A 105124-nucleotide genomic window follows, 5' to 3' on the forward strand; every position below is an offset into this window, starting at 1 on the left:
TCAGTTACCTCATCTGGAAACTGGAGATTAAGTCTGCGAGCCCCATGCGGGGCAGGGACTTGGTCCACCCCGATTAGCTTGTATCTGCCCCAGCGCTTAGTACAGTGCCGTGTCCGTAGTAAGCGCCTAACAAACATCATTTAGAAGGAGAAAAGGGACTTTGGAAGCAGGGTGCGAGGCGAGATCGGACGAGGAAGGGGTCTGCTTCTGTGCTCCAGAACCAGTGTATTCTAGAGCAATAATATTTGGCACAAGCCACAGGGAGGAACACTTATGGGGAAGACGCGTTGTTTTTTTATATCATTCCGAAGGACAGGCTGTGATTGCGGATATGGATTGGATTGTCCGGAGAGCAGGCCGTGGTTGCGGATATGGATTGGATTGTCCAGAGGACGGGCCGTGGTTGCGGATATGGATTGGATTGTCCGAAGGGCAGGCCGTGGTTGCGGATATGGATTGCATTGTCCGAAGGGCAGGCCGTGGTTGCGGATATGGATTGGATTGTCCGAAGGGCAGGCTGTCGTTGCGGATATGGATTGGATTGTCCGAAGGGCAGGCCGTGGTTGCGGATGTGGATTGGATTGTCCAGAGGACGGGCCATTTTTGCGGATATGGATTGGATTGTCCGAAGGGCAGGCTGTGGTTGCGGATATGGGTTGGATTGTCCAAAGGGCAGGCCGTCGTTGCGGATATGGATTGGATTGTCCGAAGGGCAGGCCGTGGTTGCGGATATGGATTGGATGGTTCAAAGGGCAGGCCGTGGTTGCTGATATGGATTGGATTGTCCAAAGGGCAGGCCGTGGTTGCGGATATGGATTGGATTGTCCGGAGGGCAGGCCGTGGTTGAGGATATGGATTGGATTGTCCGGAGGGCAGGCCGTGGTTGAGGATATGGATTGGATTGTCCGGAGGGCAGGCCGTGGTTGAGGATATGGATTGGATTGTCCGGAGGGCAGGCCGTGGTTGCAGATATGGATTGGATTGTCCGGAGGGCAGGCCGTGGTTGCAGATATGGATTGGATTGTCCGGAGGGCAGGCCGTGGTTGCAGATATGGATTTGATTGTCCAGAGGATGGGCCGTGGTTGCGGATATGGATTGGATTGTCCAAAGGGCAGGCCGTGGTTACGGATATGGATTGGATTGTCCATTCTGTTAGCGGATGGAATTTTCCAGGCAAATGTCGATTGCATCCAACTCTCGTCCAGCTACTGTCCGCTCACCCCGATGAACGTATTCCCCTTTCTTGCCTCCGTAATTTGTTTGGTCATTCATTCAGTCGTATTTATTGAGCGCTTTCTGTGTGCAGAGCGCTGCGCTAAGTGCTGGGGAGACGGTCGCTGCCCGACAGTAGGCTCACAGTCTAGAAATGGGTGGGTGGGTTTGCTCACCCACCCGGGGATGCCCAACATCTTGTCATTCATTCATTCATTCAATCGTATTTATTGAGCGCTTACTGTGTGCAGAGCACTGTAGTAAGCGCTTGGGAAGTATAAATTGGCAACATATAGAGACGGTCCCTACCCAACAGTAGGCTCACAGTCTAGAAGGGGGAGACAGAGAACAAAACAAAACATATTAACAGAATAAAATAAATAGAATCAATCAATCATATTTATTGAGCGCTTACTGTGTGCAGAGCACTGTACTAAGCACTTGGGAAGTACAAGTTGGCAACATCTAGAGACAGTCCCTACCCAACAGTGGGCTCACAGTCTAAAACGGGGAGACAGAGAACAAAACCAAACATACTAACAAAATAAAAAATAAATAAATAAAATAAAATAAATAGAATAGATATGTACAAGTATGATAAGTAAGTATCTGTGTATGTATGTATAAGTATGTAAGTATGATAAGTAAGATAATAGATAAGTACAAATAGAATGAATATGTACAAGTAAAATAGAGTAATATTGTCATAATAATGTCACGTCCAGTGCTCTGCCCACAGTCAGCACTCAATAATTGCGATTGAATGAATGAATGAATGAACGTCTTGGCGCTTAGTACAGTGCTTGGCGCAAAGAACGGGGCTTTGCGCATAGTAAGCACTTAATCAATGCCATTATTATTATTTTTATTATCACACACGTGCCCGGGCTCAGTCAATGCCGTCATATTCATTCTATTTATTTTATTTTGTTAATATGTTTTGCTTTGTTGTCTGTCTCCCCCCTTCTAGACTGTGAGCCCGCTGTTGGGTAGGGACCGTCTCTAGATGTTGCCAGCTTGTACTTCTCAAGCGCTTAGTACAGTGCTCTGCACACAGTAAGCGCTCAGTAAATACAATTGAATGAATGAATGAATTATTATTTTCTAGACTGTGAGCCCGCTGTCAGGTAGGGACCGTCTCTAGATGTTGCCAGCTTGTACTTCCCAAGCGCTTAGTGCAGTGCTCTGCACACAGTAAGCGCTCAATAAATACGATTGAATGAATGAATGAATGAGCATGCCCGGGCTCAATCAATGCGGTCATATTTATTCTATTTATTTTATTTCGTTAATATGTTTTGTTTTGCTGTCTGTCTCCCCCTTCTAGACTGTGAGCCCTCTGTTGGGTAGGGACCATCTCTAGATGTTGCCAGCTTGTACTTCCCAAGCGCTTAGTACAGTGCTGTGCACACAGTAAGTGCTCAATAAATGCAATTGAATGAATGAATGAATTAAGTATTGTTTTCTAGACTGCGAGCCCGCTGTCGGGTAGGGGCCATCTCTATATGTTGCCAGCTTGTACTTCTCAAGCGCTTAGTACAGTGCTGTACACACAGTAAGCGCTCAATAAATGCAATTGAATGAATGAATGAATGAAGTATTATTTTCTAGACTGCAAGCCTGCTGTCGGGTAGGGACCGTCTCTAGATGTTGCCAGCTTGTACTTCCCAAGCGCTTAGTACAGTGCTCTGCACACAGTAAGCGCTCAATAAATGCAATTGAATGAATGAATGAATTATTCTTTTCTAGACTGCGAGCCCGCTGTCGGGTAGGGACCGTCTCTATATGCTGCCAGCTTGGACTTCCCAAGCGCTTAGTACAGTGCTCTGCACACAGTAAGCGTTCAATAAATACGATGGAATGAACAAATGGGGAGACGACAATAGAACAATAAACAGGCATGTTTCCTGCCCACAGTTTGGTCTACAGTCTGGTCTCCAATTTATCATCCCTCTCCCCTGCTAGACTGTCATTTGATTCTCCTGTACTCTCCCAAGCGCTCCCCACAAGTGCTTGGCACTTAGTAAGCGCTTAACAAATACCAGGATAATAATAATAATAAAGGTAGGTGCTCAATAAATACTATTGATTGATTGTCCACTGACTAACTAACTAACTAGCCACGCGAAGGGGGAACAGTACGGCCTGGGCTGGAAACCCAGACCTGATAGATAATACAGTGCTCTGCCCACAGTAAGCGCTCAATAAATACGATTGAATGAATAAATCAGCACAATACCTGAGTTCTGATCCCACCACTTGTCTGCTGTGTGTGACCTTGGATAAGTCATTTCACTCTTCAGTGCCTCAGCTATCTCCTCTGGAAGACGGCGATGAAGACCGTGAGCCCCGTGTTGGGTAGGGACCGTCTCTATATGTTGCCCACTTGGACTTCCCAAGTGCTTAGTATTCATTCATTCAGTAGTATTTATTGAGCGCTTACTGTGTGCAGAGCACTGTACTAAGCGCTTGGGAAGTACAAGTTGGCAACCTCTAGAGACGGTCCCTACCCGACAACGGGCTCACAGTCTAGAAGGGGGAGACAGACAACAGAACAAGCAGCGTGGCTCAGTGGACAGAGCCCGGGCTTTGGAGTCAGAGGTCATGGGTTCGAATCCCGGCTCCGCCACATGTCTGCTGTGTGACCTTGGGCAAGTCACTTCACTTCTCTGAGCCTCAGTTACCTCGTCTGTAAAACGGGGATTAAGACTGTGAGCCCCATGTGGGACAACCTGATCACGTTGTATCCCCCTCCCAGCGCTTAGAACAGTGCTTTGCATATAGGAAGCGCCTAACAAATGCCATCATTATTATTATTATTATTATTAACAAAACATGGAGAGAGGTGAAGTGCTAGAGTAGTTGCAAGGTAATCAAGTTGGACACAGTCTATGTCCCACATGGAGCTTACAGTCTTAATGCCCATTTTACAGATGACTAATTGAGGCCCAGAGAAGTGAAGGGACTTGCCCAAGGTCACACAACAGATAAGTGGCATATATGCATATATATATATACACACACAAGTCCTTGGCACTTGGATTAGAGTGTAAGTATACTTACACTCTAACCCAAGTGCCAAGCACAGATATTAAAATAGATTAGGGATTGGGTTAGGGTCTAAGTATATATATATACATATGAATATATATATATGTATGTATATATATATATATATATATATATATATACCTACACTCTCCCAATCCCTAATCTATTTTAATATCTATATATAAGTATATATATATATATATATATATATACGTATATATATATATATACGTATATATATATATATATATATATATACTTACACTCTAACCCAAGTGCCAAGCACAGATATTAAAATAGATTAGGGATTGAGTTAGAGTGTAAGTATATATATATATATATATATGATAAGTAAGATAATAGATAAGTACAAATAGAATGCATATGTACAAGTAAAATAGAGTAATATTGTCATAATATTGTCACGTCCAGTGCTCTGCCCACAGTCAGCACTCAATAAGTGCGATTGAATGAATGAATGAATGAACGTCTCGGCACTTAGTACAGTGCTTGGCGCGAAGAACGCGAAGAAGAATGTATATGTATATACATATAGAGTGTATATACTTACACTCTAACCCAATCCCTAATCTATTTTAATATCTGTCTCCCCCTGCAAGCTCCTTGTATTGATCTCTCCCAAGCGCTTAGTACAGTGCTCTGTACACAGTAAGCACTCAACACAATTGAGCGATTGCTCTAGACTGTAAGCTTCTTGTGGGCATGGAATGTGTCTGTTTATTGTTATAGTGTACTCTTCCAAGCGCTTAGTACATTGCTCTGCGCACAATAAGCACTCAATAAATAAAGATGATCGATTGGTAGTCCAGTGCTCTGCACCCAGTAAGCGCTCAATAAATACGATCAATTGAATGAATGAATGAGGGACGGGGACTGTGTCTGCCCTGACGAGGTTGTATCTTCCCCGGCGTTTAGTACAGCGCCTGGCACCTGGTAAGCGCTTAACAAATGCAGTAAAAAAAATTACAGACTGAGATGTCTGTTTCTAAGTGATGCTGTCTCCCTCCCTTCCACTACAGACTGTAAGCTCGTTGTGGGCAGGGAACGTGTCTGCCAACTCTGTTGTGTTCTCCCAAGTGCTTCACTTGGGAGAAGCCAAGTGGCTCAGTGGAAAAGAGCCCAGGCTTTGGAGTCAGAGGTCATGGGTTCGAATCCCTCCTCCGCCAATTGTCAGCTGGGTGACTTTGGGCGAGTCACTTCACTTCTCTGGGCCTCAGTTCCCTCATCTGGAAAAGGGGGATGAAGACCGTGAGCCCCCCGTGGGACAACCTGATCACCTTATAATCTCCCCAGCACTTAGAACAGTGCTTTGCACATAGTAAGCGCTTAATAAGTGGTATAATTATAATTATTATTATTATTATTCACACAGTCAGTCATTCATTCATTCATTCACTGGTATTCATTCAATCGTATTTATTGAGCACTTACTGTGTGCAGAGCACTGTACTAGCGCTTAATAAATGCTATCATTATTAATATTATTATTCACACAGTCATTCATTCATTCATTCACTGGTATTCATTCAATCGTATTTATTGAGCGCTTACTGTGTGCAGAGCACTGTACTAGCGCTTAATAAATGCTATCATTATTAATATTATTATTCACACAGTCATTCATTCACTGATATTCATTCAATCGTATTTATTGAGCGCTTACTGTGTGCAGAGCACTGTACTAAGCGCTTGGGAAGTCCATGTCGGCAACATCTAGAGACGGTCCCTACCCAACAGCGGGCTCACATTCATTCATTCAGTCCATCGTATTTATTGAGCGCTTAGTGTGTGCAGGGCACTGTACTAAGCACTTGGGGAGTACAAATTGGCAACATCTAGAGACGGTCCCTACCTGACAGGGGGCTCACTGTCTAGAAGGGGGAGACGGACGACAAAACAAAACATATTCACAAAACAAAATAAATAGAATAAATATGGACAAGTAAAATAGAGTAATAAATACGTACAAACGTATATACATATATACTCTGCATACGGTAAGCGCTCAATAAATACAACTGAATGAATGAATGAGTGAATGAATGAAGATTGTGAGCCCCATGTGGGACAATCTGATTACCTTGTATCCACCCCAGCGATTAGAACAGTAAGCATCTACAGTCTAGAAGACTGGCAGCGTTGCTCAGTGGAAAGAGCCTGGGCTTTGGAGTCAGAGGTCATGGGTTCAAATCCTGCCTCCGCCGACTGTCAGCTTTGTGACTTTGGGCAAGTTCATTCATTCATTCATTTGATCGTATTTATTGAGCGCTTACTGTGTGCAGAGCACTGGACTAAGCGCTTGGGAAGTCCAAGTTGGCAACACATAGGGACGGTCCCTACCCAACAGTGGGCTCACAGGCTAGAAATTGTACTTTCCAAGTGTTTAGCACAGTGCTCGATTCATTTAGTCGTACTTATTGGGCGCTGACTGTGTGCAGAGCACTGTACTAAGCGCTTGGAAGGTACAATTTGGCAACAGAGAGAGACAATCCCTACCCAACAATGGGCTCACAGTCTAGAAGAAGTACTAAGCGCTTGCTTACTGTATGCAGAGCACTGTACTAAGTGCTTACTGTAGGCAGAGCACTGTACTAAGCGCTTGGGAAAGTAGATTATGACAATAAAGAGCGACAATCCCGGCCCACAACGAGCCTTTCCGCAGATAATAAGCCCTGGATAGGGATACAGGCAGAATTTTCCCTTCTCGCCTGCCCACAGCTCTGTGATACAGCTTTGTCGGTGTGAAATCACTCCCCCAAACTCCTCTCCTTATATTTATCCTTGTCTTTTCTGTGGTTTTTCGGCTTTTGTTCTCTCATCTCTCCTCCCGTGGCTGCTGGCAACCCATCCCACCCCTGCCTTTATTCTGAGACTGGAAGTGCAGCGCTCTGCGCGCCGTGAGCGCTCAGTAAGTACCAATGATGGATGGATTGTAGACTTCTGGGAGTCAGGGCCCCCCGGGGCTGGTTCTCATCAGCGTGTTTGGTCCCAGTGATGGGGACCTTGCGTTGCTTAATCAATCCATCAATCAATCAATCGTATTTATTGAGCGCTTACTGTGTGCAGAGCGCTGTACTAAGCGCTTGGAAAGTTCAAGCCACTAATCAATCATCATCAGTCGTATTTATTGAGCGCTTACTATGTGCAGAGCACTGTTCTAAGAGCTTGGGAAGTACAAATTGGCAACATATAGAGACAGTCCCTACCCAACAGTGGGCTCACAGTCTAAAAGGGGGAGACACAGTCTAAAAGGGGGAGGCAATCAGTCGTATTTACTGAGCACTTACTAGATGCAGAGCACTGTACTAGGCGCCTGGAAGAATACAATATGACAGAGTCAGTAGACAGGTTCCCTGCCAACCACAAGCGTTCAGGCTCGAGGGGGAGACAGACATTAATGTAAATAAAATGAATTCCGGATATTCATTCAATCGTATTTATTGAGCGCCGACTGGATGGGAACGTGATAATAATAATAATGGTATTTGTTAAGCGCTGACTATGTGCCGAACTCTGTTCTAAACGCCGAGGTAGATACAAGGTTATCAGGTTGTCCCACGTGGGGCTCACAGTCTCAATCCCCATGTTCCAGATGAGGTAACTGAGGCCCAGAGAAGTGGAGTGGCTTGCCCAAAGTCACACAGCTGACAAGTGGCGGAGCCGGGACTAAAAATAATAGTAATGATGGCATTTGTTAAGCGCTTACTATGTGCAAAGCACTGTTCTAAGCGCTGGGGAGGATACGAGGTAATCAGGTTGTCCCATGTGGGGCTCCCAGTCTTAATTCCCATTTTACAGATGAGGGAACTGAGGCATAGAGAAGTTAAGTGACTTGCCCAAAGTCACACAGCTGACAAGTGGCGGAGCCGGGATTAATAATAATAATGGCATTTGTTAAGCACGTACTATGTGCAAAGCTCTGTTCTAAGCGCTGGGGAGGATACGAGGTAATCAGGTTGTCCCAAGTGGGGCTCCCAGTCTTCATCCCCATTTTACAGATGAGGGAACTGAGGCATAGAGAAGTGAAGTGACTTGCCCGAAGTCACCCAGCTGACAAGTGGCAGAGCCGGGATTAATAATAATAATGGCATTTGTTAAGCACTTACTATGTGCAAAGCACTGTTCTAAGCGCTGGGGAGGATACGAGGTAATCAGGTTGTCCCAAGTGGGGCTCCCAGTCTTCATCCCCATTTTACAGATGAGGGAACTGAGGCATAGAGAAGTGAAGTGACTTGCCCGAAGTCACCCGGCTGACAAGCGGCAGAGCCGGGATTTGAACCCAGCACCTCCGACTCCCAAGCCCCAGCTGTTTCCACTGAGCCCCGCTGCTTCTCTCCCAGCACAGAAGTGCAGTGGGGCTGAGGGAGGGGTGAAAGAAAGCTCTTTTCGGGATCCGCCATCAGTGGGTGTGTGAGGAAACGGGCCGCTCCGGACTCCTGCTCCCTTTACTTTATCCTTCCTTCCTCTCTCCTTTCCCATCTCCTTCCCTCCTCCTTCCCCATCTCCTTCCCTCCTTCCCCATCTCCTTCCCTCCTCTTTTCCTTTCTCCTTCCTTCCTCCTTTCCCTTCTCCTTCCCTTCTCCTTCCCTTCTCCTTTCCTCCTCCTTCCCCATCTCCTTTCCCATCTCCTTCCCTCCTCCTTTCCCATCTCCTTCCCTCCTCCTTCCCCATCTCCTTCCCTCCTTCCCCATCTCCTTCCCTTCTCCTTTCCTTTCTCCTTCCTTCCTCCTTTCCCTTCTCCTTCCCTTCTCCTTTCCTCCTCCTTCCCCATCTCCTTTCCCATCTCCTTCCCTCCTCCTTTCCCATCTCCTTTCCCATCTCCTTCCCTCCTCCTTTCCCATCTCCTTCCCTCCTCCTTTCCTTTCTCCTTCCTTCCTCCTTTCCCTTCTCCTTCCCTTCTCCTTTCCTCCTCCTTCCCCATCTCCTTTCCCATCTCCTTCCCTCCTCCTTTCCCATCTCCTTCCCTCCTCCTTTCCTATCTCCTTCCCTCCTCCTTTCCCATATCCTTCCCTCCTCCTTTCCCATCTCCTTTCCTCCTCCTTTCCCATCTCTTTTAGACTGTGAGCCCACTGTTGGGTAGGCACTATCTCTATATGTTGCCAACTTGTACTTCCCAAGCGCGTAGTACAGTGCTCTGCACACAGTAAGCGCTCAGTAAATACGATTGATGATGATGATGAAAGGGAGCAAATCCGGCAGCAACTACTTTACAAATATTATTACCCCTCCTAAATTCTAGCTATCAACTCCCAGCTGTGTGACCTTGTGCAGGTCACTTCATGTCTCTGGGCCAAAGATTCCCTTATCATGGAAGGAGCCCGGGCCTGGGAATCAGAGAACCTGGGTTCTAATCCCGGCGCTGCTGCTTGTCTGCTCTGGGACCTCGGGCAAGTGACTTCTTCCCTGTGCCTCAGTCGCCTCTCCCGCACAGTGGGGATTCATTCAATCGTATTTATTGGTGCAGAGCACCGTACTAAGCGCTTGTTGAGCCCCATGTGGGCCCCGTTTATCTCGTATCTACCCCAGCGCTCAGTTCAGTGTTCGGCACATAGTAAGCGCTTAACAGTACCGCAATTATTGACATATCTTCTCTCCTTCCCCCTGGGACTGGAAGCTGCATGGAGGGCAGGGGCTGTCTGATTATTTTGTATCTACCCCAGGGCCAAGCACAGAGTAAGCGCTTAAAAAAAATACCACAATGATCAGTGTTATTATTGTTGTTGTAACTGAGCTCCCTATGGGGCTGTGTCCAACCTGATTGGCTTGTACCCAGCACGTAGAACAGTGCTTTGCACATAGTAAGCGCTTAATAAAGCGCTTAATAAGGCCTTCCCAGACTGAGCCCCCTCCTTCCTCTCCCCCTCCTCCCCCTCTCCATCCCCCCCGCCTTACCTCCTTCCCTTCCCCACAGCACCTATATATACATGGATATATGTGTGTATACTGTATTTATTTTATTTGTACATATTTATTCTATTTATTTTGTTAATGTGTTTTGTTTTGTTGTCTGTCTCCCCCTTCTAGACTGTGAGCCGGCTGTTGGGAAGGGACCGTCTCTATATGTTGCCAACTTGGACTTCCCAAGTGCTTAGTCCAGCGCTCTGCACACAGTAAGCGCTCAATAAATACGATTGATTGATTGATATATGTACCATATATACCTGTATATATGTATATATGTTTGTACGTATTTATTACTCTATTTTTCTTGTACCTATCTATTCAATTTATTTTATTTTGTTAATATGTTTGGTTTTGTTCTCTGTCTCCCCCTTCTAGACTGTGAGCCCACTGTTGGGTAGGGACCGTCTCTATGTGTTGCCAACTTGGACTTCCCAAGCGCTTAGTCCAGTGCTCTGCGCACAGTAAGTGCTCAATAAATACGATTGATTGATATATATATGTATATATATGTGCCCTATATACCTGTATATATGTATATATGTTTGTACATATTTATTACTCTATTTTACTTGTACATATCTATTCGATTTATTTCATTAATATGTTTGGTTTTGTTCTCTGTCTCCCCCTTCTAGACTGTGAGCCCACTGTTGGGTAGGGACCGTCTCTATGTGTTGCCAACTTGGACTTCCCAAGCGCTTAGTCCAGTGCTCTGCGCACAGTAAGTGCTCAATAAATACGATTGATTGATATATATATATATATGTATATATATGTGCCCTATATACCTGTATATATGTATATATGTTTGTACGTATTTATTACTCTATTTTACTTGTACATATCTATTCGATTTATTTCATCAATATGTTTGGTTTTGTTCTCTGTCTCCCCCTTCTAGACTGCGAGCCCACTGTTGGGTAGGGACCGTCTCTATGTGTTGCCAACTTGGACTTCCCAAGCGCTTAGTCCAGTGCTCTGCACACAGTAAGCGCTCAATAAATACGATTGATTGATATATATATATATGTATATATATGTGCCCTATATACCTGTATATATGTATATATGTTTGTACGTATTTATTACTCTATTTTACTTGTACATATCTATTCGATTTATTTCATCAATATGTTTGGTTTTGTTCTCTGTCTCCCCCTTCTAGACTGCGAGCCCACTGTTGGGTAGGGACCGTCTCTATGTGTTGCCAACTTGGACTTCCCAAGCGCTTAGTCCAGTGCTCTGCACACAGTAAGCGCTCAATAAATACGATTGATTGATATATATATAATATATATGTATATATGTTTGTACGTGTTTATTACTCTATTTTACTTGTACCTATCTATTCGATTTATTTTATGTCGTTAATATGTTTGTTTCTGTTCTCTGTCTCCCCCTTCTAGACTGTGAACCCACCGTCGGGTAGGGACCGTCCCTATGCGTTGCCAACTTGGACTGCCCAAGCGCTTCGCCCAGTGCTCCGCGCCCAGTAAGCGCTCAATAACGACGACGGATCGGTTGATTGATTGAGCCCGGGGGTCCCGGCACCGGGCCGCTCCTCCCCCAGGACACCAAATGGCTTCTGTTGTTGTCCCCCGACAGCCGCGAGGATGGGGGAGCCCGCCTGAGGAGGACCGCGCCCGCCGCCCGTCCGCAATGGCCGAGAAGGCCCCGCCGGGCCTCGACAGGAGGACGTCCCGCTCCACCCTGTCGCTGCCGCCGGAGCCGGCGGCCGGGGGCCGCGGCCGCTCGCGGAGGGTCAAGATCAACGTGGGCGGCCTGACCCACGAGGTGCTGTGGAGGACGCTGGACCGGCTGCCCAGGACGCGGCTGGGGAAGCTGAAGGACTGCGGCTCCCACGACGCGCTGCTGGAGGTGTGCGACGACTACAGCCTGGCGGAGAACGAGTACTTCTTCGACCGCCACCCCGGGGCCTTCACCTCCATCCTGAATTTCTACCGGACGGGGAAGCTGCACATGATGGAGGAGATGTGCGCCCTGTCTTTCGGCCAGGAGCTGGACTACTGGGGGGTGGACGAGATCTACCTGGAGTCCTGCTGCCAGGCCAGGTACCACCAGAAGAAGGAGCAGATGAACGAAGAGCTGCGCAGGGAGGCCGAGACCATGAGGGAGCGGGAAGGGGAGGAGTTCGACAACACCTGCTGCCCCGAGAAGAGGAAGAAACTCTGGGATCTACTGGAAAAACCCAACTCGTCCGTCGCCGCTAAGGTAGGAGGAGCGCGGCGCGGCCCGGCGCAGCCGCAACGGCCTCCCTCTGGCAGTCGATGTCTTTTCGGGGGGCACCCGAGCCTCTCCTCCGACCCCCGGGCTTCAGGTCGTTTCCGCTGGCGTGCTCCCGAAGAGATTCGAGGGGTGGGAAAATCACCGGGGAATGAGCCGCGGGCCGACGGGACCCTGTGGGTCGGACGGGGGTCGATGTTGCCGAGACGCGGCGGTGATGGACGTTTTTCTAGCACGTTCTTCGGCTGTCGTGGCGTCCGCTAGTCTGGACGCTCCTCGCTCCCCGGCCCTGTTGAATACTGTCCAGGCCTCCCTTTCGGGGCAGAGCGGCGAGGCCGAGGCTGGAAAGCCCAAGGGAATCATTCCCGACCCTCTCTCCCTCCGCCGAATCCTCTCGTGCCAACCGGTGGTTCGTGTTCGTTTCTAGGCCGTGAGCCCACTGTTGGGTAGGGACTGTCTCTAGATGTTGCCAACTTGTACTTCCCAAGCGCTCTGCACACAGTAAGCGCTCAATAAATACGATTGATTGATTGATTGATTATACCCAGAATTGCTCCGTGGTGGATGGCGGGGAAAGTAGGGGGCGAGGAGGGGAAGACGGCTCCCTGATTCTTTCAGTGTGTGGCATCCGAGTTTGGGGATGAAAGCGGTGTGGCTTAATGGATAGAGCACAGGCCCGGGAGCCAGAAGGTCCTCAGTTCCGATCCCGGCTCCGCCGCGTGTCTGCTGTGTGACCTTGGCCAAGTCACTTCACTTCTCTGGGCCTCAGTTCCCTCATCTGTAAAAATGAGGATTAAGAGCGTGAGTCCCACCTGGGACAGTGTCCAACCCGATTAGCTTCATTCATTCAATCGTATCTGCCGAGCGCTTACAGTGCGCAGAGCACTGTACTAAGCGCTTGGAAGAGTACAATATAATGAGAAACAGACACATTCCCTGCTCACAGTGAGCTTATCTAACTCAGCGCTGATTCTATTAATTTTATTTTGTTAATATGTTTTGTTTTGTTCTCTGTCTCCCCCTTCTAGACTGTGAGCCCACTGTTCGGTAGGGACTGTCTCTAGATGTTGCCTACTTGGACTTCCCAAGCGCTTAGTACAGTGCTCTACACTCAGTAAGCGCTCAATAAATGCGATTGAATGAATGAATGAATGAACCATGTTTTGCACATAGCCAGTGTTTAACAAGTCATAATAATAATAATAATGGCATTTATTAAGTGCTTACTGTGTGCAAAGCCCTGTTCTAAGTGCTGGGGAGGTTACAAGGCGATCAAGTTGTCCCACGGGCGGCTCACAGTCTTGAACCCCATTTTCCAGATGAGGGAACTGAGGCCCAGAGAAGTGAAGTGACTTGCCCAAAGTCACACAACTGACAAGTGGCGGAACCAGGATTTGAACCCATGACCTCGGACTCCCAAGCCAGTGCTCTTTCCACTGGGCCATGCTACTCTATTTATTTTACTTGTAAATATTTACTATTCTATTTATTTCATTAAGGTTGTGCGTCCTCCCCCTCCCCATCCCCCCCGCCTTACCTCCTTCCCCTCCCCACAGCACCTGTATATATGTATATATGTTTGTATGGATTTATTACTCTATTTATTGATTTATTTTATTTGTACATATTTATTCTATTTATTTTATTTTGTTAATATGTTTTGTTTTGTTCTCTGTCTCCCCCTTCTAGACTGTGAGCCCACTGTTGGGTAGGGACCGTCTCTCGATGTTGCCAACTTGTACTTCCCAAGAGCTTAGTACAGTGCTCTGCACACAGTAAGCGCTCAGTAAATACGATTGAATGAATGAATGAATGAGTATAGCTATAATTCTGTTTGTTCTGACGATTTTGACACCTGTCTACATGTTTTGTTCTGTTGTCCGTCTCCCCCTTCTAGACTGTGAGCCCGTTGTTGGGTAGGGACCGTCTCTTTATGTTGCTGACTTGGACTTCCCAAGCACTTAGCCCAGTGCTCTGCACACAGTAAGCGCTCAATAAATACGATTGATTGAATGAATGAATGAATGAAAGTACAATTCGGCAACAGATAGAGACAATCTCTACCCAACAACTGGCTCACAGTCTAGAAGGGGGAGACAGACAACAAAACACAACAAGTAGACAGGCATCAGTAGCCCAGCCTGGTCCAAAATGGGATAGTCTGGCTTGACATCCCTCTTGCCTCTTAGCCCGGCTCCCATGAGGAAGGGGAAAAGCTTCCTGAATCTTTGGCCTTAGGGAAGCTTGGAACCTGGCAAAGTGCCCTTGTTCGAAACAAAAATCCATCCATTCATGGGGATGTGGGAAAGGCCGACCTGAAGAAAAAATGGCTTAGAAAGGAAATGGTGTTTCCCTTTTCAAGTACGATTTAGAAAATCAAACATCTCAGAGCCGGCGAGTATTCATTCATCTGTTCTCGGTGTTTTCCAGCTGCAGTTTGACTTAATAATTTAAGGGGGAATAACTGTGTGTGTTCAACTCTGTAGAAATGTAGGAATCAAACGTCTGCCAAAACGTACCATAAATTAGGGAAGATAGTGAGTGGCAAATGTTTAACACACCCCCTGAGGCTCGGAGAAGCACCACTTTCCATTTACTGGGGGGTGGTATAAGGGGTTTGGTTTCCCCTTTTCTTGTAATCAATCAATCAATCAATCAATCGTATTTATAGAGTGCTTACTGTGTGCAGAGCACTGTACTAAGCGCTTGGGAAGTCCAAGTTGGCAACATCTAGAGACGGTCCCTACCCAACCGTGGGCTTACAGTCTAGAAGGGGGAGACAGACGACAAAACAAAACATAGTAACAAAATAAAATAAATAGAATAGATATGTACAAGTAAAATAAATAAATAAGTAGAGTAAGAAATACGTACAAACATATATACATATATACGGGGCTGTGGGGAAGGGAAGGAGGTAAGGCGGTGGGGAAGAGACAGTAAGCAAAGCGATACTTCTTTTCCCCACAGACCCCATAGGGTAAGACACCTGCCATCTCTGAGGACTCAATCAGTCCATCAGTGGTACTTATAGAGCGCTTTCTGTGTGCAGAGCACTGTACTAAGCGCTTGGGAGAGGACAGTATAACAATATAACAGACACATTCCCTGCCACAACAAGCTAAAGGTACTTTATTTTTAAAGCACCGAACAGAAACATCTCATTAGAGTTTTGTGGGGGGCTTTTTCTTTCCAATGATAGGTGCCCATAAAAGTCTATGGGGCTTTCACTTTATAATAATAATGATGGTAATAATAATAATAATAAGGGCATTTATTAAGCGCTTACTATGTGCAAAGCATTGTTCTAAGCGCTTGGGGATACAGGGTGATCAGGTTATTCCACGTGGGGCTCACAGTCTTAATCCCCATTTTCCAGATGAGGGAACTGAGGATCAGAGAAGTGAAGCAACTTGCCCAAAGTCACACAGCTGACAAGTGGCGGAGCCGGAATTTGAACCCATGACCTCCGACTCCAAAGCCCGGGCTCTGAATTTGAACCCATGACCTCCGACTCCAAAGCCCGGGCTCTTTGCACTGAGCCACGCTCGTTAAGCGCTTACTATGTGCCATTTGGTGGGGGACTCTCCCCTGCTTCAAAGCCTTATTGAAGGCCCAGCTTCCTCCCAGAGGCCTTCCCTGACTAAACCCTCTTTTCCTTTTCTTCAGCTCCCTTCGGCGTCGCCCTGACTCACTCCCTTTATTCATCCCCCCTCCTAGCCCCACACCACCTTATATCTCCACCCTAGGGAAGCAGCATTGCTCAGTGGAAAGAGCCCGGGCTTGAGAGTCGGAGGTCATGGGTTCTAATCCCGGCTGTGTGACTTTGGACAAGTCGCTTCACTTCTCTGTGCCTCAGCTACCGCATCTGGAAAATGGGGATTAAGATTGTGAGCCCCACGAGAGACAACCTGATCACCTTGTATCCCCCCCAGCGCTTAGAACGGTGCTTTGCGCATAGTAAGCGCTTAACAGATACCATCATTATTATTATTACTGGTGCTTGGTATTCATTCAGCTTAACAGATACCGTCATTATTATTATTACTGGTGCTTGGTATTCATTCAATCGTATTTATTCAGCGCTTACTGTGTGCAGAGCACCGTGCTAAGCGCTTGGTATGGTGCCTGCCCCATAGGAAGCACTTAAGAAATGCCATTCATCATCATCATCATCATCAATTGTATTTATTGAGCGCTTACTATGTGCAGAGCACATTCCAAAATAAATAAATAAATAAGCTCTTGGGAGAGTAGAAAAAAACCGGCAGACATGATCCCCGCCCTTAAGGAGCTTAAAATCTAGCGGATTCAAGCTATAATTTACCTAAATCCTCTTCGGCTAGAAACCGAAGATACCCGTGGTCAGGAGATGACCAGCCTGGCCTGCTAATCTGGGAGAAGTGAAGGAAGAAAGAATTCACCAAGCTTCTCGCATTTCAGAGGGAACCCAATATTCGTTCAATTCATTCATTCCGTCGTATTTATTGAGCGCTTACTGCGTGCAGAGCGCTTGGGAAGTACAGATCGGCAACACGTAGAGATGGTCCCTAATCACATTTGTTGAGCGCTTACTCTGTGCAAAGCACCGTACAAAGCGCGTGAGAGAGTAAAATAGAATAAGCAGACACATGAGAAGTGCTCTGCACACAGTAAGCGCTCAATAAATACGAATGAATGAATGAGTGAATGAGAAGCCGAGTGGCCCAGTGGCGAGAACCCGGGCTCAGGAGTCAACGGATGTGAGTTCTAATCCCGGCTCCCCCACACGTCTGCTGTGTGACCTTGGGCGAGTCACTTCTCTGTGCTTCAGTGACCTCATCTGTAAAAGGGGGATAAAGACAGAGAGTCCCACGTGGGACAACCTGATTACCTTGTATCTACCAGCGTTTAGAACAGTGCTGGGCACATAGTAGATGCTTAACAAATACCATCATTATTACCGTTACATTCCCTGCCCACAACGAGCCTAACAGTGACCAGCCTCCGTCCACCTTTGGCCCAGTGTCATTAAAGCACCTCCACACCCTGGGCAAGAGCCCTTTCAGCCACGGTCTGAATGATGACAGAGTTGCGGTGAAAATAGTATTTTCAACCAATGCGTGTCTCTATCATTTCTGGAGCTCTGCTCCGAGACGTCCCAAATCTTTCAAGCTGGGGCTGGCTGCCGATACGGTTGTATTTTCAGGAGCGCCTGAATTATTTTTAAAGTGCCGAACAGAAACATCTCACTAGAATTTTATAGGGTTTTTTTTTCCCCCTTTCCAATGACAGGTGCCCATAAAAGGCTACGAGGCGTTTGCTTTATCTGCTGGGGGCATGCCCAGGACTTAGCGGAGTCAGGGGTCTGGAAAAGTTTGGGCACCCCATGACCCCCCAACTCACCCACTCTGCTTCCCTGCCCGCCACTCCCATCTGCCCCACCAGCCTTGGACATTAGGAAAATGGGAGCTTTGCTTTGTCCCACGTGGGACAACATCACCTTGTACCCTCCTCAGTGCTTAGAACAGTGCTTTGCACATAGTCGGTGCTTAATGAATGCTATCATTATTATTATATGGGACCAGGGTGGAACCGAGGTGGAAAGTTACGGAAGGAGGCCCTGGAAAAATAAGTGCCTGTGTGCCTGTGGTGGTCTCAGAGTTATACAGATGTGGACATTTGTATATATATATACATATATATATACAAATATATATGCAAATGTCCACATTTATATAAATATATATATATGTTTGTACATATTTATTACTCTATTTTACTTGTACGCATCTATTCTATTTATTTAATTTTGTTAATATGTTTGGTTTTGTTGTCTGTCTCCCCCTTCTAGACTGTGAGCCCACTGTTGGGTAGGGACCGTCTCTATATGTTGCCAACTTGTACTTCCCAAGCGCTTAGTACAGTGCTCTGCACACAGTAAGTGCTCAATAAATACGATTGATGATGATGATGATGATTTCTGCTGCGCTTTCGATTCTCCTATCCCAGAAGGGCAGGCAGGCCATAATAATAATAAAAATAATAATAATAACAATAATGGTATTTGTTTAGCACTTACTATGTGCCAGGCACTATTCTAAGCACTGGGGTCGTTACAAGCAAATCAAGTTGTGGGGGGCTGGAATGGCATTTATTAAGTGCATACTATGTGCAAAGCACTGTTCTAAGCTCTGGGGATTTTACAGGGTGTTCAGATTGTCCCACGGGGGGCTCACAGTCTTAATCCCCATTTTACAGATGAGGTAACTGAGGCCCGGAGAAGTGAAGTGACTTGCCCAAAGTCCCACAGCTGACAATTGGTGGAGTCGGGATTTGAACCCATGACCTCTGACTCCAAAGCCCGGGCTCTTTCCACTGAGCCACGCTGACACAGTCCCTGTCAATCAATCAATCAATAAATCATATTTATTGAGCGCTTACTGTGTGCAGAGCACTGTACTAAGCGCTTGGGAAGTACAAGTTGGCAACATATAGAGACGGTCCTTACCCAACAGTGGGCTCACAGTCCCATGGGGGGCTCACAGTATCAGTCCCCATTTTACCAACGAGGTAACTGAGGCCCAGTGAAGCGAAGTGACTTGTCCAAAGCCACACGGCAGACAAGTGGCGGCGCCGGGATTAGAACCCACGATCTTCTGACTCCTAGGCCAGAATTCCCCCAAATGGTGCTAAAGTATGGCAGAATGTCTTCTAAAGCTCTTTGGGGGTGCAAAACCGATGTTAGCACTGTGCCGTAAGATGTTAACTGCTATCAGGCATTATCCTGAAAAGCCAAAGGCACATGGAATCCACTCCCCAAGGAAGCTGCGCATCCCCGAATCCCAGAGGAGTTTTAGATCAGCAGTCCATGTTGGGTCACTGGAGGGAGAGTCAGGGACGGAGAGGAGAGAATTAGAGGTGTGGGGTGGTCCATGATGGGTTATTTATTGGACGGAGAGTCAGGGGAGTGGGATGGTCCGTGATGGGTCATTGGATGGAGAATCAGGGATGGAGAGGGAAGAGAGTCAGGGCGGTGGGATGGTCCGTGAGGGGTCATTGGATGGAGAGTCAGGGATGGAGAGGGAAGAGTCAGTGGTGATGGATGGTCCGAATTGGGTCACTGAGGAAGAGCCAGGGTTGTAGAGGGGAGAATCAGGGGTGTTGGATGGTCCGTGATGGGTCATTGGATGGAGAGTCAGGGACGGAGAGAGGAGAGAGTCAGGGCAGTGGGATGGTCCGTGAGGGGTCATTGGATGGAGAGTCAGGGATGGAGAGGGAAGAGTCAGTGGTGATGGATGGTCTGGACTGGGTCACTGAGGAAGAGCCAGGGTTGGAGAGGGGAGAATCAGAGGTGTTGGATGGTCCGTGCTGGGTCACTGGGGGAGAATCAGAGTTGGAGAGGAGAGGATCTGTGGGATTGTGTGGTTTGTGCTGGATCACTCAAGGAGAGTCAGGGATGAAATGAGGAGAAAGGTGGAAAGGGATTGTGCTTTCGAAAGCCAAACCCTTCAGGACTGGATGCCCACCGAATGCGAAGCCCACCAAAAGCTGCTTTCTCAGGCAGAGGGAATCCGCCTTTTCTTTCTTCAGTGATCGGCGGGAGGAAACTGGAGTCCCGGTACCTTCCCCCCAACTCTGTTGCAATTCCAGAATGGAAGATGGATGGGCTCCAATCAGGCAGGCATCAGCTGATAACGATCCGAGTGCTACACGGCCTCTCAAGGAAAACATCCCGCAGATGGGAGAAGCTAACTATAGCTTCTTGGGGATCCCCGGAACCGCCGGGAGATTTCGCAGGCAGCAATCTGCATATCAATGAACCTTTCCATTTTAGCGGTTTCTATCGATTAAAAAGGAGCCGTCGGAGAGGGGGACCCCTCCGCCGCCGGGGAAACCCAGAATGAGAAAAAGTGGGTGTGATGTGCATGTTTATTCATTCATTCCTTCAATCGTATTTACTGAGCGCTTACTATGAGCAAAGCACTGAACTAAGCTCCTGGGAGAGCACGGTCGGACAACAGATAGACCCACTCTTGCCCACAGTGAGCTCACAGTCTTGAGGGGAAGACAGACACTGATGTAAATAAATAAATACATTACAGATACAAACGTGTGGGTGGGGTGGGAAGAGGGAAGAAATCAGCAATAAAGAGTCTAAATTCAACCTGCCATAGGTGTGAAATGTCAAGCTGAGGGTCTTCCCCCAGGCCCCGCCATCCCCTCTGGTTTTTTGGTGGTTTTATGGATTAAACAGGAAGCACTGGGAAAGGGACCCCTCTGTCGCCAGGGAACCCCGGGATCAGAAAAAATGTGTGCATGTGTGCGTTTGTGTGTGTCTGTGTGTGTGTGTGTTTGTGTGTGTTCGTTCGCTCATGCATGAGTAATGCTCATAATAATAATAATGGCATTTATTAAGCGCTTACTATGTGCAAGGCACTGTTCTAAGCGCTCAAGGTGATGAGGTTGTCCCACAGGGGGCTCACAGTCTTCATCCCCATTTTACAGATGGGGGAACTGAGGCCCAGAGAAGCGAAGCGGCTTGCCCAAAGTCACCCAGCTGACAAGTGGCGGAGGCAGGATTCGAACCCATGACCCCTGACTCCAAAGTCCGTGCTCTTTTATTTTGTTAGTATGTTTGGTTTTGTTCTCTGGCTCCCCCTTCTAGACTGTGAGCCCGCTGTTGGGTAGGGACTGTCTCTATGTGTTGCTGACTTGTACTTCCCAAGTGCTTAGTACAGTGCTCCGCACACAGTAAGCGCTCAATAAATACGATTGATTGATTGAGCCACGCTGCTTCTCTGTGCAGGTGGTCTCTTGTGACTGCATGTGCGTTTTTGTGCAACTGCGAGTGGGTGGAGAGGGAAGAAATCAGCATTAAAGGGTCTGAGTTAAACCTGTCAAAGGCGGGAAATGTCAAGCGGAGGGGCTCCCCTCCTCCCAGCTCCGGTGCCCAGCGAGGGGTTCGTTTGCAGGAATTGCGATCTGGGTGTGATATTCCTGGCCGACTGCCCCGTAGGGAATGGGGCCCTTGGAGTTATTTTGGTTGGGGGGGAGAGGGGACCATCAACTCCCCTCATTTTCCATCCTCGTTGACTAACAGCCAAGGACGGTTGGATGGAAGTGAATGCCAGGACACTAGATTGAGAGATTGCACCGACAGAGAGACGTCTATAACAGTCCCCGCCTCACCCCATCCCCTCCCTGCCCCAGGAACACAGTGAGAACTCCTAGCAGGCCCCGAGTGAGGGGAGTTAAACAGTCATGCGGGCGACCTTGACCGAACGCCCGAGGGATCACGATAGGGTTTCTCCCAGTTGGAAACTCCGGATTCGGATGTCAACTGTCACAGTTGTTCGGGTAACCTTGATCGAACTATCGGAGGAAGCGATACGGTTTCTCAAAGTCACTTCTACGACGTCGATAATCACAGTTGTTTGGGTAACCTCGGTACAGCGGTCGAGGGAAACGGTTCATTTTCACCCGGCTGGAAACCTCAGATTCGGTTGTACGTTGCCGTCGACTGTCAGTTAAGTGGCCGAGGGAAATAATCCGGTTCCTCCCTGCCGAAAATCCCAGTCTCAGTTCTACGCCGTTGTCGGTTGTCACAGTCGTATGGATGGCCGCGGCCGAGCGGTCAAGAGAAGCGGCACGTTTCCTCTCGGTTGGAAACCACTGTGTCGTTCCTCCGACGACGTCAGTCGTCTCAGTTGTTCGGGTAACCTTGATCGAGCGGTCGAGGGAAGCGATACTGTTTCTCCTGGTGGGAAATTCCAGAGTCGGCCCCTACGATGACGTCAGTTGTCCCATGCAGTTCGGCGCGGTATCACGGATGGTAAATCCCCGGGGTTGGGAGATAACTGCTGAAGATGCACGTGTGTAGCAAAAAATGCAACAGAGCTAGTGGGGGAAGGGACAGATGTTCCGCAGAATCCACTGTTGGGAGATCATCTGGGCCGGGGAGACGAGCTGTTGGCATTTTCTAAGGGAAGAGTGAAAGCCCCCTGAGTAGTAACCGGCACGGCGGTGGATACCCAACGGGGAATCCCACTGGTGACACGTCTCCTTTTTTTTGTCGAAAGGGGAAAGCAATCCGACAGTTTTGCGGAAGTCGCTTGGAAACGCTATCTCCCCTCGGACCCCGTCCAAAAAGGGATGATTTCTCTTTGGGTCTGTTTCTTCTCCGATTGAGAAGACTGGTGGGCGGGAGGCACACCTCGTAATCCCCCCGCATTCCCGGAGACTGACCCACTGACTCTCCTCAATCAATCAATCAATCAACTGTATTTATTGAGCGCTTAGTATGTGCAGAGCACTGTACTAAGCGCTTGGGAAGTACAAATTGGCAACACATAGAGACAGTCCCTACCCAACAGTGGGCTCACAGTCTAAAAGGGGGAGACAGAGAACAGAACCAAACATACCAACAAAATAAAATAAATAGGATAGAAATGTACAAGTAAAATAAATAAATAAATAAATAGAGTAATAAATATGTACAACCATATATACATATATACAGGTGCTGTGGGGAAGGGAAGGAGGTAAGATGGGGGGATGGAGAGGGGGACGAGGGGGAAGTTTCACCCTCCCAGGTGCCGGGTAGGAAACTTCCCCCGACGAGGCAGTTCCTCGCCTCAGTTAGCCGCCCGTCGACAACTGGCGGGTATTGATGTGTATTTATTTTTAAATGGTATTTGTTAAGCACTTCCTGTGAGCCAGGCACAGGTCTAAACGCTGAGGTCGATACGAGGTAACCAGGTTGGACACGGTCCACGTCCCACGCGGGGCTCACGGTTTCCATCCCCGTTTTCCGGACGAGGTAACGGAGGCACAGAGATGGGAAGTGACTTGGCCAAGGTCACGCGGCAGGCAGATGGCGGAGCTGGGATTGGAACGGAGGTCATTATGGCTCCCGGGGCTGTGGTCTATCCGCTGGGCCGCACGGCTTCTCTGCCAAAATCTTTCAGTCCAGCTCTCCCAAAAGGGCCCTTTCAGACTGTGAGCCCACTGTTGGGTAGGGGCCGTCTCTATATGTTGCCAACTTGTACTTCCCAAGCGCTTAGTACAGTGCTCTGCACACAGTAAGCGCTCAATAAATATGATTGATTGATTGATTGCCAAAATCTTTCAGTCCAGCTCTCCCAAAAGGGCCCTTTTAGACTGTGAGCCCACTGTTGGGTAGGGACTGTCTCTATATGTTGCCAACTTGGACTTCCAAAGCGCTTAGTACAGTGCTCTGCACACAGTACGCGCTCAATAAATATGATTGATTGATTGCCAAAATCTTTCAGTCCAGCTCTCCCAAAAGGGCCCTTTTAGACTGTGAGCCCACTGTTGGGTAGGGACCGTCTCTATATGTTGCCAACTTGGACTTCCCAAGCACTTAGTACAGTGCTCTGCACACAGTAAGCGCTCAATAAATACGATTGATTGATTGGTAAATGCAATTGATTGGTTGATTTCCGGAAATGCCTGGAAAATAGACGTGGCGGCCCGTTTCCCTCCTCTTACTCTCATCTGCTTTGGTTGGCTTTATTGCTCTGACATTCCGGCTTCTCCCTTGCGAAAGAGTAAACTAGATTTATGTGCATATCTATGAATTTTACAGTATTTACATTAATGTCTGTCTCCCCATCTAGACCATAAGCTCACTGTAGGCAGGGGACGTGTCTAGCAGCCCTGTCGTATCGGTGTTCGCCCAAACGCTTAGTACAGGGAGAAGCAGCGTGGTGTGGCCGATAAGTGCTTAGTGCAGTGCTCTGCACACAGTAAGTGCCCAATAAATACGATTGAATGAATGAAAAGGACCCGAGTTCTAATCCCACCTCCGCCCTCGTCCGCCGCGTGACCTCGGGCAAGTCGCTTCACCTCTCTGGGCCTCAGTGACCCCATCTGTGAAAGGGGGACCTCATCCACGCGAGCCCCATTTGGGACAGGGACCGCGTCCAACCCGATTTGCTTGTATCCCCCCCACCCCCGCAGCGCTTAGAACAGTGCCTGGCATGTAGTAAGCACATAACCTTTTTTTATTACTCTATTTATTTATTTATTTTAATTGTACATATCTATTCTATTTATTTTATTTTGTTAGTATGTTTGGTTTTGTTCTCTGTCTCCCCCTTTTAGACTGTGAGCCCACTGTTGGGTAGGGACTGTCTCTATATGTTGCCAATTTGTACTTCCCAAGCGCTTAGTACAGTGCTCTGCACATAGTAAGCGCTCAATAAATGCGATTGATGATGATGATGATGATGTACATATTTATTACTCTATTTTAATTGTGCATATCTATTCTATTTATTTTGTTAGTATGTTTGGTTTTGTTCTCTGTCTCCCCCTTTTAGCCCACTGTTGGGTAGGGACTGTCTCTAGATGTTGCCAACTTGGACTTCCCAAGCGTTTAGTACAGTGCTCTGCACACAGTAAGCGCTCAATAAATACGATTGATTGATTAACAAGCACCATTATTATTATTATTATTATTATTAGGGAGGGAAGGAGTTCCGGGGGACAGGCGAGAGCGAGGGACATTTAGAAGGAGGAACCAATCCCCCGCCCCCCGCAAGTCATAATTTGTCAAATCATCCGGCTCAGCCCCTGGCAGTGACTTCGACTCCGTATTTTTAGATTTCACAAACATCAGATGGTTGGCAGCATTATCCCTCCCAAGTTAAGTGCTCCGATCAGTAGGCGGCTTTCCTTGCGAGGGTTTTCCACGGCTTTGTCACTTTCTCCGGCACCTATGTTGCGGGGAAACTGACACGGATAGATGGAACCGGGATGTTCCCGTCTTCCCACCGCCCGGAGCTGCCGTGTTTTTTGTGCTTTTTAGCAGAATACGGCAAGGCGAGGATGCAGAAGTCGCAGGGCACTGTAATGGCCCGTTATGGCTCTCGCAGAGGGGTTCGCGGGAAGGAGGAAGAGTCGGATGAAGTTCACAGGATCTCTCTTTGGTGTGGTGCTTATTAAGCAATGAAGAATAAATGATTATGGTACCTGGTAAGCGCTTACTACATCCAAGCACCGCTCTAAGCGCTGGGGTAGATATAAGTTAGATTGGAAATGGTTCCGGCCCCAGGCCTCACAGTCTTAATCCCCATTTGACGGATGTGGTAACCGAGGCCCAGAGAAGCGAGGTGACTGGCCCTGGTCCAGTGCTCTGCACACAGTAAGCGCTCAATAAATACAATTGAAAGAATGAATGAATGAATGAGCGCTTACTGTGTGCAGAGCACTGTACTAAGCGCTTGGGAAGTCCAAGTTGGCACCATCTAGAGCCGGTCCCTACCCAACAGCGGGCTCACAGTCTAGAAGGGGGAGACAGACAACAAAACATATTAACAAAATAAAATAAATAGAATAAATACGTACAAATAAAATAAGAGAACCCACGTCGTCCTGACCCCCAGGCCCGGCTCTTTCCACTAGGCCAAGCTGGTAATAATAATACTGATTATTATACAGTGCTCTGCACACAGTAAGCGCTCAATAAATATGATTGAATGAATGAATGAATCAGTCGTATTTATTGAGCGCTTACTGTGTGCAGAACACACTGATGGCATTTGTTAAGCGCTGACTATGTGCAAAGCACTGTTCTGAGCGCCGGGGAGGTTACAAGGAGGTTGTCCCACGGTGGGCTCACAGTCTTAATCCCCATTTTCCAGATGAGGGAACTGAGGCCCAGAGAGGTTAAGTGACTTATAATAATAATAATAATAATAATAATAGTGCCATTTATTAAGCACTTACGATGTGCAAAGCACTGTTCTAAGCACTGGGGAGGTAACAAGGTGATCAGGTTGTCCCACGGGGGGCTCACAGTCTTAATCCCCATTTTTACAGATGAGGTAACGGGGGCTCAGAGAAGTGAAGTGACTTGCCCAAAGTCACCCAGCTGACAGTTGGTGGAGCCGGAATTCGAACCCGCGACCTCTGACTCCAAAGCCCCCGCTCTTTCCATTGAGCCACTCTGCTTCTCTGCTTCACTCTGCTTGGTACCCACAGGTGACTTACACTCTTTATTGAGCTCTTAGTACAGTGCTCTGCACACAGTAAGCGCTCAATAAATATGATTGATTGATTGATTTATGAATTCTGGGACTCCGGCCCCTCAACACTCCAGATCGCAGTGTTCATCATCATCATCAATCGTATTTATTGAGCGCTTACTGTGTGCAGAGCACTGTACTAAGCGCTTGATCAGCATCACCCGAGCAGAGCAGGAAAATCCGGCCTGTCCTGTCCTTAAGGCAGCGTGGCTCGGTAGAAAGAGCCCGGGCTTGGCCGTCAGAGGTCATGGGTTCTAATCCCGCTGCCGCCGCTTGGCTGCTGTGCGACTTTGGGCAGGTTACTTCACTTCTCTGTGCCTCAGTTCTCTCATCTGGAAAACGGGGATGAAGACTGTGAGCCCCACGGGGGACAACCTGATCACCTTCAGCGCTTAGAACAGTGCTTTGCACATAGTAAGCGCTTAAGCAACACTGTCATTATTATTATTATTGTATCCCCCAGCGCTTTGCACATAGTCTTCTAGGCTGTGAGCCCACTGTTGGGTAGGGACCGTCTCTATATGTTGCCAACTTGTACTTCCCAAGCGCTTAGTACAGTGCTCTGCACACAACAAGCGCTCAATAAATACAATTGAATGAATGAATGAATTTATTTTACTTGTACAGATTTAGTATTCTCTTTATTTCATTTTGTTAATATGTTTTGTTTTGTTGTCCGTCTCCCCCTTCTAGACTGTGAGCCCACTGTTGGGTAGGGACCGTCTCTATATGTTGCCAGCTTGTACTTCCCAAGCGCTTAGTACGGTGCTCCGCACACAGTAAGCACTGAATAAATACGATTGATTGAATGAATGAATGAATTTATTTTACTTGTACATATTTGCTATTCTATTGTATTTTGTTAATATGTTTTGTTTTGTTGTCTGTCTCCCCCTTCTAGACTGTGAGCCCGCTGTTGGGTAGGGACCGTCTCTATATGTTGCCAGCTTGTACTTCCCAAGCGCTTAGTACAGTGCTTCGCACACAGTAAGCGCTCAATAAATTCGATTGAATGAATGAATGAATGAATCCCTTGGGCAAAGTTTCCCGGGACCACCTCTATAGGGGACACAGAGAATGGGTTCGCTGGGAAGCAGTGTAGCCCAGCGGGTGGAGCCCGGGCCTGAGAGGCTAAAGGACCTGGGTTCTAATCCCGTCTCCTGGGTGACCATGGGCAAGTCACTTCACTTCTCTGGGCCTCAGTTCCCTCATCTGTAGCATGGGGATTAGGACCGTGAGCCCCACTTGGGACAGGGATTGGGTCCAAACTGATCAATCAATCAATCAATCAATCAATCAATCGTATTTATTGAGCGCTTACTGTGTGCAGAGCACTGTACTAAGCGCTTGGGAAGTCCAAGTTGGCAACATATAGAGACGGTGCCTACCCAACAGTGGGCTCACAGTCTAGAAGGGGGAGACAGAGAACGAAACCGAACATACTAACAAAATAAAATAAATAGAATAGATAGGTACAAGTAAAATAAATAGAGTAATAAATATGTACAAGCATATATACATCTATACAGGTGCTGTGGGGAAGGGAAAGGGGTAAGATGGGGGATGGAGAGGGGGACGAGGTGGAGAGGAAGGAAGGGGCTCGGTCTGGGAAGGCCTCCTGGAGGAGGTGAGCTCTCGTCACCTCATCATCATCATCATCATCATCAATCGTATTTATTGAGCGCTTACTGTGTGCAGAGCACTGTACTAAGTGCTTGGGAAGTACAAGTTGGCAACATATAGAGACAGTCCCTACCCAACAGTGGGCTCACAGTCTAAAAGCACTGTTCTAAGCGCTGGGGGGGATACAAGGTGATCAGGTTGTCCCCCGTGGGGCTCACAGTCTTCATCCCCACTTTACAGATGAGGGAACTGAGGCCCAGAGAAGTTAAGTGCCTTGCCCGAAGTCACACATCCTTCTCTCTGTCTTTGTTCTCGTTCGTTCGATTCCCTCGATCGTATTTATTGAGCGCTTGGGAGAGTACAGCCTAGCAGTATAATAATAATAATGATGGCATTTGCTAAGCGCTTACTTTTTCATTCATTCAGTTGTATTTATTGAGCGCTTACTGTGTGCAGAGCACTGTGCTAAGTGCTTGGGAAGTACAAGTTGGCAACCTATAGAGACGGTCCCTACCCAACAGTGGGCTCACAGTCTAAAAGCACTGTTCTAAGCACTGGGGGGGGACACAAGGTGAGCTCATCTGTACCCCAGCGCTTAGTACAGCATGTAGTAAGCGCTTGGCAGATACCCTAAAAAAAGAGAGACGCTCTCAGAGCCAAAATCACTATGGCTGTTTTAGAAAAGAAGAGCGTGGCACGCAAGGAAAACGGGGTCGAATCGACCATGGGGATCCAATTCGACTCGGGGAGCAGGTGGTGGATTTAACAATCAATCAATCAATCAATCAATCGTATTTATTGAGCACTTACTGTATGCAGAGCACTGTACTAAGCGCTTGGGAAATCCAAGTTGGCAACATATAGAGACAGTCCCTACCCAACAGTGGGCTCACGGTCCAGATGAGATCAGTTATGACCAACAAAGCCCATAGTAACCCGGCGGGACCGTCTCTATGTGTTGCCAACTTGTACTTCCCAAGCGCTTAGTACAGTGCCCTGCACACAGTAAGCGCTCAATAAATACAATTGAACGAATGAGGGAATCAGCCAGCGGGGAGAGAGAGAGGGGATGGGATTGTGAGAAGCTGGGAATCACTTGAAGAGGAAGTCTCCCCTTTCCCTAGCAGTTGCTCCCATTCATTCAGTCAGTCATATTTATTGAGCGCTTACTGCGTGCAGAGCACTGTACTAAGCGGTTGGAGAGACGGGACCAACTGAAGGGGGGAAAATCCCCTCGGGAATTTTTCTTTCCAAGCTCATTCATCCATTCAAGTCATATTTATCGAGCGCTCGCTCTCGTTCCCTGCCCACAGTGAGCGTACAGCCTGGAGCAGGAGAGACGGCGTCGATACCAATAAATAAATGACAGGAAAGTACGTAAGGGCTGTGGGGCTGGGAGCGGGGAAGAGCGCTTAGAACAGTGCTTGGCACATAGTAAGCGCTGAACGAATGCCATCAGTGTGATTAAGGAAGAGAAGGAGTCAAGGCAACGCAGAAGGGAGTGGGAGAAGAGGAAAGGAGGCGCTTAGTCTGGGAAGGCCCCTTGGAGGAGGTGGGCCTCCAGTAAGGCTTTGAAGGCCATGAGCTTGGAACAGTGCGTGGCACATAGTGGGCACTTAATAAATGCCATCATTATTATTATTATTATTATTATTATTCTCTGGGCGTCGGTTCCCTCATCTGTAAATGGGGATTGACTGTGAACCCCCCGTGGGACAATCTGATCACCTTGTAACCTCCCCAGCGCTTAGAACAGTGCCTGGCACATAGTAAGCGCTTAATAAATGCCATCATTATTATTATTATTATTCTCTGGGCATCATTTCCCTCATCTGTAAATGGGGATTGACTATGAGCCCCCCGTGGGACAACCTGATCACCTTGTAACCTCCCCAGCGCTTAGAACAGTGCTTTCCACATAGTAAGCGCTTAATAAATGCCATCGTCATCATTATTATTATTATTCTCTGGGCGTCAGTTCCCTCATCTGTAAATGGGGATTGACTGTGAGCCCCCCGTGGGACAATCTGATCACCTTGTAACCTCCCCAGCGCTTAGAACAGTGCCTGGCACATAGTAAACGCTTAATAAATGCCATCATCATTATTATTATTATTCTCTGGGCGTCAGTTCCCTCCTCTGTAAATGGGGATTGACTGTGAGCCCCCCGTGGGACAACCTGCTCACCTTGTAACCTCCCCAGCGCTTAGAACAGTGCCTGGCACATAGTAAGCGCTTAATAAATGCCATCATCATCATCATGAGCTCATTGTGGGCCTTATGGTCTCTGAGGACAGAAACCTAAAGAGGCGGTCGTTTTCTTTCATAAATCCGCTTCTCAGAGGACGGAAATATTTGCGTTAGGATGTCGGACGGCGTGGGAACAGCTGTTGGGAAAAATCTCAAGCGTCGACGTATGGAAGCGCGTCCCGCTTGAAGAAATTCCGAGGCCTCCCCCTGAGCCTGTCGTTGAGAAGCAGCGTGGCTCAGTGGAAAGAGCCTGGGCTTGGGACTCAGAGGTCATGGGTTCAAATTCCGGCTCCGCCAACTTTCAGTTGTGTGACTTTGGACAAGTCACTTCTCTGGGCCTCAGTTACCTCATCTGGAAAATGGGGATTAAGACTGTGAGCCCCACATGGGACAACCTGATCACCTTGTCACCTCCCCCGCGCTTAGAACAGTGCTTTGCACATAGTAAGAGCTTAACAAATACTATTATTATAGAGAAGCAGCATGGCTCAGTGGAAAGAGCCCGGGCTTTGGAGTCAGAGGTCATGGGTTCGAATGCCGGCTCCACCACATGTCTGCTGTATGACCTTGGGCAAGTCACTTAACTTCTCTGAGCCTCAGTGATCTCATCTGTAAAATAGGGATTAAGACTGTGAGCCCCACGTGGGACAACCTGATCACTTTGTATCCCCCCAAGCGCTTAGAACAGTGCTTTGCACATAGTAAGCGCTTAACAAATGCCAACATTATTATTATTATTATCCCGGCTCCGCCACATCTGCCGTGTGACCTTGGGTAAGTCACTTCGCCACTCTGGGCCTCAGTTCCCTCAGCTGGAAAATGGGGATTAAGAGCGTGAGCCCCATGTGGGATCGGGACTGTTCCCCACCTGCTTAGCTTGTTTCTAATAATAATAATAATAATAATGGCATTTATTAAGCACTTACTATGTGCAAAGCACTGTTCTAAGCGCTGGGGAGGTAACAAGGTGATCAGGTTGTCCCACGGGGGGCTCACAGTCTTAATCCCCATTTTACAGATGAGGTCACTGAGGCCCAGAGAAGTGAAGTGACTCGCCCAAAGTCACCCAGCTGACAATTGGCGGAGCCGGGATTTGAACCCATGACCTCTGACTCCGAAGCCTGGACTCTTTCCACTGAGCCACGCTGTTTCTAGACTGTGAGCCCGCTGTTGGGTAGGGACCGTCTCTATATGTTGCCAACTTGTACTTCCCAAGCGCTTAGTACAGTGCTCTGCACACAGTAAGCGCTCAATAAATACGATTGAATGAATAAATCTACCCCAGCCCTTAGAACAGTGCTTGGTACATGGTAAGCGCTTAACAAGTACTAATTATTGTTATTATTATTATTATTATTATTATTATTATTATTAATCCCCCCCCCAGGAGGAGCTATGAAGCGAGGGAGGAGTCAGAGCTGTCACTGCCATGCAGGCTTTAATAACTGTGGTATTTGTTAAGTGCTTACTATGAGCCAGGCACTGTACTAAGCGCTGGAGCGGATACCAGCTAATCGGTTCGGACGCAGTCCCTGTCCCACGTGGGGCTCACAGTCTCAGTCCCCATTTTACAGATGAAGGAACTGAGGCCCAGAGAAGCGAAGTGACTGGCCCAAGGCCACACAGCAGATGAGTGGCGGAGCCAGGGTGAGAACCCAGGTCCTCTGATTCCCACGAACATGCTCTAACCACAAGCCCACTTTCATTCATTCATTCAATCGTATTTATTGAGCGCTTACTGTGTGCAGAGCACTGTACTAAGCGCTTGGGAAGTCCAAGTTGGCAACATCTAGAGATGGTCCCTACCCAACAGTGAGCTCACAGTCTAGAAGGGGGGACCACACTGCTTCTCAAGCATTTACTATGTGCAGAGCACTGAGCTTAGCCCCTGTAAGCTCACCGTGGGCAGGGAATGAGTCTCCCAACTCTGTTATATTAATCAATCAATCAATCAATCGTATTTATTGAGCGCTTACTGTGTGCAGAGCACTGTACTAAGCGCTTGGGAAGTCCAAGTTGGCAACATCTAGAGACAGTCCCTACCCAACAGTGGGCTGACAGTCTAAAAGGGGGAGACAGAGAACAAAACCAAACATACTAACAAAATAAAATAAATAGAATAGATGAATCAATCAATCAATCGTATTTATTGAGCGCTTACTGTGTTCAGAGCACTGTACTAAGCGCTTGGGGAGTACAAGTTGGCAACATATAGAGACGGTCCCTACCCAACAGTGGGCTCACAGTCTAAAAGGGGGAGACAGACAACAAAACCAAACATACTAACAAAATAAAATAAATAGATCAATCAATCAATCAATCGTATTTATTGAGCGCTTACTGTGTGCAGAGCACTGTACTAAGCGCTTGGAAAGTACAAGTTGGCAACATATAGAGACAATCCCTACCCAACAGTGGGCTCACAGTCTAAAAGGGGGAGACAGAACAAAACCAAACATACTAACAAAATAACATAAATAGAATAGATATGTACAAGATGAATAAATAAATAAATAGAGTAGTAAATATGTACAAACATCTATACATATATAGATGAGAAGCAGCGTGGCTCAGTGGAAAAGAGCCCGGGCTTTGGAGTCAGAGGTCGTGGGTTCAAATCCCGCCTCCGCCAGTTGTCACCTGTGTGACTTTGGGCAAGTCACTTCACTTCTCTGGGCCTCAGTTCCCTCATCTGGAAAATGGGGATGAAGACTGTGAGCTCCCCGTGGGACAACCTGATCACCTTGTAACCTCCCCAGCGCTTAGAACAGTTCTTTGCACATAGTAAGCGCTTAATAAGTGCCGTCATTGTTATATACAGGTGCTGTGGGGAAGGGAAGTAGATAATATGAGGGGGATGGAGGGGGGATGAGGGGAATATTGTTCTATTGTCCTCTCCCAAGCCTTTATCCCAACGCTGTGCACACCGTAAGTGTTCAGTACGTACGATGGACCGATTGATGGCTGGCTAAATCCAATTCCGACGGGAAGAAACGTCCTCCGACGTGACATTTCACGCCGGCGGACACGGCTTCACGGTCCGACCGTCCCTAAGCCCACCCCTCAGGCCTCCAGCTTCATCCCCTCGCCCTCCCCTTGCCCCTTCTCCAACCCATACAGTGCCTGGCACGTAGTAAGCGCCAGTTGTCGGCTGTGTGGCATTGGGCAAGTCACTTCTCTGTGCCTCAGTTACCTCCCTGTAAAATGGGGATGAAGACTGCGAGCCCCACGTGAGACAACCGGATCGCCTTGTATCCTCCCCAGCGCTTAGAACGGTGCTTTGCACATAGTAAGCGCTTAACAAATGCCATCGTTATTATTATTATTATTCCCACGCCGAGGGTGGTGACCCCCGGAGCGGGGCCCGAGGAAAGTCGGGGTTTTGGGAATGGGCCGGAGAGTTTCAGACCAGGAGGGGCCTTCTGCAGGGGAGAAGGCTTTGAGAGGCAGCGCCAACTGGGCCCAACGACAATCCCGAACCCTAGGCCAAGCTCCCGCCATCCTTCCCCAGCTGGCCGGACCGACGAAGCAGCTGCCCTTCATCCTCCTCAATTTTCCCACCACCTCAGGCCTCGGGGGAATCATTCATTCATTCATTGTCGTATTTATTGAGCGCCTGCCGTGTGCAGAGCACTGTACTAATAATGGCATTTATTAATAATGGCATTTATTAAGTGCTTACTATGTGCAGAGCACTGTTCTATGCGCTGGGGGGAATACAAGGTGATCAGGTTGTCCCATTCGGGGGTGCTCCCAGTCTTCATCCCCATTTTCCAGATGAGGGAACTGAGGCCCAGAGAAGCGTTGCCCAAAGTCACCTGGCTGACAAGTGGCGGAGCTGGGACGAAGCAGCTGCCCTTCATCCTCCTCAATTTTCCCACCACCTCAGGCCTCGGGGGAATCATTCATTCATTCATTCAGTCGTATTTATTGAGCGCCTGCCGTGTGCAGAGCACTGTACTAATAATGGCATTTATTAATAATGGCATTTATTAAGTGCTTACTATGTGCAGAGCACTGTTCTAAGCGCTGGGGGGAATACAAGGTGATCAGGTTGTCCCACGGGGGGCTCCCAGTCTTCATCCCCATTTTCCAGATGAGGGAACTGAGGCCCAGAGAAGTGTTGCCCAAAGTCACCCGGCTGACAAGTGGCGGAGCTGGGACGAAGCAGCTGCCCTTCATCCTCCTCAATTTTCCCACCACCTCAGGCCTCGGGGGAATCATTCATTCATTCATTCAGTCGTATTTATTGAGCGCCTGCCGTGTGCAGAGCACTGTACTAATAATGGCATTTATTAATAATGGCATTTATTAAATGCTTACTATGTGCAGAGCACTGTTCTAAGCGCTGGGGGGAATACAAGGTTATCAGGTTGTCCCATTGGGGGGGGCTCCCAGTCTTCATCCCCATTTTCCAGATGAGGGAACTGAGGCCCAGAGAAGTGTTGCCCAAAGTCACCCGGCTGACAAGTGGCGGAGCTGGGACGAAGCAGCTGCCCTTCATCCTCCTCAATTTTCCCACCACCTCAGGCCTCGGGGGAATCATTCATTCATTCATTCATTCATTGTCATATTTATTGAGCGCCTGCCGTGTGCAGAGCACTGTACTAATAATGGCATTTATTAATAATGGCATTTATTAAGTGCTTACTATGTGCCGAGCACTGTTCTAAGCGCTGGGGGGAATACAGGGTGATCAGGTTGTCCCACGGGGGGGGGCTCCCAGTCTTCATCCCCATTTTCCAGATGAGGGAACTGAGGCCCAGAGAAGTGTTGCCCAAAGTCACCCGGCTGACAAGCGGCGGAGCTGGGATTTGAACCCATGACCTCTGACTCCAAAGCTCATGCCAGTGATCCACGCTGCTTCTCTGCTGCTCCTAAGCGCTTGGGAAGGACAAGTCGGCAACATCTCGAGACGGGCCCTACCCGACAGCGGGCTCACAGTCTAGAAGGGGGAGACGGACAACAAAACCAAACATGTGGACAGGTGTCAAGTCGTCAGAATAAATAGAATCAATCAATCAATCAATCGTATTTATTGAGCGCTTACTGTATGCAGAGCACTGGACTAAGCGCTTGGGAAGGACAGGTTGGCAACATCTCGAGACGGGCCCTACCCACCAGCGGGCTCACAGTCTAGAAGGGGGAGACGGACAACAAAACCAAACATGTGGACAGGTGTCAAGTTGTCAGAATAAATAGAATCAATCAATCAATCAATCATATTTATTGAGCGCTTACTGTATGCAGAGCACTGTACTAAGCGCCTGGGAAGGACAAGTCGGCAACATCTCGAGACGGTCCCTACCCGACAGTGGGCTCACAGTCTAGAAGGGGGAGATGGACAACAAAACCAAACATGTGGACAGGTGTCAAGTCGTCAGAATAAATAGAATCAATCAATCAATCAATCGTATTTATTGAGCACTTACTGTGTGCAGAGCACTGTATAAGCGCTTGGGAAGTCCAAGTTGGCAACATATAGAGACGGTCCCTACCCAACAGTGGTTCACAGTCTAAAAGGGGGAGACAGAGAACAAAACCAAACATACTAACAAAATAAAATAGAATAGATATGTACAAGTAAAATAAATAAATCGAGTAATAAATATGTACAAACATATATACAGGTATATACAGAAGTAAAGCTAGATGCACATCATTAACAAAATAAATAGAACAGTAAATATGTACAAGTAAAATAGAGTAATAAATCTGTACAAATATATACAGGTGCTGTGGGGAGGGGAGGGAAGTAGGGCGGGGGGGATGGGGAGGAGGAATTCAGTCGCATTTATTGAGCGCTTACTGTGTGCAGAGCACTGTACTAAGCGCTTGGAAAGTACAATTCGGCAACAGATGGAGGCAATCCCTACCCAACAGCGGGCTCACGGTCTAGAAGGGGGAGACAGGCAACAAAACAAAACAAGTAGACGGGCAGCAGCAGCAGCAAAATAGATAAATAGAATTATAAGTATATACACAGTCAGTCACCACAGGGCCAGGCGGTGAGGGAGGGGTGGAAACTTGTTTTTTTTCTTTTATGGGATTTCATTCATTCAGTCGTATTTGAGAGCTTACTGTGTGCAGAGCACTGTACTAAATGCTTGGGGAGTACGATTCCGCAACACATAGAGACAATCCCTGCCCAGAATGAGCTCGCAGTCTAGAAGGGGGGAGACAGACGTCAAAACAAGTAAACAGGCATCAGTAGCGCTATTATACATAAAAAGAATTATAGATATGTACACATCATTAATAAAAAAATAAATAGAATTATGATTCTACATATTCATTCATTCATTCAGTCATAGTTATTGAGCGCTTACTCTGTGCAGAGTGTACTAAGAGCTAGGGAAGTACAAGTTCATTCATTCAGTCAGTCAGTCATATTTATTGAGCGCTTACTGTGTGCAGAGCACTGAACTAAGCGCTTGGGAAGTACAAGTTGGGAACATATAGGGACGGTCCCTATCCAACAGCGGGCTCACAGTCTAGAAGGGGGACACAGACGACAAAACAAAACATGTGGACGGGTGTCAAGTCGTCGGAACAAATAGAAATAAAGCTAGGTGCACATCCTGTGCTTAGAACAGTGCTTTGCACATAGTAAGCGCTTAATAAATGCCATCATTATTATTATTTTCATTAACAAAATAAATAGACTAGTAAATATATACAAGTAAATTATACATATCTACAAAAGTGCCGTGGCGCTGGGAGTGGGGTAGAGCAGAGAGAGGGATTGAGGGTGATGGGGTAGGGACCGTCTCTATATGTTGCCAACTTGTCCTTCCGAAGCGCTTAGTACAGTGCTCTGCACACAGTAAGCGCTCAATAAATATGATTGAATGAATGAATGAATGAATGAATACAATTGAATGAATGATTTGAATGAATGGGGAGAGGAGGAGCAGAGAAAAAGGGGGGCTTAGTCTGGGAATTCATTCATTCATTCATTCAATCGCATTCATTCATTCAATCGCATTCATTCATTCATTCAATCAATCGCATTTATTGAGCGCTTACTGTGTGCAGAGCACTGTACTAAGCGCTTGGGAAGGACAAGTTGGCAACATATAGAGACGGTCCCTACCCAACAGCGGGCTCACAGTCTAGAAGGGGGAGACAGAGAACAAAACAACACATATTAACAAAATAAAATAAATAGAATATGTACAAGTAAAATAAATAGAGTAATAAATATGTACAAACATATATACATATATGCAGGTGCTGTGGAGAAGGGAAGGAGGTAAGGCGGGGGGGATGGAGAGGGGGAGGAGGGGGAGAGGAAGGATTTGATAAGCGCTTACTCTATGCCTTAGAACAGTGCTTTGCACATAGTAAGCGCTTAATAAATGCCATCATTATTATTATTATTATTATTATTATTATTATTATGCCTGGCACTGTAATAATAATAATAATAATTCTGGTATTTGTGAAGCACTTACTCTGTGCACCAAGCACTGTACTAAGCGCTGGGGAGGTTACAGGAGTCAGAAAGTCATAATAATAATAATGGTGGTATTTGCTAAGCGCTTACTATGTGTCTAGCACTGTTCCAAGCGCTGAATCATGAAGGTATTTGTTAAGCGCTTACTATGTGTCAAGCACTGTTCTAAGCGCTGAATCATGATGGTATTTGTCAAGCGCTTACTATGTGCCAGCACTGTTCTAAGCGCTGGGGTAGATAGAAGGTGATCAGGTTGTTCCACGTGGGGCTCACAGTCTTAATCCCCATTTTCCAGATGAGGGAACTGAGGCACAGAGAAGTGAAGCGACTTGCCCAAGGTCACACAGCCCACAAGTGGCGGAGTCGGGAGTGGGCCTAGTGACCTCATCTGGAAAAATGGGGATGGAGACGGTGAGCCCCACGTGGGACAGGGACTGTGTCCAACCCGATTTGCTTGGATCCACCCCGGCGCTTAGTACAATGCCTGGCACATAATAAGCGCTAAGCAAATACCACAATTATTATTCGAATTATTATTATTACAGTGCTGTGCACACTGTAAGCGTTCAACAAACACCCCGCTTAGTAGAGCGTGGCTCAGTGGAAAGAGCCCGGGCTTTGGAGCCAGAGGTCATGGGTTCAAATCCCAGCTCCGCCAATTGTCAGCTGGGTGACTTTGGGCGAGTCACTTCACTTCTCTGGGCCTCGGTTGCCTCATCTGTAAAATGGGGATGAAGACTGTGAGCCCCCCGTGGGACAACCTGATCACCTTGTAACCTGCCCAGCGCTTAGGACAGTGCTGTGCACATAGTAAGCGCTTAATAAATGCCTTAATTATTATTATTATTAGAGTGCCTGACACATGGAAAGCGCTAAACAAATACCGCAATTATTATTGTAATTATTGTTATTACAGTGCTGTGCACGCGGTAAGTGTTCAATCAATACCATTGATTGATTGATTGAGGGGTCGCTGGTCGTACATCAAACGGGGAGAATTGACAGGGCCATGAAAACTGACCATGGTGGTATATGTCTACATCGCCATCATCATCATTGGTATCTATTGAGCGCTTACTGGGTGCATCGTCTTCATCAGTGGAACGTATTGAGTGCTCACCGAGTGCGGAGCACTGTACTAAGCGCTGGGGAGAGGGCACTAAACCAGAGATGGCAGGCACATCCCCCGCCCACGACGAGAGACGCAGCGTGGCCTCGTGGGGAGAGCCCGGGCCTGAGAGTCTGAGGTCATGGGTTCAAATCCCGGCTCCACCACTTGTCAGCTGTGTGACTTCGGGCAAGTCACTTCACTTCTCTGGGCCTCAGTGACCTCATCTGGAAAATGGGGATGAAGACTGTGAGCCCCCCGTGGGACAACCTGTTCACCTTGTAACCTCCCCAGCGCTTAGAACAGTGCTTTGCACATAGTAAGCGCTTAATAAATGCTATTAAAAATTAAAAAAAGGATCTGGGTTCTCATCCCTGCTCCACCACTTGCGTGCCGTGTGACCTTGAGGGAGTCACTTCCCTTCTCTGGGCCTCAGTTCCCTCATCTGTAAACTAGGGGTGAAGACTGTGAGCCCCACGTGGGACAGGAACTGCGTCCAACCTGTTCAACCCGTATCGACCCCGCACTTAGTACAGTTCCTAGCATCATCATCATCATCAATCGTATTTATTGAGCGCTTACTATGTGCAGAGCACTGTACTAAGCGCTTGGGAAGTACAAATTGGCAACATATAGAGACAGTGGGCTCATAGTAAGTGCTCGACAAAGACCATTTTTTAAAAAAGAGCCCCAAAGCGGGGCGGTTAAAGGAAGCGTCTACAGCTTCCTCTGTTCTTCCCGCTCTTTCGGAAAAGGAGGCTTCCCGTAGTTCCCAAGCCGGATTCGCCGTCGGCACGTCCCCTCCATCCTAGCCTGCTTCGGCCTTGTCTTCCCCTTTCAGCCATTCGGCAATCCCGAGGAAATCGAGTAGCGTCTCCTTAAACAGACATAATCCCCTCCTGGAACCACGGGCCCGTAATTCAATTCGGAACAATATTTTCCATTAAGGAAAAAAAATAATCCAATAAGGGTGTGTTTCTTAGACGAGGGCTGCAGGAATAATTGGGAGGCCTATCTGGTTATCCCGAACCCGGGGAAAGGATCGGTTATTTTTTGTTTGTTTTTCCTCTCCAGTTCTCCTTTTTGTAGAGCGCGATCCCTTCCGAAGAGTGATCCCCTCGAAAGGGGTGGATTTGGAGGGACTGGAAATTGGGAAGAAGGGGGCGGATTCCCCCGCCGGAGAAACGAAAGGGCAGCTCGGATGAATTCGGCGTGCCTTCGCCCTTTATTACTCATTTGCAGTGACTCGCTTCCCTTAGTAATTTACACCCGTATGATGGGTTCGCATCTTTAATTTTGCTGTCTTCTTGTGCATAAAAATAACATGCAGGAGGGGGGTTTTTGTTGTTGTTGTTGTTTGTGTTTGTTTTTCTGGAAAAAAATAACCCATCCCTGTGTCGGGCTTCTCCTGCGGATATATCGAAACGCCGTGCTCGGAGGATGATTTCAGGGAAGGAGAGACTGTAATACCCCACAGCACCTGTATATATGTATATATGTTTGTACGTATTTTTTACTCTATTTATTTATTTTATTTGTACATATCTATTCTATTTATTTTCTTTTGTTAGTATGTTTGGTTTTGTTCTCTGTCTCCCCCTTTTAGACTGTGAGCCCACTGTTGGGTAGGGACCGTCTCTATATGTTGCCAATTTGTACTTCCCAAGCGCTTAGTACAGTGCTCTGCACATAGTAAGCGCTCAATAAATACGATTGATGATGATGATGATAATACTAATAATAATAAGGATGATGGCATTTATTAAGCGTGGGACAACCTGATCACCTCATGTCCTTCCCAGCGCTTAGAACAGTGATTGGCACATAGTAAGCGCTTAACAAATGCCATTATTATTATTAGTATCTGCAGTGTGACTTCGGGCAAGTCACTTCACTTCTCTGGGCCTCGGTTCCCTCATCTCATCATCGTCAGTCGTATTTATTGAGCGCTTACTATGTGCAGAACACTGTACTAAGCGCTTGGGAAGTACAAGTTGGCAACATATAGAGACAGTCCCTACCCAACAGTGGGCTCACAGTCTAAAAGGGGGAGACGGAGAACAAAACCGAACATACTAACTAGAATAGCTATGTACAATTAAAATAAATAAATAGAGTAATAAATATGTACACCATCATCATCATCAATCGTATTTATTGAGCGCTTACAATGTGCAGAGCACTGTACTAAGCGCTTGGGAAGTACAAATTGGCAACATATAGAGACAGTCCCTACCCAACAGCGGGCTCACAGTCTAAAAGGGGGAGACAGAGAACAAAACCAAACATACTAAGAAAATAAAATAAATCTGTAGACTGATGTAGTCTGTACATCTACAGCTACAGTCTACATCTGTAGTCTTCTAGACTGTGAGCCCACTGTTGGGTAGGGACCGTCTCTATATGCTGCCAATTTATACTTCCCAAGCGCTTAGTACAGTGCTCTGCACACAGTAAGTGCTCAATAAATACGATTGAATGAATGAATGAATAAATAAATACGATTGAATGAATGAATGAATGCAAAGCACTGTTCTAAGCGCTGGGGAGGTTACAAGGTGATCAGGTTGTCCCACGGGGGAGCTCACAGTCTTCATCCCCATTTTACAGATGAAGTAACTGAATCCCAGAGAAGTTAAGTCCCCAAAGTCATACAGCTGACAGTTGGCGGAGCCTGGATTTGAACCCTCGACCTCTGACTCCAAAGCCCGAACTCCTTCCACTGAGCCACACTGCTTCTCAAAACACTGTTCTAAGCGCTGGGGCGGTTACAAGGTGATCAGGTTGTCCCACGGAGGGCTCACAGTCTTCATCCCCATTTTTCAGATCAGGGAACTGAGGCCCAGAGAAGTGAAGTGACTTGCCCAAAGTCCCACAGCTGACAGTTGGCGGAGTGGGGATTTGAACCCGTGACCTCTGACTCCAAAGCCCAGGCTCTTTCCACTGAGCCTGGTGCCATGGTTCTAATCAGTCGGTCGTATTTATTGAGCGCTTTCTGTGTGCAAAGCACTGGGCTAAGCGCCGGGGAGGTTACAAGGTGATCAGGTTGCCCCACGGGGGGCTCACATCCCCATTTTCCAGATGAGGGAGCTGAGGCCCAGAGGAGTGAAGTGACTTGCCCCAAGTCGCACAGCTGACAGTTGGCGGAGCCGGGATTTGAACCCATGACCTCTGACTCCCAAGCCCGGGCTCTTTCCACTGAGCCACGCTGCTTCTCTAGTGTAGCGTAGCGGACAGAGCACAGGCCCGGGAATCAGACGGTCCTGGGTTCTAATCCCTGCCCCGCCACTTGTCCGCTGTGTGACCTCAGCCGCGTCACCTCACTTCTCTGGGCCTCAGCGACCTCATCTGGAAAATGGGGATTGAGACCGTGAGCCCCACGTGGGACAGGGGCCGTGTCCAACTCGATCCGCTTGTATCCACCCCCAGCGCTTAGTACAGTGTCTGGCATATAATTAGCGCTTAATAAATACCGTTATTATTAATGGGAATGGAGAAGCAGTGTGGCTTAGTGGAAAGAGCCCGGGCTTGAGAGTCAGAGGTTGAATGGCTGAATGAATGAACCTTTCCGACGGTCCGTCCATTATCGTCTTTCCATCTTTCCTCCGGTCTTCTCGTCCGCGTTTTCCCTGGACTTTTCCCGGCATTAGCGTGTTCTCCAAAGAATCAGTCTTCCTGATTAGGTGTCCAAAATATGCTCATCTAAATCGAGTCATTTGGCCTTCCGAAGACCGCTTTTTGGTGTAATCTGCTCTGAAATCCATTTGTTTGTCTTTCGGGTATTCGCCAAAGCCTTCTCCGACACCACATCTCAAGAGAATCGGAGTCAATCAATCAATCAATCAATCGTATTGATTTGTTTGTACGTATTTATTACTCTATTTATTTATTTTACTTGTACATATCTATTCTATTTATTTTATTTTGGTAGTATGTTTGGTTTTGTTCTCTGTCTCCCCCTTTTCGACTGTGAGCCCGCTGTTGGGTAGGGACCGTCTTTATATGTTGCCAACTTGTACTTCCCAAGCGCTTAGTACAGTGCTCTGCACACAGTAAGCGCTCAATAAATACGATTGATTGATTGATTGAGCGCTTACTGTTTGCAGAGCACTACAAGTTGGCAACATATAGAGACGGTCCCTACCTGACAGTGGGAGTCCTTTCCGTCCTGTTTTTTCACTGTCCATCTTTCGGATCTTGTATCCGAAAATCTTTGTATTTTTGTGGCGAGTCAGGCGGAAGAGGCTGAAAACTCCACCGGAATCGATCGGTGGCATTTATTTCTTTCTTTTTAATGGTATTTGTGAAGCGCTTACTATGTGCCAGGCCCTGTACTAAGTGCAGGGATAGTTGAGAAGCAGCATGGCGTAGTGGATGGAGCCTGGGAATCAATCAATCAATCAATCAATCAATCGTATTTATTGAGCGCTTACTATGTGCAGAGCACTGTACTAAGCGCTTGGGAAGTACAAATTGGCAACATATAGAGACAGTCCCTACCCAACAGTGGGCTCACAGTCTAAAATGGGAATGGGAATCAGAAGGTCGTGGGTTGTAATCCCAGCTCCGCCACCTTACTTCTTTACTTTTTTTTTATTTTTTTTTATAATAGCATTTATTTAGTGCTTACTATGTGCCAAGCACTGTTCTAAGCGCTGGGGGGGGGGGGGATACAAGGTGATTAAATTGTCCCACGTGGGGCTCAGAGTCTTAATCCCCATTTTACAGATGAGGTAACTGAGGCTCAGAGAAGTTAAGTGGCTTGCGCAAGGTCACACAGCAGACATGCGGCGGAGTCGGCATTCGAACCCATGACCTCTGACTCCAAAGCCCGGGCTCTTCCCACTGAGCCATGCTGCTTCTCACTTCTCTGGGCCTCAACTCACTCATCTGAAAAATGGGGATGGAGACTGTGAGCCCCCCCCCACCGTGGGACCCTAAAGTTGATGGTGAGGAGCATTTACAAAACCCTGCACGCAGTAAGTGCTCAATAAATACGATTGAATGAATTGAGCACCTTAAAGTTGATGGTGAGGAGCATTTTGTTTGTACATATTTATTACTCTATTTATTTATTTTACTTGTACATATCTATTCTATTTATTTTATTTTGTTAGTATGTTTGGTTTTGTTCTCTGTCTCCCCCTTTTAGACTGTGAGCCCACTGTTGGGTAGGGACTGTCTCTATATGCTGCCAACTTGTACTTCCCAAGCGCTTAGTACAGTGCTCTGCACACAGTAAGCGCTCAATAAATATGGCTGATTGATTGATTTACTATGTGCAAAGCACTGTTCTAAGCACTGGGGAGGTTACAAGTTGGTCAGGTTGCCCCACGAGGGGCTACCAGTCTTGATCCCCATTTTACAGATGAGGGAACTGAGGCCAAGAGAAGTGAAGTGACTTGCCCAGTCACCCAGCTGACAATTGGCGGAGGCGGGATTTGAACCCGTGACCTCTGACTCCAAAGCCCGGGCTCTTTCCACTGAGCCACGCTGCTTCTCTATGCCTCAGTTCCCTCATCTGTAAAATGGGGATGAAGACTGTGAGCCCCCCTGGGACAACCTGATCACCTTGTAACCTCCCCAGCGCTTAGAACAGTGCTTTGCACATAGTAAGCGCTTAATAAATGCCATCATTAAGTGAATCAGGTGGCTTAATAAATGCCATCATTAAGTGAATCAGTTAGGACACTGTCCCTGTCCCACGTGGGGCTCACAATCTAAATAGGAGGGATGACAGGGAAGGAAACCGAGGCACAGAGAAGCAGCATGGCCCAGCGACAAGAGCCCAGGCTTGGGAGTCAGAGGTTGTGGGTTCTAATCCTGGCTCCACCGATTGCCCGCTGTGTAACCTTGGGCAAGTCACTTCACTTCTCTGGGCCTCGGTTACTTTATCTGGAAAATGGGGATTGAGACTGTGAGCCCCACGAGGGACAGCCTGATTACCTTGCATCAGTGTGGCTCAGTGGAAAGAGCCCGGGCTTTGGAGTCAGAGGTCATGGGTTCAAATCCCGGCTCCGCCAACTGTCGGCTGTGTGACTTTGGGCAAGTCACTTCACTTCTCTGTGCCTCAGTTACCTCATCTGTAAAATGGGAATTAAGACTGTGAGCCTCCTGTGGGACAACCTCGTCCCTCGTCCCTCTCTCCATCCCCCCCATCTTACCTCCTTCCCTTCCCCACAGCACCTGTATATATGTTTGTACATATTTATTACTCTATTTGTTTATTTATTTTATTTGTACATATCTATTCTATTTATTTTATCTTGTTAGTATGTTTGGTTTTGTTCTCTGTCTCCCCCTTTTAGACTGTGAGCCCACTGTTGGGTAGGGACTGTCTCTATATGTTGCCAATTTGTACTTCCCAAGCGCTTAGTACAGTGCTCTGCACATAGTAAGCGCTCAATAAGTACGATTGATGATGATGATGATGATGATGACAACCTGATCACTTTGTTACCTCCCCAGTGCTTAGAACAGTGCTTTGCACATAGTAAGCACTTAACAAATGCCATTATTATTATTATTATTATTATTATTATTATTATTATTATTATTATCATCTTCCCCAGAGCTTAGAACAGTGCTTGGCACATAATAAACACTTAACAAATGCCACCATTATTATAATTATTAAGCAATAATAATAATATCACCCCCCTCTAGACTGTGAACTCTTTGTGGGCAGGGATCGCCACTCTTTATTGTTGCATTGTGCTTTCCCAAGCTCTCAGAACAGTGCTCTGCACACAGTAAGTGCTTAATAAATATGATTGAATGAATGAATGAAGTGAAATGACTTGTCCAAGGTCACCCAGCAGAACAAGTAGGGCAGCATATTGCGGTCTGTTATTTTCCTCCCCGCTCCCAAGCAGTCCATTTCTCTTCGGGGGCATCCTAAACGATCTGGGGTTCTCTCCCCAAATTTTCCAAGGCCGAGAAAACACCTAACCAACCTGCCCCAATTTCTTTTTGGACGCTTCCCAAAAAGACCACAGGCCCCTCCAGGAACTCTGAACTCCCGTGGATTTTCCAAGGATTTCTTGGGGCTCGGCAGTGACCTGACTTTGGGTTTACGTCCGTGTCCTTGCCCGCAACGACTTGCTCAATTCTAAATCCGGCTGAGATCCTAAAAGTCACGTCCTGGGTTTTTATTTGCTGGCGGAGCAGAATTCCGGCCGTCAGCGCGTTTCCGAAAAGGGGTAGGTTTCCTGAGAGAGGAAGGAAGACCGTTAAACATTTTCGGTGCCGGGCAGATACCGGATCGTGATAATATTAAATTGTTGTATATCATACATATAATATAATACAATATTATACTGTACTAAGCGCTTGGGAGAGTCTCAGTGGAAAGAGCCCGGGAGTCAGAGGTCAGGGGTTCAAATCCCTGCTCCACCAATTGTCAGCTGTCGGGCAAGTCGCTTCCCTTCTCTGGGCCTCAGTTCCCTCATCTGGAAAATGGGGATGAAGACTGTGATCCCCCCGTGGGACAACCTGAGCACCTTGTAATCTCCCCAGCGCTTAGAACAGTGCTGTGCACATAGTAAGAGCTTAATAAATGCCATTTTTAATTAATTACAATACAACAGAGTTGATAGACACGTTCCCTGCCCACAACGAGCTTTCCCCCTAAAGAGAAGCACTTCTGTTTATTGATAATAATATTAATCATGATAATGATGCTTGCCATGTAGTGCTTGGCTCATAGTAAGCTCTTAATATTTATTACTCTATTTATTTATTTTATTTGTACATATTTATTCTATTTATTTTATTTGTTAATATGTTTTGTTTTGTTTTGTTCTCTGTCTCCCCCTTCTAGACTGTGAGCCTGCTGTTGGGTAGGGACTGTCTCTGTTGCCAACTTGTACTTCCCAAGTGCTTAGTACGGTGCTCTGCACACAGTAAGTGCTCAATAAATACGATTGAATGAATGCATGAATGTAAGCACTTACTATTACCCCCTAAAGAGAAGCACCTCTATTTTTTTAATGGCATTTATAAAGCACTTACTGTTCTAAGCGCTAGGGAGGTTACAAGGTGATCAGGTTGTCCCACGGGGGGCTCACAGTCTTCATCCCCATTTTCCAGATGAGGGAACTGAGGCCCAGAGAAGTGAAGTGACTTGCCCAGAGTCACACAGCTGACAATTGGCAGAGCCGGGATTTGAACCCATGACCTCTGACTCCAAAGCCCGCGCTCTTTCCACTGAGCCACGCTGCTTCTATTTATTATTAATAATATAATAATAACAATTGTTGACCTCCCTGCGTCCTGTATCTCCCCATTCCAGTCCAGACTTCACTCTCCTGCTCAGCTCGTTTTTCTACTAAAACGTTCAGCCTAAGACGACAACGATAATAATAGTGGTACTTGTTAAGCGCTTACTATGCGCCAAGCGCTGTTCTAAGCACTGGGGTAGATACAAAGTAATCAGGTTGGACACACTCCCTGTCCCACTCGATAACACCGTTATCATCATCATCATCATTATTATTAATAAATAGAAGTGCTTCTCTTTTTGGGGTAAGCTCATTGGGGGCTGGGAATGTGTCTAATGACTTTGTTGCGTTGTACTCTCCCATGCGGTTAGTACAGTGCTCAGGGACGCCTAATAAATACCATTGATTGATGGATTGATTGAGGGTCACTAGGGGAGTGGAGGGGGGAACGGGAATACCGGATGAAAGGACAAATTCATTCAATCGTATTGATTGAGCGCTTACTGTGTGCAGAGCACTGTACTAAGCGCTTGACGGAAGAGAGGCCGTGGGTTCTAGTCCCTGCTCTGCCGCACATCTGCTGCGTGACCTTGGGCGGGTCACTTGGCTTCTCCGGGCCTCGGTTCTCTCATCTGGAAAATGGGATCGAGATTGTCCCACAGCACTTGTGTATATATGTACATATTTATAATTCTTTTTGTGTTTATTAATGGTGTCGATATCTATAATTCTATTTATATTGATGCTACTGATGCCTGTCTACTTGTTTCGTTTTGTTGTCTCCCCCTTCAAGACTGTGAGCCCGTTCTTGGGTAGGGACCGTCTCCATCTGTTGCCAAATTGTACTTTCCAAGCGCTTAGTACAGTGCTCTGCCCACGGTAAGCGCTCAGTAAATACGATTGAGTGAATGAAGCCGTTTTGGGAGTTGAGGGCTTCTCAAACGGAGCCTTTTATTGTCAAATGCTTCTTTCTGCCAAGTTCTTATTGAAAACCTCAAGGCCGAGAGGACGCTCTTTGCTTCCTGGCTTAGGCAGTGCCCAAAAAACTGTCGGCATTCAAGTAATCAGTTATAATAAGAGCCCACAAAAGCCAGGAAATGCAAAAGTTTAGGCTCTCGTACTTTTTATTCATCCAAATTGCACTTACTCAGGGGCATTTTATCACTGGGCGAAGAGACAGTACAGGCACTTCAGCATTTCGATGGGAAATTTAGCTCAGACGACGCGGGAGTTCGGGATGCAACCGAAACGGCGTGGCTTACTGGAAAGAGCCCGGGCTTGGGCGTTGGAGGTCATGGGTTCTAATCCTGGCTCCGCCACTGGTCAGCTGTTTGACTCTGGGCAAGTCGCTTCACTTCTGTGGGCCTCGGTACCTCATCTGTAAAATGGGGATTAAGACCGTGAGCCCCACGTGGGACAACCTGATTACCTTGTATCCACCCCATCATCATCATCATCAATCGTATTTATTGAGCGCTTACTATGTGCAGAGCACTGTACTAAGCGCTTGGGAAGTCCAAATTGGCAACATATAGAGACAGTCCCTACCCAACAGTGGGCTCACAGTCTAAAAGAGTGGGCTCACAGTCTAAAAGACACATAGTACGCACTTAACAAATACCATGATTAGTATTATTATCCAGTGCTTAGAACAGTGCTTGGCACATAGTAAGCACTTAATTCACAAAGACCATCATTATTGTTATTATTATTATGGGCTCCACATTGATATCACTGGACATTTTCATTCATTCATTCGGTCGTGTTTATCGAGCGCTTACTGTGTGCAAAGCATTGTTCTAAGGGCCCGGGAGAGGAATGTACAACAACAAACAGACATTTTCCCTGCCCACAATGAGCTTACAGGCTAGAGGGATTGAATCCCGATTTGCAGATGAGGGAACTGAGGCCCAGAGAAGTGAAGCGGCTGTTGGACTTTGGGCAAGTCGCTTCACTTCTGTGGGCCTCGGCACCTCATCTGTAAAATGGGGATTAAGACCGTGAGCCCCACATGGGACAACCTGATTACCTTGTATCCACCCCAGAGCTTGGCGCATAGTACACGCTTAACAAATGCCATCATTAGTATTATTATCCAGTGCTTAGAACAGTGCTTGGCACATAGTAAGCACTTAATTCACAAAGACCATCAGTATTATTATTATTATGGGCTCCACATTGCTATCACTGGACATTGTCATTCATTCATTCAGTCGTGTTTATCGGGCGCTTACTGTGTGCAAAGCATTGTTCTAAGGGCCCGGGTGAGGACTGTACAACAATAAACAGGCACTTTCCCTGCCCACGCTGAGCTTACAGGCTAGAGGGATTGAATCCCGATTTGCAGATGAGGGAACTGAGGCCCAGAGAAATGAAGCGGCTATTTGACTTTGGGCAAGTCGCTTCACTTCTGTGGGCCTCGGTACCTCATCTGTAAAATGGGGATTAGGACCGTGAGCCCCACATGGGACAACCTGATTACCTTGTATCCACCCCAGAGCTTGGCACATAGTAGGCGCTTAACAAATACCATCATTAGTATTATTATCCAGTGCTTAGAACAGTGCTTGGCACATAGTAAGCACTTAATTCACAAAGACCATCATTATTATTATTATTATGGGCTCCACATGGCTTTCACTGGACATTTTCATTCATTCATTCAGTCGTGTTTATCGAGCGCTTACTGTGTGCAAAACATTGTTCTAAGGGCCCGGGAGAGGACTGTACAACAATAAACAGACACTTTCCCTGCCCACGATGAGCTTACAGGCTAGAGGGATTGAATCCCGATTTGCGGATGAGGGAACTGAGGCCCGGAGAAGTGAAGCGACTCACCCACGGTCCCACGGCGGGTAAGTGGCGGAGCCAGGACCAGAACCCGAACCCAGACCCTCTGTCTCCCCAACCCGGGCTGTTTCCACCGGTCTAGGCTGCTTCCTTGCTGAGAAAGCCCAGGATGTCTCTCGGGATCCGATTAAAGACACGAAACCTTTAAGCTGAGACGAGGGAGTCCAGAAGTTCCTGCCAAGGATACCTTTAATGGAAGATTTCAGCTCAGAGAAGGGCTTTTGAAGGAAGCGGCGATTGCCTCATCCATTGAGAGGTTGGGAAACCGAGGCGGCCTCTCTCCCGCTCCCCACAAAAAACCACCACCTCCCACCTCTCTCCCCCTGGAAACTCCAGCCCAGTCGTCAGGAAGCGGGCCAGCAGAAACAAAAACCCCGTCTCTTCCCTCTTTCCCGGATGATTTCTAGGATTCCAGCATTGCCCGTGGGCCTTTCTTCCCGGAATCCTCCGATACTGGGATGGCGGGTAGTGCTTTGAGGCCTCTTTTTGCTCATAGTATTAATTTATCATCCTGCTCGGGACAAGAAGCCCATCGTCTCCTGGTGACAGGCTTGGAAGTGACCTCCTCTTATTGGCTTTGTTCTCTGTCTCCCCCTTCTAATAATAATAATAATAATGGCATTTATTCATTCAATAGTATTTATTGAGTGTTTACTGTGTGCAGAGCACTGTACTAAACGCTTGGGAAGTACAAGGTGGCAACGTATAGAAACGGTCCTTACCCAACAGTGGGCTCACAGGCTAGAAGGGGGAGACAGAGAACAAAACGAAACATATTAACAAAATAAAATAAATAGAATAAATATGTACAAATAAGAGTAATAAATCCGTACAAACATATATACATATATACAGGTGCTGTGGGGAGGGGATTTATTGAGCGCTTACTGTGTGCAGAGCACTGTACTAAGCTCTTGGGAAGTCCAAGTTGGTAACATCTAGAGACGGTCCCTACCCCACAGTGGGCTCACAGTCTAGAAGGGGGAGACAGAGAACAAAACAAAACATAGTAACATAATAAAATAAATAGAATAAATATGTACAAATAAAATAGAGTAATAAATACATACAATAAATAAATGCATTATTAAGCACTTACTATGTGCCAAGCACTGTTCTAAGCACTGGGGAGGTTACAAGGTGATCAGGTTGTCCCACGGGGGGCTCACGGTCTTAATCCCCATTTTACAGACGAGGTCACTGTGGCCCAGAGAAGTGAAGTGACTTGCCCGGAGTCACCCAGCCGACAATTGGCAGAGCCGGGATTCGAACCCAGGACCTCTGACTCCAAAGCCCGGGCTCTTTCCACTGAGCCACGCTGCTTCAGACTGTGAGCCCACCGTCGGGTAGGGACCGTCTCTATATGTTGCCAACTTGGACTTCACAAGTGCTTAGTAGAGTGCTGTGCACACAGTAAGCGCTCTATAAATATGATTGAATGAATGAATAAATACGATTGAAAAAATTGCCATTATTAATCACCGATCTGATTGTTAAAAACCACCACCAGCAACAAAGAGGTTGATTGGGACTCCAGGCCCAATCACTGTCTCCCCTCTCGAACTCCCCTGTCTCGAACTCCCGAGCCCGGGCTCTTTCCACTGAGCCACGCTGCTTCTCCAAGGGCGGGCCATCATCATCAATCGTATTTATTGAGCGCTTACTATGTGCAGAGCACCGTACTAAGCGCTTACTAAGCTGAGGGCTTAAGGCTAAGGGCCACGTTCGATCGGAAGCTTCCCGAGGGCAGGCGCGTGTCTTTCGTGAACCTGTGTGACCTTGGGTAAGTCACTTCACTTCTCTGTGCCTCCGATACCTCAGCTCTAAAATGGGGGTAGAGACTGTGAGGCCAACGTGATGATGGCATTTGTTAAGCGCTTACTATGTGCCAAGCACTGTTCTAAGCGCTGGGGAAGGTTACAAGGTGATCAAGTTGTCCCGCAGGGGGCTCACAGTTTTAATCCCCATTGCACAGATGAGGTAACTGAGGCCCAGAGAAGTGAAGTGACTTGCCCAGAGTCACACAGCTGACAGTTGGCAGAGCCGGGATTTTAGACTTTTAGACTTTTTTCTTTCAGACTGTGAGCCCACTGTTGGGTAGGGACTGTCTCTATATGTTGCCAATTTGTACTTCCCAAGCGCTTAGTACAGTGCTCTGCACATAGTAAGCGCTCAATAAATACGATTGATGATGATTTGAACCCATGATCTCTGACTCCAAAGCCCGGGCTCTTTCCACTGAGCCACGCTGCTTCTCCAATGTGAGACAGGGACTGTGGCCAACCCAATTACCTTATATCTACCCCGGTGCTTAGTACAGCGCCTGACACGTAGTAAGCGCTTAACAAATGCCACAATTACTATTATTATTATTTTGCTCCTCTCTATCCTCCCACGGGCTGCGCACGGTAGGAGCCCCGATTGATACCATGATCGACTATCGATCAGTCGATGGATGGTATTGATTGAGTGCTTACTGTGTGCAGAGCGCTGTACTAAGCGCCTGGGAGAGGGCAGTCCAACAGAGACGGTAGATAGGCTGATCGTGAGCCCACTGTCGGGTAGGGACTGTCTCTATATGTTGCCAACTTGTACTTCCCAAGCGCTTAGTACAGTGCTCTGCACACAGTAAGCGCTCAATAAATACGACTGATTGACTGATTGATCGGAACAAGGACATGAGAAGCAGCGTGGCTCAGTGGAAAGAGCCCGGGCTTTGGAGTCCGAGGTCATGGGTTCAAATGCCGGCTCCGCCAATTGTCAGCTGTGTGACTTTGGGTAAGTCACTTCACTTCTCTGGGCCTCGGTTCCCTCATCTGTAAAATGGGGAGCAGTGCTTCGCACATAGTAAGCGCTTAATAAATGCCATTAAAAAAAAAAAAAGGTCAGGGGTCGCGGACCGGAAATCCGCGTTTTGACCCTCAGGTGATGGTCAAAACAACCCAGTCTCCGTGATGCTTCAAAAGGAAGATTTTTGCCCATTCCATCTCAAACTCTAGCTCCCATCTGCCTCTAATCCCTGAATAAACACCACTATCCTTATTCATCGGGACTATTAAGCCTTCATCTTTAAATAAATCTTGTCAAAACAAACTCCGGAACCTTCCAGGCAGGGAAAACAGCTCTTGATGTCTCCAAAGAATCGAGGAAGGCGAGAAATGATCGTTACGACAGTCCTCGTTGCGTGCGGATTGTGCCAGGGCCCGGATTTCATTCATTTATTGTCGGATTTATTGAGCGCTTACTATGTGCGGAGCACTGGACTGAGTGCTTGGAAAGTACAGTTCGGCAACAGATATGGTTGTAGATTTTCCAAGGGCCTTGTAGGAAAAGAAGAGTGGGACAGATCGTAATCAATCAATCAGTCAATTAATCGTATTTATTGATTGCAATCGTAAGCACCAGAACAGCCCCACTGCCTAGCATAAAGAGCCCATGCCTAGGAGTCCCAGGACCTGGGTTCTAATCCTGCCTCTTCCCCTTACCTGCTGTGTCAGGCAAGTCACTTCACTTCTCCGGGCCTCAGTTTCCCCAACTGCCTGTTAAGGCCTTCCCAGACTGAGCCCCCATTTTCCTCCCCTCCTCCCCATCCCCCTCGCCCTACCTCCTTCGCCTCCCCGCAGCGTTGTACAGATTTATTACTCTATTTATTTTACTCGTACATATTTACTATGTACAAAAGTCTATCCCTTTTAGACTGTGAGCCCACTGTTGGGTAGGGACCGTCTCTATATGTTGCCAACTTGTACTTCCCAAGCGCTTAGTACAGTGCTCTGCACACAGTAAGCGCTCAATAAGTACGATTGATTGATTGATTACTACTCTATTTATTTTGCTAACGCTATGCCCGGAGCTATAATTCTATTTATCCCGACGGTTTTGACACCTGTCTACGTGTTTCGTTTCATCGTCCGTCTCCCCCTTCTAGACTGTGAGCCCGCCGTTTGGTAGGGACCGTCTCTATCTGTTGCCAATTTGTACTTCCCAAGCGCTTAGTACAGTGCTCTGCACATAGTAAGCGCTCAGTAAATACGATTGATGATGATGATGATGATGATGATTGAAAAGTGGGGATAAATATGACTGATGGATTGAAAAATGGGGATTAAATCCCCGATCGCCTTCTTGCTTAGATGATGAGCCCCGTGTGGGACAAGGGACTGTATCCAACCGAATTGCTTTGTACCTACCCCAGCGCTTAGAACAGTGTTTGACACATAGTAAGCGCTTAACAAATACCAGAAAAGGAACACTCTGCTCTGTCGTAGTCGCCCGAGTGCTCAGTAGAGTGCCAGGCACACGGTAAGCACTCGATAAATTCCATTTTTGTTGGCGATGATGATGGTACGTGCAAGATCGCGGAAAGCGCCCGGCCTTGGGAGGCAGGTGACTAGGCATAAAAGGTCAAAGTTGTGACCCAAGTAAAAGGACTTCAGATGGGGTTATGGCAAGGTTGGGCCACAATGTCTACTAGAGAAGCGGCGTGGCTCAGTGGAAAGAGCCCGGGCTTTGGAGTCAGAGGTCATGGGTTCAAATCCCGGCTCCGCCACTTGTCAGCTGGGTGACTTTGGGCAAGTCACTTCACTTCTCCGGGCCTCAGTTCCCTCGTCTGTCAAATGGGGACGAAGACTGTGAGTCCCCCGTAGGACAACCTGCTCACCTTGTAACCTCCCCAGCGCTTAGAATGGTGCTTTGCACATAGTAAGCGCTTAATAAATGCCATTATTATTATTACTAACTCTATCATAGCTCCCAAGCTCTCAGTAATAATAATAATAATAATAATAATGGCATTTATTAAGCACTTACTATGTGCAAAGCACTGTTCTACAGAGCCCTGAATCCAAAAGGTGCTTAGTAAATACCGATAATGGGTCGGGTCTGCTCTGAGGAACGGCGAAGCATTCCTTCTTTCACAAGTTTTCCCTCCCTTGGGACATGCAAAACCCTTTCCATAGGGAACTTTCCCTACGTAACTTTCCATATGTAAACCAGAGATTTGGGATTCGGTCCGGTTGAGGACGCCCGGCCAACCGACCCGCCAATCAAATCCACCAGCCCGGCTGAAGTTTGCATCCCTGCGGACTCTCCCGGGCTCCGTCCTCCAAGGTTTGCATGGCGGACGTTCCCGATTATTCAAAAGTGCCACCGAACGATTCCGATAATCCATGAATGCGGCTGGGGGAGGGAAGAGAGGGCTCAAAAGAGTCTACAGATCCGTCCGGCGGCAGAAACAACCTTTCCAAATCAAAGCTTAGAACAGTGCTTCGGCGCTTAGAACAGTGCTTTGCACGTAGTAAGCGCTTAATAAATGCCAATTAAAAAAAAAAAGCAGATTGTGTCAAGGCAGTGGTGGAGATGTGACAGAGACTGCTTTCCCATCGTGGAAATAATCCTGCTTTCCCATCGCTGAAATTCTCCATCTGTCTCAGCGCAGGGTGGTTGGAAGGGGATGAATCCGTGGAAGCTGGTCTTGGGAAGGGAACGTGTCTGCCAACTCCATTATATTGTTCTCCCCAAGGCACTTAGGACTGCGCTGTGCACATAGTAGGTAATAATAATAATAATAACAATAATAATAATGATGATGGTATTTGTTAAGCGCTTACTGTTCTAAGCACTGGGGGGGATACAAGGTAATCAGGTTGTCCCACATGGGGCTTATAATCATAATCCCCACTTTACAGAGGAGGTAACTGAGGCCCGGAGAAGTGAAGGGACTTGCGCTTAGTACAGTGCTCTGCACACAGTAAGCGCTCAATAAATGCAATTGATTGAATGAATGAATGAATTATTCTTTTCTAGACTGCGAGCCCGCTGTTGGGCAGGGACCGTCTCTATATGTTGCCAACTTGGACTTCCCAAGCGCTTAGTACAGTGCTGTGCACACAGTAAGTGCTCAATAAATACGATTGAATGAATGAATGAAAAGTGACTTACCCAAAGTCCCACAGCTGACAATTGGCGGAGCCGGGATTTGAACCCACGACCTCTGACTCCAAAGCCCGGGCTCTTTCCACTGAGCCCCGCTGCTTCTCTAGACTATAAGCTTGTGGTGGGCAGGACATATAATAATAATGGTGGTATTTGTTAGGCGCTTACTATGTGCCAAGCACTGTTCTAAGGGCTGGGGTAGATACAAGGTAATCAGGGTATCCCACGTGAGGCTCACAGGCATAATCCCCATTTTACAGATGAGATAACTGAGGCCCGGAGAAGTGAAGTTACTTACCCAAAGTCCCACAGCTGACAATTGGCCGAGCTGGGATTTGAACCCATGACCTCTGACTCCAAAGCCCGGGCTCTTTCCACTGAGCCCCGCTGCTTCTCTAGACTATAAGCTTGTGGTGGGCAGGACATATAATAATGGTGGTATTTGTTAGGCGCTTACTATGTGCCGAGCACTGTTCTAAGCGCTGGGGGAGATACAAGGTAATCAGGGTATCCCACGTGAGGCTCACAGGCATAATCCCCATTTTACAGATGAGATAACTGAGGCCCAGAGAAGTGAAGTGCCTTGCCCAAGGTCCCACAGCAGACATGTGGCGGAGCCGGGATTCGAACCCATGACCTCTGGCTCCAAAGCCCGGGCTCTTTCCGCTGAGCCACGCTGCTTCTCTATGATATAATGGCTAGAGCCCGGGCTTGGGAGTCAGAAGGTCATGAGTTCAAATTCCGCTCCCCGACTTGTCTGCCCCGTGGCCTTCGGCAAGTCGCTTCTCCGGGCCTCAGTTCCCTCATCCGTGAAATGGGGATGGAGACTGTGAGCCCCTCCTGGGATGGGGACTGTGTCCAACCCCGCTTTGTAGCCACTCCAGCTCTTAGTACAGTGCTTGGCACGTAGTAATCAATCAGTCAATCAATCAATCAATCGTATTTATTGAGCGCTCACTGTGTGCAGAGCACTGTACTAAGCGCTTGGGAAGTACAAGCTGGCAATATAGTAAGCGCTTAACAAATAGCACGGTGATTATTATTATTAGCGGATCGAGCCCGGGCCTGGGAGTTCTAATCCCGGCTCTGCCGGGTGACATCGGGCAAGTCGCTTCACTTCCCTGGGCCTCAGTTTCCTCAACTGGAAATGGAGATTGAGACCGTGAGCCCCACGTGGGACAGGGACCGCGTCCGACCCGATTGGCTTGTATCCACTCCGGCGCTTAGTACAGCGCCCGGAACACAGTAAGGGCATAACAACACCACGATTATTATCATTATTATTCTCAGACTCCAGCTGGGAGACCGTCTCTCGGCGCAGACCCCCATCCCCCAAATGCTTCTCCCTCCTCCCACCCCCGGCACGGGAGCCGGAGAGATTCCGGGGGAGAAACAGGGAAAAAGGAATTAAAGGGAGTGGAATTTAAGAGCAGCCGGGAGCCGGGCCGCTCCAGGAAAACATTGCGCTGGGGTTGTTCATTTCTAAATCTATTTATGGTTCCGTTGGGCCCGGCCGATGCAGCCTCATTAGGAGGGAAGAGGCCGGGCTAGTTCTCCTGGAGTTATTCCCGCCAGGCCCCGGAGATGAGGGGCTGCGGGACTTGTTTGGGAATTGGGAGGATTTTATTCCTGCGTCTTTTAGGCCTCGGCTTTCCCGGCTGCTTTCGACCCGGCCACGTTCACAGCGGCGACACTCGCCAACACTCGCCTCCTTTTAGACTGTGAGCCCACTGTTGGGTAGGGACTGTCTCTATATGTTGCCAACTTGGACTTCCCAAGCGCTTAGTACAGTGCTGTGCACACAGTAAGTGCTCAATAAATACAATTGATTGATTGATTGATTGACAACCAACGCAGGCGGCGTCCAAAGAGGAGCGGTGCGGCCTAGTGCAAAGATACCAGAACTGGGACTCAGAGGACCTGGGTTCTCATCGCGGCTCCACCGCTTACCAGCTGGGTGGCCTTGGACTGGACATTTAATAAATAATAATAATAATGGCATTTATTAAGTGCTTACTATGTGCAAAGCGCTCTTCTAAGCGCTGGGGAGGTTACAAGGTGATCAGGTTGTCCCACGGCGGGCTCACAGTCTTCATCCCCATTTTCCAGATGAGGTAACAGAGGCCCAGAGAAGTGAAGTGACTTGCCCAAAGTCACCCAGCTGACAAGTGGCGGAGCCGGGATTTGAACCCAGGACCTCCGACTCCAAAGCCCGGGCTCTTTCCACTGAGCCACGCTGCTTCTCTGGGCCTCAGTTCCCTCCCCGGCAGAATGGAGGTTTAAGCTCCGTTCTCCTTCCTACGAAGACCGTGAGCCCCGGGGTGGGATCCAATTCATTCGATCGTATTCATTCATTCGTATTTATTGAGCGCTGACTGTGTGCAGAGCACTGTACTGAGCGCTTGGGAAGTCCAAGTTGGCAACAGATAGAGTATGTTTGGTTTTGTTCTCTGTCTCCCCCTTTTAGACTGTGAGCCCACCATTGGGTAGGGACCGTCTCTAGATGTTGCCAACTTGGACTTCCCAAGCGCTTAGTACAGTGCTCTGCACACAGTAAGCGCTCAATAAATACGATTGAGGATGATGATGATTCACTTAGTTGAACGGGGGGGACCGTATTCCTAGATTGTGGGACCCACCGCGGTTAAGGAGTGCCGTCGGTTATGACACCTCGCTCCGGGAAGCGCTGGAATAATTCGGCTCGCGGCGTCGATTAAAATTCAGTCATCTTTCCCACCTCCTTTCCACATCCACGGAGTTGTGAAAAGAGGTGCTACTTTGGAAGACTCTGTGAGGAAAACAGTAAATAAGGAGTCGTCGCGTTGCCTTCACTGCCACAAACTCCCGGGAAGAGTCATCGCCGGGAAAGGTCAAACCTTGGTCTTCCTCTAGGATTATAATAATAATAATAATAAAATAATAATAATAGTATTTGTTATGCACTCATTATGTGCGAGGCACTGTCCTAAGCACTGGGGTAGATACAACGTCATCAGGTTGTCCCACGTGGGGCTCACAGCCTTAGTGGCTCAGTGGAAAGAGCCCGGGCTCTGGAGTCAGAGGTCAGGGGTTCAAATCCCGGCTCCGCCACTTGTCAGCTGTGTGACTTTGGGCAAGTCACTTCACTTCTCTGTGTGCCTCAGTTCCCTCATCTGTAAAATGGGGATGAAGACTGTGAGCCCCCTGTGGGACAACATGATCACCTTGTAACCTCCCCAGCGCTTAGAACAGTGCTTTGCACATAGTAAGTGCTTAATAAATGCCATTATTATTATTATTATTATTATTATATCATCATCATCATCAATCGTATTTATTGAGCACTTATTGTGTGCAGGGCACTGTACTAAGCGCTTGGGAAGTACAAGTTGGCAACATATAGAGACAGTCCCTACCCAACAGCGGGCTCACAGTCTAAAAGGGGGAGACAGAGAACAAAACCAAACATACTAACAAAATAAGATAAATAGAATAGATATGTACAAGTAAAATAAATAAATAAATAGAGTAAAAAATATGTACAAACATATATACAGGTAGTATATATATAGTATTTATATATAGTATATATATGTATAGTATACATATTATGGTATTTGTTATGCGCTCTATTTATTTATTTATTCTATTTATTTATTTATTTTACTTGTCCATACCTATTCTATTCTATTTTATTTTGTTAGTATGTTTGGTTTTGTTGTCTCTCTCCCCCTTTTAGACTGTGAGCCCACTGTTGGGTAGGGACTGTCTCTGTATGTTGCCAACTTGTACTTCCCAAGCGCTTAGTACAGTGCTCTGCACACAGTAAGCACTCAATAAATCCGATTGATTGATTGATTGATTATGTGCCGGGCACTGTTCTAAGCACTGGGGTAGATACAGCGTCATCAGGTTGTCCCACGTGGGGCTCACAGCCTTAATGGCTCAGTGGAAAGAGCCCGGGCTTTGGAGTCAGAGGTCATGGGTTCAGATCCCGGCTCCACCAACTGTCAGCTATGTGACTTTGGGCAAGTCACTTCACTTCTCTGGGCCTCAGTTCCCTCATCTGAAAAATGGGGATTAAAAACTGTGAACCCCCGTGGGACAACCTGATCACCTTGTATCGTCCCCAGTGCTTAGAACAGTGCTTCGCACATAGTAAGCGCTTAGCAAATACCATCATCATTATTATTATTATTATTATTGTTCACAAACCATCACCTTCTTCCTGCTAGTTCAGTTCGGATTCAAGGACTTCTCATTGGAGCCAAAGAATGCATCACCCCGGGATACTTTAGAGTTAGATAATACGGCGAAAGGATCACGTCCGCATGAAATATTTATGGAGAAGGCTTCCCCCGGGCGCTTGTGATCTCACCGCCTCATAAATATTGAAAATGCTGGTTCGGCTTACTGTTCGGAAGAGTGATTTTCCCGTTAGGAGAGCTCGGCTCGGGGACGGAGCCAAAAGTCTGGAAGAATACGGGGATCGGGGTAGGCCACACCCAGGAATTTTCCTGTGGTTTGGTCTTCTGGGATGTTTAGCTTGGATAGGTTGTCAGTCCGGATCGATCACAGCCCTAGGAGAAAGAGCCTGGGCCTGGCTTCTAATAATAATAATAAAATAATAATAATGGCATTTGTTAAGCGCTTACTATGTGCAAAGCACTGTTCTAAGCACTGGGGGGGATACTAGGTGATCAGGTTGTCCCACGTGGGGTTCACAGTCATAATCCCCATTTTACAGATGAGGTAACTGAGGCCCAGAGAAGTTAAGTGACTTGCCCAAAGTCACCCAGCTGGCAATTGGCGAAACCGGGATTTGAACCCATGACCACTGACTCCAAAGCCCGGGCTCTTTCCACTGAGCCACGCTGCTTCTCACGCTACTGCTTCTTCTTCTGGTAAGACTGTAAATCCCGTGTGGTAACAATAATAATAATAAATGTGGTATTTGTGGCTCAGTGGATAGAGCCTGGCTCTGCTACTTATCAGCTGTGAACAGTGCTTGGCACATAGTAAGCTCTTAACTAATACCAAAATTATAATTATTGTTATTATTCTCAGTGCCTCTTGACTTCATCCGAAAAATGGGAAAGAAGACCGTGAGCCCCACGTGGGACAACCTGATTACCTTGTGTCTACCCCAGCGCCTAATCCCGGCTCCACCGCTTGTCTGCTGTGTGACCTTGGGGCAGTCACTTAACTTCTCTGTACCTCAGTTCCCTCATCTGTAAAATGGGGATTGAGACTGTGAGCCCCACGTGGGTCAACCTCATTACCTTGTATCTGGGGAGGTTACAGAGTGATCCGGTTGTCCCACAGGGGCTCGTAGTCTTAAACCCCATTTTACAGATGAGGGAACTGAGGCCCAGAGAAGTTAAGTGACTTGCCCAAACTCACAAAAGCCCTGGCTTTGGAGTCAGAGGTCATGGGTTCAAACCCCGGCTCCGCCAATTGTCAGCTGGGTGACTTTGGGCGAGTCCACTTCTCTGTTCCTCAGTTGCCTTATCTGTAAAATGGGGATGAAGCCCCCCAGGGGACAACCTGATCACTTTGTAACCTCCCCAGCGCTTAGAACAGTGCTTTGCACATGGTAAGTGCTTAATAAATGCCATCATTTTTATTATTATTATTATTATTATCTTTCCTCTTATTGAATGGAACCTTTTACTTAGTTCCTAATTGCTGCCTGATTATTGAAAATGAGCAGGATCCGGGTGTTTATAAAGTTTCTCCCTTCTCACAAAACAGCCTCCTCTTCCCGTTTTGCACGCTGGACTACACCCTTACAATCTCTTCCTTCCTCTTCATTTTATACACATTTATTTTATTCTCTCTTCTCCCGACTCAGTTGTAAGTTCCCGGAGGGCAAGGTTCACATCTTGAAGGGAACCAGCTGGGCCTGAAGGTCTATTGGACAGAGCCCCAGCCTAGGAGTCAGAAGGTCCCGGGTTCTAATCCCGGCTCCGTTGCCCGGCCCGTGTGTGACCTTGGCTACGTCACTTCCCTTCTCTGAGCCTCAGTTCCCTCATTCGTAAAGTGGGAATTAAGAGTGTGAGCCCCACGTGGGGTGGGAGCTGTGTCCAACTTGATTAGCTTGTATCTTAAAACGGTGCTTAACACATAGTAAGCACTTAACAAATACTATTATTACTATTTTTATTGTCAAAGACCCCAAGCGGCATGAGAAGCAGCGTGGCTCAGTGGAAAGAGGCTCTTTCCACTGAGCCACACTGCTTACGGGCTCGCAGTCTAGAAGGGGGAGACAGACAATAAAACAAAATGTGGACAGGTACCAAAACCGTCAGGACAAATAGAATTAAAGCTTTATGCACGTCGTTAACAAAATAAATAGAATAGTAAATATGTACAAGTAAAATAGAATAATAAATCTGTACAAATATATATACAGGTGCTGTGGGGAGAGGAAGGAGGTAGAGCAGGGGGAATGGGGAGGAGGAGAGGAAAAAATGGGGATAAGGGGGGAAAAAGATCGTAATCATTATTACGACCTCTAACACTCCACGTCTTCCTAGAAGAATTGTACTTTCCCTTTTATGCCTGGTTTTCATTCCTTCATTTTTAAGTGTTGATTGAGCTCCTGCTGTGAGTGGAGCAGTGTCTTGGACATCTGCTGAGAGCCATGGTCAGGGCTTAGTGTCTGCTTCCTCAGGGCCATGGTTGGGACTCCATGTCTGCCTCCCTCGGTCAGGATTCTGTCTCTGCCTCCTCAGGGCCACGGTCGGGGCAGTGTCCGCCTCCCTCAGGGTCACTGCCAGGATTTTGTGTCTGCCTCCCTCAGGGCCAAGGTCACAGTTCTGTGTTTGCCTCCTCAGGGCCATGATTAGGATTCTGTGTCTGCCTCCTCAAGCCCACGGTCAGGGCTCGGTGTCTGCCTCCCTCAGGGCCATGGTCAGGATTCTGTCTTTGCCTCTCTCGGGCCTGTGGTTGATGCTCGGTGTCTGCCTCCCTCAGGGCCATGGTCAGGATTCTGTCTCTGCCTCCCTCAGGGCTGTAGTTGATGCTCGCTGTCTGCCTCCCTCAGGGTCACCGTCGGGATTCTGTGTCTGCCTCCTCAGAGTCACGATTAGGATTCTGTGTCTGCCTCCTCAGGCCCACGGTCAGGGCTCGATGTCTGCCTCCTCAGGGCCACAATTGGGACTCGGTGTCTGCCTCCCTCAGGGCCCTGGTCAGGCCTCTGTGTCTGCTTCCCTCAGGGCCATGGTTGGGGCTCTGCGTCTGCCTCCCACAGGGCCTTGGCTAGGGCTCGGTGTCTGCCTCCCTCAGAGCCATAGTGGGGCTCAGTTCCTGCCTCCCTCAGGACCACCGTCAGGGCTCGGTATCTGCCTCCCTCAGAGCCATAGTGGGGCTCAGTTCCTTCCTCCGTCAGGGCCACCGTCAGGTCTCGGTATCTGCCTCCCTCAGGGATGTAGTTGATGCTCAGTGTCTGCCTCCCTCAGGGCTGTAGTTGATGCTCGGTGTCTGCCTCCCTCAGGGTCACCATCGGGATTCTATGTCTGCCTCTTCAGGGCCATGATTAGGATTCTGTGTCTGTCTCCTCAAGCCCACGGTCAGGGCTCAGTGTCTGCCTCCTCAGAGCCATAGCGGGGCTCAGTTCCTGCCTCCCTCAGGACCACCATCAGGGCTTGGTTTCTGCCTCCCTCAGGGCCATAGTGGGGCTCAGTTCCTTCCTCCCTCAGGGCCACCATCAGGGCTCGGTGTCTGCCTCCCTCAGGGCCACGGTCAGGATTCTGTCTCTGCCTCCCTCGGGGCTGTAGTTGATGCTCGGTGTCTGCCTCCCTCAGGGTCACCGTCGGGATTCTGTGTCTGCCTTCTCAGGGCCACGATTAGGATTCTGTGTCTGCGTCCTCAGGCCCACCATCAGGCCCCGGTGTCTCCCTCCCTCAGGGCCACAATTGGGGCTCTGCATCTGCCTCCCACAGGGCCTTGGCTAGGGCTCGGTGTCTGCCTCCCTCAGAGCCATAATGGGGCTCAGTTCCTGCCTCCCTCAGGACCACCGTCAGGGCTCGGTTTCTGCCTCCCTCAGAGCCATAGTGGGGCTCAGTTCCTTCCTCCCTCAGGACCACCGTCAGGGTTCGGTGTCTGCCTCCCTCAGAGCCATAGTGGGGCTCAGTTCCTTCCTCCATCAGGGCCACCGTCAGGTCTCGGTATCTGCCTCCCTCAGGGATGTAGTTGATGCTCGGTGTCTGCCTCCCTCAGGGCTGTAGTTGATGCTCGGTGTCTGCCTCCCTCAGGGTCACCGTCGGGATTCTGTGTCTGCCTCCTCAGAGCCACGATTAGGATTCTGTGTCTGCCTCCTCAAGCCCACGGTCAGGGCTCAGTGTCTGCCTCCTCAGAGCCATAGTGGGTCTCAGTTCCTGCCTCCCTCAGGACCACCGTCAGGGCTCGGTATCTGCCTCCCTCAGAGCCATAGTGGGGCTCAGTTCCTTCCTCCCTCAGGGCCACCATCAGGGCTCGGTGTCTGCCTCCCTCAGGGCCACGGTCAGGATTCTGTCTCTGCCTCCCTCGGGGCTGTAGTTGATGCTCGGTGTCTGCCTCCCTCAGGGTCACCGTCGGGATTCTGTGTCTGCCTCCTCAGGGCCACGATTAGGATTCTGTGTCTGCGTCCTCAGGCCCACCATCAGGCCCCGGTGTCTCCCTCCCTCAGGGCCACAATTGGGGCTCTGCGTCTGCCTCCCACAGGGCCTTGGCTAGGGCTCGGTGTCTGCCTCCCTCAGAGCCATAGTGGGGCTCATTTCTTGCATCCCTCAGGACCACCATCAGGGCTTGGTTTCTGCCTCCCTCAGAGCCATAGTGGGGCTCAGTTCCTTCCTCCCTCAGGGCCACCATTAGGTCTCAGTATCTGCCTCCCTCAGGGCCACGGTCAGGATTCTGTCTCTGCCTCCCTCAGGGCTGTAGTTGATGCTTGGTGTCAGCCTCCCTCAGGGTCACCATCGGGATTCTGTGTCTGCCTCCTCAGGGCCACGATTAGGATTCTGTGTCTGCCTCCTCAGGGCCACAATTAGGATTCTGTGTCTGCCTCCTCAGGGCCACAGTCAGGGCTCGGTGTCTGCCTCCTCAGGGCCACAGTTGGGACTCGGTGTCTGCCTCCCTCAGGGCCCTGGTCAGGCCTCTGTGTCTGCTTCCCTCGGGGCCATGGTTGGGGCTCTGTATCTGCCTCCCCCAGGGCCTTGGCTAGGGCTCAGTGTATGCCTCCCTCAGAGCCATAGTGGGGCTCAGTTCCTGCCTCCCTCAGGGCCACCGTCAGGGCTCGGTGTCTGCCTCCCTCAGAGCCATAGTGGGGCTCAGTTCCTTCCTCCATCAGTGCCACCGTCAGGTCTCGGTATCTGCCTCCCTCAGGGCTGTAGTTGATGCTCGGTGTCTGCCTCCCTCAGGGCTGTAGTTGATGCTCAGTGTCTGCCTCCCTCAGGGTCACTGTCGGGATTCTGTGTCTGCCTCCTCAGGGCCATGTTTAGGATTCTGTGTCTGCCTCCTCAAGCCCATGGTCAGGGCTCGGTGTCTGCCTCCTCAGAGCCATAGTGGAGCTCAGTTCCTGCCTCCCTCAGGATCACTGTCAGGGCTCGGTGTCTGCCTCCCTCAGAGCCATAGTGGGGCTCAGTTCCTTCCTCCCTCAGGGCCACCATCAGGGTCTCGGTATCTGCCTCCCTCAGGGCCATGGTCAGGATTCTGTCTTTGCCTCTCTCGGGCCTGTGGTTGATGCTCGGTGTCTGCCTCCCTCAGGGCCATGGTCAGGATTCTGTCTCTGCCTCCCTCAGGGCTGTAGTTGATGCTCGCTGTCTGCCTCCCTCAAGGTCACCGTCGGGATTCTGTGTCTGCCTCCTCAGAGTCACGATTAGGATTCTGTGTCTGCCTTCTCAGGCCCACGGTCAGGGCTCGGTGTCTGCCTCCTCTGGGCCACAATTGGGACTCGGTGTCTGCCTCCCTCAGGGCCCTGGTCAGGCCTCTGTGTCTGCTTCCCTCAGGGCCATGGTTGGGGCTCTGCGTCTGCCTCCCACAGGGCCTTGATTAGGGCTCGGTGTCTGCCTCCCTCAGAGCCATAGTGGGGCTCAGTTCCTGCCTCCCTAAGGACCACCGTCAGGGCTCGTGGGGCTCAGTTCCTTCCTCCCTCAGGGCCACCATTAGGTCTCGGTATGTGCCTCCCTCAGGGCCATGGTCAGGATTCTGTCTCTGCCTCCCTCGGGGCTGTAGTTGATGCTCGGTGTCTGCCTCCCTCAGGGTCACCGTCGGGATTCTGTGTCTGCCTCCTCAGAGTCACGATTAGGATTCTGTGTCTGCCTCCTCAGGCCCACGGTCAGGGCTCGATGTCTGCCTCCTCAGGGCCACAATTGGGACTCGGTGTCTGCCTCCCTCAGGGCCCTGGTCAGGCCTCTGTGTCTGCTTCCCTCAGGGCCATGGTTGGGGCTCTGCGTCTGCCTCCCACAGGGCCTTGGCTAGGGCTCGGTGTCTGCCTCCCTCAGAGCCATAGTGGGGCTCAGTTCCTGCCTCCCTCAGGACCACCGTCAGGGCTCGGTATCTGCCTCCCTCAGAGCCATAGTGGGGCTCAGTTCCTTCCTCCGTCAGGGCCACCGTCAGGTCTCGGTATCTGCCTCCCTCAGGGCTGTAGTTGATGCTCGGTGTCTGCCTCCCTCAGGGCTGTAGTTGATGCTCGGTGTCTGCCTCCCTCAGGGTCACCGTCGGGATTCTGTGTCTGCCTCCTCAGGGCCATGTTTAGGATTCTGTGTCTGCCTCCTCAAGCCCATGGTCAGGGCTCGGTGTCTGCCTCCTCAGAGCCATAGTGGAGCTCAGTTCCTGCCTCCCTCAGGATCACTGTCAGGGCTCGGTGTCTGCCTCCCTCAGGGCCATGGTCAGGATTCTGTCTTTGCCTCTCTCGGGCCTGTGGTTGATGCTCGGTGTCTGCCTCCCTCAGGGCCATGGTCAGGATTCTGTCTCTGCCTCCCTCAGGGCTGTAGTTGATGCTCGCTGTCTGCCTCCCTCAGGGTCACCGTCGGGATTCTGTGTCTGCCTCCTCAGAGTCACGATTAGGATTCTGTGTCTGCCTCCTCAGGCCCACGGTCAGGGCTCGATGTCTGCCTCCTCAGGGCCACAATTGGGACTCGGTGTCTGCCTCCCTCAGGGCCCTGGTCAGGCCTCTGTGTCTGCTTCCCTCAGGGCCATGGTTGGGGCTCTGCGTCTGCCTCCCACAGGGCCTTGGCTAGGGCTCGGTGTCTGCCTCCCTCAGAGCCATAGTGGGGCTCAGTTCCTGCCTCCCTCAGGACCACCGTCAGGGCTCGGTATCTGCCTCCCTCAGAGCCATAGTGGGGCTCAGTTCCTTCCTCCGTCAGGGCCACCGTCAGGTCTCGGTATCTGCCTCCCTCAGGGCTGTAGTTGATGCTCGGTGTCTGCCTCCCTCAGGGCTGTAGTTGATGCTCGGTGTCTGCCTCCCTCAGGGTCACCGTCGGGATTCTGTGTCTGCCTCCTCAGAGCCACGATTCGGATTCTGTGTCTGCCTCCTCAGGGCCATAGTGGGTCTCAGTTCCTGCCTCCCTCAGGACCACCGTCAGGGCTCGGTTTCTGCCTCCCTCAGAGCCATAGTGGGGCTCAGTTCCTTCCTCCCTCAGGGCCACCATTAGGTCTCGGTATCTGCCTCCCTCAGGGCCACGGTCAGGATTCTGTCTCTGCCTCCCTCGGGGCTGTAGTTGATGCTCGGTGTCTGCCTCCCTCAGGGTCACCGTCGGGATTCTGTGTCTGCCTCCTCAGGGCCACCATTAGGATTCTGTGTCTGCCTCCTCAGGCCCACCATCAGGCCTCAGTGTCTCCCTCCCTCAGGGCCACAATTGGGGCTCGGTGTCTGCCTCCCTCAGGGCCCTGGTCAGGCCTCTGTGTCTGCTTCCCTCAGGGCCATGGTTGGGGCTCTGCAGGGCCACCGTCAGGGCTCGGCGTCTGCCTCCTTCAGAGCCATAATTGGAGCTCAGTTCGTGCCTCCGTCAGGGCCACCATCAGAGCTCGGTATCCGCCTCCCACAGGGCCATGACTGGGGCTCAGTCTCCGCGTCCCTCAGGGCCACGGTTGGGGTTCGCCATCAGCCTCCCACAGGGCCACTGACAGGATTCGGCATCTGCCCCACTCAGGGCCACGGTTGGGGCTCGGTGTCCGCCTCCCTCGGGCATGAAACCCAAAGAGAGCATTTCGAAAGATTCGGTCCGACTTGAATCCCCTCCTTTTCCACTCCCTCCCTTCGAGAGGACAATTTTTAGACGCATGTATTTGAGGGAGCGACGGAGAGGGAGGGGGCAGAGAAACATCCTCCATGGGAAAGGCTTTTTATAGCTCCAGAAAATATTACAATCTGGTTGTACGGATTTCTCTAAAAATAGGCCGGTTCTCCCCAGAACCTGATATTAGGGATAAGTGGAGAAGAATGGTCCGATCAATGAGCTAACGCCGAGCGAACCGCAAGAGAAATACGTCGGCAGAATCATCCCCAAGCTTCCGTCCTTCCCACACGGCCGCGGCTCCGTGAGAAGCCGGCTGCTTCCAAATCAATATAATCAATCGATTGATTGTATTCGCTGAACGCTTATTGTGGTCAGAGACCCGTATTCAGTGCCGGCCACTCCCAAGGTGGATAACCAATCGATTTATTAATAATATTTATTTATATTAAGGTCTGTCTCCTTCTCTAGACTGTAAGCTCACTATGGGCAGGGAATGTGTCTGTTTATTGTTATATTGTACTCTCCCAAGCGCTTAGTACAGTTCTCTGCACACAGCACTCAATCAATACCGATGAATGAATGAATGGATGAATTTGTGAGCAGGGAACGTGTCTACCAATTCTGTTGCTTTGTACCTCTCTCAAGTGCTTGTAAAGTTCTCTGCACACAGTAAGTGCTCAATAAATACCGTCGATCCATCATCATCATCAATCGTATTTATTGAGTGCTTACTATGTGCAGAGCACTGTACTAAGCACTTGGGAAGTACAAATTGGCAACACATAGAGACAGTCCCTACCCAACAGTGGGCTCATGATGCATTAATTAATTAATAATAATAATGGCATTTGTTAAGCGCTTACTATGTGCGAAGCACCGTTCTAAGCGCCGGGGGGATACGAGGTTGTCCCATGTGGGGCTCACAGTCTTAATCCCCATTTTCCAGATGAGGTCGCTGAGGCCCAGAGAAGTGGAGTGACTTGCCCAAAGTCACACAGCGGACAAGTGGCGGAGCCGGGATTAGAACCCACGACCTCTGGCTCCCAAGCCCGGGATCTTTCCGCTAAGCCACAGCTGCTTCTCTGACTAATGATTCCCTGACTAATTAATTGACTAATGTGCAGTGATTCTGAGCCACTCCCATTAAGCCAACGAATCATCCCATTCTGCCTTGCTGCCTTTCTTCATCCCCCTTCCCAGCCCCACAGCACTTATGTCCAAATCTGTAACTTATTTATCTGTGTTAATGTCTGTCTCCTCTTCTAAGACCCTAAGCTCATTGTGGGCAGGGAAAGTATCTGCTCTCTTGTTATATTGTCATTCATTCATTGTCGCATTTATTGAGTGCTTACTGTGTGCAGAGCACTGTACTAAGCGCTTGGGAAGTCCAAGTTGGCAACATCTAGAGACGGTCCCTACCCAACAGCGGGCTCGCAGTCTAGAAGGGGGAGACAGACAACAAAATAAAATAAATAGAATAAATATATACAAATAAAATAAGTAAATAGAGTAATGTGTACAAACATATATACAGGTGCTGTGGGGAGGGCAAGGAGGTAAGGCAGGGGGAATGGGGGGGAGAGGAAAGAGGGGGCTCAGTCATTCATTCATTAAATCACATTTATTGAGCGCTTACTGTGTGCAGAGCACTGTACTAAGCGCTTGGGAAGTCCAAGCTGGCAACATATAGTGATGGTCCCTACCCAACAGCAGGCTCACAGCCTAGAAGGGGGAGACAGACAACAAAACAAAACATATTAACAAAATGAAATAAATAGAATGAATATGTACATGTCCTCTCCCAGGCGCTCAGTACAGTGCTCTGCACACAGTAAGTGCTCAATAAATACGCTTGGTTGATTGATTTCCAGTGCCACTGCCACCAACGCCAGATTTCTAGCAGAACTAAACAGCCCCAGGCAGACTGCGTGCATTATCCTCCTTTTGCTTGATGAGCAAAATCAAAGAGGGACGATTCCCGGGAACTCTGGAAAGCAGACACCCACGATGCCAAGAGATGGAGACAATCTGACAGTAAACTCCTCGGGCATAAACCATTTTCTTCTTTCCAATCAGCATAAATCCGCAAGTAAACCCCAGGCTTCTACCGGGAAAGAAAAATAACAAAAGTCGGTAGATTGTCTCGAGGATGAAAATCCTGCCTAACAACCAACTCCTTGAGAAGGTGGGATAATGATAATGATGATAGCATTTATTAAGCGCTTACTATGTGCAGAGCACTGTACTAAGCCCATGTGAGAGTACACCATAACAACAGACACATTCCCTGCCGACATCAAGCTTACAGTCTAGAGGGGGAGACAGACGTTCATATAAATAAATAAATTAGAGATATAATAATGATAACGATAGCATTTATTAAGCGCTTACTATGTGCAAAGCACTGCTCCAAGCACTGGAGAGGTCACAAGGTGATCACGTTGACCCACGGGGGGCTCACACTCTTAATCACCATTCTACAGATGAAGGAACTGAGGCCCAGAGAAGTGAAGTGACTTGCCCAAAGTCACACAGCTGACAGTGGGTGGAGCCGGGACTTGAACCCATGACCTCTGACTCCAAAGCCCGCGCTCTTTCCACTGAGCCACGCTGCGTCTCCAGAGTTTTAGGGTGGGAGTTTTAGAGACGCCTCTCAGCATCCTAGCTATCAGTGGGTCAGTCTCAAGCCAGGTGAGACTTCAGTGGATCTGGAAGCCCCCCTCATTCACCCCAGGGAGCCCCCCAAACTGATCCCCTTGATTCATTCATTCATTTAATCGGATTTATTGAGCGCTTACTGTGTGCAGAGCACTGTATTCATTCATTCAATCATTCATTCATTCATTCATTCAATTGTATTTATTGAGCGCTTACTGTGTGCCGAGCACTGTACTAAGCGCTTGGGAAGTACAAGTTGGCAACATATAGAGACGGTCCCTACCCAACAGCAGGCTCACAGTCTAGAAGGGGGAGACGGACAACAAAACAAAACATAGTAACAAAATAAAATAAATAGAATAGTAAATATGTACAAGTAAAATAAATTCATTTATTCATTCATTCAATCGTATTTATTGAGCACTTACTGTGTGCGGAGCACTGTACTAAGCGCTTGGGAAGTACAAGTTGGCAACACATAGAGACAGTCCCTACCCAACAGTGGGCTCACAGTCTAGAAGGAGGAGACAGAGAACTAAACCAAACATACTAACAAAATAAAATAAATAGAATAGATGTGTACAAGTAAAATAAATAGAGTAATCTAATCTAGTAATCTAGAGTAATCAAGCTACGATTGATTCATTCAATCGTATTTATTGAGCGCTTACTGTGTGCAGAGCACTGTATTCATTCATTCATTCAATCGTATTTATTGAGCGCTTACTGTGTGCAGAGCACTGTACAAAGCACTTGGGAAGTCCAAGTTGGCAACATCTAGAGACAGTCCCTACCCACCAGTGGGCTCACAGTCTAGAAGGGGGAGACAGAGAACAAAACCAAACATACTAACAAAATAAAATTAATAGAATAGATATGTACAAGTAAGATAAATAAATAAATAAATAGAGTAATCTACTCTAATCTAGTAATCTATAGTAATCAAGCTACAATTGATTCATTCAATCGTATTTATTGAGTGCTTACTGTGTGCAGAGCACTGTATTCATTCATTCATTCAATTGTATTTATTGAGCGCTTACTGTGTGCAGAGCACTGTACTAAGCACTTGGGAAGTACAAGTTGGCAACATATAGAGACAGTCCCTACCCAACAGTGGGCTCACAGTCTAGAAGGGGGAGACAGAGAACAAAACCAAACATACTAACAAAATAAAATAAATAGAATAGATTTGTACAAGTAAAATAAATAGAGTAATCTATTCTAGTCTAGTAATCTAGAGTAATCAATCTACGATTGATTCATTCAATCGTATTTATTGAGCGCTTACTGTGTGCAGAGCACTGTATTCATTCATTCATCCAATTGTATTTATTGAGCGCTTACTGTGTGCAGAGCACTGTACTAAGCGCTTGGGAAGGACAAATTGGACTACTGAGAGCTCACCTCCTCCAGGAGGCCTTCCCAGACTGAGCCCCTTCCTTCCTCTCCCCCTCGCCCCCCTCTCCATCCCCCCCCATCTTACCTCCTTCCCTTCCCCACAGCACCTGTATATATGGATATATGTTTGTACATATTTATTACTCTATTTATTTATTTATTTTACCTGTACATATCTATTCTATTTATTTTATTTTGTTAGTATGTTTGGTTTTGTCCTCTGTCTCCCCCTTTTAGACTGTGAGCCCACTATTGGGTAGGGACTGTCTCTATATGTTGCCAACTTGTACTTCCCAAGCGCTTAGTACAGTGCTCTGCACACAGTAAGCGCTCGATAAATACGATTGATTGATTGATTAAGTTGGTAGACGCAATTCCTGCCCTCCAGGAGCTTCCAGTCGGAGAAGCAGCCTGGCCTAGTGGGTAGAACCCGGGCCTGAGAACCACAAGGACCTGGGTTCTAATCCCGGCTCCGCCTCTTGTCTGCTGTGTGACTTTGGGCAAGTCCCGTCTCTGGGCCTCAGTTACCTCATCGGGAAAAAGGGGATGGGGAGGGGCAGCGTGGCCTACTGGGTAGAGTCCGTGCCTGGGACTCAAGAGGTTGTGGGTTCTAATCCTGACTCTGCCATTTGTCTGCCGTGTGACCTTGGGCAAGTCACTTCAACTTCCCTGTGCCTCAGGTATCTCATCTGTAAAGTGGGTATTGAGACTGTGAACGCTGTGCGGAACAGGGACTGTGTCCAACCTGATTTGCTTGTTTCTAACCCAGCGCTTAGTACAGTGCCTGGCAAATAGTAAACACTTAACAAATATTATTATTATTATTATTATTATTATTATTATTATTATTATTACTGTGAGCCCCATGTGGGACAGGGACTGTGTCCAACCTGATTAGAGTTTATCTACCCCAGTGCTTAGAACAGTGCTTGACACATAATAAGTGCTTAACAAATACCGTAATTATTATTATTATTATAATTATTCGTTCATGCAGTCTTATTGTATGCTTACTGTGTGCAAAGCACTGTACTAAGCACTTGGGAAAGCACCATATAACAATAAATAGCCATATTATTAATATTAGTATTATTATTCAGCACACTGAACTGAGCACTTCACAGTACAGTTAGTAGACCCAGTCTCCGCCCATAAGAACCTTCCATTCATCCATTCAATCGTATTTATTTATTCCAGTCCACTGTGTACTGGAGACACTGTACTGAGCGCTTTGGAGAGTCCAATAGAGTTAGCACAATCCCTTCTAGCTTTGGAGAGTCCAATAGAGTTAGCTCAATCCCTTCTAGACTGTGAGCCCGTTGTGGGCAGGGATTGTCTCTCTTTGTTGCCGAATTGTACTTTCCCAGCACTTAGTACAGTGCTTGGCACGCAGTAAGTGCTCAATAAATACGACTGAATGAACGAATGAGTCCCTGTGCTCGAGGGTCTTCCAATCTGGTGGAGTTATTCTCCCTGATTCGGTTTTTCAGCTGTTCCTGTAAGAATGCCGGACTTCCCATTTTCACCTCTGGCTGGGGTTTGGCCCATCTTCTCCGTCCGCCTCCCGGCAAACCTTTTTTCCCCAACATAAAGACGCCTCCCTGCTTCGGGGAACGAATGTCTCTCCTGGTTTCGGGACCCCAAATTCCCAACTCTGCGCCTCCGTTTCACCTTCCCGCCTCCCTGCAGCACCTGTTTATATGTATATATGTTTGTACGTATTTATTACTCTATTTATTTGACTTGTACATATTTATTCTATTTATTTTATTTGGTTTATATGCTTTGTTTTGTTGTCCGTCTCCCCCTTCTAGACTGTGAGCCCGCTGTTGGGTAGGGACCATCTCTATATCAATCAATCAATCAATCAATCATATTTATTGAGTGCTTACTGTGTGCAGAGCACTGTACTAAGCGCTTGGGAAGTACAAGTTGGCGGCATACAGAGACAGTCCCTACCCAACAGTGGGCTCACAGTCTAAAAGTGTTGCCAACTTGTTGCCAAGTGTTGCCTATACGTTGCCAACTTGTACTTCCCAAGCGCTTAGTACAGTGCTGTGCACACAGTAAGCGCTCAATAAATACGATTGAATGAATGAATGACCCCTGACTCCAAAGCCCGGGCTCTTTAATAATAATAATGGCATTTTTATTAAGCGCTCACTATGTGCAAAGCACTGTTCTAAGTGCTGGGGAGGTTACAAGGTGATCAAGTTGTCCCACGTGGGGCTCAGTCTCCATCCCCATTTTCCAGATGAGGGAACTGAGGCCCAGAGAAGTGGGCCTCATTTGTGAAATGGGGATTAAGAGTGTGAGCCCCATGTGCCTCCTTCCTCTCCCCACAGCATTCATTCAATATTTATTGAGTGCTTACTGTGTGCAGAGCACTGTACTAAGCGCTTGGGAAGTACAAGTTGGCACAGCACCTGTATATATGTCTGTACATATTTATTACTCTATTTTTTTCACTTGTACATAGTTACTATTCTATTTATTATATTCTGTTTATTTGGTTTATATGTTTTGTTTTGTTTTCTTTCTCCCCCTTCTAGACTGTGAGCCCGCTGTTGGGTAGGGACCGTCTCTGGATGTTGCCGACTTGTACTTCCCAAGCGCTTAGTACAGTGCTCTGCACACAGTAAGCGCTCAATAAATACGATTGAATGAATTGAATGAATTTGGTTTATATGTTTTGTTGTCTGTCTCCCCCTTCTAGCCTGTGAGCCCGCTGTTGGGTAGGGACCGTCTCTATATGTTGCCAACTTGTACTTCCCAAGCGCTTAGTCCAGTGCTCTGCACACAGTAAGCGCTCAATAAATACGATTGAATGAATGACAGAGTGATTCCGACAAGAAGCCATCCCTCTAAATGTCCTATAGACTGTAAGCTAATTGTGGGCAGGGAATGGGTCCGTTATACCGCTCTGTCGTCCTCTCCCAAGCGCTAAGTACAGAGCTCTGCACACAGTCGGCGCTCAATAAATAAGATTGACTGACTTAAACCTCCCTTCACTGATTCGTTAAAGAAAGCTAAATGGCCAGATCTCTCTTCCTGTTCACTCCCTTTAAAGCCAGCAAGCGCCAGAGTTGATAATAATAATCTTAATTGTGGTATTTAAGGGCTTACTATGTGCCAGGCACTGTACTAAGCACTGGGCACTGTACTAAGCGCTGAGTTAGCTAGACGAGATGGGGCACAATGCAGCCCAAAAATTGGTATCCCGTTCATCATCATTTTTAGACTGTGAGCCCACTGTTGGGTAGGGACTGTCTCTATACGTTGCCAACTTGTACTTCCCAAGCGCTTAGTACAGTGCTCTGCACACAGTAAGCGCTCAATAAATACGATTGATGATGGTGATGATCGAGAAGCGGTATGGCTTAGTGGGTCAGAAGGCCCTGGCTTCTCATCCCGGCCCCGCCATCTCTGCTGGGTGACCTTGGGCAAGTCGCTTCACTTCTCTGGGCTTCCGTTCCCTCATCTGGGAAATGGGGATGAAGCCCGTGAGCCCCACATGGGACAGGGGCTGTGTCCATCCAGAAGAGCTTGGATCTACCCCAGTGCTTAATACAGCGCCTGGCGCACAGAGTAAGCGCTTCATAAATGCCGGGAAAAAAAAATGGAAAAAGAAATCCTTCTCCCGACCTATTTTTAGCACTAATCCCTTGCGAAGCCGTATGTCCCAACACTAGCTAATGTGTGACCACCAGAAGGTGAATTGCATCTGTCCACTGTCCTAATCCCAGCCGCGGGAGCTGGGAAAGTTACCCCCCACATAAATCAAGGACAGCAGATGAGATTCCTGGAATGATTTCAGCTTTTATTATCCGCCGAGCTGTTCTTATGCTCCGGTTCCCCGGAAGGTGATCTCCCTCACTGTCAATTCCCATCCCGGTTTGGAGAGAGACGATGTTCTCCCTCATCGTCTCGTCCCATCCCGGTTAGGAGAGAGACGACAACAATCGTTCTGTCCGGTTCCCTGGAAGGTGATCTCCCTCACTGTCTCATCCCATCCCGGTTTGGAGAGAGACGATGTTCTCTCTCATCGTCTCATCCCTGTGGGACAACCTGATCACCTTGTCACCTCCCCAGTGCTTAGAACAGTGCTTTGCACATAGTAAGAGCTTAACAAATACTATTATTATAGAGAAGCAGCGTGGCTCAGTGGAAAGAGCCCGGGCTTTGGAGTCAGAGGTCATGGGTTCGAATCCCGGCTCCGCCACATGTCTGCTGTGTGACCTTGGGCAAGTCACTTAACTTCTCTGAGCCTCAGTGACCTCATCTGTAAAATGGGGATTAAGACTGTGAGCCCCACATGGGACAACCTGATCACTTTGTATCCCCCCAAGCGCTTAGAACAGTGCTTTGCACATAGTAAGCGCTTAACAAATGCCAACATCATTATTATTATTATTATTATTATCCCATCCCGGTTAGGAGAGAGACGACACAAATCGTTCCCACTCCCATCCGACGTGCCTGGCTGGGTTTATGGTTGGGTTTCCCTTTCTACGGCCGTAAAGACGAACTGGGTTTGCTAAAAAGCCTAATTGAGGTCCTTCATCCCGGTTCGATCACATTTATTTCACGTTCAAGAAATCGATGACGCGCTCTCTTAGGTTCGGGGAGCCACAATCAAATGTCTTCGGATAAATAATAATAATAATTGAGGTATTTGTTAAGCTCTCACTAGGCTCCAGGCACTGTACTGAGTGTTGGGGTGGATACAAGCTAATCAGGTTGGACACAGTCCCTGTCCCACATGGGGCTCCCAGTCTTCATCCCCATTTTACAGATGAGGGAACTGAGGCCCAGAGAAGTGAAGTGACTTGGCCAAGGTCCCACAGCAGACAAGGGGCGGAGCCGGGATGAGAACCCATGCCCTTCTGAGTCCCAAGCCCGTTGGTCTGTCCACTAGGCCACACTACTTCGGGGGGGTTTCCATCATTCTCCTCAGAATCAATCAATCAATCGTATTTATTGAGCGCTTACTGTGTGCAGAGCACTGGACTAAGCGCTTGGGAAGTACAAGCTGGCAACATATAGAGACAGTCCCTACCCAACAGTGGGCTCACAGTCTAGAAAACTAGTCAGAAAACACCGCCGAAGAAATCCTGACCTAAACGATCCCTTTCCCTCCGATAGCTGAGCAGCGCGTTAAAGCGTGTCCGGGGCCGTTGGATTCCCTGCGATGTCCAAACGTGTGGTAGGTTTCCTTCCCTAGCGTCCCTCGGGGAGCACGCGCTGACGCATCCTTTATTTATGCCCAGAGACTTTGTCTCTGATAATGGAGACGGTCAAACCTCCTCCGCATAATGGGCTTTTCAGGAAAGGTGGCTTGCCCGCTTGTCTGGAATCTCCTGAGTTAGAGTGCAGGAAACAAACCTGTCCTTTGGAGGCTATCCTTGGAGGAGGAGGAGGAGGAGAAAGAGAGGAGGAGAAGAAGGAGGAGGATGAGGAGGAGAAAGATGAAGAGGAGGAGGAGGAGGAGGAGGACGAGGAAGAGAAGGAGGAAGAGGTGGAAAAGGAGGAAGAAGAGGAGGGAGGAAAAGGAGGCAGAAGAAGAGGAGGAGGAAGAGGAGAAGGAGGAAGAGGTGGAAAAAGGAGGAAGAAGAGGAGGAAGGAAAAGGAGGCAGAAGAAGAGGAGGAGGAAGAGGAGGAGGAGGAGGAAGAGGAGGAGGAGGAAAAGAGGAGGAGGAGAAAGAGAGGAGGAGAAGAAGGAGGAGGATGAGGAGGAGAAAGATGAAGAGGAGGAGGAGGAGGAGGACGAGGAAGAGAAGGAGGAAGAGGTGGAAAAGGAGGAAGAAGAGGAGGGAGGAAAAGGAGGCAGAAGAAGAGGAGGAGGAAGAGGAGAAGGAGGAAGAGGTGGAAAAAGGAGGAAGAAGAGGAGGAAGGAAAAGGAGGCAGAAGAAGAGGAGGAGGAGGAGGAAGAGGAGGAGGAGGAAGGGGAGGAAAAGGAGGAAGAAGAAAAGGAGGAGGAGTAGCAGCAGTAGTAGAGAAGCAGCATGGCTCAGGGGAAAGAGCCCGGGCTTTGGAGTCAGAGGTCATGGGTTCAAATCCCTACTCCGCCGCTTGTCAGCTGCGTGACTTTGCGCAAGTCACTTAACTTCTCTGAGCCTCAGTTACCTCATCTGTAAAATGGGGGTTCAAACTGTGAACCCCCCGTGGGACAACCTGATCACCTTGTATCCCCCCCAGCACTTAGAACAGTGCTTTGCTCATAGTAAGCGCTTAACAAATGCCATCATTATTTATTATCCGCCTTCGACTCTTTCCGACGCCCGGCCCGGGTCGGTCGACTTGGATGCTTCGGCCTCGACCTCTCCATCCTGGGTGACCCCGGCGAGAGAATATCCCGTTAGCGTGCGCCAACTCTCCCGCCACGGTAAGGCGTCGATCCCGGGGCACGAACGCCCAGTAAATACGACGGAGGGATCGATTGATAGAAGAGCCACCTCAGCGCCGAGCCCGCTTGGAATCGTTGGCTTGGAGAATCGTCCATCTGGGTGTGCTCAGGGCCCAGAACATTTCTAGAGAGCCGACAGATGGTGGACGGGGGGGAGTGGGGTCTTCCTCCCAGCCTCCGTGTCCTCCGCCTCCATCCTCAGGGCCCTGGGGAAGCTGTCCATCTCATCCCCGCAACCCATGGTGGGCAAGCCACCCCAGGCCTCAGATCCCTCCGGCCCAGAACCCCCGTTTCCCATGGGGCAAAAAGGACCCCCCCTGCCCCCCCATCCATGGATGAGGGAGAGAAGGATTTGTGTTCCGTTGCTAGGCGATGGGAATTTCATGGCAATCCCCTCTTCCACTTAAAGGGCCAGCCTCTCGCCTTCGTTTCCTCGCTCAATTCTACCGGGTTTAGCCGAAAAACCAACACCATCTGCTGACGCGGGAGACCGCCCTGGCCTCTGAAAACGGAAACATATGTCCTTCTGAACCCTATATACATCAGCAGTACCCCCCCCACCACGACAAAACACACACACACACACACTCCATATACTGAACACTGCCCTCCGCTCTTCATCCTCATCATCAATCGTATTTATTGAGCGCTTACTGCGTGCAGGGCACTGTACGAAGCGCTTGGGAAGTACAAGTTGGCAACCTATAGAGACAGTCCCTACCCATCAGTGGGCTCACAGTCGGAAAGGGGGAGACAGAGAACAAAACCAAACATACTAACAAAATAAAATAAATAGCATAGATATGGACAAGTAAAATAAATAAATAGAGTAACAAATATGTACAAACATATATGCATATATACAGGTGCTGTGGGGAAGGGAAGGAGGTAAGATGGGGGGATGGAGAGGGGGACAAGGAGGAGAGGAAGGAAGGGGCTCAGTCTGGGAAGGCCTCCTGGAGGAGGTGAGCTCTCAGTAGGGCCTTGAAGGGAGAGATCTCTATCAATCAATCAATCAATCAATAGTATTTATTGAGCGCTTACTGTGTGCAGAGCACTGTACTAAGCACTTGGGAAGTCCAAGTTGGCAACATATAGAGACAGTCCCTACCCAACAGTGGGCTCACAGTCTAAAAGGGGGAGGGGGATCATCATCATCATCAATCGTATTTATTGAGCGCTTACTATGTGCAGAGCACTGTACTAAGCGCTTGGGAAGTACAGATTGGCAACATATAGAGACAGTCCCTACCCAACAGTGGGCTCACAGTCTAAAAGGGGGAGGGGGATGATATGATATCATCATATCATATCGTATCATACCCAGACAGATAATTGCTCTCCCCCACTTTAAAACCTCATTGAAGGCCCATGTCCTCCCAGAAGCCTTCCCTGACTAAACCCACTTTTCCCTCTCCCTTCTGCGCCACTCTGACTTGCCTCGTCATTCATCCTCAATCAATCGATCGTATTTATCGAGCGCTTAGTGTGTGCAGAGCACTGTACTAAGTGCTTGGGAAGTCCAAGTCGGCAACATCTAGAGACAGTCCCTACCCAACAGTGGGCTCACAGGCTGGAAGGGGAAGACAGACGACAAAACATATTAACGAAATAAAATGAATAGAATAAATATGTACAGATAAAATAAAGAGTAATAAATACGTACAATAAATGCCATTAACAAACAATCAATCAATCAATCGTATTTATTGAGCGCTTACTGTGTGCAGAGCACTGTACTAAGCACTTGGGAAGTCCAAGTTGGCAACATCTAGAGACGGTCCCTACCCAACAGCGGGCTTACAGGCTAGAAGGGGGAGACAGACGACAAAACAAAACATATTAACCAAATAAAATAAATAGAATAAATATGTACAGATAAAATAAAGAGTAATAAATACGTACAATAAATGCCATTAACAATCAATCAATCAATCAATCATATTTATTGAGCGCTTACTGTGTGCAGAGCACTGTACTAAGCACTTGGGAAGTCCAAGTCGGCAACATCTAGAGACGGTCCCTACCCAACAGCAGGCTCACAGTCTAGAAGGGGGAGACAGACGACAAAACATATTAACAAAATAAAATAAATAGAATAAATATGTACAGGTAAAATAAAGAGTAATAAATACGTACAATAAATGCCATTAACAAACAAACAAGCAAGCAATCAATCGTATTTATTGAGCGCTTACTGTGTGCAGAGCACTGTACTAAGCGCTTGGGAAGTCCAAGTTGGCAACATATAGAGACGGTCAATCAATCAATCAATCAATCGTATTTCTTGAGCGCTTACTGTGTGCAGAGCACTGTACTAGGCGCTTGGGAAGTCCAAGTTGGCAACATAGAGAGATGGTCCCTACCCGACAGTGGGCTCACAGTCTAGAAGGGGGAGACAGAGAACAAAACCAAACATATTCACCAAATAAAATAAATAGAATACGATTGAATGAATGAATGAATAATGAATGAATGAATGAACGTATGAAATATCACCTGAACATTTTCGTCGTTTTGGTAGTAATATTTGTGCTACTAGAGGATCGCCCTGCGGTCGGGTGGTTTCTGAGACCCTCTCGCCCCTGCCCAGCAAGCACCAGGCCCAGAACCCTCCAACTTCTAGCGCTTCCTTCTTTCGGGCCCTGGACCTCATTCTCTTATTCATAAGTCAAGCGCTTAGTACAGTGCTCTGCACACAGTAAGCGCTCAATAAATACAATTGGTGATGATGATTTAGTCGTATTTATTGAGCGCTTACTGTGTGCAAAGCACTGTACTAAACGCTTGGGAGCGTGCAGTATACTGTGAGCCTAGACTGTGAGCCCAGACTGTGAGCCCACTGTTGGGTAGGGACCGTCTCTATATGTTGCCAACTTGTACTTCCCAAGTGCTTAGTCCAGTGCTGTGCCCACAGTAAGCGCTCAATAAATACCATTGAATGATTGGAGAAGCAGCGTGGCTCAGTGGAAAGAGCCCGGGCTTTGGAGTCAGAGGCCGTGGGTTCAAATCCCGGCTCCGCCACTTGTCAGCCGGGTGACTTTGGGCGAGTCGCTTCACTTCTCTGGGCCTCGGTTCCCTCATCTGGAAAATGGGGATGAAGACTGTGAACCCCACGTGGGACAACCTGATCACCGTGTATCCTCCCCGGCGCTTAGAACAGTGCTTGGCACATAGTAAGCGCTTAATAAATGCCATCAAAAAAAAAGTCACTTCACTTCTCTGTGCCTCAGTTCCCTCACCTGTAAAATGGGAATTAAGACTGTGAACCCCCCGTGAGACAACCTTATCACCTTGTATCCTCCCCAGCGCTTAGAAGCGCTTAACAAATGCCATTATTATTATTATTATTATTCATTTCTATTCATATCTGCTTCCCCCTCTAGGCTGTAAACCCGATGTGGGCAGGGAACGTGTCCATTGTTATATTGTCCTCTCCCAAGCACTTAGTACAGTGCTCTGCACACAGTAAGCGCTCAATAAATTCAACTGACTGGCTGATTTTTTCCCAAAATCCCACCTGCCCCTGGGCCAGCTTCCCTCGACTACAGAGAAGCAGCGTGGCTCAGTGGAAAGAGCACGGGCTTTGGAGTCAGAGGTCATGGGTTCGAATCCCGGCTCCGCCACTTGTCAGCTGTGTGACTTTGGGCAAGTCACTTCACTTCTCTGGGCCTCAGTGACCTCATCTGCAAAATGGGGATTAAGACTGTCCCACGTGGGACAACCTGATCACCTTATATACTCCCCAGCGCTTAGTACAGTGCTTTGCACATAGTAAGCGCTTAACAAATGCCATTATTATTATTATTATTATTATTCATTTCTATTCATATCTGCTTCCCCCTCTAGGCTGTAAGCCCGCTGTGGGCAGGGAATGTGTCTATTGTTGTATTGTCCTCTCCCAAGCACTTAGTACAGTGCTCTGCACACAGTAAACGCTCAATAAATTCAACTGACTGGCTGATTTTCTCCAGAATCCCACCTGCCCCTGGGCCAGCTTCCCTTGAGAAGCAGCGTGGCTCAGTGGAAAGAGCCCGGGCTTTGGAGTCAGAGGTCGTGGGTTCGAATCCCAGCTCCGCCCCTTGTCTGCTGTGGGCCCTTGGCCAAGTCACTTCACTTCTCTGGGCCTCAGTGACCTCATCTGCAAAATGGGGATTAAGACTGTCCCACGTGGGACAACCTGATCACCTTATATACTCCCCAGCGCTTACTACAGTGCTTTGCACATAGTAAGCGCTTAACAAATGCCATCATTATTATTATTATTATTATTATTATTATTATTATTACAGGCTCCCATCCCCCCGACCCCAGCCGGTCTCGCTGAAAAGCGAAGAAAAGCCGGCAAAAGCGGCCTGGAATTTCCCTGCCATTCACAGGCCATTAAAGTTTCAGAAGCGCCAGGGAACATTTTCCAAAAATAAAACCCAGAGGCCTCATTTGGAGAAGTCGGGGAATGAAGCGTCCGTTCTGATGAGCCAGACGAGGCGAGACATTCCCCGCTCCGTCTCCTCCCGGGGATCAGAGACCAGGTGCTTTACTGTGTGCAAAGCACTGTACTAAACGCTTGGGAGAGGGCAATATCCTGGAGAAGCAGCGTGGCTCAGTGGAAAGAGCCCGGGCTTTGGAGTCAGAGGTCGTGGGTTCAAGTCACACTTGCCAGCCGTGTGACTTTGGGCGAGTCGCTTCACTTCTCTGGGCCTCAGTTCCCTCATCTGGAAAATGGGGATGAAGACTGTGACGTGGGCAACCTGATCACCTTGTATCCTCCGCAGCGCTTAGAACAGTGCTTTGCTTTGGAGGGGTTTGGACCGTTGGATGCTCTCTCTGCCTCTCGCCCCCAAAGGCCATTTACTTCAGTGGCAGAAGTAGCGGCATGTATGGGGCACTATACTAAACGCCTGCCGTGTGCAGAGCTCCGCGCTGAGCGCCTGCTCTGTGCTGGATAATGATCATAATAATAATTATGACGGTATTTTGTTAAATGCTTACTATGTGCCAGGCACCGTTCTAAGAACTGGAGAAGATACAAGGTGCTCAGGTTGTCCCACGTGGGGCTTCCAGTCTTCATCCCCATTTTACAGATGAGGTCACTGAGGCCCAGAGAAGTGAAGTGACTTGCCCCAAGTCACACAGCTGACAAGGGGCGGAGCCGGGATTAGAACCCAAGACCTCCGACTCCCAAGCCCGTGCTCTTCCCACTGAGCCACACTACCTGTGTGTGCATTTATTCATGTTTATCGACTCCTCCCATGCCTCTCTTCCCTCCCTCCCACCCCCCAAAATCCATACCTTATTTCTCCATTCATTCATTCAATCGTATTTATTGAGCGCTTACTGTGTGCAGAGCACTGTACTAAGCGCTTCTCCATTGACCTCCTAGCCTAAGGGTTTGTTTCCTGGCTCACCGCTGCTGCATATTTTCCCTCCCCCAGATTCCCTATTTTCCCTCCCCCAGATTCCCTATTTTCCCTCCCCCAGATTCCCTATTTTCCCTCCCCCAGATTCCCAGAAGGAGGGAAATCTATTCCAATCACCCATCTCAGAGGAAAACATCCGGATTATCCATGGCCCCTAGATGCCCAAGATTGGCCACGTGGCTTCTGAAGTTTACCCATGTGTATCTCCCAAGCGTTTAGTACAGTGCTCTGCACATAGTAAGCGCTCAGTAAATACCGTGGATTGATTGATTGATTGGAAGGGCACAGGAGCAAAAGGGAGAAACACCTGCAGGAGTGTCCTGAGCCTTTGAGATTTGGGGTTTCTGGGGAAATTTGAGAAATATAGGGAGCATCGGCAGTGTGGTCTAGTGGATAGAGGCCGGGCCTGGGAGACAGAAAGACCTCGTCTGCTGTGTGACCTTGGGCAAGTCACTTCACTTCTCCATACCTCAGTTCCCCCATCTGGAAAATGGGGTTGAAGACTGGGAATCCCATGATGGAAAGGACCTGGCCCAACCTGATTAGCTTTTATCTAGCCCAGCGCTTAGAACAGTGCTTGGCACGTAGTAAGCACTGAGCAAATACCATTATTATTATTATTATTATTATTATTATTATTATTATTACTATTATTAAGAGAATCACTAGGAGTTCTTAACTATCATGGGTGGCAAGCTTCAGGAATTCCTCCGGGCAGGACGTTTTCCGGCCCAAAGCGTCAGTAACTTCAATGAGGGGTAGGTATACATGGATGGAATTCCCAAAGGGTTTCAATCAATCAATCGATCAATCGTATTTATTGAGTGCTTACTGTGTGCAGAGCACTGTACTAAGCGCTTGGGAAGTCCAAGTTGGCAACATATAGAGACGGCCCCTACCCAACAGTGGGCTCACAGTCTAAAAGGGGGAAACAGAGAACAAAACCAAACATACTAACAAAATAAAATAAATAGAATAGATATCAATCAATCAATCGTATTTATTGAGCACTTACTGTGTGCAGAGCACTGTACTAAGCGCTTGGGAAGTCCAAGTTGGCAACATATAGAGACAGTCCCTACCCAACAGTGGGCTCACCGTCTAAAAGGTGGAGACAGAGAACAAAACCAAACATACTAACAAAATAAAATAAATAGAATAGATATCAATCAATCAATCGTATTTATTGAGTGCTTACTGTGTGCAAAGCACTGTACTAAGCGCTTGGGAAGTCCAAGTTGGCAACATATAGAGACAGTCCCTACCCAACAGTGGGCTCACAGTCTAAAAGGGGGAGACAGGAACAAAACCAAACACACTAACAAAATAAAATAAATAGAATAGATATGTACAAGTAAAATAAATAAGTAATAATAGAGTAATAAATAGAGGGTTTGACTAGAGGGAAGCTTATTCAGTCAATCATTCGATCGCAGAATGCAGGGCACTGGACTAAGCGCTCGGGAGAGTGCAATACAACAGTAAACAGACACATTCCCCACCCGCAATGAGCTTACAGTTTAGAGGCCGGGAGACGGACATGAATAGAAATCAATAAATAAGAGATGTGGACATAAGTGATGTGGGGCTGGGAGGGGGGAAATCAATCAATCAATCAATCGTATTTATTGAGCGCTTACTGTGTGCAGAGCACTGTACTAAGCGCTTGGGAAGTCCAAGTTGTCAACGTATAGAGACGGTCCCTACCCAACAGTGGGCTCACAATCTAAAAGGGGGAGACAGAGAACAAAACGAAACATACTAACAAAATAAAATAAATAGAATAGATATGTACAAGTAAAATAAACAGAGTAATAATAGATAATAATAATAATAATAGAGTAATAAATAGAGGATTTGACTAGAGGGAAACTTATTCGGTCAATCATTCGATCGCAGAATGCAGAGCACTGGACTAAGCGCTCGGGAGAGTGCAATACAGCAGTAAAGACACATTCCCCACCCGCAACGAGCTTACAGTTTAGAGGCCGGGAGACTGACATAAATAGAAATCAATAAATGAGAGATGTGGACATAAGTGGTGTGGGGCCGGGAGGGGGGAAATCAATCAATCAATCAATCAATTGTATTTATTGAGCGCTTACTGTGTACAGAGCACTGTACTAAGCGCTTGGGAAGTCCAAGTTGGCAACATCTAGAGACAGTCCCTACCCAACAGTGGGCTCACAGTCTAAAAGGGGGAGACGGAGAACAAAACCAAACATACTAAAAAAATAAAATAAATAGAATAGATATGTACAAGTAAAATAAATAATATATTTATATTATTGTGTATTATAATATATTATATTTATTTATTTATATTATATTATATTTATTTAAATGAAGAAAGGGAGCGAGTCGGGGTGACGCAGAAGGGAGCGGGAGAAGAGGGAAAGGGGGCTCAGTCAGGGAAGGCCTCCTGGAGGAGATGGGCTTTCAGTAAAGGCTTTGAAGGAAGGAAAAGTCATTGCCTGTGGGATTTGAGGAGGGAGGGCGTTCTGGGACAGAGGCGGGACGCGGGCCGGGATCGGCGGGAAGGCAGGCGAGATGGAGGCCCAGTGAGAAGGTTAGCGCTATAGGAGAAGGAAAAGGGTTTGCCCGGACAAGTGGCAGAGCCAGGATTAGAACCCATGACTCTCCAACCCCCAGGCTCGTCTCTAGCCACTACACCCTACTGCTTCTCCAGTGAAATCTATTCTATTTATTTTATTTTGTTAGTATGTTTGGTTTTGTTCTCTGTCTCCCCCTTTTAGACTGTGAGCCCACTGTTGGGTAGGGACTGTCTCTATATGTTGCCAATTTGTACTTCCCAAGCGCTTAGTACAGTGCTCTGCACACAGTAAGCGCTCAATAAATACGATTGATGATGATGATGAAAAATTAGTCCCGGGCTGATGAATTCTGGTGGCATCCAAAAGGCCGCTAGGAACCAAATGGTCCGTTCTTGGTCCGAGCCCGGTAAATAACCCAAGGCATTTTCCATTTTCAGATTTGTTCTACATTTCAGGGAATATCTATGGGTTGTTTTGAGAGGCGGCCGGAATGTTAGAGCACATCCATTTCCTCGGCCTTCCCGGGCCTCTTTTTGTTGTCTATTTTTGTCCCGACGCCTTGTTTTCTGGGTACCGCGGTTGGTCGGATCACAGATTCATTTCCTGTTAAATCGATGAGCTCCGGATGGGAAGTCGGCACCGCCGGGGGAATTCCGAGACTGCATTCGACCGGGATCGGGTTCCAGTGTTTTCTGGAATGCTGTCGGGGGGCGGAGGAGAGGAGAGAGGGAGACCCCGTGGATTCTGCCGTGAATTCAGCTTCCAAAAGGAGTCTTCGGGGGTAAGGAAAATAGAAAACAGTCGGTCGGCGTATTTATTGAGCACTTACCATGTGCGGAGCGCTGTACTAAGCACTTGGGAGAGGACAATACGGCAATATAACAGATTCCCTGCCCACAGTGAGCTTCCATTCTACAGTCTCGAGGACTCAGATAATAATAATGATGGTATTTGTTAAGTGCTTACAACGTGCGAAGCACTGTTGTAAGCGCTGGGGGGGGAATACAAGGTCATCAGGTTGTCCCACATGGGGCTCACAGTCTTAATCCTTGTTTTACAGATGAGGTACCTGAGGATCAGAGAATAATAATAATAATAATAATGATGGCATTTATTAAGCGCTTACTACATGCAAAGCACTATTCTAAGCGCTGGGGAGGTTACAAGGTGATCAGGTTGTCCCACGGGGGGCTCACGGTCTTAATTAATCCCCATTTTCCAGATGAGGTAACAGGCCCAGAGAAGTGAAGTGACTTGCCCAAAGTCACACAGCGGACCAGTGGCGGAGCCGGGATTTGAACCCATGACCTCCGACTCCAAAGCCCGGGCTCTTTCCACTGAGCCACGCTGCTTCTCAAGAGCAGAGAATTGAAGTGACTGGGCCACGATCATCCAGCAGACAGGGTGAGAACCCGGATCCTTCTGACCCCAAGGCCCGGGCTCTACCCATTAGGCCGCACGGCCTCTCGACAGCGGATGATGATGATGAGCTTCTAGACTGTGAGCCCACTGTCGGGTAGGGACCGTCTCTATACGTTGCCAACTTGGACTTCCCAAGCGCCTAGTACAGCGCTCTGCACACAGTAAGCGCTCAATAAATACGACTGAATGAATGAGCAGCGTGGCTCAGAGGAAAGAACACGGGCTTTGGAGTCGGGGTCATGGGTTCAAATCCCGGCTCCGCCACTTGTCAGCTGTGTGACTTCGGGCAAGTCACTTCACTTCTCTGTGCCTCAGTTCCCTCATCTGGAAAATGGGGATTAAGACTGTGAACCCCACGTGGGACAACCTGATCACCGTGTAACCTCCCCAGCGCTTAGAACAGTGCTCTGCACATAGTAAGTGCTTAATAAATGCCATCATTATTATTATTATTATGAGCAGACCACATCCATTTATTTTATTTTATTAGTATGTTTGGTTTTGTCTCCCCCTTTTAGACTGTGAGCCCACTGTTGGGTAGGGACTGTCTCTCTATGTTGCCAATTTGTACTTCCCAAGCGCTTAGTACAGTGCTCTGCACACAGTAAGCGCTCAATAAATACGATTGATGATGATGATGACGTTCCCATCGCGGACCCACAAAGGGTACAATCAGGGCTGCCACCGGGAGCGATTCCGTGGATAGCGGGGCGCAAATTAATGTTTGTTTGCTTGGAAATAAAAATAGGCCCTGGCTGATAAGTAAGTGTTCCTGAATTCCGTCTATTTACAAAGAATTAACCAAGCGTGAAGTGCCCTTAATAAAACAACACGCTCACAATCTTCAGGAGTTATTACAAATAACCAAGTCACCGAGCAGAGGGGTGTGAAACTGTCCTCTTCTAGACTGTGAGCCCACTGTTGGGTAGAGACTGTCTCTATATGTTGCCAACTTGGACTTCCCAAGCGCTTAGTCCAGTGCTCTGCACACAGTAAGCGCTCAATAAATACGATTGATTGGTATATACGTGCGGAGCACGGTGCGAAGCGCTTGGGAGAGGAGGCTGCTACGGAATCAGCAGACGCGTTCCTTCAATCAATCAATCAGTCGTATTTATTGAGCGCTTACTGTGTGCCGAGCACTGGACTAAGCGCTTGGGAAGTCCAAGTTGGCAACGTCTAGAGACGGTCCCTACCCGACGGTGGGCTCACAGTCTAGAAGGGGGAGACGGACGACAAAACCAAACATATTAACAAAATAAAATAAATGGAATAGATATGTACAAGTGAAATACAATAAAAGTAAAATAAATAGAGTAATAGATCCGTCCAAACATCTATACATATATACAGGTGCTGTGGGGAAGGGAAGGAGGTCAGGCTGGGGGGTGGAGCGCTTACTGTGTGCAGAGCACTGTACTAAGCGCATGGGAAGTCCAAGTTGGCAACATCTAGAGACAGTCCCTACCCAACAGTGGGCTCACAGTCTAGAAGGGGGAGACAGAGAACAAAACAAAACATATTAACAAAATAAAATAAATAGAATAGATATGTACAAGTAAAATAAAGTAAAATAAATAAATAGAGTAATAAATCCGTCCAAACATCTATACATATATACAGGTGCTGTGGGGAAGGGAAGGAGGTAAGGCGGGGGGGATGTAGCGCTTACTATGTGCAGAGCACTGTACTAAGCGCTTGGGAAGTCCAAGTTGGCAACATATAGAGACGGTCCCTACCTGACAGTGGTCTCACAGTCTAGAAGGGGGAGACAGAGAACAAAACAAAACATATTAACAAAATAAAATAAATAGAATAGATATGTACAAGTAAAATAAAATAAAGTAAAATAAATAAATAGAGTAATAAATCCGTCCAAACATCTATACATATATACAGGTGCTGTGGGGAAGGGAAGAAGGTAAGGCGGGGGGGGATGGAGCGCTTACTGTGTGCAGAGCACTGTACTAAGCGCTTGGGAAGTCCAAGTTGGCAACGTCTAGAGACAGTCCCTACCCAACAGTGGGCTCACAGTCTAGAAGGGGGAGACAGAGAACAAAACCAAACATATTAACAAAATAAAATAAATAGAATAGATATGTACAAGTAAAATAAATAAATAGAGTAATAAATACGTACAAATATATCCATATATACAGGTGCTGTGGGGAAGGGGAGGTGGTAAGGCGGGGGGGATAGAGAAGGGGACGAGGGGGAGAGGAAGGAGGGGGCTCAGTCTGGGTTGCCCATAATGAACTCACAGTCTAATAATAATAATAATAATAATAATAATAATAATAATAATAATAGCATCTGTTAAGCGCTTGCTATGTGTCAAGCACTGTACTAAGCGCTCGAGTAGACACAAGGTAATCAGGTTGTCCCACGTGCGGCTCACACTCTTCGGATGAGGGAACTGAGGCCCAGCGCAGTGAAGAGACTTGCCCAAGGGCACACGGCAGACAAGTGGCGGAGCCAGGATTAGAACGCAGGTCCTTCCGATTCCCATTCATTCATTCATTCAGTCAGTCGTATTTATTGAGCGCTTACTGTGTGCAGAGCACTGTCCTAAGCGCTTGGGAAGTACAAGTTGGCAACATACGGAGATGGTCCCTACCCAACAGTGGGCTCACAGTCTAGAAGCGGGAGACGGACAACAAGACAGAACATATTAATGAAATAAAATAAATAGAATAAATATGTACAAATAGAGTAATAAATCCGTCCAAACATATATACATATATGCAGGAGCTGTGGGGAGGGGAAGGAGGTAAGGCGGGAGGATTGGGGAGTGGGAGGACGCACAACCTTAACAAAATAAATAGAATAGTAAATATTTACAAGTAAAATAAATAGAGTAGCATGGCTCAGTGGAAAGAGCACTGGCTTGGGAGTCCGAGGTCATGGGTTCAAATCCTGGTTCCGCCACTTGTCAGTTGTGTGACTTTGGGCAAGTCACTTAACTTAGCGTGGCTCAAAGTTGCAGGAGAACTGTGTTGGAATGAGGAATCTTTTCCGGTCAGAAGGAACCTCTTGATAAATATTTCACGCGGGCGTTAGTCTCTGAGCCATCTGGTTCCCTTCCATTCATTCATTCATTCATTCATTCAGTGGTATTTATTGAGCGCTTACTGTGTGCAGAGCACTGGACTAAGCGCTTGGGAAGTACAAGTTGGCAACATCTAGAGATGGTCCCTACCCAACAGCAGGCTCGTCTGACTTTGGGGAAAGCGTCACTAAACATTGGCACCTTCCTTCTGGCCTCTAACAGTAATAATGTTTACGAGGAGTTTAATCTCAATAAATACAGTTGATTGATTGATTGATAGTACTGGTTAAGCACTTTCTCCATGTCAAGCACTGTTCTAAGCGTTGGGGTAGACACAAGCTAAGCAGGTCGGACACAATCCCTGTCCCACACGGGGCTCACAGTTTTAATCCCCATTTTACAAACGAGGAGACTGAGGCCCAGAGAGGTGAAGTGACTCGCCCGAGGTCACACAGCGGACAAGCCGGGCTGAGAACATAAGGTCCTCTGACTCCCAAGCCCGGTTTCTTTTCTCAAGGCCACGCTGCTTTTCCTCTTTCATTCATTCAGTCGTATTTACTGAGCGCTTACGGTGTGCGGAGCACTGTACTAGGCGCTTGGGAAGTCCAATTCGGCAACAGAGACAGACAGTCCCTGCCCACAGCGGGCTCACAGTCTAGAAGGGGGGAGACAGACATCAAAACAAGTAAACAGGCCTCTGTAGCGTCATTATATATAAATAGAATTATAGATGTGTACACATCATTAATAAAAATTAAAACAATTGTAATTATAAATGTGTACCTATATACACAAATGCTATGGGGTGGGAAGGGGGGTAGAACAGAGGGAGGGGAAGCAGAGGAGAAGGGGGGGCTCAGTCTGGGAAGGCCTCCTGGAGGAGGTGAGCTTTCAGTAATAATAATAATAATGGCATTTATTAAGCGCTGTTCTAAGTGCTGGGGAGGTTACAAGGTGATCAGGTTGTCCCACCGTCTTAATCCCCATTTCACAGATGAGGGAACTGAGGCACAGAGAAGTTAAGTGACTTGCCCAAAGTGACAGCTAGCAATTGGCAGAGCCGGGATTTGAACCCATGACCAATGATTCCAAAGCCCGGGCTCCTTCCCGGGGTCTTAGAGCGTTGACTATGAGAGTTGGTAGTAATAATAATAATAATAATAATGATGATAGTAGTAGTACTGGTTAAGCACTTTCTCCATGTCAAGCACTGTTCTAAGCGTTGGGGTAGATACAAGCCTTACCTCCTTCCCTTCCCCATAGCACCTGTATATATGTATATATGTTTGTATGTATTTATTACTCTATTTATTTATTTATTTAACTTGTACATATCTATTCTATTTATTTTATTTCGTTAATATGTTTGGTTTTGTTCTCTGTCTTCCCCTTCTAGACTGTGAGCCCGCTGTTGGGTAGGGACTGTCTCTATATGTTGCCAACTTGTACTTCCCAAGTGCTTAGTACAGTGCTCTGCACACAGTAAGCGGTCAATAAATATGATTGATTGATTATTTTACTTGTACATATTTATTCTATTTATTTTATTTCGTTAACATGTTTTGTTTTGTTCTCCTTCTCCCCCTTCTAGACTGTAAGCCCTCTGTTGGGTAGGGACCATCTCTATGTGCTGCCAACTTGTACTTCCCAAGCGCTTAGTCCAGTGCTCTGCACACAGTAAGTGCTCAATAAATACGATTGATTGATTGATTGATTGATTGACACAATCCCTGTCCCACACGGGGCTCACAGTTTTAATCCCGTGCCACTCGGCTTCTCTAGTCGCGCTCTCAGTGGGCCTTTGAAGAGGAGAAGTGTGCTAATTCGGCGGATTTGAGGAGGGAGGGCATTCCGGGCCAGAGGTAGGACGTGTTGGACCGGGGGTCGACGACGGGATGGGCCCCCACCGTTCCCACCCCCCGAGCCCCCGGATTTTCCTCCTCGTTAAGGCGAGCCTGGCTTCGTCGATCGGATCAGTCTCCCGAACTTCACGGTTCGGTATCTTGTCCCTCCATTTCCTATCGAGTACGCTGACGCTGATTAGGAAGGAGCCCCTCTCTCTCCCCTCCGGCTTAGACGGATTAACCCCGAGAAGAGCCGCGATGACCTTACACGACAGAGCCGTGTCGATCGACGTGTTTCCCACTTGAGGAAATGGATGAAATCTTCCCTTTCCCCTAAACTTGCTTCCGGGGCAGAGAGGTTCCTCCCGCGTGTAGCAGAGCCGGGTCGGTCGACGTGTTTCCCACTTGAGGAAATGGATGAAATCCTCCCTTTCCCCTAAACTGGCTCCCGGGGCAGAGAAGTTCCTCCCGCGTGTAGCAGAGCCGTGTCGGTCGACGTGTTTCCCGCTTGAGGAAATGGATGAAATCTTCCCTTTCCCCTAAACCGGCTCCCGGGGCAGAGAGGTTCCTCCCGCGTGTAGCGGAGCCGTGTCGGTCGACGTGTTTCCTACTTGAGGAAATGGATGAAATCTTCCCTTTCCCCCAAAACTGGCTCCCGGGGCAGAGCGGTTCCTCCCGCGTGTAGCAGAGCCGTGTCGGTCGACGTGTTTCCCACTTGATGAAGTGGATGAAATCTTCCCTTTCCCCCTAAACTGGCTCCCGGGGCAGAGCGGTCCCTCCCGTGTGTAGCAGAGCCATGTCGGTCGACGTGTTTCCCACTTGAGGAAATGGATGAAATCTTCCCTTTCCCCCTAAACTGGCTCCCGGTGCAGAGAGTTTCCTCCCGAATGTAGCAGTGTTCCGAGCTGTAAAATCTTGGAAAGAGCCAGGCTCGACTAACTGCCTTTTCCTCTTCCTCCTCCACTTCTTTCCCCTCCTTCTCTTCCCCTTCCTCCTCCTCTCTGGTCTTTTTTTTTTAATGGCATTTGTTAAGCTCTTCCTCCGCGCCGGGCCCCGTCCTGAGCGCCGGGGGAGAGACAAGCCGATCGGGTCGGACGCGGACCACGGCCCTCAAGGGGCTACCGGCCTCATCCCCCGTTTTCCAGCTGAGGGAACTGAGGCCCGAAGCGAAGCGACTCGCCCGGGATCGCACAGCAGGGACGAGAACCGGGGTCCTTCCGACCGCCGGGCTCTACCCACCGGGCCGCGCCGCCTCCCTCCTTAGGGGCGGGGAACAGTAGCCCGGAAGAGCGGAGACCGTAAGCTCGTCGTGGGCAGGGAACGTGCCGGTTTCCCGGCCCCGCCGCTCCCCTTCCTTCTCTTCCTCCTCCTCCTCCCGTCTTCCCCGTTCCCCGTCCTCCCCTCCCTTCTCCAAGAAGGAATCCGGGTCGCGGGGGCGGGCGGCCCGGCCCGCCGGCCGAGAAGAGCCCGTCTCCGTCCCCCGGCCCCGAGGCCGTCCGCTAACCCGGCCCGCCCTCCCTGTCTTCCAGATCCTGGCCATCGTGTCCATCCTGTTCATCGTCCTGTCGACCATCGCCCTGTCCCTGAACACGCTCCCCGAGCTGCAGGAGACGGACGAGTTCGGCCAGCCCAACGACAACCGGCAGCTGGCCCACGTGGAGGCGGTTTGCATCGCCTGGTTCACCATGGAGTACCTGCTCCGCTTCCTGTCCTCGCCCAACAAGTGGAAGTTCTTCAAGGGCCCGCTCAACGTCATCGACCTCCTGGCCATCCTCCCCTACTACGTCACCCTCTTCCTGACCGAGTCCAACAAGAGCGTCCTCCAGTTCCAGAACGTGCGGCGGGTGGTGCAGATCTTCCGCATCATGCGGATCCTGCGCATCCTGAAGCTGGCCCGCCACTCCACGGGCCTCCAGTCCCTGGGCTTCACGCTGAGGCGGAGCTACAACGAGCTGGGCCTGCTGATCCTCTTCCTGGCCATGGGCATCATGATCTTCTCCAGCCTGGTCTTCTTCGCCGAGAAGGACGAGGACGCCACCAAGTTCACCAGCATCCCGGCCTCCTTCTGGTGGGCCACCATCACCATGACCACCGTGGGCTACGGGGACATCTACCCCAAGACCCTGCTGGGCAAGATCGTCGGGGGGCTCTGCTGCATCGCCGGGGTGCTGGTCATCGCGCTGCCCATCCCCATCATCGTCAACAACTTCTCCGAGTTCTACAAGGAGCAGAAGCGGCAGGAGAAGGCCCTGAAGCGCCGGGAGGCCCTGGAGCGGGCCAAGCGCAACGGCAGCATCGTCTCCATGAACCTCAAGGACGCCTTCGCCCGCGGGGCCGAGCTGCTGGACGTGGCGGCCGACAAGGCGGGCGAGCCGGCCCGGGGCCCCGCGCCCGACGGCCGCCCGTCCCCCAGCCGCTGGAAGTGGGCCCGGCGGGCCCTGGCCGAGGCCGGCCCGGCCGACGGCTACCAGGAGGTGGGCCGGAGGGACCCCCGCGAGCTGCTCAACAACACGGCCGCCGGGCCGCAGCCCCTGAGCGCCCACAGGCTGCAGATGCTCTACAACGAGATCGCCAAGGGCAGGCCGCCCCCCGCCCTGACCCCTGACCTCCGGCGGAGAGGGCGGGGGCCGCAGCCGCGGGAGGCGGACGGGCCGGGGGGCGGGAAGGAGGAGGAGGAGGAGGAGGAGGAGGACGAGGAGGAGGGCGGGGAGGACGGGGACGACGAGGACGGGGAGGAGGACCGGGAGGAGGAGATGGAGAGGGCGGAGGCGGCCCGGCGCCGGGAGCAGCTGGCCGTGGCCCGGCAGGACGGCGTCACGGACATGCGGAGCACGTCCAGCATCGACAGCTTCACCAGCTGCACCACGGACTTCGCCGAGGCCGAGAGGTCCCCGCTCCCGCCCGGGCCCGGCCTGCCCTTTGACCTCCCGCGGGAGCACAGGCCGGCCCCGGGCCCGGGGGCCGGGGAGGAGGGCCGCCCCCCGAGGGGGGACTCGAGGGGACGGGGCGGCCCCGCGGCCCGCAGCCCCCATCCTCGGTCGCCCCCCCAGAAGCGCTCCGCCCTGTCCACGCGGGAGAGGAGGAGTTTCACCGAGATGGACGAGGACGAAGACTTTCTAGAGCCCCGCCGGGCCTCCCCCGACGGGCCGGCGGGCCCCGAGACGAACTGCCCCGGGGGCCGGCGGGGGGACCGGAGAGACCCTCTGACGGGAGGGGGCTCTCCCCCGGCCCCGGACACGGCTCACAACTGGACGCGAGAACGTCTTCCCGCCGCGGGGGACGTCCGGAGGGACGATCGGCCGGAAGGGAGCAAGGTGGGAAACCACGTGTTCGCCCCCCAGATCCGGGCCGACCCGGGGACCGCTGGCTACTGCCCCACACGGGAGACCAGCATGTGACTACTTCCAAGAGCAATAAAGAAACCCCTTTCTTACAACCACGGGCGGCGAGCGACCTTAGACCCAGGACCTCCCCGCCCCTTCCCTCCTTCCCCCCGTCCCCCCTCCGAAGTGCATAACACGTTATTTTTGCATGGCATGAACAGTTAAGTTTCAGTCCTGTTGAAAATACAAGAGCCGAGACTGCGTTTTGTAACCAGACAGCCCCAAACCACGAGTCCCGAACTGTGAATAAAATAAAAACAGCTCTATTAGGAACCGTATTCGGCGACATCTGACTTTTTTGATCCCCTCCCCTTCCACTGTAGGTGGATTTTTTTTTTCTTAAGGGCTCCGTTAAGCGCTCACCGTACCGAGCGCTTGGGTAGATCCGAGCCGGTCGGATCGGACGCGGTCCCTGCCCCGCCTGGGGCTCCGCGTCTTCATCCCCGTTTGGCAGACGAGGGGACCGAGGCCCAGAGAAGCGAAGCGACTCACCCAGGGTCACACAGCTGGGATGAGAACCCAGATCCTCCGACTCCCGGGCCCGGGCTCTTTCCGCCGGGCCACGCTGCTTCCCTCCGTCACCTGGTCGCCCGCGGGCCGGCGCAAATTCCAGGATCCGGAAGCGAAGGGAAGTCGCTCGTCAGGGTGTGAAACCGGACACTGCCCGGTAGCCAAGCGCTCCCGAATAGCAGGAAGAAATAACCCGGAACGCTTTCCGGGAGAAACAGCGTGGCCCAGCGGAAAGAGCTGGACTTGGGTTCTCATCCCGGCTCCGTCGCTCGTCTGCCGCGGGATCATCATGATTAACTTGGATCTACCCGACGTTTAGTACGCTTCTTGGCACCAGTAAGCACTTAACGAATGCCATTATTATTATCGTTCTTGATAGTAATAATAACCTTGGGCCGGTCACCATGTGGAACAGGGACTGTGTCCACCCTGGCGCTTAGTACGCTCCCTGGCACTTAGTAAGCCCCTAACAAATACCGTGATTATCATACTTGGCATAATTGGGCAAGTCACTTAACTTCTCTGGGCCTCGGTTCCCTCATCTGTAAAATGGGGATTAAGATTGTGAGCCCCACATGGGACAACCTGATCACCTTGTATCCACCCCAGCGCTTAGAACAGCGTTTTAAGCGCTTAGTACAGTGCTCTGCACACAGTAAGCGCTCAATAAATACGATTGATGATAATTGTTATTATTCTCTGTCCTTCAGTTATCCCATCTGTAAAACGGGGATTAAGACTGCGAGCCCCACGTGGGACATGGACTGCGTCCATTCTGATTGCCTTGTCTCAACCCCGGGGCTTAGTACAGTGCCTGGCACCTAATAAGCGCCCAACAGATTCCATAAAAAAATAAAATAATGGGAATCGGAGACGGAGAGGGTCCAACCTGAGTTCGCTCAATGCCCAGCCTGCTTTCCGGTGGCTCTTTTCTGAATCACCTTTGCAGAGAGGCAGGGTCTTCTCGAAGTCTCTCCTTTCTTTGTCCAAAAGCTCCTAAGTGCATTTGTGTTATTGAAGAGATTCCGGGGTCTTTTCCCGTTATTTGGGCCGAAAAATCCTAGGCCCTGTTTGGCTTTTCTTCCAGCTCTCCCTAACGGCGGCGTCTGTGTCCGAATGCCAACTCACGATCACAGGCAAGATTCAATTTGTTTTTTTAATGCTATTTAATAGGCGCTTCCTAAGTGTGAGGCACTATACTAAGCGCTGGGGTAGATCCAAGCTCATCAGGCTGGACACAGCCCCCATCCCGCCTGGGGCTCGCCGTCCTCATCCTTACTTTGTGGACGAGGCCCGGGGAAGTGAAGTGACCTGGCCAAGGTCACGCAGCAGACCGGTGGCAGAACCGGGATTAGAACCCAGATCCCGCTGACTCCCAAGCCCGGGCTCTAGCCACTGGGCCGCACTGCTTCTCTAAGGACCAGAAATTGACTGTAGACTGTGAGCCCGTTGGGGGCAGGGAATGTCTCTGTTTATCGTCATATTGTCCTCTCCCGAGCGCTCAGTACAGTGCTCTGCACACAGGAAAGGCTTAATAAATACGATCGAATGAACGTGTTTGGAAGTTGGATGAGAACGAACGATACGGGTAGGAAACGTGTCTGCTAATTCTGTTGTATTGGACTCTCCCAAGTGTTTAGCCCGGTGTTCTGCACGTAGAAACCTCTCAATCAGTACCTTCGACTGATCGAATGGCCACGAGTTTCGTCGTCTCCCCCGTGCCCCACATGGCCCAGGAATCTCGGAGGAAGGCTTGGGCGGTCATTCGGCAGGAGTCCAGAGAGAGAGAGTGGCAACCCATCTCCAAACCCCGGATCGATGCTCCTTCGGTTGTACCGTACCTTCCCAAGTGCTTCGTACAGCGCTCTGCACATAGTCAGCGCTTGATAAGTACCGTCGATTGCGACTGAAGCCCCGAGGACCCTCCCGGCCCTCACCGCGGCCCAGAGAGAGGCCGTCAAAGCTCCCGCCGGCTCCCTTTTTCCCGTCTCTCCGAACAGCCGGAAGAAAATAGAGGGAGAGAGAGAGGGAGAGGGGCGGTTGTCCCGTCTCATTCCCTCTCGGCCTTCCGGCATCCCGCCCCACGCGAGAGAGCCCGGGATGGGCCCCGCTGTTCCAGTTGGAGCTTTCTTCCCCCTGAGATATTCCGTGGGGAACAGAGAACGCTCCGGGTTCCAGAAATCGCCCCACGTGTCACCTGAGAGATCTCCAGGGACGTTGGTTCGCTGTTGGTTTGCCCCCCCCAAGCGCTTAGTACAGTACGCAGTAAGCGCTCAACAGATACCGTCGCTCGATACCTCTCCTCAGGAGCCGTAACGGGTCGCGCTTCCCCGGAAACCTCCTCCCGTCGGAAGTTATTTTGGTTACGAAGCTGACTCGCTCGAGACTGAGCGCGTTTGGGTGGTGAAGGCGCCGAGCCGAATTTGACGCTCTGATGATCCTTCCTTCCTCGAGGAGGGGAGAGGTTCGAGGTTTTCTTTTCTGAGAGTGAAGGGAACGGTCCGAGCCTCTAAGATGTGATTTGAAAATGTCCAGAATGCCATTTCTCTGTCAGCCGAAGCTGGTTATTAATTCTGTGTCAAGAAAGAAATGTCGTGCCTAGTTGAAATTCAGGTAACCCCACCACTCTCCATGTGATTTGTATCCCGTGTTTCTTTGTTGCCGCGCTGAAAATGTCTTCACTTTTTTCGTTGAACTGTTCCAAACTTTCTCTCTTTTGTACTTTTGGTCCTTAATAATAATAATAATAATAATGTTGGTATTTGTTTAGCGCTTACTATGTGCCAAGCACTGTTCTAAGCGCTGGGGTAGATACAAGGTAATCAGGTTGTCCCACGTGGGGCTCACAGTCTTAATCCCCATTTTACAGATGAGGGAACTGAGGCCCAGAGAAGTGAAGTGACTTGCCCAAAGTCACCCAGCTGACAAGTGACAGGGATTTGAACCCACGACCTCTGACTCCAAAGCCCAGGCTCTTTCCACTGAGCCATGCTGCTTCTCTTTTAATCTCCTCTTGATCTCCTCTTAATCTCCTATATCTCACTCACCTGGCCAATTGGTCACTATTTTTGAGGCGCCAACCCGACGGCCGGTTATTTTTCTGTTACGTCTGTTGTGTTGGCCGATATTTTCCGGGTGCTGTTTGCAAAATCAGGCCAACTCCCCGCGTTTACTGTCGGGCTACCCCGGATGGAAATCGGTCCTTCTCAGGTTGGGTCTTCGCCGGGCAAAGCGGGTCCGGTGTCCGGCATTATTAGACCCACCTCCAACCCCCAAATGCCGTCATTCCTCTGCTGCTTCGCTTGTCTCTGCGGCGGCCAAGACAGAGAACGAGAAAGAGGAGGGGGATTATGCGTGATTGAGTTTGAGCCATGCAGTGGCACGTGAACTTCCCCTCAGCTGACACGGTCGCATCCCTGAAATTTCCACGGCGGTCCTCCCGCAAGCAGGCCCCGATTCCTCCGCCGAGGTGGACTCTTCCCGAGGAATATTGGAGGTGAGGTTTTGGCTGATGGGTTAGTCCACTCATCACCCCCAATCCCCCCTAGAACTTTTCAAATTTTCCCCAGCAAAATTGTCCCGGGCAGAGTTTCTGGGCCGAGGGGCTTCGTTGCCCACCATTGCCAGGGAATGGTTGTCGTTGCCAGGCGATGGTGGTCGTTGCCAGGGGACAGTTATCATGGCCAGGGAACAGTGATGGTTGCCCGGCAACTGGTTGTCATTGCCACGGAGCGGCAGTTGTTGCCGGGCAACGGTTGTCACGGCCAGGTGGCGGGTGAGCATAGCCAAGACTGTAGGCATCACTATTGGAAAAGTCAGTCAATCGTATTTATTGAGCGCTTACTGTTTGCAGAGCGCTGGACGAAGCGCTTAGGAGCATCCAGTATAACAGTAAACGGACACGTTCCCTGCCCACAGCGAGCTTACGGTCTAGAAGGGGAGACGGTCATTAACAGAAATCAGTAAATGATGGAGATGGACATGAGTGCCGTGGGGCTGGGATGGGAATGAATAAAGGGAGCAAGTCAGGGTGACCCAGAAGGGAGTGGGAGAAGAGGAAAGGAGGGCTCCGTCAGGGAAGGCCTCTCGGAGGAGGAAAATCATCATCATCATCAATCGTATTTATTGAGCACTTACTTTGTGCAGAGCACTGTACTAAGCACTTGGGAAGTACAAGTTGGCAACAGGTTGGAAAATGAAGCCGACCCCACTTGGGGGACCTCCCCGCAGAATTTGAAGTCTCACCTCAGGCTTATTTAAGCTTATTTAAGCCTGCATTTGATCCTAGCAATCGGTCCCGTTAGTCACGATGAGAAAATCTAGCGAAACAGAAGTCCCCAGAACAGGAACTCATCCGCCTTTCATTTATTGAACCGTTTCTTCATCTTCTGAGGCCTCGAGAGCGACTCGCACGACGAGGCCCAGGGTCCCAGCCGACCTTTCGTTTCTTTGAAGCGAGAATAATAAGGTGTCCCGGAAAATACAGCTCAACCATTTTCAAAGCGGTTTGCTAAAGGATTGTCGTCCTCATTTTAAACCACGGTGGAGAGTTCTCCCAATTAATTGAAAGAGAATTCTAATCTAGCCGAAAGCATTCAGTGCTCACCGAACAATGAAAGAAGCCTGAAAAGCTAGTTTAATCAGTTTCCAAAGACCTATTCTCCCCGCAAAAAAAAAATGATGATGCTGGTTTTTCACACTGCACCGATTGTAGAAAATCCAGAAAGCCATTTGGGGCTTAGACGAACAATCGCCCTGGATTGCCTCTCTTTGAAGATTAAAATTGTTGGTACTTTTTGTTTAATTAAGAGGGTTTTCTCATGACACAGAATAGCTTGAGCAAAAATAAGTCCGGGTGGCGAATCTAATACTACTGCTTATTTAACGTTTTTCCATATTGTTTCCCAATTGTCCTTTAGAAGGTCAAAATGATAATAATGATGGTGACATTTATTAAGTGCGTGCTACGTGCTAAGTGCTGGGGTCGAGAGATACGGGGTTATCCCACATTGGGCTCCCCATCCCTCATTGGGTTCCCAACCCATTTCATAAGTGAGGAAATTGAGGCCCAGGGTAGTAAAGTACATGCCTCTGGTCGCACAGTGGCAGAGCTGGGACTCGAACCCAGGTCTTCCGACTCTCCGGGGGAGCAGTCTTCATTGTCTTAGCTCCTCAAAGCCAAAGATGGGGGCTGTCAGAGATCACCGCCATGCTTCATTTTACCCATCCTCCATTCAATCAAAATATATTCCAAAATTTCTTTGCTTCAAAGCACATTGCACGGGGGCCCGCAAAGTTTCGAAAACCTGGAAAAAATTGACAAATGAATGATAACTATTTTTTAGGCTGAAATGGGCCCAAAACAATGTAAAGGAAGAGACTGGATCAGAGGAAAGGCGTAGATGGCTAGGATTTATTCCTTCATTCAATTATTGAGGGCTTACGGTGTGCAGAGCGCTGTACTGAGCGCTTGGGAGAGTACGATAGAACAATTAACAGACCCATTCCCTGCCCTCAACGAGCTTACGGCTTAGAATTGGGAAAGTGAAGGGCTGCACTGATCCCGGGATTTTCCAAGCACTTGGCATCGTCTTGAATTTCATTCAGCCATATTTATTGAGCGCTTACTGTGCAAAGCACTGTACAAAGTGCTTGGAAGAGGACAGTAGAACAACAAACTGTGAGCATTCCCTGCTCACAGTGAGCTCACGGTCTAGAGGATTTAGAATCCCGTGGGAACGGTTTTCATTCATTCATTCATTCACTCAATCATATTTATTGAGCGCTTACTGTGTGCAGAGCACTGTACTAAGCGCTTGGGAAGTACAAGTTGGCAACATATAGACGGTTCCTACCCAACAGCGTTTTGTGACCGTTCGTTTTACGAGTCTGGAAACAGTGTGGCCCGATGATATCGATGCTAATTTTTCGATTGCTATCGCCGTCACTGCCCCCGGAGATCGATCCAGTCCAGGATGCGATGCTACAAAAATGACATTTTCAAAGAAAGAGAAAACTCTAAAGCCGAGGCCACCCAAAAATAACGGGTATGCGGAAGTGGGAACAGAAAAGACTTTAACCCAGTGCGTCTGTAAGAAGGAAAGCTCCGTTCTACATCTGCGGTTCCGAGCGGGAAAGATTCTCTTCGGTGGTTCCCACCGTCAGCTTCCAAAATGCCTGCCGGAGCCACTGACATTTTTCTGTCATCTACTTCCTGAGCGGATGCCTCCTTCCCTAATTGGAAATTCACAGCACTTCCATGCGTATCCCTAATGTATCTAATTGGTTTTAATATCTGTCCCTCTAGGCCGCATCTACCAACATTGGAGATGCACTTAGAACAGTGCTTTGCACATAGTAAGCGCTTAACGAATACCATCATTATTATTACTGCGGTATCGTACTCTCGCAAGCGCTCGGTACAGTGCCCTGCACGTAGTGAACGCTCGATAAATACCATAGATGAAGATGAACATCTGCCTCCCCCCTCTAGACTGTAAACTTAGAACATAGGACGTTCAACGTTGGCGCATAGGACGTGCTCAACAAATACCATCACTGATATTATTGTTACCGTAGACACGGGCCGTTGTATCTGTTGTATCTGTATCACGATACCCTGTTCGTTCATTCATTCAATCGTATTTATTGAGCGCTTACTGTGTGCAGAGCACTGTACTAAGCGCTTGGGAAGTCCAAGTTGGCAACATATAGAGACGGTTCCTGCCCAACAGCGGGCTCACGGTCTATTGTGTCGTGCTCTCCCAAGTTGTTAGTACAGTGCTCCGCGCATAGTAAATGCTCGATAAATACAATTGATTCATGGGAGAAAGCTGCTGGGAAGCGCTTAGTACAGTGCTCTGCACCCAGTAAGCGCTCAATAAATACGATTGAATGAATGAATGCCCCAGGGAATATAGTACCCTTCGTCACCTGAGCCGGAGAGCATATTCCTCTGACTATCCCGATGCAGAACGGAATGAGCGAGGGTCCCGTCAGAAGCAAAGGAAAGGCTGTGGGCCTGAGACCATTTTCATGGGCTCTGTAAAGCGCTCACTCTGCATCCAACACTGTCCTAAGCGCCGCGATAGATACAAATCAATCAAGCCCCTGTCCCACGTGAGGCTTACGGCCTAACCAGGAGGGAGGACGGGTATCGATTCCCCATTTTATAGTCGAGGAAATCGAAGCACAGAGAAGCAAAGCGACTTGCCCAGAGTCACACAGCGGGCGGTGGCAGAGCCAGGATTAGAACCCGGGTCCTTTGACTCGCAGGCCCGGGCTCTTTCCGCTAGGCCACACGCTGCTTCCCTTACGGGCAAGCGAAGGAATTGATTAGAGCGCGAGGAAACACGTCCGCTTATTCTCTTTGATCGTATTCTCCCAAGCGCTTGGAAAGATGCTCTGCACTTAGTAAGCGCTCAACAAATACCATTAATTGATCGATTGATTGACCATTCACGCTGTCCCTCACAATGTGAGCCCTTTCTAGCAAAGGTTCATTCGATTTAGGACGATTCGGGTGGAGGGAATTCCACACAGTTGGGTGACATCACCCAGATCGCTTCTGTCCCTCACGATTCACCGGGAACGGAGATCCTCCTCATTCCGCACAGACTTCCTGGAGCCGGAGCACGGGAATCTTCCCGTTGGCTCCCGAGCCGGACGGAAAAACCCAAGCGCACAGGCGCCGGATTTGTCTTGCAGTCTTCCCCGTTTCAGGCTAATGCAATCTCAAAGAGCCACGATATGGCATCATAAAAAATTCAGGAATAAACGGACCCGAAGGTTTCTTAAGTGATTACAAAGTGTGATTCAAGCGTCGAAACCAATCTTCCCCGTGCTCACTGTTAAGATCCCCAGCAGCTGAGTGAATCAGTCAAATAGGATGTACTGAGCGCCTTTTGTGTCTGCCTATTGTGTTGTCCTCTCCCAAGCGCTTAGTACAGAGCTCTGCACACCGTAAGCGCTCGATAAATGTGACTGACTAGTAGTTGTATTAGTAGTACTTAGTAAGTGCTTAACAAATCCCACAATTATTATTAGTTGTAAGGAGTAATAGTAGTAGCAGAATAGTACTTGTCTTACGGTATTTTTTAGCGCTTACTATGTGCCAGGCACTGTACTAAGCGCTGAGGTAGATACAAGCTAATCAGATCGGACACAGTCCTCTTGGGGCTCACAGTCTTTATCCCCAATCAGTCATATTTATTGAGCGCTTACTCTGAGCAGAGCACTGCACTAAGCGCTTCCCCCATTTTACAGATGAGGGAACTGAGGCCCAGGGAAACGAAGCGACTTTCCCGAGGTCACACAGCAGATTAATGGCGGAGTTGGGATTAGAACCCTGATCCTCCGATTCCCGG

General features: G+C 48.7%; 1 protein-coding gene across 1 annotated transcript; it reads left to right on the forward strand.

Moving 5' to 3' along the window:
* The first annotated feature begins 11687 nt into the window (after positions 1–11687).
* Positions 11688–96511, forward strand: KCNB2 (potassium voltage-gated channel subfamily B member 2). Its single transcript, XM_038766627.1, has 3 exons — positions 11688–12421; positions 94395–95507; positions 95613–96511. Exons 1-3 carry the CDS (start codon positions 11768–11770, stop codon positions 96261–96263), a joined length of 2418 nt encoding a protein of 805 aa, XP_038622555.1. The 5' UTR covers positions 11688–11767; the 3' UTR covers positions 96264–96511.
* The last annotated feature ends 8613 nt before the right edge of the window (positions 96512–105124 follow it).

The sequence above is a fragment of the Tachyglossus aculeatus genome, chromosome 25 (genome assembly GCF_015852505.1).
Source record: "Tachyglossus aculeatus isolate mTacAcu1 chromosome 25, mTacAcu1.pri, whole genome shotgun sequence".
NCBI classification, from domain to species: Eukaryota; Metazoa; Chordata; class Mammalia; order Monotremata; family Tachyglossidae; genus Tachyglossus; species Tachyglossus aculeatus.

What these genes read in the sequence shown, in the direction of transcription:
- KCNB2 (XM_038766627.1), top strand. Translation starts at nt 11,768, where the DNA reads ATGGCTTCTGTTGTTGTCCCCCGACAGCCGCGAGGATGGGGGAGCCCG. An exon ending in ACTCGTCCGTCGCCGCTAAG is followed by an intron (nt 12,422 to 94,394) that starts GTAGGAGGAGCG and finishes CCTGTCTTCCAG; the next exon opens with ATCCTGGCCATCGTGTCCAT. An exon ending in GGGGGCCGCAGCCGCGGGAG is followed by an intron (nt 95,508 to 95,612) that starts GCGGACGGGCCG and finishes GAGGACCGGGAG; the next exon opens with GAGGAGATGGAGAGGGCGGA.